Below are 143,399 nucleotides of genomic sequence, written 5' to 3'. Positions count from 1 at the left end.
GTCCATCCCTTTATGGCCACCATGTACCCATCCTCTGATGGCTACTTCCAGCAGGATAATGCACCATGTCACAAAGCTTGAATCATTTCAAATTGGTTTCTTGAACATGACAATGAGTTCACTGTACTAAAATGGCCCCCACAGTCACCAGATCTCAACCCAATAGAGCATCTTTGGGATGTGGTGGAACGGGAGCTTCGTGCCCTGGATGTGCATCCCACAAATCTCCATCAACTGCAAGATGCTATCCTATCAATATGGGCCAACATTTCTAAAGAATGCTTTCAGCACCTTGTTGAATCAATTCCACGTAGAATTAAGGCAGTTCTGAAGGCAAAAGGGGGTCAAACACAGTATTAGTATGGTGTTCCTAATAATCCTTTAGGTGAGTGTATATACATATATATTACATATGTCTTGAAGGAGGGAACAAAACAAATTTATTCACACAAAAAAATACCCAACTGGTAGAGAACACATGTTTTATTTGCACTTAATTGTTTGGGTTAAAATTAATACAAAATAAAGTTCAAAGTTTGAAATCAAGGTGTCTTGCTTTATTGTGTTGGCTTAACCCTAACCCTGCTAAACAAAAATGACCCCATTGTACAACCTAGCATCCAACCAGCAGTAATACTGGTGTTTGTTGATTTTATCTTTATTTTTATTATTTATCTTTTATTTGCATTTCGGGGGCCAGAGCGTCTGACATCAAATCAAATTTACAAGTGCTGGCTAATGCTAAACGTAGATTTTCTAAAATTGTTATCCATGTCGGCACTAATGATGTCCGGCTTCCGGAGATCACTAAAGATAATGTTAAAGAGGTGTGCAAATTTGCAAAAACGATGTCAGACACTGTAATATGCTCTGGTCCCCTCCCTGCTCGTCGTGGTGAAGAGGTTTATAGTAGATTAGTGTCACTGAATGGCTGGATGTCTGAATGGTGTCTGCAGAATAAAATAGGATTTATAGACAATTGGAAAAGTTTTTGGGGTAGACCTGACCTGCTAAAGAGAGACGGACTCCATCCCTCCAGGTAAGGTGCCGCTCTCCTCTCTAGTAATTTGGCTCATAGACTTAATAATGATATTAATTGACTAAATGGGGCCCAGGTCAGGAAGCAGACAAACTGGTTAATCCGAACGTCTGCTAGCTGCCTTGAGACGTCACACAGGTCACATAAACTACAACACATAGAGACCGTATCACCTAGATATCTCATAGAGACTGTGTCTGTTCCACGAACTACGCAACACAATACCCTCACTAAATAATTTAGAAAAAATTTGATTAAGGTCAAACTTGAACAAAACACACAAATTAAAAATACACATCATATAAAAATAGGGCTACTAAACATTAGATCTCTTTCTACCAAAGCACTAATTGTCAATTAAATGATTACAGATCATAGATTGGATGCGCTCTGTTTGACTGAAACCTGGCTTAAACCGGATGAATATATTAGTTTAAATGAATCTACTGCCCCAGGTTATTGTTATAAACATGAGCCTCATCTGAAGGGTCGAGGAGGAGGTGTTGCTACAATTTACAGTGAAGTTTTTGGTGTTAGTCAGAGGACAGGATATAAATGTAAGTCTTTTGAACTAATAATGCTTAATGTGACACTGTCAAATATAAATATAAATAAAAAATCTCTGTCGTCCTTTGCCCTTGCTACAGTGTATAGATCACCCGGGCCTTATTCAGATTTCCTTAGTGAATTTGCAAATTTTTTATCAGATTTTGTAGTTACTGTAGATAGAGCCTTAATTGTTGGTGACTTCAACATTCACATAGATAATGAAAATGATACATTGGGATTAGCATTTATCGATATTCTCAACTCTCTTGGAGTCAGACAAAATGTAACAGGACCAACTCATTGCCATAATCATACGCTAGATTTAATTCTTTCATATGGAGTTGATGTTGATAATATAGAAATTCTGCAGCAGAGCGATGACATCTCGGATCATTACCTCGTCTCTTGCATGCTGCAATCAGCTATTCTTTCGACCACTAAAGATAGCTTCACTAATACTCTTCCAGATCTATCTCATACTCAATAAACCCCAAAGCCCAGACGAACTTGATGAAATAACCAAAAATTTTAATAGAGTCTTCTCTAGCACCCTTGATGTTGTCGCCCCACTTCGATTAAAGAAAATTAAAGAAATAAGCCCTGCACCATGGTACAATTATCACACTCATGCTCTCAAGAGAGCAGCTCGGAAAATGGAGCACATGTGGAAAAATACATAATTAGAAGTATTTCAGGGTGCATGGAAGGATAGTGTCTGTAGCTACAAACACGCACTCAAAGCTGCCAGGTCAGCATATTTTAGTAAACTCATAGAAAATAACCACAACAATCCTAGATGTTTATTCAGTACTGTGGCTAAACTGGTTAGGAATAAAGCCTCAACCGAACCAGATATTACGTCACAGCTCAAGAGTAATGACTTCATGAATTAATTTACAGATAAAATTGAAATAATCAGAAATAAAATTGGAATTATGCAATCATCTGTCATTACACCTCAGAAAACAGTGTCGAATAATTTTCCTCATGTGCAGCTTCAATCCTTCGCTATCATAGGTCATGAAGAGCTAACAAAACTTATCGAAACATCAAAAGCCACAACTTGTTTGTTAGATCCTATACCAACTAAGCTCTTAAAAGAGGTATCGCCTGTAATATCAGAACCTCTTCTTAATATCATTAACTCCTCGCTATGCTTAGGACATGTCCCAAGAAACTTTAAAATGGCAATTATCAAACCGCTTATTAAGAAGCCACAACTTGATCCTGGAGAACTTGCTAATTATAGACCGATTTCAAATATCCCGTTTATGTCAAAAATACTAGAAAAGGTAGTATCCTCCCAAATATGTTCATTTCTACAGAGAAATAGTATATATATGAAGAATTTCAATCAGGATTTAGGCCTCATCACAGTACAGAGACTGCACTTATCAGAGTTACAAATGACTTGCTCTTATCATCTGATCGCGGCTGCATTTCTCTTCTAGTGCTTTTAGATCTTAGTGCTGCATTCGACACGATAGATCACAACATTCTCTTGAATAGGCTGGAGCATTATGTTGGAATTTGTGGAGTTGCATTAGCATGGTTTAGGTCATATTTAGCAGACCGCTACCACTTTGTCTATGTAAATGAGGAATTGTCAAACCAAACAAAAGTAAAATATGGAGTGCCACAGGGATCAGTTTTAGGGCCTCTGCTTTTCTCCATGTATATGCTTCCCCTGGGAGATATTATCAGGAATCGTGGAATAAGTTTGCACTGCTATGCTGACGATACACAACTTTATATTTCTTCAAAACCTGATGAGATTTCACAATTCTCAAAATTAGCAGAGTGTATCAATGAAATAAAAGATTGGATGGCCAGAAATTTCCTTCTACTCAATTCTGACAAAACAGAGGTTCTAAATATTGGACCAAAAAACTCTAAAAATAAGCCACTAAAATATAATTTGACTCTAGATGGATGTACTGTTACATCATCTTCAACAGCGAAGAACTTAGGCGTTATATTTGATACCAATCTGTCCTTTGAAAATCAAATTACAAATGTTTGTAGAACAGCATTCTTCCACCTAAGAAATATTGCTAAATTAAGGCATATGCTCTCGGTTGCTGATGCCGAAAAACTAATTCATGCTTTCATGACCTCAAGACTAGATTATTGTAATGCATTACTGGGAGGATGTCCAGCAAGATCAATAAATAAACTTCAATTGGTTCAAAATGCAGCAGCCAGAGTGCTGACGAGAACCAAGAAATATGATCATATTAGCCCCATTTTATCATCGTTACATTGGCTACCTGTTAAATTCCGTATTAATTTTAAAATTCTGTTAACTATGTACAAAGCTTTGAATGGTCTAGCTCCGCAGTACTTAAGTGATCTTCTACCACGCTATATTCCAACACGTTCATTAAGATCGCAAAATTCTGGCCAATTAATAGTTCCTAGAATATCGAAATCCACTAAAGGAGAGGAAGATCCTTTTCATATTTGGCTCCTAAACTATGGAATAGTCTCCCAAACACTGTTCGAGATGCAGACACCCTCTCTCAGTTTAAGTCTAGACTAAAGACTCATCTATTTAGCCAGGCATACACCTAATTTATCCTCCAACCCACAATTAGGCTGCTTTAGTTGGGTCTGCCGGAACCAGAAACCAGAAACATTGAGCATAATCTCTAACTCTGCAATAAATTGAATGGCATCTACGCTTACATCTTTTTATTTGTTTCCCTGTCTCAACCTCGGGACTCCTATCCTGAGGTCACCAGAACCGGCTGAATCCAGCACCATTCCTGCTTCATGTTGGACTCCACTGCTACATGTCGCAGAAGATGATGACTAAATGCAGCCGGTGCCAGCCAAACATCACTTCAGTCTATTATGATGGACTTCAGAGGATGAAATGATGCCAATTCCAACCTGCATCACCTCGGTCTATTGATGGAATACGATCTTGAAATGAAATGCTTAGACTAACTATTGCCAACAAAAGCCTTCATCAGCCAATTAACAAGGACAATTGCATCTATGTGAACTTCTGCAGTTAATCAAGATGGACTTCAAAGACTTTGGTCATTAATCTTACAGTTCAAACACAATCAATGTTTAATCACTGACCCTTAACACTTAGTTTAATAATTTTAAACCATGATTTTACCTATACATAATTAATATTTACATTACATTCATAATGTTAGCCAGAGGGGAACTGGCCCCCACAGTGAGTCTGGTTTCTCCCAAGGTTATTTTTCTCCATTAATCCACATCTTATGGAGTTTTGTGTTCCTTGCCACAGTTGCTTACAGCTTGCTCACTGGGGTTATTAATACAATTATCATTTCATTATTTTTAAACACTATTAAAAATAGTATTTTATCTAAATTACACAATGATGATTAATTGACTTTATAGACATTACAGTTTTATTGTCTGTTAATGCTGATATTCTGGAAAGCTGCTTTGAAACGATGTGTGTTGTGAAAGGCGCTATACAAATAAAATTGACTTGACTTGACTTCACTATGTGTGAGCTAGAATTTAGAATTAAATTAAATGGTCCTATTTCTACATTACTATGTAAGGAAATGTATAATGGAATCAGCCACGTTGGACAACCGATATAATTTAGATAAAATGACAAATAACTAGGTTATTTGTCTAAATAAAATTCTCCACCATTAAAATCGTAATACAATATCTTGTAGTATCAACTCACAATTTATACTGTAGGGAATTAGCTTTAATTAGAGAATTATGATTAATTATCTAATTGGAGTAATATTATTCTCATGGCTTATTGACAATAATATTACACATATAGGTATAGCTTTGAAGCAAAATCTTTTAGAAACAGGGATGAGATTATTTATCAAAATATACCACAGTCAAAATATCTTTAAAAGGTAAATATAAATAATTAATCATAACTCGTTATAATTAATTATGAACATTTGGATCGGTCAATAGAATTAACTTTATGTAGCTGTTATTTTTGTGACCACACAAAAATAACTCTTTCTTTGCATGTAGCTGTGATCGACTCATTACATTGACATTGATTCACAAGCAGACCAGAATCAACTTGCAAGAATGTACACAAAAGTTTATTTAACTAAAATACGTACACATAACTAATTTAAACAAAAACATACACACAAAACACTGATACATGGGAAAGGGAAAAATTAAATTAAACCGGAACAGAATAGGGGAAATGCAGTTATGAAAAGAGTCATTTTTGACCATCTGAGGGAACCATCCATTTCTTAATTTAAAAGCACCTTTTGTTACAAAGGGTTTTACCTCTTATACTAAACCTAAGTTCAGTTAGTTATTGGTATGATACTTGCAATTGCCTTGGCTGTTGAGAGAGCCTGGATGCAGTCGCAGGAGAATGTCTTGATGGTTCCTCGAGTCGATGGTGTTCAAGTTGCAATCAATTTCTTCCGTGTTGAATGAAGAAATTTTTAAGAACTGTGGTGTTCATTGACTCTATTGTCAAGGTAGTTACACATGGCTTGATGTGTTGAGGCCTGCCGGCCTGCAACCTCAGGGTTGGACCGGGTGGTCCCGGTCCCACACGAACAGCAGAAGAGAGTCAGGGGAAAGAGTAGGAATAAGAGGTGGGACATGTATTTTAACTTCTGCTGGAGGTCCCTCCTCTCGAGTCTGGCTTGACCAATGAGAAAGGTGCAATTTCCAAGCGGGAAATGTTCCTTTGTTTGGAAGCTGACTCATTTGCATGATTGGGGTTAGTTTAAGCCCCCTTTTGCTCTGATTAATATAGCAAGCATACAATGAATGCTGTCAGAATTATATATATATATATATATATATATGGTTTGTGTATGTCACACAAGGATTCATTTGGTAGGAAACATGATACTAAATAATTTTACATTAGCTGATCGTCCTGTGATAAGTCATGCATAAAACAGTATACAGTAAAAAACAAAAAACATTTTACAAGACAGTAATGATCCTAAATGCCATGTCCTGGGGATATACATGTGAATTTATAGACAGCTTGTCTATAATTTTATGAAGAAAATTCTGTTGTTCTGGGCTTTGAGTCGATTTATTATGGGGGAAAGATTGCTCTGGCATGCAGCTAACCTCCCCTGCTTGGAATGTCACTGATGTCAACTAGTTGCTGGACCTTGTAAAGACAGTGAAAAGGCTTGCTAATGATCAGTGGGGGAGCAGATATAACAGAGTCTGCTTGGACCTTTGCTTGTTACAGTCTTGAGACATCTGTTGCCTTATTCATTGAATAATGCATAATTGTGTGTCTGATTGGTCCAGATGCTACAGTACTTAATAGTAAGTTTATAATGATGTGCCCCACCAAGTGAAGTCATGACATGATGAAGCATTAACAAGTCATCAGTTGATGACATTTCATGAGTAGATGCGTTAAATGAATTAAATCTCTTTTGAAACATATACAGGCTCAAAAGAAAATCCAAACATATATGTTAAGACATACAAGACACTTTTAAATGATTTATAAGGTGTGATTCATCTCTCTATATCTCTCCTGATGTCAAATCAGAAATGCTAAAAATGCTAACGTTAGCACTTAGCCTAAAACATTCAATTAAAATAACAAAATTAATTCAAATACTCCAAATAACGTCATAGCAATTGATATTGTGAACACACTGACTTCAATCCTTAATTCAGTCTAACAAAATTGTGAGCATTACCAAAGGAAATAATGGCAAGCAGCCAGCCAACACCTAGACACCTTATATGTTTCCACAGAAAAATTTACAAAACAAATTACTTTTATTAACAATGATGATGACGATGATCCAATCATTATCATAATTTTTAATTTTGAGTACTGATGAAACTCAAAGTAACCACAAAATATAGAGAAATATATATACAACAAAAACAAATAGACAACCTTTCCGATTGATATGGTCTGGATGGCGAATGAATTGAGTTAAACTGGTTGAGATCTAACTATTGTTGATCATTATAATTGTTGTGTTTTTTATGTACATTTAAAAATGGTGGTGTTATACTGTGTCATTCAATGACTTTGAGGTTGAATTACTTCACATTCTTTCTTATAAAGGCTGTTTGATTTAGTTTATTCCCTAATGTTAATTAATGCGTTAACTATCAAACATGTACTAACATGTAACTAAGGCGGCAGTTATTAATGTATTAATTCATATGAATCATGTTGTAGTTAATGTTAGCTCTTCATTAGTTCTTGATTAGTCCATTCCTTAACTCATCATTAATTTATGTGGAAGTAAGTATTAATTCAGGTACTAATTCATGATCAATTATGCACTTTTGACCCCTTTCTGTTTTTTAGTTGTTTAAGCTCTGAAGAAACAGACTGAACTGAATTACTGTGTATCTCTGGTTGATAAAAAAGGAAATGGAATGCCAAGATTTTCCAAGCTTTCGTTTTAGCTTGTACTGACTGGTGTTTCTTCTTAGATAGGGGTAGAGCCATCCCAGAGAGTCTGAATAATTCAGCTGTACAACTTTATCAAGTGAATATCTTGTACCACTACAAAAGAGGATATTTAATATTTTTGTTGCAGAGAGATTTGAAAATCCCATAGTCAGCTTCTAGAAGACATAACGTGTTGGTAGCTGTCCTGTGTATATATATATATATATATATATAAATTGCCTGATGTGTCATTTTGATGCATGTTTGATTATAGATATTTTTGAATTGTTGCATAAGATTGCACTCTGTTGAGCAGATGGAAAACACATGGAAAACAAATGAGTGAGCAGCTATGCCCAATATTTAATTTCCATTCTTTTCCCCAAAATACCTAAATCAACCTAAATCCATAATGTTTAAAAAACATAATTGACAAATATATTGATGGCAATATCGCTTTGAGGAAACCAAAGATATTTAAAGGTGACATGGATCCATTTTTTTGTTACTATAATGCTTTTTTCGTATCCCTGTTTAATGCACAGAGACTACTATAAGGAAAATTACACACTTCAACTTCAAAGGAATAGTTTACCCAAAAATAAAAATGAAGTCTAATAAATTATTCCTTGAGACACAAGATTGATACGAAAGCATACAATAGGGTTTGGTGAGCAACAAACCAAAATCGAATGTATTATTTAGTGAAACAGTTGAACAATCGTGCTCCTCTCCTGTGTGTGTTCGTGACACTGCGTGAGAGCAGCACTTCACGCAGCCCCACTAGCGAAATAGAGTGTTCAGGTGAAAACTTTTGTTTTTCTTAAAACTGTTCCACCACACCGATAGAGAAAATAAAACAAAACACAACTGCACACAAACAAGAGAACCGACATCACAAAACATGTCTGAAGAGTTTGTAGACAAAGAATTGATGCATTTATATGCCCAGCCTATTTTTGTTCTCTTTAATGAAACTTCATGAATATGAAGCCGGGAATGTCTTTCACCTCTTCTCCATTCTGAACCGGTGTTGTGTGTGTAACATTCTTTGGCAAAATTAAGTAGTTTTTAACCGGCTCATGAGATACTTGCTTCAATATACTGTTATGAGAAAGATTTTGGACCGGTGCCAGTTCATAACAAATGGGTCGACAGAATGTCATGCTGCTCTTAATAGCTGGTTAGGACAAAAACTCTGATTAATATAGAAAAGATACCTTTTATCGTGTGTTGTTTCCATCAGGTTGGGCCAGCCTTCAGCCTCCTCTGTCTATCTCTCTTAGCATGATTGAGTACTCTTGTTTAAAAAAATAAGGCTGGGCATAATAATCATCTATTCTTTGACTACAAACTCTACAGACATGGTTTGTAAGTCCAGTTCTCTGGTTTGTGTGCAACTATGTTGTGTTTTCTTGTTAGTATCGCTGTGGTGGACCTGTTTTTAGATAAAACAAAACAAGTTTTTGCTTGAATGCCCAATTTCACCAGTGGGGCTGCATGAAATGCTGGTCTCGTGCAGTCTCTTGAACGTGCAGAGGAGAGCAACAGTTGGTCTACAGTTTCACTAAATAAGACATTAGATTTGGGGTTGTTTCTCAACAAACCTCATTGTATGCTTTCAATCATGTGCCTCATGGAATACAAATTATGAGTCTCATGGAATAATTGATTGAACTTCTGAATTATACTTTTGCATCCTTTTGAAGCTTGAAGAGGTGGTCACCATGAACTGCCATTGCATGACATCACTGAGAATTATTATTTTTCTTTTCACAATTTCTCTCTTTGTGTTAACAAAAAGAAAAAAGGAAAGTCATAAAGTGTAACAAAAACACAGGGGTGAGTAAAAATGACTGAATTCAATTTTTTGAGTGAACTATTCCTTTAACATCATTCAGTTTCATAGCATTTTTTTTTCTTTCCATAAAATAAAGGTGAATGGTGACCGAGGGTGAACTATTTAAGAATGGGAAAGTAAAAAAAAAAAAAAATGAAACTACAGGTAGGATGAGCACAGAGCCATTTTTAGGCAGTCAATATTGTCTTCACTGATCCAGCTGATTTGACCTATGGACCTATCTTGAAATAAAATTACGCCTGGAGTAGTAATTTTATTTCAAGAAAATACAAATCTCATATTCCTCCTGAGAAATAAGAAATACGTAGTTATATTTCTTAATTTTTTCCATTCCACAAGTGTTCCTGGTTTTGCCTTTTACTCCTCTTGCTACAGTTAAGGATTAAATGAAGCTGTTATCTTTAGAATCCATTCATCTTTGATGTTGGTGGAGATATCAAACTCTGCACACAATGGTAACAGCCTCACAACTCAACATGATAAGACAATATTTTGTCCAGTGAGTGAAGTTTTTGCGACATTTTGCTAACATTTTGTGATAGCCGAATTTGTGTGTGTTTATAAACATGTTGTTTGCAAAGGCAACATAATTTACTGACTAGCACTAATTATGGGTTGCATGGATGATGATGATTGTAGTAATATACTGTCTATTAATTATTTTGGGTTTCATAGCAGATTGCACATTCACATTTCATAGTGTAAGCATAAGTTCAGAATGAAAAACGTATTATTTACTGAATACTGTGCAGTATACACTGTATACTTCCTACTTTTCTTTTTTTTTGTAAGTGAAACAGTAGAGATTGGCTGTGTTTGGAATAGCATACTAAGTCACAACACAACAAAACTAAGCCACAACACAACAATAGTATGCCACAACACAACAAAGTCATCAGAAAAGAAAAGGCTTGATTTTGTTTTATTTTTAGTATATTTTTTTCTTAATTTAATTGTTTTGTGTCTTTATTCCATTGTGCTCTGACTTAGTTTAATTTTATTGTGTCTTAATATTGCTGTGCTGTGACATTTTCATTGTGTTTAGTCTTACAATTGTTGTGCTGTGGCTTAATTTCATCTTACTGGTTTATTTAAATTGTGTATTCAGCAATTATTTGCTTTGCTAATTTTGTTGTGCTGTGCAACCCTGTGGTAGCTCTGTGCATTAAAACATTTTTTAATTCTGTGCAAGGTCTATACAATATACAGCATAAAACTACAGAAGTATGGTGTTATGACTATTCTAAACATATAGCTGAAGTATGTTTGCCGATAGTGGTACCAAGAGTAGGCTTTCACTATCTTACCAGCAGAGGACAGTGTCCATCATATTTTTAATGAGCTCTCCAGCAGGGCTTCAAACATATGGGGGCTCAGCCACACAATGTGAGAGCATGTTGTGGTTCACTTTTACTTCAGATCTTTTCTTCTGGTTTTAATATCCTCCTCTGTGTCAGTGCAGCCTTTGCACTGTTGAATCTCCAAGCTCATTGCTGCCTAAAATAACCCTGGTTCAGAGCACGATTCTACCGCCATGAATGGATGGGTGGATGGATGGATGGATAGACAGACAGACAGACAGACCAACAAATAAATAGCATGATGCTGCTTTACAAGACAAAAAGAACAGCTTTTTTTGTTCTGGATTTATAATTGCGGTGTTGCACCCTACAACGAAAAAGCCATTAGAACCTTCTGCAGGTACCATTTACTAATATAATACTGGAAAGGAAACCTTTAGATTTCCCTGAGGTGCCCCAGCGATACTCATCACCAACTTTGTCACAGTTCTGTGGCCTCAGACACTTTAGTCTATCCTTGGCTCTGGATAGTCTAGAGAAGTGTATGTGGGCCATGATGAAACCGTTTCGGTGTGCATTGGCTAAATGTTTTTATATACAGAGGGTGAAACATCTGTTTGGTGAGACCCAAGTTGAGCTGCGAGAGCACTTTCATCTGTCGACTGTAAGGACCAGATGGATTCGAATGCACATGGGAAAACATGCAACCAATACTTTATCATTATTTTTTGCAGAGCTCTGTTATTTATTTATTTGTGTCACACTAAATTCTGATCAGTTTACAAAGGCACCACACCTCGTACTCAATGCTCCAATCTGTTCACAAAGCAGATGATAAGATCAATCAATTGCTTGCATGCCAGCAGGGTAAGTATCCACTTCTATCTTATACTCTTCAGGTATGTCAAGCTGTGGCTACTATACTTTGTATCATCACAAGCTGGCATTGGGCTTTATCTAGCTACTTTCAGCTTCTATGAATATTAAGCAGAAAAGTCATCCTATGGTGGACTGAGCTGGAATACCTTTCCCGATGGCGGGGGCTTACTCTGGCCCATGCATCCGTGACCAAGGGGAAGATGTGCTGTCCTGATACCTCCTGCCCTACCGTCTGCCTTTCCCCAGACACTTTTGTCATTCTTCCTGACTGCAAGCAACAGTTTTGGTAGCAAGCAATGTCAACCTGTCTCTCCATCTCTGACCTCCAGCTGGAATTGATAAGCTTATATGATGTTCTGTTGACACCAAAGGGTTAGAGCACAGCCCATAGGCACAAGTTGCTATTGAAATGCTATTCTGAGCTGGCGGGGTATGGTGCATACACTCCAAAGAACCTGATGATATTGGTAATGACAAAATATAACCTTTAAACTAAGAGCCCCCAGAGAAAGCCGGGTTTATCAGAGTAGATAAAGCTTCATTCTCACCTTCCGAGAATGTATCTATCAGCTCTGTGCAGGGAGTGCTAACAATAGTAACAGCCATCGCTCAGCAGCCAGGCAGTAGCCACATTACCACTCTGGAGCAACACCATGCTCTATCAACGCCTGACTTGGATCACTTAAACATCGCTCCATCAGCACTGTTTATCACTGTGCTTTTCCGAATGCTGTTAAGCTGGGCTGAGAGACAGCCACCAGATTTGCAAGATCTGAACGATGATGGGATTAAAATGGAACTCAGTCTTTAAAACAACAACTCGTTTTTGAGCAGTTTGCAGGAAATGTAGAAGCACTGGCACAACATTTGAAAGTGATTATGTTGATTTTCCCCCAGCCTTGTTTCCCTTGGTGATCATTGTAACATTATAACCCATACAATCCAAATTACTGTGGAAAACCAGTACCAGTACTCAGGAGAACTGATAATTCCACTGCTAATTCTGAGCACACAAAAGAGATCCATCAAGCGCTGCAGAGTAATCACCTTTACAAAGCCCACCAGAATTAGGGCTCAAACTGTGACATCATCTGTACCATCCACAGTTCAAAGAGTCCAGTGTGAATGGATGAAACTCTATTCATCGTCTTGTCTAGGCTCAATAGATTTCTTGGTGGGGAGTCACCATCTTCCAGTCTCCAATTAAAAATATTCTCTCTCACAGACTTGTAACTGAATTGCTGAACTCCTCAGAGAACTTTGTTCAACTGGTGATGTATTCACCACAATCTGTACATAAGGCGCCTCTCTTGCTGATACTGAATATATTCCTTTTTCTGGTCATTCTAATAAGACGAGCTAAAAACGGCATGCAAAACTACACCATCTGCTGTGCAATGACTGTAGCCTCTGTTAGACTTTAATCCACAGATTCAGCTGCACACAGAAATTAGGGACATAAAGAACTCCAGAATGGTCTTCTCTCTTGCTGTGGTTGATGGAAGTGAAGCTAAAAGCTTATCCACAAGAGAGGTGTCTTAATTACAGATTGCATCCAAAGTTCAAAGAGCTCAGTGTCAATGGATGAAACTATATTCATTGTGTTATATATATATATATATATATATATATATATATATATATTTTTTTTTTTTTGTAAATTTTTTTTTATGTTATATATGACCCTAGGCAAAATGTATGTTGGAGCCATACCACACATTTCAATTGTCTAAATGTTTTTACTTATTATTTTGATCATTTACTGAGGCATGGCATGCAATAACGTGGAAGCTCATTCCAATAGTCACTAAATCACATAATCTGCCTCAAACAGTATCCTTTAAACTAAACTAAACTTTAAACTCTAAACTTTGCAAGCGTTGGCAAATTGAATCAAATGTCAACTAGTTCTTTCTCAAAGATGCTCTTTGTAACAGCCTTGTGACTTCTAAACTAAACTTTGTTATCTGATGAACTGATAAAGCCTTTGCACCCCTGTCTCATGCACAAGAATTGCATTGAAGCCTGCCTATCAGAATGTATTTTCTACCAGCTCTTGCCATTTTTGCTGCAATATGCATCATGCTTGCTGCCATGCTCTGTGTGAATTCAATGAGCATACTGTCTGAGACTAAGACTAACCTTTGGCATTGTGCAATTTAACATTTAAACCTCCTTATCTAAATCATTTAGTGTTTAACAAATACAGCTACTAAAACATAAGAGAGTGCAAAATAATCAATCCCATATCCATAAACCATATTAATTGAATGACCTAATTATATTACTATTAATTTTCATCTCAAGATTTATTATAGCCATTTCTAAAACTCCCAAAAATAACATATAACATTATAACATTTTTTTTCTTCTGTTTTTACATTAATTGTACTGAAATAATTGTAGTGTTTCAGAATTGACCAATGAAAACCTCTATGAATAGCCTCATTGCATGGTGTTTCTCTAAGAAACATGGTGAATTCAGTGTTTCCGAGTCAAAGATCACCATTTTTAAGCTTTGTCTACAAGTCAAGCATCAAATACTCACAGATTTGTGAACAAACTCAAAAATACCCATGTTTTATTTGATCTCCTCTCAGTTTCTGCTGCTCTTATTTTTTCGAGTAGTGCATACAATTGTGTTTCGTGGCTCTTGAGCACAACCGCATGACTAGAGCGCATCGCAGAGGGAACATTACCCTGACCTTGAAAACGTGTCCATGGCCATGCGCTAAAGTTTGAGCGCTCTAAATTTCATGACAGCAAAACACACATCAGACTCATTTTACAAGTTCTTTGTTGCAATGCTGTTAATAGGCATCAGTTGTGGATTTTCCAAGTGCTATAAACAAAACTTATAGGACATTTTAGCCAAACCTGGTTTGCACGCCCCGGAGTCATGGTGCCCCTGGGCCCTTGCCTAATTGCCCATATGGTTACTCTGCCCATGGTCTGCTCTAATATGACCCATTTGTCTCACAGATGCTGTTGGTAGATTTACATTTTAATGAATCGCACAAACTCCAATTGCAAATTGCTGAATTTAAGTTCCAAAGTGTGACAAATATGATCTAACAATGATCTTATATGAACAATATCACCATGAAAGATCTATCGGGCCGATCTAAAACATAGATATACCTTTATAATTATTGTATTAGCATTATTACAGTAATTTATTCTGAAAAGAAACAGCAGCAGAGCTCATATACACTTTTGAAAGATGCTGATCTGAAGAACCCAGACGCGTGGTTGCCTGCTTTTTAACGGCACAGTAATTACATTCAACATTAATAATTGCAATTACAATATCAAGGGCAATAATTGACAATTATGATTTTTGTCATAAAAATGCAGTACATAAAAAGCAAAAGCAAATGCAAAAGATGTGGACCAAAATTTGAGCATGGTATTGCACGTAATTGTAATAATTCCTGGAGGTGCTGTATTGATAATTCAGGGAATTCCCATAGTCTATTTGTTGCTTAGTAATACTAATAAAAATATGTATTAAAAAACTTACATACATAAAATATAATCTGAAGGCCTAATTAAGACCCCTATGCTTTAACACTACAAAAGCAGCAGGGTCTGTCAAATTCAATTCAATTAACCACTCAATTATTTTAACAGCCAAACCCAAAGTATTTTCAGGATGGCAAATTGGATCTCTTAAATATTCTAATTCAGAAAAATGTTGGAATAAGATCCTTGGTCAAATAAATTGTGTGTGCTGTCTTGAAAAGCTGTACCCTGTACCCTCAGCACTTTCATATCCCATCCAAATACCACCCTTGGTAAATAAATTCCTTTCGCTTCATTTGCCCTTTTAATGTGCAAGGCTAATTTCTGATTACGTAAACTCTGCAGTTCAGATTTAACTCACTCCATCCAAACTGGTGACCTATTTGAGTCAAAATGCTATTAAAACGAATGGGATAAATTACATACTTTTATGAATGTGGTTATTAGAAAAGAGAAGAGTTATGTCTTGGAAATGTTTTATTGTTTAGAATAGGAAATATTTTTTGACCAGTGTTTATGTCAAGTTAGTTATTGCATAGGTATAGGGGATTTTGTAAGCCCACATTTGTCGAAGAATGATGCTCCATATGGCGGTGGTGATATTTGCAATATTGTCAATGCCTTGGGTAAGATTATAGGGGCCATGGCCTTTCAAACATCTGTTTAGCCTTTGCGTGGATCACCCGTGGCAATCTGCAGTGGCTCAGCTATTTTTTTTTCTTTTCAAACCCACTCAATTTAAGAATGAACTCTGCAGTAGAGTTCTATCTTTTGTGTCCATGTTGATGGTTTATTCTGAAAGGCTAAGAGAACATCAGCTTTGCCACTGAGTGGGCATATCACACTCTGCTTTATCGCTCAATGGCTCTACAAGCTGTTTATTTGATGGGAGTTCTCTTATTGAAAGATGCTGTTTTTATCGCTCAATGCTATCCAGTAAAGGCACAATTTATCTTGTTTTACCAAGCCAGAGCGAATTTATGAATATAGCTGAGGGGTGACTCAGTGCATGTGGGTCTCCCAACATGTTGCACACACACAATTCCATCCTTTGTCCAAGCCTCTGTTTATCCAAACATCCACACATCTCAGAGGCCATATATACTGTATGGAACTGCAGATAGAAGGGATGATAGATGATAACACATCATGCCCACGGTCATGGAAAATCTAGAAATATGTGTGAACTTTAAAAAGGTGTTTTCCAGGCTTAGACAAGCCATGAAAATTAATAAAAGTGAAAAAGAGAAGGACATTTGTTATATAGAACCTGCTTTTTTTTCTAATCATGCTCTACTAAAATATCTAGTTATTATCTAATATTGCTCTTGTGTTATGTAAAACTTGCTCATAAGCCATATTGGTGTAGGGTTGTTAAACAAATTATTATTTTTTTTTTTCAATTACTTGGTTGGATTAATTCACAAATCGGCCAGAATGCTTGATTAGTGAACTGATGTAATTTTTTTTTTAATCCTCACACTATCCTAACAAGAAGCAACAAGATAAAGCAACAAGTGATAATTGCAAATGTGACAAGCATTTTGTTGATCACATAATTTATATTTCTGCAGCATGGTGCAGGGTAGCCAGAACTCATTTATGTGCACTGCCTGTGCACTTTTTTCTGAACTCTTTTAGCCTTTAATCTCTTGGGTTTAAAAGTCTGCTCTGCATAACCACATTAAACATCAATTCTGTTCATATTGGCTGCCGCACCATACAGCAGATATGCATTCAATCTGTACAGATACCTTACGTCTCACTGGAATCTAATCACATTGCTTCTGGTTAGCACATATTGTTATGCAGTAATCACAAACGACTGGAAAGGTAATAGAACATCCTGGAAATTAATTAGTCAAAAGTGTAGAAACCATGAGAAAAACAAGAGAGTATGACGTCAAGAGCAAGTTAAGCCCCATAGAGAATGTACAGGTAAAAGCGAGGAGAGGCAGAGTATGGACAGGCTCTGATTGATGAGATAAGATGGGTGGGCCAACACCTTGACATTGATTGATGGGGAGAGGTGGGCCACAGCAAGTGCAGGTAGCTATGTACATTAGCTGTGTGTAGGCAAAAGAGAGAATACTATAGTTAGTATAGTCCATGTTTAGTGTTCAAACTGCTCATCTGTGTGACCACCCATGCTCACCTCTGTTTATCTAGTCCCCAATGTCACTACCTTTGATTTAGGGCTATGCACAGATCTACAGTTGCAGCATTTCTGTAATCTGCTAAATCAGCAGGGATCCGCTGAACCAGATGCCTGTAAATGGCTAAAGAGACACCAGAGTCGTGATGACCTCTGTTGTGAGATCACTATGGAAGAGCTTGAGAAAGCCCTAAAGGCCACAGCAAGCCACAGAGCACCAGGTCTAGATGGAATCCCCTCAGAGGTGCTCAAGAAAGGAGGAAGAGTACTCAGAGAGGAGCTCCTGAAATTTTTTAACAGCTGCCTTGTTCATGAGTGTGTACCTCAGGACTTCAAGGATGCACTGATTGTCACAGTCTACAAGAGAAAGGGAGACTGAGCAGACTGTGGAAATTACAGAGGCATTTCCTTGTTAGCCATAACAGGCAAAGTTCTGGCTAAAATCATACTCAGTCGGCTCAAAAACCTCGCCGAGCAAGTCCTACCAGAGAGTCAATGCGGCTTTAGGTCAGGGAGATCTACCACTGTCATGATTTTTGCTCTACGGCAGCTACAGGAGAAAGCAGTGGAGCAACATCAGTCTGTCTTTGTGGTGTTCATAGACTTTTCAAAGGCTTTCGACACGGTCGACCAAGAAACTCTTTGGAAAGTCTTACAGATCTATGGATGCCCCGAGAAGCTTGTCAACATCATCAAGCAGTTTCACATAGGGATGAAAGGACAAGTTTTCATTGGTGGGGAACCCAGTGAAGCCTTTGAAGTTAACCATGGTGTGAAACAGGGATGCGTGCTTGCACCGACGCTTTTCTCACTATACCTCACAGCTGTGCTAGATTCAGTGTGCCTTGATCTGTACAAGGGGATCTTTATTTGCACTAGGACAGACGGCAAGCTTTTCAACTTAGCCCGACTTAGAGCAACCACCAAGACTAGAGAACTACGCATCCGGGAGCTGCTCTATGCAGATGATTCTGCTCTCGTGGCTAACAACGCTGAGGACATGCAACATATAGTAGACCGGTTTTTGTGGGCAGCAGATTTGTTCGGTCTGAACATTAACATCTCTAAGACCGAACTTTTGTATCAACCACCACCAATGTGTTCCAACAATATGAGTGAGCCACAGCCAGTGACGGTACATGGAGAGCCCCTAAAATCTGTCAAGGCCTTCACATACCTTGGCAGTACAGTGACCTACACAAACTCCTCAGATCTGGAAGTTGAGAGGAGAATTCAATCTGCTACCAAGGCTTTTGGCTCTCTTGAGAAGCGCCTCTGGAGCTGTCACGACATCTCGTACAGCACAAAAGTGAAAGTCTACAATGCTGCTGTACTTCCTTGCCTGCTCTATGCCACCGAGTGTTTAACCCTCTACAGCAGACATATCAAAACACTCACACGAGTTCAGCTACGTCATCTACGTGCCATTATACACATCAGATGGCAGGATCGAATCCCAGATGTAGAGGTAATCAAACGAGCTGTCTCTGTCAGTGTTGAAGCCCTTATTACATCATCACAACTGCGATGGGCTGGACATGTGCGCCGGATGAGTGACAGCCGACTGCCCAAAGCAGTTTTTTACGCAGAGGGCAAAAGAAGCCGTGGTGGTCAAAAACTGCATTTTAAAGATGCCCTGAAAAGACATATGAGGAACACCGGGATCTCCCCGGAAAGCTGGGAGGAACAGGCCCTGCAGCGTGAGAAATGGCAGCATGGATTGAAAATCGCTGTCGCAGCTATTGAGAAAAAGCGTCAGAAAGACTATGAGAAAGCCCATGAGAGGCGGCACTATTCCATTGCAGCAAAAGACTTTGTCTGTAGCAAATGCCATCGCTGCTGTAGATCGAGAGCAGGCCTTCTAGCCCACACGAGAGCCTGCCTACAATAGCCTCCAATCCAGACAGTCATCGTCGATACACGACGGACTGCCGATGATGATGATGATGCACAGATCTACAGTTGACAAATGAGTGCCAGATACAGCATTTTTATGCTCTTTGACAGTCTGTTTAACCCTCATGTTTTGTTGAGATTCACTTTTTTTATGTTTGGTCTCAGAGACCCTTATGATATATGTGTAAAAATAATATTAATAATTAACCATGAAATTAGCTCCTTATTTACTTCTGACTTTAAAGCTTAAAGCCCCCACTTGTACAATAAAGTGTACATGTACTTTTGCAGAAATGTGACCAATATCCAATTTACTGTAGTAACAGTGTTTCTGTTTGGGGTTAGTTTTATCCCAGAAAAACCACTTTGTAGAAACAACATGATCACACTGGAATTCGACATAGTGCTACCGAATTGCATCAGTTTATTTAGCTTTTGCTGTTGCACAACTTTTAGCACATTGCTTCCGCAGTGTGAGAAACCAGAGTTCTCTTCCCACGTTGCAGTACAAACAAATCTATGCAAAAGAACCACAAACCCCAAAATTATCATGTTCACATTATCAGTGATGAGGGCGATTCAGAGGTTCCTCTTTCCCTCTAAGATAAAAATGTTACTCCACTGACGGTTCGATTTAGGGTTTGGGGGGTAAGAGTTATGTATTTCTGGTGACTGGATTACATCATGGAACAATTGTTTTAACTAAAAACAACTTGCTTTTGGCACCCCAATGTGGAAATTTCCACATTGTGTTGATGTAGTAAACTCTGTCGCTAACAGAGAATGTCTGCAGGTCCCCAACCCTCTTGATGGAGGTGAGCACAGTCAGGAAGGCCGCCTTCAAGCAGAGGGTTTTCAGATCGCCTGACTCAGGGGGCTCAAACAGGGCTCTCCGAATGCCCAGGAGGACCACAGAGAGATCCCATGAGGAGAAGAAGCCTTGCCTAGGAGGATTCAGCTTCTGGGTGCCTCTTGGGAAACTGATGATCAGGTTGTGTTTCTTGTCATTTCCAAGATTGGCTGCAACCCACTGCCTTTTTTCAGTACGGTGAAGTAAGGGCTGTAGAACCCTTTCCTCATCTCTGCTGGAGGGACAGGCTCTATTGTGCCCTTGCACAGAAGTGTCGCGATCTCCGAACGCAGGGTGGCGGCATTCTCGCCGTTCACCGAGGTGAAGCGGATGACGCTGAACTGGGACAATATGCAGTGGTTCGAATTTTGGTGAGCAACAGGCCAGGGCAAGTATGGCGGTCACCTCTGCTTTGGCCTCAGACTGGGCAGGCAGACCCAAAGGTGGCAGACGAGCAAACGGATGTGCTGGGGAATGGGAGGTCTGTGGCGATTTACCTGGCCCATTAGAGTCCCCAAACTGCCTAAAGCGCCAACAGGACTGACCTCGTACCCGTAGGTAGAAGGCCCGGTGCGGGAGCTGGCTGGAGCGGCTTTCCCCCGGAAGAAGGAAAGCCGCAACTGCAAAGTTGCCATGGTCATGTTCTCGCAATGAGAACACGAACCATCCACAAAAGCTGCTTCAGTGTGATCACGGGATGCATCTTCAAAAAGACGTTCACGTCAATTTGTTTTGCTCTAATAGAGGAAATATACTCTTTTGCAGGAATATATACTGTTTTAGTGCACCTAGGAATGCGCCATACATCCAACAGCATACGCTTCTTATTTAGAGGTGAATGGACCGGCAGTGGAATTCAGCTCGCTGACACACAACCGTTCAGCTCCGAAGAAAAAATCTGAATGAGTGGTTGCAAGCCAGCTTCTTTTATACCCATATTCTAATTGACATTTTCTCAAAGATCAGAGGTGTTTGGGGCACCCAAGAGTGACCCCTAGTGTCACTACATCGACACAACGTGGGACGGTTTTCAACAGTAAGTGCTGTATATACAAAGTACGTTGCTCGTTGTGCTCATTTAACCGAACTTGAGTGGATTGTTGTTATCACATCATATATTCTGGTCACAGTACTATGCATACGTTCATGGATGTTAGTATGTCTGAATTCTATTCATACTGCCTCTCGTGCACCTAAAGAGCTTACTGTTTTACCGGCCAAAATGTACGTTTCTCGTCAAATACAGTACATACTGAGACATTACGCGGTTTCGGATACAAGGAGTGAGATTAGACTGGTAGAAAAATACATTAAAAGAAACCAGTATAAAAAACTGTCAGGAGTATTCTGGATCTTTACAATGTGTACACCAATCAGAAAATCAAAAAAGGAAATTGCCAATAACGGGAAACATACTAGAACTTGTAAAGTATTCAGCAGAGGCTGAATGTTGAGGAGACTATATAAAGTAAATTTACAGATTATATATATATTACTGAAGACAACAGATCTTTTAGTGCAATATATGTCAGTGTTACAGATCAGTTGGAAATGCAATATGATGATATCTTTACATATTCTCTCTAGACTGTTCTACATATTTACATATTCTCTCTACTACTTTGTATTTCCATGAATACATAGAATAAAATATGTCAATCATGTTCTCCTGTTACTTGAATTGTGAGGTTTTGCATCTGTTGCTAGGACAACAGCACAACGTTTTTCAATTGGCCTTGTGGGCATCACCCCTTTACCCCTGACATTATGTTAACCCCTTCTTTACAGTTCAGCACCCCTGCAAAGACTTTTAGATGGCTTTATAGACGATGCATGGAATTATTTATGAGTAATTATGACTAAATGTTATATGCCACCATGCATTATGATATTTTGAGTTACAACTATGACATCTAAGAAAAATAGGTTCACCAAGATATATGTTTTGCAGAATGAATGTGCATTTACACGTGTTCTAAAGACTACTGTCTCTAATTCTAGATAGTCAGGTGTTTAATTTATTGCTTGGATAAATCAAGCTGATAAGCTATATCTCACAATGCGTTTGTCAACACGTTACTGCAGTAACCAGCAGAGTGTGCTACAATCATATAGAGATATCATTGAGTTGATTGCAGTAAAAGAGGCGCACAGATGCATTCAGAGTGTGGTGTACACATTTGAAATGTACTACCCCTTACCAATGCCAGCAAACTGTTTTGGAAAAAAAAAAACTTTGTAAAGATTGTGAAATCTAAGTTGGTCTAGTTTAATTTGACTTCTCTCTTTTCCATTCACCAGCAGTTATTCTTTTGAAATAGTAATAAAATTATCAAAGACATCTTCAGGAGAGGTGCTCGGAGGAAACAGTCTCAATCTTGACAGTATTTTATAGGTGTCCACATAAGACACCTGGATGCTTCCATCTTCTGATTGAAATACAGATCCTGGTTTCCCCACCCTGTACGGTCCTGCACCTCTCTTCCTCATCTCAATGGCAAAGATAGGTTCTATCTTTGAGCAGACCACCACCCTTCCTCAAATCTTAATCAATCATTCCTGATGAGATTATAGCCCAACTTTGATCTCTCCCCTGCAGAGGTTTCAGCGTCACTTTGATGTGTTCCCTTCTTGTTACCGACAGAGCCTATAGTATATGACAGAATTCCTTCTGGGTGAGAGAAAATGATTGAACAGCATAGAAGAGGGCATGAGCGTAGCAGCTGCAATGGATGTGAGGGACATGTCCCCCGCACTCTTTAAAAAGGTGAATTTTGCCCCACACAGTTTTCCAAGCAAAACTGATAACGAGTTCAAATGGTGGATTTGTATACAGTATTCTTTGCGTTTTGTTACTTTAGGCTGATTGAGCTATCATCCAGCCAATCACAGGTGAGTTTCAAAAGCCAGACTTAACCCAGACATTCTAATCAACACGGCTCAATTAATTTCTACAAAGATGCTTTCAGCAATGCTCATTTATCCATGTTTTTTATCAGCATTGATGATGATCAATGAGAGTTATTTATCGGCATATCTTTCTTGATTGTCAGCATTACGTGAAATGCACTGCAGAAAAAAAAAACTTCTTTTAAGCACACAATGTAAGTGGAGTTTATGTCAGTGCATGAGTCTTCATTAAGTTATGCTTTTTACATTTTGTTTGTGAGGTAATAGTTTGATAGGTTGTTTTTACCAATTTAAGCAGATTACTAGATCTGTGTTAAATATGTACAGCTATTTTTAATATCAGCTCCTGTTTTTTACCTATATGTTGGTTTGCGACAAACTGTAGGAAAACTCTGCTTAGATAGCATTTTAATGAAGTGAATAGATATGTAGACATGCGTTTTTATTAGGGCTGCCGATTTAACGCGTTAATTCAGTGTGATTAATTTGACAAAAATTTACGCCATTAATCGCAATGCCCCCGGAACGTAATATGGAAGATTCCTGAGAAATGCAAGCTTGTTGTACCACCTGTTTACTCCAGAGGGCACTAACTGAAACTTCAGCTGCGTGGCATTGCGCAGTTTATACAGTGAAGAAAAACACCCTTGAACAGCAGAACAACAATTAAGTTGCGGCCTAATAAGGGATCTCAAGATGTGTTTTAAGTATTAAACTATATTAAACTTGACACAGTGACCTAAAAATGTTATGTTTATGATGCGACGCAACCGAGACACAAGCATGTCTGACGCAGGTGTAAATTGACGGGTTTTTAAACAAGCCCTCTAACTGATTGACAAATTCACTTGTGAAATGGATTGCTGTGAACTGTATGCCAATGATTGGCTTAAGTTCAATAATATGGTAGTAAACAATACATTGTATTTTAAAGCTGCTTTTTGTATTGTCTTATCAATGATTAACTCTTCTGCTACAAGAATGTAATAAATTTTAATTATATGAATATATATATATATATATATATATATATATATATATATATATATATATATATATATATATAATTTTTGAATATTTAAAGATAACTATGTATCATTATTTCCTCATTATATATTGAATTATATTTATATGAGGGGCTTTCTCAGCAAATATTTGTATATGCGATTAATCACACTTAATTAATTGGGACACCATGTAATTAATTAGATTAAAAATTTGTATCAATTGACAGCCCTAGTTTTTATACATGAGAACGTACAGATGTTTATTGTTGTATTTTCATAAAAGTCTTGCCTACCAGCTCACACAGTGTAGGGAAATTATAGATTTACTTTGTTCTTATAATTCATAACACCTTTACTAAAATCTCTTTTTTTAGGTCTGTAGACATACAAAAGGATTAAAATTTCCTTTTGATTGTTGATTCAGTGACTAATTTCACACAAGACACTCATTTGTCACCACCTTCTGGCATCAACAGAGATCATTAAAGGTCCCCTGACATGCTTCTTTTTGTAGGCTTTGATATAGGCCTTAGTGGTCCCTAGTACTGTATCTGAAATCTCTTTTACAAAATTCAGCCTTGGTACAGAATTAAAGCCACTACAAGCCAACCCATAATGAGCTTTCCTTCAAACGTGCCATTTCGGTGTCTGTAGTTTTAAATGCTAATGAGGAGGAGAAAGGCGGGGCAAGGTGTAGTGTGGGTGTGGTCTTGACCAGCTTGCGGCAACGGTACCATGCATGTTTACATTGGATATATTGCAATGGCACTTAGACACGCAGTCGTTCAAGCGTTTCAGTTTGAATCAGAATCAGAATGAGCTTCATTAGCCAAGTGTGTGCAGATAGCATGGGGAAAAAACTGTTTTTTTGTGCCTAACGTTAGATGTTCTAGTAGCAGAGATCTGAAACATCTGTAATTTTGTAAACATATCACCAACAGAAGAACGGATATCCAAATAACAAAGAAGTGTACAACACTTGCGTTACAGTGTGTGTATTCACACATATACCTGATGCTATCTACCTTTACATTAGCGACAGTAACTCGGCTGTTAGCTGCATAGCTAATGTTACAGCCACATTCTACGTGTAACAAGCAAGGTAACCATAAATAGTAAAGCAACACAATTATATATAATTAGTTGACTTACTTGTCCGAGGTTTGTAGGTGAGCCAAAGAGAATTGGTACTGATCCAGACTTCAGTATCAGACGTTCAGCATGCCCAGCTCTGAACTGACCCATGTTGTGAAAACAGTCGTCTGTGAAATGTTTGGCGCAGACATACAAAAATTTGGTGTGTTGTGTCGGTGCATTCCCAGAGTAAATGAAAGGTATCCATTGATCCTTCTGGGGATTGGATGAAGGAAGTAAAAAAAGACTTCTGTGATCATTTGTGCATTCAATTATTGAGCAACTTTTGTGTTTCGATCGGTCACACGCCATGATATCTCTCGAGGATAAACTAAAATCGCACGCGTTCGTACTTCCTAGCTCGAATTCTCTGGGCGGGCAAAGCAGAGAAGGGGGAGGTAACCTTCCCCCCGTATGACGTCATACAGGGGAGATTCAAGATCAGCCCGTCTGAGATCTCATTTTCTCACAGGCAGAGAAAGATAGCCAAAACTCGGTTTACACCGACTGAAATTTCTAGACACGAGGGGACCAAATACAGGCTAGGGGAACTAATGTTAATGTTAAAAAACCTCAGAAAGTGAAAATTTCATGTCAGGGGACCTTTAAATAATTCTGAACAAATTTCAGTGAACCTAGTCAAAACACTTGAGCCACTTGGATGCATTTAAATCCCACAATGCACAAAGTATATTTTTAGCAGATAATTTTGCAAAATTTTGCAATTATTTTGCAATACTTGAATCTTCAAAATACTACAAATACTAAAAGTAAATAATACTTATTTGATAATTATATATTAATATTTACTGTAATATATGAATACTGCACTGTAAGTGTTTGGTCTGTGTGAGCCACCTTCTGACAGCTGTCCCCCCACCTCCTTTTAAAATTACTGCTATGCCCCTGGAAGAGGGGGAGAAAGTATAGGAAGCATTGTGGAGTGGATACGGATGAAGGATGCTCTCTGGCATGGCATAAAGGTAGAAAACAGGACAGGTTGGCAGAATAGATTGATAGGTGCTCCTCTACCCCCCCTCCCCCTCCCCCTACCCCTCCCCCCCTTACCTCAGGCTGCTATCTGCAGCTCTGCCTGTGAATTGAGCTTTTGTGAAGATGAGAGATTGGTGCCTCATTTATTTCCTTTTCTATAGGAGATGTTTTAAGTGGTCCTTCGGGGTAATAGAAAGAGCAGATTTTATCTCTTTCCCTCTCCGCCTGTATGGGCCCATTGCTGCTATGCGCTCGAAGAGGAGCAGGTTTATTAAGCTATCTGTTACCAGTAGCCGACCTCAAATTGAATTCAATAATGGGAGGAAGGATGTAAATAATGATCTGGCCATATACTGTATTTTTAACCCATTTGTTTCACTGGAAAAGTTATTTCAGTGGATTTTGAATGTACAAAAATGCCATTCAGGCCTGGTTTTTTTTTACTTTTTTGACATGTTGTTGACAGCTTCATGGATAGTCCTCGATGTACTGTAACAAGAGACAGGCAAACTTCATGGTTACTGTCGTAACCTGCGTTCCCTGATGGAGGGAACGAGATGTTGTGTCGATGTAGTAACACTAGGGGTCGCTCTTGAGAGCCCCGAATATCTTTGAGAAAAGGCCAATGAGAATTGGCGAGGGGAATTTGCATGCCACTTCCTTGAACATATAGGTTTAAAAGGAGCTGGAATGCAATTCCATTCAGGTCTTGTGCTGAGGAGCCGAGACAAGGTCCGGCCATTTCAGCGGCTAGTACAGTGTTGTGGCAAGAGGGACACAACATCTCGTTCCTTCCATCAGGGGTGCAATGGGGTGGACACGGCCTGGGACTGGTAGGCCAATGCAATGGCGTCCATGATCCAGTGGGCAAGCCTCTGTTTAGAAACAGCATTTAGAGACCAAAGTAGATAAAGAGCTGCTCAGAGTGTCTAAAGCTCTGCGTATGATCCAAGTAGGTGCGCAAAGCACGCACAGGACACAGCAACAACAGGGCTGGGTTTGCCTGCTCCCGGGGAAGTGTTTGCAGGTTCACTACCTGATTCCTGAAGGGGGTCGTGGGAACCTTGGGCACATAGCCCGGTCGGGGTCTCAGGATCACTTGAGAATCTGCTGGACCGAAATTCAGGCAAGAGTCACTGACAGAGAACGCTTGCAGGTCCCCTACCCTCTTGATGGAGGTGAGCGCAATCAGGAGGGCTGTCTTTAAGGAGAGGGCTTTCAGTTCGACTGACTCTAGTGGCTCAAACGGCCCTCTCCAAAGGCCCGAAAGGACCACGGAGAGATCCCATGAGGGGAAGAGGCATGGCCATGTCCAGAGGTCTTCCTCAGAGGAATCTGCCAGGGAGATTCGGTCACGAGGAGCGTGAGATCCGATAACCAAGTCTGGGTGGGCCAGTAAGGGGCCATGAGGGGGACCTGTTCCTCGTTCTCCCTGACATTGCACAGGGTCTGTGCAAGAAGGCTCACTTGGGGAATGACTATTTGCACAGCCCCTGGGGCCAGGATGGAGTCTCCACTCTCACCGCTGAGCATTGCCTTCCGCGACAGCGCATCCGCTGTGGGATTTGAGTAGCCTGCAGCGACATCTGCTACTGCTGACTCCAGAAGAGGAGATGGCGGGGGAGTAGTGACATGCGATGAGAGTGTATGCCGCCTTGGCGATTTACATATGCTACTGTTGCTGTGTTGTCAGACCGGACCAATATATGCTTGCCCTGGATCAACGGCAATAGCCTCCGCAGGGCGAGTAGTACAGCCAGCAACTCTAGGCAGTTTATGTGCCAACCCAGTCACCGTCCTGACCAGGTCCTGACGGAGGTCCCTCAGGTGGCGATGCGCTTGTGCCCGCAATGCGCCACCATGGCGGATTTCAGGCAGTTCACAACTGATTTTGCACGCTTGCTTGTGAGGCGCTCTATCATTGAGACAGAGTATAACTCCATGCTGAGAAAAGAGATGCTCTAAACCAGGGAGAGATTGCTCTTTTCCCAGTTGACCCGAAGCCCTAGACGTCTGAGGTGCCTGAATACCAAATACCTGTGTGCACAGCAACTCTCGAGAGTGTACTAGAATAAGCCAGTCGTCAAGGTAGTTGAGTATACGGATACCCACTTCCAATAATGGGTCAAGAGCTGCCTCTGCGACTTTCATGAAGACGCAAGGGGACAGGGACAGGCTGAAGGGGAGGACCTTGTACTGATACACCTGGTCGTCGAACCCCCGTAGGAAGGGTCTGTGTAGAACCGAGACGTGAAAGAACGCGTCCTTCAGGTGTACCGCCACGATCCAATCTTGATGCCGGACGCACGTCAAAATGTGTTTCTGTATCAGCATCTTGAACGGGAGTCTGTGCAAGGCCCGATTCAGAACCAAGATTGGCCACAACTCACAACCTTTCTTTTGCACAAAGTAAGTACTGTAGAACCCTTTCTCTATCACGCCCTTGCGAAGAAGTGTTGCGATCTCCGCACACAGGGTGTTCGCAGCTGAATCACGTAGCCGAGTCGGATGGTCCTGGCCAGCCACCACAATGGAATGGAAAGCATTAGTCACGCGTCCAAGCTCCAGGCAAGGGTCACTAAGGGTACGATCACTTCTGATGTACCTGGGGTGGGGCCTCACGGCAGGGGGGAGCAGGCGACATTGCGTCGGGGAAATTTGCTTCAACCTGAGGCGGTTATGCTGAGGGGAAGCTCAAAGCACTTACCCTGCTCTGCTAAACCGGCATAGGATGGGTTAGCGACTGAGGAGGAGGGCTTCTTGGGCCGTCACAACCGGCGGGCCATAGGTGTGGCGTGGCCTGGCATGTGAAGGCGGGGAGGCCGCGTTCATGGGGCCCTGGCTGCGGTTGCATGGTGTCCGGCGGAAGTGACAACGCCGGCTGTGGACACCGATTATGTGACTCAAGGAGTGAGCGGGGGATGGGGTGGTCTGGATACCAACTCCGTAGTGGATGTCTCGCTTCCTGGGTCATCCATCTCAGGGGCACTTAGGAGCCTTTCTGGGTCCTTGTGCCGGCCCGAGAGACGGGGACGTCGGCTTCCTTCGGGGGGGCTCTACACTGGGGCCAAGAAATGGGCCCAAGTTGAGGCATGGTCGTGAGCGGCATCCTAAACCGAAGAACCAATCATCAAGATGAATGCTCTCAGGGAGGTTTCCAGTCCAAACCGATGTTCACGACGGCCTTTTACTCATGGGTAAAAGGCGCAGTGCGGGGGGCGGCTAGAGTGGCTTTCCCGCAGAAGACCGGAACGTTGTCATCGTCATATTCTCGCAATGAGAACATGAACCACCCACAAATGCTGCCTCGGTGATCGCTGCCCAGATTGCAGTCGGATGTGGACAGATAACGACCGCATCCATGAATCCCACAAAGACAGAGAGGCATCTTTATAAAGACGCGTCTTTAAAAAGATGTTCGACGTCAATAGGTGTGCTCTAATATATAAACTATACTCTTTAGCAGGAATATACACTCTTTTAGCACTGTCGAAGCACCCAGGATCAAAATCTGAAGGAGAGAAAGCCACTGGAAATGCGCCATATATCCAAAAGCATATGCTTTTTAAGAGGTGAATGGAAAAGCAGTAGTATTCAGCTTGCAGATGGGACAACCACTCGGCTGAAAAAATCTGAATGTAATTGCATTCCAGCTCCTTTTATACCCCTATGTCCGGGGGAGTGGCATGCAAATTCCACTCGCCAATTCTCATTGGACTTTTCTCAAAGAATGGGAGGTGTTCAGGGCTCTCGAGAGGGACCCGTAGTGTCACTACATCGACACAACTTCAAGTGAGTCACAGAAGGGGAACTTGATTTAAGCCTGATTTCCCCTCAGGGTTCTCGCTGTCTTTTAACAGTGGATCAACCAGTCTGAGACAGGTGGGATTTAATCATTTATTCAGGATTTATGATACAAGCGGATCATAACGAAACACAGAAACAGCTACCGGTTTTTCCATCCTGTTCAAATGGATGCATAGTCAATAGAACACAATGATTAATAAATGGTAGAAATTATAGAGTCGTTGTTATTATTATTATTATTATTTCTATCAGGAAGACTCGCAGACTTGAGTGAAATTGAAGATGACATTTATTTGATGAATATAAAACAGAAAAGTAATGTCTCTCTTTGGCGTAGGCCCCGTCTGGCAGTCCGAAGTTGTAGTACCTGGAACCGTCTCCTGCCGGAGATAGGAGGCAGGAGCGAGGAACCTACCCCTGTGCAGGACAGGACTCAACTGGTGGTGGTGGGGTGGTGGAGGTTGCCACGTTAGCACACTGAAACAGCAATGTAATAGATTGTGAGCAGACTTATAAAGCAATGGCTTACATGTGATTGGCTGGGAATTACCCAGCTAATGTTGCGATGATGTACAGCTGCTAGTCTTCCTGCTAGAACTACGCTGTGCTTACATTTCCCATCTGTATAGAGCAGGACTTGGAATCAGCAAGGACCTGCAGTTATGATATTATATCTACAGGTGAAACTCGAAAAATTAGAAAACCCCAAATTCAGAATCTCAGAAAATTAGAATATTACATGAAATCAATAAAAAAAAAGGATTTTAAATACAGAAATGTCGGCCCTCTGAAAAGTATAATCATGCATATGTACTCAGTACTTGGTTTGGGCCCCTTTTGCATTAATTACTGCCTCAATGCGGCGTGGCATGGATGCTATCAGCCTGTGGCACTGCTGAGGTGTTATGGAAGACCAAGATGCTTCAATAGCGGCCTTCAGCTCTTCTGCATTGTTTGGTCTCATGTCTCTCATCTTTCTCTTGGCAATGCCCCATAGATTCTCTATGGGGTTCAGGTCAGGCGAGTTTGCTGGCCAATCAAGCACAGTAATACCATGGTCATTGAACCAGGTTTTGGTACTTTTGGCAGTGTGGGCAGGTGGCAAGTCCTGCTGGAAAATGAAGTCAGCATCTCCATAAAGCTTGTCTGCTGAAGGAAGCATGAAGTGTTCTAAAATGTCCCGGTAGATGGCTGCGTTGACTCTGGACTTAATAAAGCACAGTAGACCAACACCAGCCGATGACATGGCTCCCCAAACCAACACAGACTGTGGAAACTTCACACTGGACTTCAAGCATCTTGGATTGTGTGCCTCTCCATTCTTCCTCCAGACTCTGGGACCTTGGTTTCCAAATGAGATGCAAAATTTGCTCTCATCAGAAAAGAGGACTTTGGACCACTGAGCAACAGACCAGTTCTTTTTTTCTTTAGCCCAGGTAAGACGTTTGACATTTGAAGCCCATGTCCAGGACCCGTCTGTGTGTGGTGGCTCTTGATGCAGTAACTCCAGCCTCAGTCCACTCCTTGTGAAGCTCCCCACACATTTGAATGGCCTTTTCCTGACAATCCTCTCCAGGCTACGGTCATCCCTGCTGCTTGTGCACCTTTTTCTTCCACACTTTTCCCTTCCACTTAACTTTCTATTAATGTGCTTTGATACAGCACTTTGAGAACATCCAACTTCTTTTGCAATGACCTTTTGAGGCTTTCCCTCCTTGTGGAGGGTGTCAATGATGGTTTTCTGCACAACTGTCAGGTCAGCAGTCTTCCCCATGATTGTGAATTCAACTGAACCAGACTGAGAGACCATTTAAAGGCTCAGGAGCCCTTTGCAGGTGTTTAGCTGATTAGAGTGTGACACTTTGAGCCTACAATACTGAACCTTTTCACAATATTCTAATTTTCTGAGATTCTGAATTTGGGGTTTTCATAAGCTGTAAGCCATAATCATCAAAATTATATCAAATAAAGGCTTGAAATATCATACTTTGCGTGTAATGAGTCTATATAATATATCAGTTTCACCTTTTAAGTTGAATTACTGAAATTAATGAACTTTTGCCCGATATTCAAATTTTTCTAGTTTCACCTGTATATCTGGGTTGCAATATAATAATATTGTGATTCTTTATGTTTATTGTATTCTGGTTGATAAATTACATTCTTTTACTCGTTTCTAATTCTTCATTAGACTTCTGTGCTTTGAGTAACAAGTGCTAAGTTTCCTGCATTAATTCATAGAAGTAGTGAAGAGAAGGGGTCTTTAACCTTTTCCAGGTCAAGGATCCCCTTGGATAGAGAAATAAAGCAGGGCCCCATTACATATAATGGGTCATTGACAAATAAGTTTTTTTTTAGGTGAAATAAATGTAATCTTGTTTAAAACATACAATCCAAGTTAAGAGATATGTAGTCTTTTCCAATTTGGTTTCACACACACACACACACACACACACGCACGCACGCATGCACGCACGCACACACACACACACATATATATATATACAGTGGCAAATTCTCAGGGCCAGCAAAGCCTTCTCTGCTGGCCTAACATGCCAAATAAATACATATTTTCCATCCTTTCATTCTCAATCACCTTTTTACCTATGTATTTTTAATCACTTTTCTTAATTAATCTTCACACAAATAGAGAAAAATTAAAAGTTTATCCTGTCAGAATCGCATGAGTCTGAGCTCCACCCCATAAGGCCTACAGAATTTCTTCAGAATCCCTCAACAGTGCAAATGAATGGGCAATTAAAGTCAGATTGTCAGATTCATAAACCGGTCAGACTGATTTATTTGTTTTTGGTGGGATCTTTAGGATATCGAGGTCTTCTAGCTGGCCTTGAGTGAAACAATCATGCTTTAATTGATGTACGTAATTTGAGAGCAAAAAGCACGAGATCTTGCTGATGAGTTGGCTGTCATCAATGCTGGTATTGCTGTTGAGAAAAAAATCCTTATAGATTTAAAAACACGAGATGTTCTGTATGACTGTGTGATTGCTTAATTTGTTAAACAGGAAAGCAGGACCGATTTTCACTAAATTAAAGTAAATTAAATTGTTAAATGTTTTTGCATTGTTATAGCAACATCAGGAGTTTTCTAAGTGTAAATTAGGCTGCTTGAGCATTCAGTGTCGGATCAAGTTTTGAAAAGTAGTGCTGCATTCAATTCAACTCGGAAAGTCGGATTTTACAACCTCCTTCTAGAAAAAGTGCAGTGGAATGCATCTTGAAGTCAGAATTACAACATGTAGGCTCGTGCAGAAATTCTCAACTCCGATTTCGCCAAGGTGGAGAGATAAAAAGTAAGTGATAAAGATTCACTCTATTCAGTAATATCAATAAATGAGTTTGTTTCCACATTACATGATATTAAAGCTTGTTTAACAATCAGGTGTATAAAAAATTATAATCTCTTTTGATAATCGTAAACCTGTAGCACAAATGCTAGTGCTGCAGCATTGTTTATCAGTTGGGTTGCTAGGAGACATCTCTAATGAGAGTCAAGCCCCTGCTAAGCTAACGGGAGCATTGCCGTTCCAAATATTGGGAAATTGAATTAATTTATGGTCAGAGATATCAAGTAGGAATATCCCACATCCAACTTGAATGGAACGCAGCATAACCATGTACACTGACCATAAGAAATGTATTGCAAGCAACATTCAAATCGAAATATTATTAGATAGATGTTTCCAGGTATTATAGACCTCCTTGGTAGATTAATATAAAAAAACTACGATTTTTTAATGTCTGTTCGGGAGACGTCCATTTAAAAAAACAGTCATGCTGCAGTTAAAATTAGGCTTGCTTGAGCATTAAGTGTCGTTTCAAGTTTTGGCTTTTGTGCTTGGACATGTTTTTAAAATGTCAATTGGTTTTACTAGTTAGTTGCAACATAATGTATGATGACAAAGGCATAGGGTCTTATTCATTGTGAGACTGTGCTTTCTTAATGGCATGAATCACACTTAAGGCCTAGACTGTAAATGGATGGCTCACCACTGTGTGTATATATATATATATATATATACACACATAGCAACATGAATACCTTTTCATAATATTTTTTATTCAAACACAGGTGCTATTCATTCATCCAGATATTCATACTTCTCTACTATATAGTAGGCCAAAAACAGTATGCCAATGGAGTAGTATGTACAAATCCACATTATTCATGAAGCAGTAAGCGAGAAATACCCTGATGACCTATTACTATTTCTGGTGAGATTCTGAAGTGCAGATTGACTCTTTACACTCCCATAATTCCTTGGGATCTGAGGCTATGTCAATTTCAAGGCACTGGATTAAAAAGGAAGGTGGTGAACCATGAGTCGGACAGCTCTTCTAAACTGTAAGTGCTAAATAGTGGTGGTGGCGTAGTGGTCTAAAGCACATAACTGTTAATCAGAAGGTTGCTGGTTCGATCCCCACGGCCACCACCATTGTGTCCTTGAGCAAGTCACTTAACTCCAGGTTGCTTTGGGGGTATTGTCCCTGTAATAAGTGCACTGTAAGTTGCTTTGGATAAAAGCGTCTGCCAAATGCATAAATGTAAATGTAAATATACCAAGAAAATTGTACCTTGCGTGTAAATGGTGCTTGTTTGACAAAACCAGAACAGATCATTTTTGCGTTTTTTGTTCTTTCGTCATAAATTCGGGTTACGGGTCAATACCCATGTCCCCGTATGAAGTAATTAATACTATTAATCTATTAATACTACTTTCATGCATACCAACAAGAGCGTATTGTTTTAGGGACAGTCTTTAGGTTCTAAGGGGAAGCTCATGTCTCTACAGAACAATAATGGGCGTTTTCCAATCTGTGAGGGTTTTCAAACCACAATGGGTATTTTTATCAACTGAAAGCAAGAAATCTCAATGAAGTAATCAATGGCCGTTTCCAAACCAGGATGAAAGTAGGGAATCTCAATGTAGTAGAAAAATTGTGTAAAAGCTCCTATCCCCATTTGAAAACACCCACTGATTGGAAAAAATTGAATGGTTGGTCTGCAGAGACACAAGTATTTTTTAAAGAGGTTCTTTAACATTGATTTGATGGATCTTTTTTTTTTTTTAAATAGGCCTATTCAAAATACTTTTTTTTTCACTGCTTATATTTAATTGTCACATCATTGACCCTTATGTAAAATTTTTTGTTGTGTTCTGGCTAATAAGATTATAAGTACATTTTTGCTAGGTAAAACAGCATAATACTTCAATATATCAATCTTTTCCCCCCACCTGTAGTATACTGTTGAATTATAAATCTGCAGTATTGGGAACACTCTTAAATAATCATTTAAGTCATCCTCTAAAATAAAAGTATTTGTGTTAGACATGTTATGGCATGGTTTTATCAGAGGAGTTTTCATGTATTAGCAGACTTATTCTATTCATTCTTTTTCTTTGCATCACAGCATGCCTAATGATGTTTGTGTCTTTCGAGAGTTGAAAATTAAAATGTGGAGCCTCCTCCTATCACAATGTGCCCAAGAAAGTGGGACAGTGATGCTTTATGTGAGCCAATTTCAGTGCATTTTTCACTTAACTGATTGTCCCTATTGATGGTAATGGGATGTGAGATGCATCTGAAACATACTATTGCACAGAGGCACAAATTGTGGTGTTGGGGGTTGGGGGTTGGGGGGTGGGGGGGGGTGTTCAGAGTCAGATGGAAATATGTCCCCTCAATATTTGGAAGGGAATGAATTATTATTTCCATTATTTTCAAAAGAATTTACTTTTGAGATTTCTGTAAATTAAAGATGAAGTGTATTTTTTTAAATATGTAAGCATCACCAAATAGAATCACCAAAATAATCACTGTTTTAAAACAGATTCCAGATCGCTCTCCATCTTCTATTGGTTGTATAAACAGATTGTCATGCTCCAAGATCATACTATTGGTCAGCTGTGGCTCAGTTGGTAGAGCAGGTCGGCCACTAAAATTGCAGGATTGGTGGTTCGAATCTCGGCCCACATGACTCCACATGCCGAAATGTCCTTGGGGAAGACACTGAATCCCAAGTTGCTCCCAATAAAAGGCTAGCACCTTGCATGGCAGCTCTGCTGCCATTGGTGTATGAATGTGTGTATGAATGGGTGAATCTGTCATAGTGTAAAGTGCTTTGAATATCGTTAAGGTTAAAAAGGCGGTATATAAGTGCATACTAGATTTGTTCGTGGCCCCATGTCTGAGAGCTTCTTAGAACCAGACTTTGAGTAACAAGTGTGGAGAAGATGAGGAGGAACACCTCTCTTCCAGAATAAAGCAGAAGCGGCTGAAGAGCCATAGATGATTTAGAGGGCCCTCAATACCTGAAATAATAATGAAAAACCAAAGGGGGATGTGGAGTGCTGGGTGGTGATTAGATGACTTACGGTTCAACACCTAAAACCTTAAATCTAAATGTGAGGCTGCAGAAATCTTAGCTGGTTTCCCTAATCATCTTTTGCTAAAGTGTTTTGTTATCTCAGAATGGTCAGTATGACCGTCAATATTTCTGCTTGAGTTAAATTGGTTTTCAAATCTTTTTAAGAGTTTAAGGAATAGTTAACCCCAAAATCAATAATAATTTACTTACCATCATGTTGATCCAAACCTGTAATACTTTCTTTTTTTCAATGGAACACTTGAAGAGATATTAGGCAGAATGTTATCCTCTGTCACCATTCCCTTATTTGCATATTTTTTTCTATACAATGAAAGTAAAGGGTGACAGAGGCTAACATTTTTCCTGACATCTCCTTTTCAGTTTCATGGAAGAATGTTAAACAGGTTTGGAACAGCATGAGTGTGAGTAAATGTTGACATAATTTGCATATTTGGTTGAACTATGAACTTTGAAAGAGCACCAAGCCCATTCTTAGGTAATGTAGTGTAACAGCCAAACCACATATACTGACATTCTAGCCAACAAGCTAAGATAAAGATCAAAGGGATTTTTTAGTAAACTATATTTTTTCAGTGCCATTTTTCCATCTCAAGGACAGATAACCTTGCCTTGGATGTCCAGCAATATTATCATGTTATTTCATTTTTACTTTGTTGTCCATTTTCTTTCAATCGTGTCACATAATTTGTTTTTACAATGAGTTCAACTCCAAGCAATAGCACCTGCATCCTTGTCTGTTTGCATCAATGATTATTAATAGGTAACTGGACTGGTTAAGAGAGGCCCTTGAGTAAAATCAATGAAGTGCTTGAGAGGGAAGCTATGCAAGAATACCTAATGGCCACTTGTGATCGAACTTGAAAGCACTAGCACTCAACATGAAAAAGTCTGTAATCCTGTTTGAACTAGTGCAATATTTATGTCTCCCATTTCTGAACAAAAAGCCTGTTTAGTACACCACAGTTTGAAACTTGGTAAAGCTAAGTGCAGTGAAGATGAAAATGGAGCCATTTCCATATTGCAATGTGTTGGCCACTAAAGTGAATCCAACGACATCTGGGTGATCTGAATTGAGGAACGAAGATACACTTACATTTGGAAAAAAAAAAAAACACCTATAAATACACAAGAACTTAAAATAGACTAAAACTAAAATTTCAGTTAAAAGGGGCAAAACAAACATTTCAAAGGGCAGGACTATTTGAAAGAAATGGCAAGTTCTCCAGGTTCTTGCTAATGGACTTTGCTTTTAGATGCCCCCATCGGAATGTGTGTCCAATCTTGTGGACACCGGGGAGATTCCACACCAGCGTATGTCTTCTATGTAGTCTGTGATCTGTACTCATCATTTATTCCTGTCCATTGAATTATAGATATGGGCATCATCTATGCTGGAGCCGAGTGACCTCAAAGTCCAAAGCCTCTGTGGGCTTGTTCGGCTGAGAGGGCCGTGAAGTGGAAATCACATTCTAACGGCAATGCTGGAGCACATGAATTATTCTGATAATTTTAGGGGCAGAAAAATGAATGCTGAGGGTGAAATGAAATCTGCGAGATGCAGCACACCTTATGATCCCCCCCAAATTCACATACTTGGCAAAGAGAGAGGCATATAATAATATCTAAATTTGAAAACAGCCTCACATGTGATAATCTGACATGTGATGTAAAGAATAGCCAGATGTTTTATGGGCTGCACCAGGTCAAGTAAGTGATGAGCTGTAGGAAATGGGAATTTGGAGTAAAAAAAAAAAACCCACATCACTTTCTTTCTTCACCTTTATTGTATGGAAACAAGATGCAATGAAAGTGAATGGTGACTGAGGCCTTAACATTATGTCTCCTTTTGTGTTCCATGGCAAAAACAAGGACAAACTGGTTTAGAACAATATGAGGGTATGATTTTCATTTTTGTCTGAACTATCTCTTAAATGGTATACCTTCACACACATATACAAGGATTGGCCCATGCTGACCAGTAAATGTACCATCGTTCAACCAGTGTGCAGTAAGATAATGCTTTTTCCAGTCCATTGGAGAGAAATGTTAGCAGCTCTGATGTGAGTTATTTAGAAGAAAGTCTTCATGTCCTTTCTAACAGGAAACAGCGTTTGCCTAACGTGGCTGCAAATGTTCAGGAGTTCAAAAGAAACCAGTTTGGCTCCTTTTGTACATACATGGGGAGTGTCCATACAGATTTGGATCCTCTGTGCATAGCTTCACATTCACTACAGACATGAAAAATGAGACATGAAACCCAGTGGGAGATTGTTACTTGGTGCCTTTCAGGTTCAATATTTCTAGCTCTAATGAATTTTTGCTGACCTTTTTGACACCAGCTGTCTTCCAAACCACATCACTCTTCATTACCACATACCTGTCATGTATCCAGATAAGTGGGGCAAAGGACAATCAATAAAAAAAATTCAAATTAAAATATGAAACCCCCTGTGATGTGACTAATGCCTCTCTGTAAAGAACATTTGGTGCAGGTCTGCATTTCAAAGCTGAACCTTTACAATACCCTGCAATTTGATCACCATTTGCTAAATGGTTTCATTTTCCCCAACTAATCAGAATCATGTAAAATTTCTTCTAATTTTCCCAGCTATCTTTTAATTTAATCAGTTTTATACGTCAGATACCAACAATTGTGCAGTGGGTGTCTGGGTGATGAAGATCATGTTGTATTAATGTTGACAAGGATTTTTGCTTCGCACTCTAATTTATAATACTGTAACAAGTAGACTGAAAATGTAGAAAGTCTTGAAAACCTTTGAAACATTAGATGTATAGGACACAAGAGATAAGAAAGGCTTACCAACTGAACCACTCCAAAAAAGGTATACGAGTCCACATTAATTAGAATAATCCATCAAACGCATCCACTGTATCAGAGTCTAATGATTGCTACATGAAGTCTTAATGAGGGCCACACAGACCACGTCATTGTTACTTAAAATATTGAATGATAGCATATGTTTCCCAAATATCTTGTTCAGGAGATTATTTTGAGCCATAGCTAGATGTCTTTTGTATGGCAAATAAATAGTCTATTGCTTGTTAAATGACTCAGAACTACAAGTAACCAACATGAGTGTACAACTGAATGGGACTCATTCAGTGAATGACTGGAAAATAGGCCATGACACAATGCAATCAAAACAACATCAGGCGCACTTACTTTCAGTGTTCTTCACCACATTTGCAGCTTGACAGATTGAATATAAACATTGTTTCACCACAAAAGAGAGTTTTAACACCACATGATAAGCGACAGTGATTTAGAAGTCTCGAGAGAAAATTTAAGTGCAAACAATTTTACATGTTCTTATGAATAACTGTGAAAACTTGCCTGTCAGTGATGACAGCAACAAATGATACAGCACCCCATGAAAGCGAGGCAAGAAAAAGAGGGAAATCAAAGCCCAAATTGAGGTAGGTTGCTGTTTAGCATTTCCCCTAACATGACATGCCCATTAAAGATTAAGGCTAAAGAGACAGGCGAGGCAAATGGGAAGCGACACAATGCTTTAATCCTTGTCCATGATGAGTTATAACCCTCAGCAGCCGTGTGGCTGTGGTGACATGTTGACTGGCCTTGATTCAGGCAGCTTCTTCTTGGTTCTGCACAGAGTGAACAGTGAGCATGGCAGATCTTAGAGCACATCCAACTTGTACCTGAAGCCCAACTAACCTTAACATTACTAGCTGCTTAACATTATAGGAATTTAAACACACTCAAGTGTATACTTTGTGCCCTCCTTGATTTCGTTACTATGTAGTTCAGGCAAACTTGTCTTTGAGCCTATGCTATGATTACCAGCTGTATTTGATATGAGAATCTCACTTGTCATGATTGTAAGGTTGCGTATGCAACCCTGGTTCTGTGAAAACAGAAGTGAGGTATCTCACAATGGGAAAAAGCCTTGCGCATTAAAGCATGGAAGCAATTTACACCACATCTGTCCAGTTACAGACAAGTCACAGCAGTGACCAGGAAGCCCTGCCTTCCTGATATAAACCACTCTCACGTACCTTTTTGTCATTCTTAGCATATTCCATTGTGAAAGACTCCATTGTGTAAAAGGCCCAGCGGTGGTTGTACTTTCTTCGCCATCTGAGGATGTTCAACCTGCCACAGGCGCTGCTGATAGAGTTATACTCAGCAGTCATTGAGTCTGTCCTCTGCACTTCAGTTACTGTCTGGTTTGGTTTAGCTACAAAATCAGACATCAGAAGACTACAAAAGACAGTTCAGACTGCTGAGAGGATTATTGTGTTTGTATTGCTGTGCACTGGAAGCTCCTGTCACCGAGACAAATTCCTTGTATGTGTAAGCATACTTGGCAATAAAGCTGATTCTGATTCTGATATTCCATGTGCTGCTGCAAGGAGGAAAGTTCGGTGAGATACCTCACTACTTTTAACCAGGATTACATATGTAATGTTCTCTTACTAACATTTGTTTGGTATCTCACTTTGGGATGTGGACAACTCCCGGATAGCAGATATGCTGTCCGGAGTAGACTGACTCAGAATATTGTATGAAAACATCTCCAAACTATATTTCCAGCAAGTTATAATTATGGAACGAGATTGTTTAAAGTGTAAACATCTATTGTGATACGCCGGTGGAAGGAGTGCAATACTCTGGGCAATGTTCTGCTAGGCAACTCTGGGTTCGGCCATTAATGTGGACATCAATTTGACACATGCCACCTACCTAAACATTGTTACAGACCAGGTACACCCCTTCATGGCAATGGTATTCCCGCAGTAGCCTCTTTCAGCAGGATAATACACCCTGCCACACTGCACACATTGTTTGGGAATGGTTTGAGGAACATGATGAAGAGTTCCAGGTGTTGCCCTGGCCTCCAAATTCCCCAGATCTTAATCCGTTTGAGCATCTGTGGGATGTGCTGGACCAACAAGTCCAATCCATGTCGGCTCCACCTCACAACTTACAGGACTTGAAGGATCTGCTGCTAATGTCTTTTTGCCAGATACCACAGAACAACTTCAGGGCTTTGGTAGAGTCCATGCCTCAGTGGTTCGGTGCTGTTTTTGTGGCTAACGGAGGACCAACAGCATAATAGGCAGGTGGTTATAATGTTTTGGATCATCAGTGTATGCCATAACAGTAGAGAATGCTCTACACCAGGGGTTATGTTAACCAAAAATTCTCCATCATTTACAGCTTTTTAAAACATTGACAGATAAATCCAAATGCTGTCTGTCATTTTGAAAAATAAAAAGAACCAAGAAAACCATTTTAATCTAGTGCATAAATTCTGACTACACTCTCTCTCACTCCCTCTGTGTGTGTGTGTGTGTGTGTGTGTGTGTGTGTGTGTGTGTGTGTGTGTGTGTGTGTGGGTGTGCCGGTTCCCTGTTCATTATCTATTGCCTGGTACATATTAAAGAGGCATTTTGTGTGATCTGATCACAAGAGGACATGAGTCATCACAATTTACAGACACGTTGACATTTACACCTGATTGTAATGTGCGTCTGTTTTGAACATATTTGTGCTGATTTCGAGGGGATTGTCTCTGATTTTGTGACTGCATACATCAATCATTACGTCAATATAATACAGCACAAAAACGTTTAAGAACAAAAAGAAAGTGCAAAAAGGGGGCGGGGGGATCTAACGAAGATATACTATCATGTTTAGACAATTAGAATGGATGCTGCGCCCCTGAAGGTAGCTCTAATACCTATGAAATGAAAACATGAATGACACATAAAAATGAAACTTTTCAACTCTAAGATAAAGTGAATGATATGTCTCTGGATGCAACACTGCTCAAACACACCTCAATTCAAATCATATAGCGATCGAGTCGAGGCTGCTCTCACCCTTAGGAAGCAACCAAGTGGAATTTATATTCATCCTCGGCTGGGCTGAGCCCAAAGAGCTACTTAGTCGGGGTGCAGGTGAAAAATCTCTCTGTGCATGAAACAGGAGATGCCTGTGCAAGGGAAGAAGCCAAGGCTCATTGTAAGGTGAATTATCACTGCCAACCAAAGTTTCCCAGGCCAGTACGGGCTAATGAATATTACAGAGTGACCGTGCTTTCTTACTTTTTAAGAGTTGGGTCGATCAGGCTCAGAGGAGGGAATGTGTATAGCAGCTTGTTTGGCCATGGGTGTGTCAGCGCATCCACACCCATAAGTGCATCTTTGCTCCCTAGAGAGACGAACACAGGGCAATGAGAGGTTTTGTGCGATGTGTATAGATCTACGGCAGCCTGCCTGAATCTCTCCCACAACTTACTCACCACCTGTAAGTGGAGCCTCCATTCCCCATACAGGGGATTCCCTCTGGACAATAAATTCACCCCTGTTCATTACATCTGGGATGTGAGTCGACCGCAACGAAAGGTGCACACTGTTGTTTTTGTTTTTTTATGCCAAGCTGTGCATCCGCTGTAGGCACATGCCCCTTGTCTCTTTATGTGCTAGATGTCACCTTCGTCATGTTGTCCGATCTAAATACGACCTGATGGCCTTGAAGGAACTATACGAAGTTTGTCAATGCTATAAACACTGTCAGTGACTCCATAAAGTTTATGAGCGCACTTTGTAGTGAAATGGGCCAAACCCATTCACAATTTTGCCTTCACACACAGCGCCCCAACCTGTGAGTGATGCGTCTGTCATCACCACTTTGCTCAAAGAGACTCCCAAAAGGGGTTCCCTCATGAATGAAAGCAGGGATTCTCGGTCACTCACTTTGTGGGGAGGGGATGTATATAGCAATCCCTGGATGCTGTTCACTTTCCCCCCTTTTCCACCTGATATGCAGCTTTGTCACCTGCCTCTTCTTCCCGCTCTGGTGATTGGCAATACGATGTTTAGCGGCTCAAATATACTGCCGCAAATGGTGGCTTTTTTTTGCCTGAGCTGTGTTTATGTCTGACTCTTGCAGCACAGGGGAGGACCTGGGGCTAAAACCTGCCTGTCCTCATTTTTGAGGAGCTTCATATTCGCACAAGTCGGCTGAAATGGGCATGCAATGACCTTGCAAGAGAGCATGCCTCAAAGGCTTCTTCTTTTTTCTGGAGATTGCAATGCTGCGTCATAGCTGTTACTGAGGTCACACTGGGTCATCAAGGAAGTCAAGTTTCCTTTGTCAGAGAGATCCAACAGTCCCAGCCATAATGCCCCCTCTATCACCACGAGAGGTCTATGCTGTTCATATGTTCAATTCCACTATAATGCAGATTTCTTCCTACACTGCTGGATTTGGGGTCCCAGCGTCAATCTGTTTCACCATTTTTTCCAGCAGTTCAGCTTGGCAAACCAAAGGAGGGATGTAGCATTCATAACCCTCACTGCAAGAACCAAGGACTTGTACATTTTCTGAAAAACATTCAGTCAAGCAAACCCTTTTCCCTGGCAGAGAGGTGCTGAGGTGAAAGGATCCCATCCTCCTCATCTTCAACAAGGCAATCGCTCATATCGTCATCCTCCTCATCTTCTTCTCCTCTGTCCTTGATGGAGACATCAAAAAAAGGACTGAGGTTCATGAAGGCCTCCTCCTTAATGTCCCTCAAACAACTGAACTGGTTATACAGGTTCATTCTGGACCGGAAGTGGGTAAAGATACAGGTCTCCTTTTCCTGCAGCCAAAACTTGTACTTGACTTTCAAGAAAACTTAACAGGATCTTAGTGCTGGGTAGGCAGCACTCATGGTTAGCCAAGGCTGCCTGCAAATGTGTAACCCCCAGGCAGCTGATGCACAAGGGTTAGATGATTCCTTTGCTTTTGCTCCGCTTGTACCAATAATCTAGTAATTATACTCCAGACTCACCATGATATGTTAGTTTGAGGCAGAAAATCACTCATCTCTCTTATTTATTGTAACTAAATAACACCTCGACGGTGCAATAATAATATGAAATATGATCGTTGGTCCCCGCCTTTCGCCCAATGTTAGCTGGGATAGGCTCCAGCCCCCCGCGACCCTGTACACAGGATAAGCGGTTGACGATGGATGGATGGATGGATGATCGTTGGTAACATTGAGATAGAATATATAAATTGCTTCCATGATTCCAGGCGTTTTCCCATAGTAAGATGTTTTAACAAATGTTGGAAAGACAACCAATATTCCAGGAAGTAAAAGTGTTCACATAATCAATGAGCTTGAGTCAGAAGTTAAAGTTTTACTCCCCTGACACTTAGGTTCAGGCTTAAGGTTTTGTTAATACAATATACATTCCTGTCGAATGTATTACGTGATCTAACAACTCACTTTTAGTGCCACTTAGTGGACAGTTCAACCAAAATCTGCTGCTCATACATACCCAATCGTTCAACAAAATTTCAGTTTCGGTTTGAAATTCAGTTAGCACAGACCAATTTCAAATCTACAGTTGTCAAATTCAATGTGAGCTCAGTCTGTGATTATAGATGAAATGATTGTTTTGCTGTTGTTTTGTAGAAGGTGATTACATTGATATTTTTCAACTGTTGAAAAAAGTATTGGGGTAAAAAGCCCCCAATGTTGTTGGTGCTAAAGAAGACCCCTCTTGAAATAGACCAACTGTGACCAAAAAGCCCATCCATAAATGTTAGATTGCAGAGGAGCAAGACAGCCTGAACTACAATAAATTGTTTTCCATAATTGGGAGGGAATAGATTTTTTGCAATGGATGTTCAAAGTGGGCCCACATTATCTGCTTCAATTACATTGTAGCTCCAAGCTCCATTGTTGCTCTGTTAAATTACATAAAACACAGGACTTCTTATAAAGTTATTACTTTAGAGGTTATGAAAGACTAAAAGTGGTCAAATACACATAAAATTGGTGCATTATTAGCTGAAGTAGTTTTTTTTTTGGAGTGTTTTATTAAATGCTACACAATATTCTGGTCAGGAGTCATCCAGACAGTAGACCAAATTTTCATTATGTCCTGTAATCCTTAATAGAGACAAGTTGTATTTAATTAGAATCTTAAGATTTACAGGCCTTAAACAAATAACACGACATTGGACAAAACAAAAAGCCTTGTTTTAAAAGATTGGCTAAACTTTTAACCATACTGTACCCCACAAAAACCTTTGCACAGTGGCTGAGGATGTTTTAAGTCCAATCGGTTTTTACTGAATGTTCTGTTCTTTTGACACCAAATTCTCTCTGAAGCAACAACACCTACAAATTTTCCATCTTCTTTCCAATACATGCATACTTACCCTTCTAAATGAGGTTAGCTAACACAAAACCTGGAGTGTTGCATTATATTTAAGCCCTTACTGCCCTTGTACAGACACACTGAGAGGCCAGATGAGACTAGTGTCTATGCACATATTTGCAGAGAGCACTTGATGTCAGGGTGATTGAGTTAACATGGGCATTGTTTGAAATGTCACCATCTGCCTCATGACTGCTGATCCCCAATCAATTTAAAATAAATCTTGTTGCCTCTCCCAAATCCAGTTGCAAGCCTTGAGAGGTTCATTATAGATTGGCCTAATGAGCTGATGATCTGGGGCAGGCACTGGAAATTTTCAGATAACAATCATGACATTTTGGCCTCTAAGAATCATGTTGAAGTCATGTCAATAGAAGTGAAGGGTTGAGCCTCAAAAGGAGGTAATAATACAGTTTTAATTTGCACCAGCAATACAACATGGCAGTCAGAACATATACTTCTTTAGATTCCATGATTAAAATGTTTTCATCATTTAATCATGTTGATCCATACCCATGAGTTTCTTTACTCTGTGGAACACAAAATGATATATTAGGCAAAATGTTAGCCTTAATAACCATTGAGTTTTATTGTATGGAAAAAAAAAAGATGCAATGAAAGTGAATGGTTACATACTGCCAAAGACTAACATACTGCCAAACATCTCCCTTTGTGTGATGTTTAAAACAAAGTGATGGACAGTAAAAAGATGGGAGACTTTTCACTTTTGTGTTAACTATCCATTTAACTTTTAATTTGTCTCACAAAATGGCGAGTAGCGGAGTCACGTGGCGCCATGCGAGGGTCGGACCTGTGAACGGCGAGCTCTGCGCACTTTGCTAGTTTTTAATACTTTTTCTGTCATAAACCATTGAGATTCGATATACCCTTTTACATAACTGTTCTATGAAGACAATATGTCAAATAATAAAAAATCCTCAGATTCTGGAGACATTAAACATACTTGTATCCTCAAGCTGAAACCCCTGACGGGGGACTCGGTTTAGAAGGTGCGGCAGGAGAGATTCAGCATCAACTGCCGAGCATGTCGGTGATGCTGGCAAAGGTTGCTACTGACTTGGAGAATCTTGCTGTAATATGTTGATCGATCACTGCCATGTGGATGAAATTCACTGAGATGGTTACAAGAGTGGCAGATGTCAAGAAATGGAAACGATTATCTGGAGTCATCAGAGAGGGAATTAGCTGCTAATCCGCTAGTGACCAAGGTGGACTTGGAACGCGTTTGGGAAAAGTTGGAAGAATTAGAGAATCGTAACCGGTGAAACAATGTCCGAATTGTTGAAATTCCTGAGAACAAAGGCAGAGATATGGTGAAATTTCTAGAATAGGTGAATGGGTTGGGGCACCCCATAAAAAGAAGGAAGGTTATTTCTTAAATGTAAGAAATATGATATAGTGTTTCTTCAAGAAACACATCTTTCCCAGCAGGAAGCTAAAAGATTTGGGAAGACATTGGGTGGTGATGTTTTTTTAGTGCTTACTCAAGTAAGAGCAGGGTAGTCATTACATTGATAAGTAAACATTTACAATTCAAATGTCTCAAACTGATTAAAGATAAGGAAGAGTCATTATAGATTAGGAAGAGTCATTATTGGTTTAGTAGAAATTCATGGGCAAAGGTTGATTTTGGCTCATATTTACACGCCTAACGCTAATGATCAGGGCTTTTTTATAGATCTTGAAGGTATGTTGCAAGCTGCTGGAACCACTCATTATATAATATTGGGAGGAGACTTTAATCTATTGATGGAATCAGTTCTTGATCATAATGAAGCAAAAGTGTGTAAGCCCCCTAGAGCATCATTGACACTTCACAGGATGTGTAAAAATCTTGGTCTTACAGATATTTGGAGACGTTTAAACCCATCTGGTAGAGACAATAAATTTTTGTCCTCAGTCCATACAATTTATTTTAGAATAGACTTTTTTATATCTAAGTCCCTTGTTTCTTCTGTCACTGATTGCTCAATTGGAAACATCTTAGTCTCAGATCACGCCCTGGTGAGTTTAGAGGTGTTGCCACTTATGGAGAAAAATAAATCATACAGTTGGCATTTTAATGTATCCCTTTTGCAAAATCCTGATTTCCAACAAATGTTAAAGGCTGAAGACAAAGTTTATATGGAGACCAACTGGTCCTCAGTATCTTAAGGCGGTTCTTATGGGTCGGATCATACAGTATGTCTTATTCATAAAAAAATCCAATGCACAAAAACCTGTGGAGTTGGAAGGGAATATTAAAAGTACCGAATGTCATCTGATGGCCTCCGAGAACTGATTGAAATACATATATAATACTATTTTGTCATGGAAGGAGGAGCTTTGGCTATTCAGGGCAAGGCAGTCATATTTTGAGTTGGGGGATATAGCAGGGAAGCTTTTGGCTAGATATATAAAACAGAGAGAGTTTTTTTTCTACCTTTCCCTCAGAGAAATCAGCTGGTGGTGAAATATTTACCTCAGCCATTGATATTAATAATGCTTTTAAAGAATTCTATATTGATCTCTATAGTTCCACGTCTTCATCTACTGATGAAGACATTAGAAACTTTTTGGAACCATTAGAACTCCCTAAATTGACAAATGAGCAAAACATTATCTTGATTCTGAGATAACTTTGGAGGAGCTTGGCAAGGTAATTAAGGCCTTGCCTACAGGCAAGGCTCTGGGGCCAGATGGTTTTGCCACTGAATTGTTTAGATATTATGCTACAGAACAGGCTCCACTTTTGTTAGAATTTTAAATGGAATCATTAAAGTATGGTGAGCTTCCACCAATCATGACACAAGCCTGGATCAGTCTGTTTCTTAAAAACAACAAAGATCCAAGTGAGTGTAATTTACCGTCCAATTTCCCTGATCCAGCTAGACATAAAAATATTAAAAAAAATTCTGGATGTTGAATGTAAAAACATATGAAGTTATGACAATTATTATACATATAGAGTATATATAATGTGGGGTTTATTCTGGGCAACAGCTCTTCTGATAACATTAGGCATTTAATCAATATCATGTGGTCAGTGGCGATTGATCAGACTCCAGTCGCTGCCATCTCACTTGACGCAGAAAAAGCATTTGATATGGTAGAATGGGATTATCTTTTGAAGATTTTGGAAATATACGGATTCGGGAATACTTTTATTGGATGGATTAACTTACTTTATAGACACACGGTAGCGGCGGTACAAACAAATGGATTAATTTCACATTATTTTACTCTTGATAGGGGCACCTGGCAGGGTTGCCCTCTTTCCATATTATTGTTCTGTCTGCCCTGGAACTATTAACAGCCTTAATAAGAAGGGAAGATGATTTTCCAGTGGTGGTGGCGGGAGGTGTGGTGCACAAGCTTTTGCATTACGCAGATGGTATTTTATTTTTCGTCTCTGACCACATTAGATCTATGCCTTGCCTCCACAGAATTATTAATTCCTTTTCTAAATTCTCAGGATACAGAGTAAATTTGTCTAAATCCAAAGCTTTGTCTCTGACAGCATACAGCCCAGTAACAGCTTTCCAGCCGGACGCCTTCCAGTGGCCCATTAAGTATTTGGGCATTTTATTCCTAGCAAATTTGTCTGATTTAGTTAATTTAGTTATTTTAGAGTTAATTTTGACCCCTTAATAAAAAGGTTTTCGAGCAATGTGGGTAGTTGGGCTTCATTACATTTATCTATGACGGGGAAGGTTAATGTTATTAAAATGAATTGTATTCCAAAATGTAATTACCTGTTACAATCTCTACCTGTAGATGTCAACCTCTCTTATTTCATGCATTTTGATAGCATAGCGAAATCCTTCATTTGGAATGGTAAGCGTCCTAGATTACATTTAAAAAAATTACATAGACTGATTGACAAAGGTGGGCTAGGCCTACCCAAGATTAAATTTTATTATTATACATAAGGTCTCAGACATTTGGTTTGTTGGTCGATTCCACCTGAAAGAGCCCCTACCTGGTTTTGTATTGAACAGGAAGTTCTTGACCCTATTTTGCCATTGCAAAGCCTGTCTATCAAACTAATCGAAGAAGTTAAGTTACACCCCGTTATATCGCATTTGACCTCTGTATGGACAAAAGTGGCCAAAAGGGTTTAATTCAGACATTTACTTAAATGTTGCCTCAAGCATATGGATGAACCCTAAATTATGTATTAATAAGTCCCCTTTCTGCTGGACAGAGTGGATTGTGAGGGGGGTTACTACACTTGGTGACCTGTATCTGAATGTAGTGTTGAGATCTTTTGAAAATTTGGTTCAACGTTTTGAACATAAAAAGCGGCATATATACTCTGGGAGAGGTGATTACTGCTTTTGGAAAAGGTCATGAGGCACCAGTGTATTTCTAATTCAGAGTCTGGGATATGGAGCTTCATCTTCTCTCAAGAGATTATTATTTTATTTATTATTATATTATTTTAGAGAAAGATTTCAATTTGAAAATGTCAAGTTTGCATCTAGAGATGTGCAATTCAAGATTTTACATAGATTCTATTGGACCCTCTCTCTATTGCATAGGCTTGGCCTTAAAGACACACCCACCTGCTGATGATGCCAATAAGAAGATGGAGACACAACCCATGTTTTTTGGAGGTGTGTTAAGATCCAAGAATTTTGGTTGAAGGTTCAGAGTAGTATGTGTGATATCTTTGGCAATCAAATTTTACTTTGCCCCAGATTTTGGGTGATGAGTGATGGGGCGGTCATACATTTTGGGGATAAACATATAAAAAATTGGGTTCTCACCAGTATCATGATTGGCAGACAAATTATTTTAAGGGGATGGAAGTCAAACGGAGTGCCATAATTTATGGAGTGGTGTGTGGAGGTGGGGATTGTGGCAGCTTTCGAGGAGGTGGCAAATAGAAGGATGGGGTTTGGGGACATGGGCAACATAAGGCCCGCGGGCTGGATCAGGCCCTCCACATGGTTTAATGTGGCCCACGGCTCATTTATCATAAAAGCGTTTTTATTTTTCATTGGATATTTCAGTTAACTTGCATTGGGACCTAACGCGTCTCCACAAGCGTTTAACATGCTCAGGGTTGCCAGATAAGAGACGACCCCCCCAGTTTGAGATTTATACTTGCGCAAATTGGAAATATTCTGCCTAATGTTATACTTATTTTGTGCAGTCTGGCAACCATGCACGTCTCGCTTTCCCCTTTGAACAAACTTAGCGATCTGTAGTTTAATATTCTGCTCAAGGAAAAGTGTTGTACGGCTACTCTGTGTCAATTCTTGAGGCTGCTTGTGATGTTTGGTGCAACTAATTTTGCAGGTAAACCTTCTCAGAGATTAAATTAAATATAAAAATAGATATTGGCATCATTGACACGCGGAGGGGTAATCTTTGACATGCGAGCAAAAGCAAGCCAGAGACAAATATGTAAATGTATTTTTTATTTGTGCAATTTAGAAACGTTGAAGTCCCTTCGCACCTGTATGTTAATGTAACTCTTGCAGTAATCATTTATCTTAGTCATGCAGCCTGTGTCATTCTGTTGAGTGTTGAAAAACCATCGAGGAGACCCGCATCATGACCCTTTTAGTATGTAAACGTATAAAGTTTTACAAAAAAATAAGTAAACTCGCCCGCTTTGCGACAAACATTAAACGTTCTATACATTTCTTTTTTATATTATTATTAAAACTGCATAATAAATTAACAGTTAAGTAGAGATGGCAAAATACATTTATAATCTCTGCCTTTATTCAGATTTTTAATGCCTGATAGAATAGTATCTATCTTTGTAGAGCAATAAAATACTTTAGGCAATTGCAGAATAGTCCCATTAGTCACAGATACGCTTCAGAAAATTGAGTACACAACTATTTCTGGGCTTAAAAGATATAAAAACCAAATCAATGCAGAACATTGTATCTCAAAACAATACAATGTGGCCCCCCATGCACTACTTAAAGCCCGATGTGGCCCCTTTACCAAAATAGTTAAAAATATGAATAATTACACACATCACCTTTACAAATTTGTTTCAGGATTTTACATAAGTTAAAAAAACTGTTATATTTTGACAAAATGTTATAGTTTCATATGAAATAATCTAAAGGTAGAATCTATTAGACCTCATTTTATATCAACAGTGGCAGTTGTAGTTAAAGTTTCAAGATGTGTTTCAGCTAGTATTTATTTTTCATAAATACATTAATTTATTATTATTATTACTATTATTTAAGACTAGCACACTGACCTAACCATGGTAATGAGGAGCCTTTCCTTCTGTGTAATATGTGTAATAAATATGTAATATTAGGTAACAAACGGGATGATAATGGGCTCATTTAAGTAAATATGCTCTTCAATTTTTAAAAGGGGGAGAGAAACTTCCTGTAGATTTTGTTGTTGATAATGTCACATGATGCATGTCCTTGTACTGGAAAACCATGAACAAATCTATGCAACATAAAAGGAAATGCAACCCAGGATACATTAAATACAGGTTATGTTTAATCTATGGCAGGTTGACACTTGATGTCCAATGTAAAATCTGTCCTGAAGCAAAACCAGTTGAGAACCACTGAGATAAAGTTACAGACAGGAGCAGTCTGGCTGTGCTGTCGCGCATCTACAGTATATGTTTACTGTTAATAATCATAAAACATAACTTTAAAAGCTCACACAGCTGATGTTATTTTTCATTGAGTAGTTAATTTAACATGCAATGATAACATGTTAACTAACATGCTTTAGTTATAAAACATGTTAGTTACATGATATTTTTTATCATGTTTATAATTCTGTTTATTATAATTCTGTAAGCTTTCTTATTTTTTCTATTTATTCATTTTCAAAAGGGACTTTTTTTTACACATATGTACCAAGAGTGGATGCTGCATCATTCTTAAAAGTGTAACACATACTTCAATAAAATAAATGGTTTCAAGTTTCAATTATAATAAAGTGTTTGCTCAAAAATAAATAAATAAATAAAATAACCCTTCTGTTTCACTATTAATAGTAATTGTGTAATACCGTATACCGTGATATTTTCAGACGGTTATCATACCGTGAAAATCTCATACCGTTGCAACCCAAGTATCAATAAAAAAAAATTATTGGATAAGAAAAAAACAAAAAAATTGTGAGCTGCCAAATTGTCATTTGCAAAACAAATAAATATAAATTGGTTGTGATAAGTCAAAAGCACAATGTAAGTGTTTCTGGATGTGACTTGAAAATAATTACTGAGATTCAGATGGTTTCTGTAAATGAGAACATTTATTTAAATGAAAGTTTGAATCCATCTGCACGTCACCAAATGAACTGAAACGGCTCACATTTACAGATGAACATGTTCGTAACACATGGAAGCAATAAAACAGAATGTATATATTTCAATAATATTTAATGATCATCACAGTTTATAAATATTTGGTACAAAATATCACAAGATATAAAGCTAAGTAGTACATGGACATAATCTACTCTTCCCAAGCCATTGGTACAAAGCACTGTTCATTAAACCAAGCTTTTTTACATCATAAATAACCATCTTTTATCTTGGTTTTTTTTTTATTAAGTTTTTTACAGCATATAAATGACAAAAAACAGAAATCGTGCTTCTAAAACACATATATTTACCTGCTCAACCACTGTTTAGAGCCAACTCCCACCTTCCTAACCGCATAGGTGAATGCAATTTCAGGCTAATTTTGTAGTCTAAAGAGAGGGCACAATCATGGGCAAGAGATTTACTTTAAGATTTGACTCATATCTCAATACAACACTGTTGTGTTTATCATTCAGGCAAGGAATAAATCAGTCAAGTTTTCATTGCTTCCATAGCGATTTGATTCTCTCTTTTATTGCACAGTTGTCTGTGGAAAGGTGTGAATTACAGCTTCAAACTGTGATTATTTTACAATTTTGCATTCTATCCCTCTATTCTTTGACTGAATCAGTTATTCTATGAACATATATTACGGTTTAATTAATTATTTATTATTTAATTAATTATTATTTTTGTTGATTCGACTGTATTGTTTTTTATGTCAATGTCTCTCTGTTCAGCTGGATGAATGGAGCAAAAAAAAAAAAGAAGAAAAAAAAGACAAATCCCACTAGACAAATGCATAAGCAATGTTTTAAGGTAATTTTATGAAAGGTTACGTTTTGCAGCATGTCATTAAGGGACTGTGTGAATATGTGTCTCTCACGAGGAGAAACTAATACTAAGCAGTTCTGAGTTAAAGCAAAAGTGTGCAAGATTGCTAAAGGAATTGAAGAAAAACACATTTAGATCCAATGACATAGCAGATAATTGTAAGCTTCTGGCATTTTATTTTATAATTTTTTTTAAGTGGATGATGAAAACCAATGCCAACCATGAAACATATTCTGACCCATTTTTCTAGATGGTCTACAAGAAGTTCAAACAAACTGTCTTGATTCTGGTTACAGTACAACACATCTTTTCTTGAGTGCGTAAGTAGATTAGTAAAATTATGCAAACGATTAATAGTAAGGGATTCAAATGCCTCCCAGTTATAAGACAACTCCTGTGATCTTGAACGTTTGATTCTGAGCTTCCTGCTACACATTGAGGTCTGATGATGAATTCACAGGCTTAAGATTAGCCTTGGTCTCATTTCTTTAAAAAAAAATTACACTTGGTCTTGGCATTTTTAGTCAATGGTTTATAGCATGCCTGCTAATGTTCACTTCAAGTGTATAACAGACTCACAGTATTCAGATTAACTTCTTTTGCAACACAATTTATAGAGTAATTCTGCATGACCAGATGGTAGGCTTTTCAAAAGAACGTTTTCAGTGATGTTTACAGATATGAAAAGCTGCAAACGCAGAGTGCAAACTACAGTACATCTCAAGAAAAATCTGGGATTATCCAGAATGATGTTACTGCAGTTGATCTCTTTCTGATGAGCATGAGAGAGCACATGAGCAAGAGAAACAATTAAAGTCTGCAACGTACAGAAACGTGCTCCTTGCACTGTTAGAAATTCATCTCCTCTTATGCATCTGCTTTGCAGAGAAAATGCACAGCCAGTCAGGACGGAGGACCCGAGTGCCTGATTGTAGGACAAAGAGAAGGATGAAAGGGCACTTTGTAAAAGAAATTAGGCTGCCTCATTCTGCCACTCCAGTCTTAAGTTAGAGGCAGCACAGCAAATGAGTCCCACTCCGCAGACTGCCAGATATCTGTTAGGAGTCCCAGTCGCTGTCCTCTCCACCATACATGTCGGCAAGCTTCCTGAAGCGTGGCCCCCACTCGCTGAGATAGTTGTAGTCCTGCTCCCCCTCCGAGGATACAGATCCCAGTGAGCTGAGCGACTCTGCCACTGATCCGTTACCTTCATAAGCATAGGTGGCCAGCGAGTCATAAGGAGGAGCTGTGGGGTTGCCGTCGTTTTCCTGTACACGCTGGTTGATAAAGTCCCGCACATCGGCGTTGCCTCGGGATGGCACGATGGTCCCACGGAGTGGTGGTGGGGGGTAGAGCGACTCGGACGGAAGGATGTCCCGCCGCACTTTGCTCTCCTCCATCACCTCCGGGTGGCGAAGCGCTCCAATGTCAAAGGCCTGGGTGTCTTCCTCACCTCCACCCTCGTCGTTGTAGCTGACCACGTTGTCTCTCACATCGTCTTTGGAGATGATTAAAGGCTCCTTCTTCTTCTGACGTTTCAGGGCAGCAAACAGCACCACGATCACTATAAAATGAGGAAAATTAAAAGGTAAATGGCAAGAAAGACATATATTGGGTGAGAATACAATGGCCCCTAAAAGTATTTGGACACTTAAGCCACTAAACACTGTGAAAAATGTACTGTAAACTGACATACAATGTCTTACTTTAAATCAACAGCTCCCTAAAACTTTTGTACTTTTTTTTTTTGCAATACTTGAAACTTATGGAATCACACAATTGATTGTGTCAGTTATTTTAATCAGATAATATACTTCGTTTCTGTTACTAAAAAATAAAAACAAGCTTTGTCATCATCACATAATTCAAATGACACTAAAGCCACACAATGTGTAAATGTCTTTGCAGTTGAAGAAAAAATAACAAACCAAATGGTATTTATATTTATTTATTTCAAGCAAAACAAAGAAGTTTATTAGGTTTTAAATGATAAAACTATCTAGATAATGTATAACGTCTTGGTTACTGTCCCTGATGGAGGGAACGAGATGTTGTGTCGATGTAGTGACATTAGGGGTCACTCTTGGGAGCCCCAAACACCTCAGATCTTTGAGAAAAGGCCAATGAGAATTGGCGAGTGGAATTTGCATGCCACTCATTCAAGTTTTGTGCTGAGGAGCCGAGACAGGGTCCTGGACATTTCAGCGGGTATTACAGTGTTGTGGCAAGGGGGACACAAAGTCTCGTTCCCTCCATCAGGAATGGAGGTTACGACAGTAACTGAGACGTTCCCTATCTGTCACTCACTCGATGTTGAGTTGACACTAGGTGTCCCTATACAAAACGCCACAACAGCTGATCTGTGTTACGTGGACTGCCGATGCAGGCACAAGCAGGCTACGGCATGCGTAATAGCAGATGTACTCGGACTGCACGTGTTCTCCCCCAATGCCCCAAAAAAGTGATAGGAAGGACATCCAGGGTTCATGGGGTCATGAACTTGCATGGGGGGGCGCACGTCTTCGCCTCATGGAGGGGAAAGGTGCTACATGCAAGCGATACACCTGGCCAGCTGCCCGTATTCCCAGAATTACTTGTTCGTACCTGACAAAAAAAGGGACGAAACCGGCTCAACCGGAAATGTTAAAATCTTGTGAAGGTATTGGGTATTGCCCAGACCGCTACCCTGCAGATGTTTACTAGAGAGGTGCCATTGGCCTGTGCCATGAGGATGCCACAGTCCTTGTAGTGTGTGCTCGAATTCCCATTGGGGCAGGAACGACCTGAGCCTGGTATGCCAAAGCGATGGCATCCACGATCCAGTTGGCAAGCCTCTGTTTGGAGACAGCGTTCCCTTTCTGCTGTCTGCCAAAGCAGACAAAGAGCTGCTCAGAGCACCTAAAGCTCTGCGTGCGATCCACACTGGACACAGCAACGACAATGCTTGGTCTGCCTCTTCCCGGGGCAGTGATTGCAGGCAACCACCTGATCCGCGAAGGGGGTTGTGGGAACCCTGGGCACATAGCCCGATGGCAAGTGCATTCGTGGGGCCCTGACTGCGAGTGCTCCGTGTCCGTTCACCGTGGTAATGGCAGCCATGGGCACCGACAGTGTGACCCAAGGAGAGAGGAATCTGCCATTTTTTGACAATGTGGGTACTGCAGCCTGTCTGTTCCCTGGTTCCAGCAGACATCTTCCTCCTTGCATCGTCCTTCTCAGGGGCACTTAGGAGCATTCTTGGAGGTCTTAGCACCAGGCTGTGAGGCGGGGGCGTCAACTGCCTGCGGGGGCCTGTAAAGCAGCGTTGTAGGTTTTGGCCGCCAGAGAGTCCTACAGGCCCTGGAGGGGAGTGCCAGGCGACTCTGCCAGGTGGCGGCGCTTTGCGGGCACTAGTGCACAGCAACCGCCTAATCCACCTGAGGAATCGCCCCACCGTCGAGTGTAGTGAGAGCGGACGAGCTGAGGGATTGGTTTCGGACAGTAAAAGGTGTCCCCATGACCTCATAAGCTCGTTGTGTATCTCCGTGAAGCAAAGGGACCAGAGGGAGCCGGGGGGTGGGGGTTTGGGGCGTGGCCACGAGTAGTGCCCCAAACTCAGGAATCAATCGTCAAGCCGTGAGTGCTCAGGGGTAGGTGAGGGTTTCACTACAGCCCGATACTTGCGGCGGCCCGGACAAGCATGGCGGTCAGCTCCGCAGCGGCCTCAGACTGGGCCACTCCAGCCAGACACTTGCGCCGGCCCAGACAAGCATGTCGGTCAGCTTCGCGTCAGCCTCAGACTGGGCTGGCACACCCAAAGGCGTTAGCCTAGCGTTCGGCATCCGACATCACCAAGGCACTTTCCGATGCAGCAATCGAAATCTCATCCATCTCACAAGCTCCGAAAGAGATATTAGGCTGGCACTGAGGCGAGCTGCCTGTCTCATCCCTAGAACTGAGGATTACCCGGCGGAACAATCCCATTGGAGCCCCCAAATCACCTCAGGCGTCAACCTCGGCCTAGATAGAAGGTCCGGCAGTGTTGGACAGCTGAAGCGGCTTTACCCAGGAAGAAAGAAATCCATGACCGCAACGTTGCCATGGTCATGTTCTCGTAATGAGAACATTAACCATCCAAGAAATGCTTCCTCAACGTGATTAGGGCCCAGACACATGAGGCAGCGGTCGTGGCCGTCAGAGGTGGAGAGATAACGACCGCACCCAGAAACTACACAGAGACAGAAGGGCATCTTTATAAAGAAGCGTCTTTAAAAAGACGGTCACGTCAATGTGTTTGCTCAATTAGAGAAAATATACTCTTCTGCAGGAATATATACTCTCTTAGGCTGTCAAAGTGCCCAGGGGCGTAATCTGCAGTGACCGCTGCAGAAGGAGAGAAAGCCGCTGAAATGTAGCATATATCCAAAAGCAATTCGCTTCTTAGAGGTGAATGGACCGGCACAGGAATTCAGTTGGCTGAACACAACCGCTCAGCTCAGAAGAAATTTTTTTTAATGACTGGTTGCGAACCAGCTCCTTTTATATCCGTATGTCCTAGTGTCACTACATCAACACAATGTCGAGTTTGTGACAGATAGAGAACTGTCTAACATTATTGGAACATGTCTATAGGTAATGTGCTGAACTACTTACTGTACATCTGTGGTTTCTCTGCAAAAACACAAGTGTGATCTTGAGGAAAATAACTTCATACAAAACAAACAACCCAACAAACAAAACCTTCTGACCAGACTGTTTACAATGCAGTAATTGAGTAAATGGCTTTTATGAGAAAAGCTCTAGAATAATTTGTTTGCAGATGCCACATGGTTTAATATTGTAAACTAATTCAATGACATTTATACATTTATATGTGTGGCTGAAGTGTCCACCTACTCTAGGGGATATTTAGTATTGGTTGGTTGCTTTTATCGTTGATCTTTCACTGAAGTGGATTATGAAGAGCTTCATGCATGCTGTATGCTTTTACACTGCAGATGTCACCTTGGTGTCACGTCTTTTGGAGAACTGCTACGTGCAGTTCACATGTGAGATCTGGCTGATGTTAATGGTTTCCCAAACTCAGATAACAGTATGCTTGCTAAAAGCTCTCTCTTTTTAATCCCTATTGAACTGCCTCACAAAAATCCAAAGACGGAAACAAACAAGCCCCACGGCACACTGATCAATTACACGTGAATTTATATGAAGATGTTTTCCAATAAAGTAAGCCTATAATTCAAATGTGACGATATTTCCCTCTTGTTGGATTAAATCACTGGATTACTGGATTATTTCGAGTTTTATTTAAATCTAGCCCTTGTTATTCAGATTCCTGATTAAATAACTGACAATTAAGCTTTATCAGTTCAGCCATCTGAGCATGTCAGGAATCCTTTTTCTTTTCTTTTCTTTTTCTTGTCACTTAATTGCATATTAATTTACATGCAGATCAGACATTTGCACCTCAGACCACTGGAAGTGTAATTAATCAAATTGTAGCACAGACAAAAGCACTAACTGACAGGTTGACAGGTGGGAAAATGAAAAGAAGAGTCTAACTAACAAAGAGCTTGAAAGATGAGCAGGCCAACTCACAGCAGACAGACAGATGGAGGAAGCAGTGATCAGACAGATGGATGTAGCAAGAAGTGATCTGACTGTTGAGATAGGTGGAAGTGAAACTTACAGAGCAGTATAAGAATGCAGAGCAGGATGGCCACGAGTGCCCCCGTGCTGAGTCCCGCAGAGCTGGTCAGAGCCTCGGCGTTGCACATCTCCATGTTGCCGTCACGGTCGCACGTGCACACCCGAATTGTGAGAGTGCCCGTGCTGCTCTGCATGGGAAAGTCGCCATCTGAGATCACCACACTCACTAGATGGGTGCTCTTGTGCATTCGGCCAAATCCGGTCCGTTGTGTGAAGATCCCAGCTGTGTTGTCTATGAAGAATTGAGTACTAAGTTTATTATACCTATTCTTTCTTTTCACAAAACACTTGAATGTGACTTCATTGTAATTATGACTACAGAAGTGGGAGGTATGATCTTCCAACAAGCATGAAAAGGTATCACAATACTGTAAACTGCTATGATTAAAAGCAAGTGATAAATGAGAGTCTGAAGATGAACATGTTTAACATTGCATCTGCAAATGCATATAGATAACAGATGCAAAATAAAAAAAAAGAAAAAAAAAAGACCAACATACTGTATTGTACTAGGGGTATTAATAATAATAATAATAACTTTTATTTATAGGCGCCTTTCAAGACTCTCAAGGACACCTTACAGACATAATCAAGTTTACAATAAGAAAAGATAAAAACCTAAAATCACATATAAAAATTTGCATTATCATAGGAATATATACAGTCATAAATAAGAGTTATTTGTAGTACGGTAACCTAATTTAAAAAGGTGGGTTTTGAGGAGGGACTTGAAAGTGGAAAGACGATCACAATTACGGATATCTGGCGATAAAGAGTTCCAGAGTCATGGAGCAGCACTGCTAAAGGATCTGGACCCCATAGAAGTCAGACGAACAGAAGGTATCACGAGAGAGAGAGGAACAGGATCTAAGAGTGCGGGTAGGAGAATATATATGAATAAGATCTAGAAGATAGGAAGGTACTAGGCTATGAAGAGCCTTGAAGGTCAATAACATAATCTTGTACTCAATACGAAGTTTAACAGGGAGCCAGTGAAGTTGTTGAAGTTGATTTAGAAGTTTGTGAAATAATCCGTGCAGCTGAGTTTTGTACCAGCTGTAATTTATACTGAAGATTTTGTGGTAGACCAAATAAAAGGGAATTACAATAATCCAAGCATGACGTGACCAGAGCATGTATGAGAGTGGCAGTGCTGTGAATTGAGAGGGAGGGGCAAAGACGATTTATGTGGAAATATGCAGACCAGGTAATATTATTTACATGTGCTTCAAAAGAAAGAGTGCTATCCAGAATGACACCCAGACTCTTAACTTTCAAACAGGGAAGTACAGTGGAATTGTCAATGGTCAGAGCAAAACTTTTTGATTTGGCAAGATTCGACTTAGTTAAGAAGAACCTCAGTTTTATTGAGTTTGAGAGAGCTACAAGAAAACCATGATTGTATGTCAAGTAAATAGTTATGAAGGGAAGACAGTGGGAGAGAAGAATTTGGTTTGGTGGAAATATAGAGCTGGGTGTCATCAGCATAGCAGTGAAAGTGGAGTCCAAAAAATATTGCCAAGAGGTTGAAGATATATTATAAATAATAAAGGTCCCAAGACAGATCCCTGTGGAACACCAGTAGCACTGTGAATGAACATTTTTCAATTTAACGAACTGAGTGCGACCAGAGAGATACGATTTAAACCAAGCAAGAGACATGCCACTAATACCAATGGATGCAAACTCTCTAAAATTATGTTGTGTGAGATAGTGTCAAAGGCTGCGCTTAAATCAAGAAGAATGAGTATTGACAGAAGTCCTGCATCAGCTGAGATTAACAGATCATTAGTGATTTTGATCATAGCAGTTTCAGTGCTGTGATGTGAGCGGAAACCTGACTGGAACTGTTCATAAAGGTTATTATTTAGAAGATGTGTGTGGACCTGAGAAGCAATTATCCTTTCTAAAATCTTTCAAGTCACTTTTAACATGAAAAATAGCAAACTGCATATGAAAACAGTTAGTAAACATGATCAAAGACAATAAGAGACTTTTCTAGAATGTCAGAGGAAAGAAATCTGTTCTTGTAAAAAAATATGGCATAACAAATGTAAAAATAAAAAAATGGGATAAAGAATTGACATCCAGAATTTGGACAAATGTATTTTCTGATTTAAGGGATAGTTCACTCAAAAAGGTAAATTATGTCATCATTTATGCACCCTCATGTTGTTCCAAACCCATTTGCAATGCAAAAGGAGATATGACAGCCTCAGTCACAATTCACTTTCATTATATGGAAAAGGGATACAATCAATGCAGTCAATGGTGACTGAAGTTGTCAGTCCCTAAAATTCTGCATATCATCTACATTTGTGTCCCATGGAAGAAAATCATATGGGTTTTGAACAACATGAGGGTGGGTAAATGATGACAGACGTTTAATTTTCCTTAATTTTAAGCTGAAAGAATAGTCAAAGGGAGTTGCCCTTTCAGTAGACCATAACAAACTCAGACTGACCTGATCTTATGGCTACTGCAGAATGATCTTGTCCATCTAGACATAAAGCCACAAGCCCTAATAATTTCTACTATTTGAATGGTCTGTGTTGTCATCATGAGCAGGGACAGTAAGCTAGTTGGAGGAGCTAAAAATTTGCAAGGGCACTCACCTCCATTATCTCGCACTGAGAAGTTTGCGCGCACTGAGCTCTCCAGTGCTAAAGAGAAGAAGAAGCGATGTCCACCGGAAGGGTCATCTGAATCCACTGCGCTGATTGTTTGGATTTTCTGTGACAGAGAAGCAATTGATAACTACATTTTTAACAGAGTTCATGGCACAACTTGGCATTTACAATGTCATCTTTCAGACCTTACAAGTGTTTACATGCAAACATTATATGCATTTTTACTGCGGGTAAAGATGTTGACTCAGTAATAGAGGCTTATGGTTATCTTTAGTTGTTACCAAGTGCAATTTTAGGTTAAAGGCATCTCTCAAGGGTGCACTGGCAACATGCTGTGACAGAAATATAATCATCCATTGTGTGCTTCATGCTTAACCCCCCCCATCAGGCTTAGAGACTGGCCAGATTTCTTGTATTACTGGTTGCCTTTCCTTTCCTTTGGCTTTTTACAGCAGTCTGTTAGAATATGAGGAATGGAACCAGAATTCAAACCTTTTCTATTTACAATCTATTGCTGTCTTTTCAATATACTGGATTCATCTCTAAATAACTGTTTTATTTTAACAAAATAATTTTATTCAGTTTTGTAATTCTGTTTATCTAAACAATTAAATGGGAGATCCAAATTTATTCAACTAATTTCATAATTCACTTTTAAAAATTGTAGTGGACACAGCACATGTATGTGGGGGCAATTGTAACAGATTTCACATTTTATAATTCACAGACTATTTCAAATATAGCTTCCTGTTGGTACACGAAACATACATATGTGCCAAAATTAATAAAACCATTAAAATATTTACATTGAGAAATTCCAGAATAAGACCATAATAATAATTTTAATTCAAGAAAGCAGAGTGTTACATATTTCATGATCATTCAATTTCAGTATATACTTTAAAGATTCAATCTTTAAATTCAGCCATAAAATTTTAATTTATAACATTTTTATTTTCCATAACCGACCTCACAGCCATGATAACATTGTAAATGGTATTTAGTTTATATTATTTGTGTTAACTTTTAACCAACAACCTTAGACATGAGATGAAAAGGTAGAGATTCAGAAAATCACCTTTACACCTTGTGATAAGTTCTGAGTTATGGGTAAAGGAGGAGTCAGGATACAATGAAACAGGTTCCAGGTCAGTCTTTTTAATTAAATGATCTCTTGCAGACACTCAATCAATGGTAACCAACAGTAACATAAATATTAAGCTCAATTGTAATGAAAGCACTCCCAACTAATGAACTCTCTCTCACACTGACGCTCTGGCGTGCCTTGTCAGGTCTCCCCCGCCATAACTATAATTAGAGAGGTGTTAGTACTCATAACCCAGGTGATGAGACATACACACGCTCCCTCTCCCGCAGACTGATATATGACACGCCCCCATGCCACAAACCCCCACCGCCGACTCAGGCCGTGGCAACATCCGGCCTGCCCACTCCCCCCCATTTCTGGAGAGCAAGTCAGCCACAACCATCTGTGCCACCGGTCTGTGGACCACCTCAAATTCAAAGGGCTGAAGAGCCAGATACCAAGGAGTGATCCATGCGTTAGTATCCTTCATGCGGTAGAGCCATTGCAGAGCAGCGTGATCGGAACAGAGGGTGAAGGCCTGCCGCAGCAGGTAGTAGCGGAGGGTAAGAACAGCCCACTAGATCGCAAGACACTCCTTCTTGATGGTACTGTACTTTGTCTCTCTGAAGGAGAGCTTGCGACAAATAAACAACACTGGTCATTCCTCCCCTCCCACCTCCTGCAAGAGCAACGACCCAAGCCCCCTGTCAGATGCATCAGTCTGTAAAATAAAGGGGACAGAGAAGGAAGGTGCCAGAGGAACAGATTCTGTTGGGGAACACAATACGATACAACACACTGGATCATGGCTGGGGCTCCGAACAAACCGGACGGAAGAGTCACGAATTGGTGAAATCCAAACGTTGTGGAAAAGCAGTTTTTTCTCGGAGTTAAGGGGATCTGCCAATAAGCCTTTGTTAATTCCAGCGTCGAGTAACTCAATTTGAGGCATTGGATAAGCATCAAATTTGGACACAGTGTTCACTTTCACAACCCAAGTCAACACACAACCCAGGTTACGAGCCTTACCGCTCTCCCTCTTCTGCAGACCAACAAATTTATTTGTTAAAAATATCTTATGAAGTGATACATTCACACTTATTTTATCAGGCAGAGAGCTTTACTGAGCACGTGCTATGTGTAATCACTCTTTCTTGTTTGTGATCTTAAAAGAATAGTTTCATTAATTACACATCCTAATGTCATTATAACCTGTGAAAATTTTAAATATATATATATAAAACCCAACAGGGTGATCAGTTTTTTATGGCTACTAACATAATAAATAAATACATGGACATCAGGCATGTAACGATACACAAATTTCACGATATGAAACAATGCAAAGCCCCACAATACAATATGATACAATTAAAAAATAAAAAGAAAAAAACACGCCCAGTCGTCCACAAACATTTTGCTCAAACTTATTCATGGATTCGACATAAATGTCTTTTAAATTGTAAATGACACAACAGTGTCTGACATTGGTAACAAAAAGTAGAGTACTATAATAAAGTAACTTTGTTTGATTGTAATGAGAAAAACTCATATGAACTCACAATTTTCACATTGTTCTTGAGAGGAACCTGACCTCTGGTTTTACAATATATGTAATAATTCAATAATTCATAATCCAACATTATTTAGCGACTTGATAAAAAAAATTAAATACTAATTTTTAGGCCTGTTCCCTACTGCCGTTATTACCAGCTTATACAATGCATGAAAGTGTTCTACTAATAACTGTTTAACCTTGTCCGATTTTTGAAAAAGCTTGTTTTTTGTTACTTATAAATGTCTTGCTCAGTGTCATGCTCCACGTCACCTGGGAGAGCTGCAAATTTGCTGCTGTTGTGTTTCTGCATGGCAAATCCACCAATGTTGACGTAAATACAATTACATGTTTGATGTACTGTAGGGCTGGGACATGACACCATTGTTTGACAAATTCAACAAGCGGTATTGCTACAATCTACTTGCCGTTTCTGTAGATCTGTTGCTGTGTTTTCCTGTGAGTGCTCAACACCACCTCTCCGGGGAGCAGACTGTTTCGCAGGTCTCAAATTGTGCTGCTTGGTTTTAATTAGACTACAATGTTTTTGTTTATGTATTGTACGATACATACAGTATGTGTGGTGCTAAGGGCGTGGTCGAGCGCCAGCTTGTGCATGGAGAGTGAGATCGGGAGAGGAGAACGGTGAGGGTCATCACCTGTCATTGATTGTCTCTAACAGCTGTTTGTCATTGCAGTGAGAGTGGAGACAGATTTAAGAGCAAGCACTGTTTATGTGTGTGCTTCTGTGTTATGCTAGAAAGTGAATTTGTGTTGAAAAAAAAAAAACCCTTTTGAATTGGATTTCGCTGTCTCCCGCTACCTCCTTGCAGAGAGTAAAAGAACTTGTTACAATATGGTATTGAATCGTGACCATTAAGGGTATAAAAAATATAATATCTTATTATGATCTGATATTTTTTTACTTCCTTAATGTACATTACAATACAGATGGACCCTACAATATTGATTTACATTAAACTTATTTAATTATGTAAGAAGAAAGAAGTCACTGAAAAGCTAAATTCCACCTCTGGGTTACGTCAGAGTTCTGTTGGTGTTTCTTTTTTTAATATTGACTATCTGACTGCTCATTTAAAGCTTATTATAAGAGTACTTGCCAATAAATAAATAAATGCACATTGATTAGAATTTTATTAGCTTACTTTTAGAGATCACACAGTGATCCAAGAAGCAGGAAAGATGACAAGCAAATTCGCAATACCTGGAGAAGCGGTCTGATATGTGGAGGTTTGGTTGTTACGCTGAGATATCAGACTACTAGATGGTGCCATTGACCCATCAGAATTGAGTATTACAGAGAGCTGTGTAATATGATACTTTAGTTTATTGATAAGCGCTATGTTTATCTATAGCACTATGCAGATCCATGTTACATTGCACACACCAGGTTTAACAGTTCTGCCAGATGCTGAGGTGGGTGGGTCAGTGAGGTGGGTGATGATGGACAACGAGGGATACACGATGAGTCAGGAAATGGAGGAGAGGTGGACAGTTATTATGAAGTGCCTGTGATATGTGACAGCCCCTGTCATCCACCATGACACATAATCTCATCAAGCCTGACAGAAAAGGCTCTGCTGTCTAATCCATGAAGGAGAAATACTCATCACTGATCTCTATCTCTCTCTGGAGGTGTGAGTTTGTAGAGGTCACACGCTGTTTAACGGACGCCCCTGCTTTAAATCGACACATCCATCCACCGACCAAACAGGACAAGTGGACTTATTCCCACTTATCATACACCAAAATTTACAATGTGGCAGATAAAATGGGAAACATATACTAAAAGCACTCTTTACCTGGCCGGCTTTGGCGTTTTCACAGACGAATGTCTCGTAGAAGGATGCCAGCATGGGGGGGTTATCGTTGACATCAAGTACGCGGATGTAAATGGGCACTCGGCTAGTCAGCTGAGGGTTGTCTAAGGGGTAAAATAAAAATGTTTCGTTAAAGTGAAAGTTCACTTACAAATGAAAACTCGGTCATCATTTATTCACCCTCATGTTGTTTCAATACAGTATGCCATTCCTTCATTCATTGCATGTAAAAAAGATGCAATTAAAGTGAATGGTGACTGAGAATAACATACTGCCTAACATCTCCTTTTGTTGTCCATGGAAGAAAGTAAGTCATACGGGTTTGGAACAAAATAATGTTGAGCAAATGATGACAGAATTTTCATTTTTGAGTGAACTATCCCTTCAAAAAGATGTGGCAGATGATGGCAGTCTACTTAAGATACTAGAAGTTCATTTAATTGGGGGCAAAGGAGGAAACTGGATTTTCCATTTAAAAGAAGTAAACTAATATATTTACTCTATATAAACTGTCACTGTAAATGAAATGGGGAAATCTTATTGGAGAAATTTAATGCTGAATGACTTGAGCTTAGCCCCATAATTTTATTCCAAATGAACTGCGGCTGTGAGCTATGCAAAGTTGATCTGTATTGGCCTAATGACTGGCTGTGTGGTGCCCACTTACTGAACTCAGCTGCAATCGCAGAGATGTTATGCCAAGAAAATTCTTCTCGGTCCAAAGGCCTTTGCAGGTATATAGATCCATTCCCAGCAAAGACACCAAAAATCCTGTCCACATCTGTATGTCGATCAATGGTATACCTGTAATTATAAAGCAGCTGGTTCAGACTCTAAATTCTGATTGTATGAGCTGTGTTCAAAATCATTGTAAAATGACTAAAATTGTACATCTCTGACCGCATATTTTAGAAACACGCCTAACTGCATGGGAAGTGAAAACTTCTACAGTTAGGCTAATGAACTTAAATTTTAATTGGCAGAAGAATCACTTATTCTGATAATTCTTAATACAAAATTTTACTTTTTATTGACCATTGGTGTATTTTATTATATTCTTGCTGTTGTTAGTATTTCATAAAAGCAGTAAGCCTTTCAAATCTGTGTAGAAGTGATTTTCCAAGGGTAAGGAGATTTTAGGCACTCCAGTTAATGTAAAATCAGTTTAACACACAGCCTCCTGTGACTTACTGCTTTGTTCACACCATGCAATTCAGTTGCTATCCATAATTCTGTAAAACAGAGTATCGATGTTAACACAAGTGGCCTTTTAGAAGATCATACATTTTAGGATGCTTGAACCAGTACTGATGCACACCAGAGCTAGAACTGAAATCAAACTGCCCTGAACTTAAACATGCCCAGCTCCCATTTGTTGTTCTTTAACTAGAAGTTCACAATATTGCTCCTTCAAATGCAATCAATCAGTGGGATTGTTCAATTTCCTAATTAGCCTCCCGATGTTGCGAATGACAGTGTTGCGCGTGTCCCTGATAATTACCAGCCCTGAAGTCCTGTTCTCTGCTGCAGAGGGCTTTTTAATAGCACTTCCACTCTGTGTTCTTATTTACTGTGCTTTCCGGAGGGAAAAACAAAGATGTATTGTCCTCCTGAGCCCACCACATCAGCTTTATCATTAGGGTCGTTTTTCCATATTTATTCTCATAATTGTAGTTTATTACAATTATCTCATAAATATGCTACATTCGAAGGACCTTTTAAATTAAATGTGGATTAAATAAGCACGCTCTGGGAAACAGTCCGTCTAAGCTCATATCGCCATATCTTCAAACAAATTAATCAGGGTTTTTTGCATATAAAAAAAGGTCAGTGGAAACAAATGGGCAGATACTAATGTGGCTTGCAAGCTACAGTTTTGGAAAATCTGCATCTAGATTTTAAGTGATCTTGTAAATAAAGACACAGCAGGAGGAAGATGAAAGGATCTATGGAAACAATGATATATATATACATATATATATATATATATATATATATATATATATATATATATATATATATATATATATATATATCGTTGAAGTCAGAAGTTTGCATACACCTTAACCAAAAACATTTATACTCAGTTTTTCACAATTCCTGACATTTAATCATAGAAAACATTCCGTCTTAGGTCAGTTAGGATCACTACTTTATTTTAAGAATGTGAAATGTCAGAGTAATAGTAGAGATAATTATTTATTCAGCTTTTATTTATTTTATCACATTCCAAATGGGTCAGAACACTTTGGTAGTATTTGGTAGCATTGCCTTTAAATTGCCTTCTATAAGCTTCACAATAAGTTGCTGGAATTTTGACCCAATTCTCCAGATAGAACTGGTGTAACAGAGTCAGGTTTGTAGGCCTCCTTGCTCGCACATGCTTTTCAGTTCTGCCCACAAATTTTCTATCGGGCTTTGTGTAGGCCACTCCAATACCTTGACTTTTTTATCCTTAAACTTTGGAGGTATGCTTGGGGTCATTGTTCATTTGGAAAACCTATTTGCGACCAAGATTTAACTTTCTGGCTGATATATGGTGGTGGCGTAGTGGCTAAAGCACAGGGCTGTTAATCAGAAGGTCGTTGGTTTGAACCCCACAGCCACCACCATTGTGCCCTCGAGCAAGGCACTTAACTCCAGATTGCTCCGGGGGGATTGTCCCTGTAATAATTGCACTGTAAGTCGCTTTGGATAAAAGCGTCTGCCAAATGCATAAATGTAAATGTAAATGTATTGAGATGTTGCTTCAATATATCCACATCATTTTCCTTCCTCATGATGCCATCTATTCTGTGAAGTACACCAGTCCCTCCTGCAGCAAAGCACCCCCACAACATGATGCTGCCACTCCCATGCTTCACGGTTGGGATGGTTTTCTTTGGCTTGCAAGCCTCATCCTTTTTCCTCCAAACATAACGATGGTCATTATGGCCACACAGTTCAATATTTGTTTCATTAGACCAGAGGACATTTCTCCAAAAAGTAAGATCGTTGTCCCCATGTGCATATGCAAACAGTAGTCTGGCTTTTTTAAGGTGGTTTTGGAGCTGTAGCTTCTTCCTTGCTGAGCAGCCTTTCAGGTTATGTCGATATAGGACTCGTTTTACTGTGGATATAGATACTTGTCCTCCTGTTTCCTCAATCATCTTCACAAGGTCATTTGCTGATGTTCTGGGATTGATTTTTACTTTTCGCAACAAACTATTTCCATCTCTAGGGGACAGAATGCACCTCGGTATGATGGCAGCATAGTCCCATGGCGTTTATACTTGTGGCACAAAAACTCTTGTTTGTACAGATGAACGTGGTAACTTCAGATGTTTGGAAATTGCTCCCAAGGATGAACCAGACTTGTGGAGGTCCACAGTTGTTTTTCTGAGGTCTTGGCTGATTTCTTTTGATTTTCCTATGATGTCAAGCAAAGAGGCACTGAGTTTGAAAGTAGACATTAAAATACATCCACATGTACACCTCCAATTGACTCCAATTAGCCTATCAGAAGCTAATTGCCTAAAGGCTTGACATCATTTTCTCGAACTTTCCAAGCTGCTTAAAGGCATAGTTAACTTAGTGTATGTAAACTTCTGACCCACTGGACTTGTGATATAGTCAATTAAAAGTGAAACAATCTGCCTGTAAACAATTGTTGGAAAAAGTAGATGTTCTAAAGGACTTGCCTTAACTATAGTTTGCTAATATTATATCGATGGAGTGGTTAAAAAAAAAATTTGAATGACTTCAACCTAAGTGTATGTAAACTTCTGACTTCAAATGTATAGTATATACAGTAACACTTTATTTGAAGGGTCCCAAGTAGATATTTAACTGTCTATAAGTGACTATTTAACTGACTATATGAGACTTATCAACTGGCTTGCAATAACTAGTAAACAGTGTTTCAACAAATATTCAGTAGACTATCAATAGCCTGTATAATAGCTGCAAAATAACAGTTTATCGACTGACTTGCTATAGCAAGTAAACAGTGTTTCAACAAACATTCAGTAGAATTTCAGTAGCCTGTATATATCTTTATTAATGACCTTTTAATGAACTGATGTTCTCAACAATAATGTAAGTAGATCATTAATAGAGATCTATATACAGGCTACTGAAAATCTACTGAATGTTTTTTGAAACATTCTAGCTATAGCAAGCCAGTTGATAAGTCACTTATAGTCAGTGAAATATATACTTGGGACCATCAAAATAAAGTGTTACCATACTTATTGTAGGATAACTTAGTCATTACATTTCTAATTATGTATATACCGTATATATACTGTACAGTATATAATTATTATTAGAAATTGAATGACTATGTTACCCAACAATATGTCTCAAATATTTCAGAGTAACACAAATTATGTATGTTACACTTCAATTTGAGATCCTGCATAAAAATGTAGCTAATCATCAATATTTTTTTTGCTTTATTCAGAGATCTTGCAGAATGTGCTTTTAGGTGAGAGTGTAAGGATTTGCCCTTGTATAGAAAATATTTGAGTGTGTATTATGCCAATTACAAACAGCAGGCACTTCCTCATTTAGAATAATCCAGATTCATCAATATTAGAACAAGGTTAAGAACAAATGTATGTTTGTATGCATCTGATGCGAATCAGGCAGACATTTTGTGCAGGAAGCCTCTTCTATGCACATTTGGACACAGTTATTAGTGAATGAGACCCATTGTGTTGAAACGATATTAATACAAGGTCTTACTTGACCGGACTGCGTCGTATATCAGGGTCCACGGCACTGACTGATCCTATTACGTTTCCTACAGATGCGTCCTCTTTCACCTCCAAAATGTAAGTGACTTTTTCGAAATGAGGGGGCTCATCCACATCTTCCACACTGACCCGGACTGTGGCCATGTCTTTAGCATCCAGGCTCAGGAAGCGCGGGTCTGGATGTGTGTTCTGCACTTGGATCTGAAGTGTGTATGATTTCTTTTTCTCATAGTCGAGAGGCTGCAATGGAAACACATTCACAGGAGTAAACAACCCACTCAGTCTTCAGGTCATACATAATGGAAAGTCCCTTAGTGTTATCTATTGAAATCAATTTATTCTATATAAAAAAAGCTCTTCAGACTTGCATGCAGGGTCCAAAAGTAACTTTTTGCCATATCTGTGAATGGCAGGTGATCTGATAAAATATACTTGCCATAATTATTTCTTATAAGCCATGAAACTGTATTTTGAATTTTTCTATTGAAAATTGTGTTGGCCACCATGCTTGCAATTATTATTGATTAATTATTATCTATATTATTTATTTGTATTTTTTATTAATTATAGTTGTTTTCTCTATGCATACTTTGTGACAAACATCATAGATCATTTTGTCACTCACAACTATTTGCAACTAGCCAGATTCTGTCTCTCAATGAAAGAGTGTCTGTCACAAAAACATTCAGACACATTGTGATTTTGTTCATCATATTTTGGAACTCTTAAAGGGGTAGTTCAGCCACAAATAAAAAAATTATCATAATTTACTCACCCTCATGCCATCCCAGATGTGTATGACTTTTTTTCTACTGCAAAACACAAACAAAGATTGTAAAATAATATCTCAGCTCTGTTGGTCCTCATAATGCAAGTAAATGGTGACCAGAATTTTGGTCCAAAGGTCCAAAAATGACATAAATGAAACACAAAAGTAATCCATAAGTCTCCAGTGGTTAAATCCATATTTTCTGAAGCTATATGTTAAGTGTGGGTGAGAAATTGATTAATATTTTAGTCCTTTTTTTATATAAATATGTGGCTGAATGTGGAAGTGAATGTTAAAGTGTAGATTTAAAGTAAAAAAGGACTTTTGATCTGTTTCTCACCCACACCTATCAGTTTGCTTCAGAAGATATGGATTTAACCACAGGAGACTTATGGATTACTTTTATATCTTTTTATATAATTTTTTGACCTTCAAAATGATGGTCACCATTCATTTGCATTGTTAGGACCAACAGAGCTGAAATATTCAATTAAAATATTTGTTTGTGTTTTGAAGCAGAAAGAAAGTCATACACATCTGGGATGGCATAAAGGTGAATAAATTATATTTAATTATAATAGAGTATTTTAATTTTGGGGTGAACTATCCCTTTAATATCCCTTCAAAGGGGTAGTTTAAATCCCTTTAAACTATCCCTTTAAAGGGATAGTTCATCCAAAAATAAAATTATGTCATCATTTTATCACCTTCATTTAACTTATTTTCTTCTGTGGAACACAAAAAGAGTTGTTGGCCAGAATGTTAGACAGCAACCATTCATTTTCATTAATTCTTTTTCAATTACAATGAAAGGGAATGGTGGTTGAGGCTTACATTTTGCCTAACATATATTTTTGTGTTGCACAGAGGAAAGTTATATGGGTTTGAAGCAACATGAGGAGTAAATGATGACATATTTTTCATTTTTGGGCAAACTATCCCTTTAATAGGATGAATATTCCACATATGTGTTCCCACATGGAGATCCAAAGAAGACAACTTCCATCCTATATAAACGTCTAGGTTACGTATGTAACCTCCGTTCCCTGATGGAGGGAACGAGACGTTGTGTCAGAGAAGCGACACTAGGGGTCTCTCTTGAGCGCCGATATTCACCTCTGAACTATGAAAAATATTGCAGGAGTAATGCAGGAGCGAGCAGGTATTCTTACGTGCAGAACGACCAACTGCATCAGGCTGAACGTACCCTTCCCCAATGCCCCATTCAAGCCATCAGAATCCTTATCGTTACCCTGGAGGGGGGAACAAGGTGATGGCCGCCAACCTGGGAACGGGTCAGCCTGGCTGGGCCTCTTTTCTCTCTATGTTTCTCGCATAGAGCAACTACGGCCGGGGCCCTTTCACGCATTGAGGGAAGGGGGTCTTAGCCCTTATTCAGGGCGGAGAAGACCCTGCGGAGGCCACACCTACCCGGGAGGGGAGGCAAATTTTAGTGGCAAATACATCAGATGGCCTAACTTAGGACCTATGTGGAAAAGTTGGTGCGGTGGTAGATACAGCCTCGTAGAGGGTGGAAGCATACAGCACGGCGACCGAGGCAGCTGTAACTGACTAAGGGAGACACAGGAGTCAACTCGTGAGGGGACAGTACCGTGGCATTACACACAGGGGGAATCCGAACAGGAGGCCTTACCTGCAGAGCACCTATACCAGTAAAGGGTAGCTTGCGGTACCCGCAGTGGTTTGGGTCAGCGAGTTCCTCCGCTGAACTGCGACCCGCGAGGGCTAGGGAGGAGTCAACCAGCGGCCCAAAGATGGGATCTCCAGGGAACGACGGCGCACTGTTTTCCCTTGGTTAGGGGGAAAGGGTGCTAGGTGCAAGCGGTTCACCCGGTCAGATCGACAGCATGCTACCGAGTTCTACGGGCTCGGACCTGATAAAACACGGGACGATACTGACTCAACTCGGAGATTATAGAATCTCGCAAAAGTGTTAGGTGTTGCCCAGCCCGCTGCCCTACAGATGTCTGCTAGGGCGGTGCCCCTAGCCAGTGCCCATAAGGACGCAACACTCCTGGTGGAGTGAGCTCGGACCCGCAAGGGGGGGGACACGGCCTGGGTGTGATAAGCCAGGGAAATGGCGTCGACAACCCAGTGGGCGAGTCTCTGCTTGGAGACAGCGTTCCCTTTCTGCTGTCCCCCAAAGCAGACAAAGAGCTGCTCAGAGCGTCTAGTGCTCTGTGTGCGGTCTAGATAGATACGTAAAGCACGTACTGGACACAACAGTGAAAGGGCTGGGTCTGCCTCCTCCCGGGGCAGCGCTTGCAGGTTCACTACCTGATCCCTGAAGGGTGTGGTAGGAACCTTGGGCACATAGCCCGGTCGTGGTCTTAAGATCACGAAAGTGTCTGCCGGACCGAACTCCAGGCAAGAGTCGCTAACAGAGAACGCTTGCAGGTCCCCGACCCTCTTGATGGAGGCGAGCGCGATCAGCAGGGTGGTCTTGAGAGAGAGGGCCCTGAGTCCAACTGAGTCTAGCGGCTCGAAGGGGGGTCTCTGGAGTCCCGTGAGGACAACCGAGAGATCCCAGGAGGGGAACAGGTTAGGCCGGGAGGGAGTCAACCTCCGGGCAACTTTTAGGAACCTGACAATTAAGTCGTGCTTACCAAGAGACTTGACGTCTACCGTGTCGTGGTGGGCCGCAATAGCGGCGACATACACCTTGAGGGTGGAGGGGGACAGCCTCCTCTCCAGCCTCTCCTGTAGAAACACGAGCACTGACCTAACCGCACACTTCTGTGGTTCTTCGGCTCGGGAAGAACACCAGTCTGTGAACAGACGCCACTTTAGGGCGTAAAGATGCCTGGTCGAAGGGGCTCTGGCTTGGTTGATAGTGTCTATGACGGCCGGTGGTAGGCCGGCTAGATCTTCCGTGTCCCATCCAGGGGTCAGACATGGAGGTTCCAGAGGTCTGGGTGCGGATGCCAGAGCGTGCCCCATCCCTGAGAAAGAAGATCCTTCCTCAGGGGAATTCGCCAGGGAGGGGCTGTCAAGAGGAGCATGAGATCCGAGAACCACGTCCGGTTGGGCCAGTAGGGGGCCACCAGAGTGACTTGCTCCTCATCCTCCCTGACCTTGCATAGCACCTGTGCAAGAAGGCTCACTGGGGGAAAAGCGTACTTGCGCAGCCCCGCGGGCCAGCTGTGCGCAAGAGCATCTGTCCCAAGGGGAGCCTCTGTGAGGGCATACCAGAGCGGGCAGTGGGAGGTAAACAGGTCTACCTGGGCCTTGCCGAACCTGTCCCAAATCAGCTGAACCGACTGGGGGTGGAGCCTCCACTCTCTGCCGGGCAATCTTTGTCTTGATAGCGCGTCCGCTATCACATTGAGGTTGCCGGGGATGTGAGTGGCGCACAGTGGCTTGAGTCGCTGCTGGCTCCAAAGGAGGAGACGACGGGCGAGCTGTGACATGTGGAGGGAGCGTACTCCGCCTTGGCGGTTTATGTAGGCCACCACCGTGGTGCTGTCTGTCCTGACTAGGATGTGCTTGACCCGAATTAACGAAAGAAACCTCTTTAGGGCAAGAAAAACAGCCAGCAGCTCTAGGCAGTTGATGTGCCAGCGCAGCGGGCCTCGGTTCCACCGGCCTGCGGCTGCGCGCCCCTTGCAAACGGCGCCCCAACCCAGTTTGGAAGCATCGGTCGTAACCAGAACACATCGGGACACCTGCTGCAAGGGTAATCCTGCCCTTAGAAAGTAGAGGTCTGTCCAGGGTTTGAAGGCTTGGTGGCAGGTAGTGGAAACTTTCACCTTGTGCGTGCCGCCGCCTTTCTTTGGTACAAAAAAGGGCTGTAGAAACCCTTCTTCGTTTCAGTTGGAGGGACAGGCTCTATCGTGTGCTTGATTAAAAGGGAGGCGATTTCTTTGCACAGGGACTGAACGTGACTGTCGTGCACTGCGGAGAAACGAACGCCCACGAAGGGGGTGGAGACCTGGCAAACTGAATTGCGTAACTGAGTCGGTGCAGCCATCGCGACGGGTTGGGCAGTGAAAGCCACGCCTCTAAGCTCCGTGCAAGGGACATCAAGTGGACGGGTTTTTTGGACGTACCCGGCGGGGCTTCGCAGTGGTGCGGAACAGGTAACGCGGCGTCGGGGGGCAACGTGGCATCCCGAGGCTCTGGTGCTGAGAGCAAACTCAAAGCACTTACCTTGCTCCGTGCACCCGGCGGGGGGCGGGTTCGTGACTGAGGAGGAGGTCCGACACTGGCGTCCTCTAGACTCATCTGAACCGGCCAGCCGGGGAACAGTCGTGGGGCTGAGGGTGGGAGCACCGCATCCAGGGAGACGGGACTGTTGAGGCCTGAAAGCAGAGTGCCGTGAGAACGGCATTTGCGGGCCATGTGACCCAGAGCTTAAGGAAATAGCTCTTTTATTGAGAATTTGGGTACCGCAGCCCCTGTTGAGGGGTACGGCAAAGTGAAAAAACAAAAGATTCTCCTCCCGGCCCTCCACCGGGGGACGGAGCGTTCTTACCACCTCCGGAGCTAACTTCTTGCGCTCTGGGTCTGATTTCTCAGGAGCACCTGGGAGCCTTCTGGGTCCTCGATGGGGTCCGTGAGGGGGCATACGCTTCCCGCGGTTTGCTCGACGCCGGGGCTGAGAGCTGGGCCCTGGTTGAGGCGGAGCGGAAGGTCTTCTGGCTGTGGGAGGACGCCCTTGGCGAGCAGATGGAGCCTGGACCGTAGCGGCAGGCTTTTGGCGAGGCATGATGTGCGAGATGGCCTGCATCTGCTTCTTCACCAGGGAGAACTGTTGGGCGAAGTCCTCAACGGTGTCGCCGAAGAGGCCGAACTGGGAGACAGAGGCGTTGAGAAAGCGAGTCTTGTCGGCTTCACGCATCTCAACCAAGTCCAGCCATTGCTGACGTTCCTGGACCATAAGTGTGGCCATCGCCTGCCCGAGCGCCTGCGCTGTGACCTTCGTTGCTCTTAGGGTGAGGTCGGTCGCTGAGCGCAGTTCCTGCAGCGTGTCGGGATCAGGGCCACCACCGTGCATGTTTCGCAGTGCCTTGGCTTGGTGGACCTGCAGGAGAGCCATGGCTGTAGGCCTTCGCGGTGAGCGAGGATGTTGCTCTACAGGACCGGGAAGGGAGTACAGGGTGACCCCGCCAGGTGGTAGTGCTTCCGGGGCATAGATGGAGCGCAACAGCCCTATCCACCTGGGAAATCGCCGTGTATCCGTGGCACGTTCCGCCGTCGAGGGTGGTGAGGGCGGATGAGCAGGTGGCGGTGCGACGAGTGGAGAGGGGTGCTCTCCACGAAGACGTCAACTCATCATGCATTTCCAGGAAGAATGGAACCGGGGGGGGGGGGCGAGGCTGTGAGCGGCGCCCAGCACCCAAGAACCAGTTGTCCAGCCGTGATGGGTGATGGCTGTGGGGAGGATGGAGGGTTCCAGTCCAAGCCCACGCTGTTGACTGCCCGGGAAAGCATGTCGGACATCTGTGCGTCGGCCTCTTCCTGGGCGTGCAAGCCCGAAGGCGGCAGTCCAGAGGAGTCCTCAGCATCAGATCCCACGCCCTCCGATGTCACAGCGAATTCATCTGCAAGAGGGTAGGCAGACTGGCTGTGAGGCGAGTCGCCACCACCTCGAGCGGGGACGGGAGTCAACGAGCGCGTCGGGGCACGGGTGGTCCGAGGGGGCGTACCCGGCGGAGCTGCACCCGCTGCCATCCCCGAATCACCTCCATTGCCAGCCGCATCGTCCTCAATCCCGTGGGAAGAAGGAGCGACGCGGGGGCCGCAACGTTGTCATGGTCATGTTCTCACAATGAGAACACGAACCATCCACAAACACAGCCTCGGTGTGATCACTGCCCAGACACACGAGACAACGCCTGTGGCCATCGGAAGTGGAGAGTACTCTACCACATCCAGGAACAACACAGGGGTGGAAAGGCATCTTGAAAAAGACGTGTCCTTAAAAGGACGTTCAACACCGCTGTGTTTTTGCTCTTTTAGAGGAAATTACTCTTTTAAATAAAATCACTCTTTTATAAGAAAAAAAGAACTCGAAACAGATCTTTAATATCTGCACTGTCGAAGCGCTCAGGGGTAGGAAGTGCACAGCCGTGCAACCAGGAGAAAGCCGCTGTTTTGCGCCGTAAGATCCAACACCATGCAGCAGAGGGATAGCAGGAACTCGGTGTGTACACGCAGCAGTTGCAGACACGACCATCGGCTCCGAAGAAATTTTCTGAATGAACTCCCGTATTTGCGCCGCTTAAATACCCGTATGTCCGGGGGCGGGACATGCAAATACTGGTTGCCAACTCTCATTGGCCTTTTTTCATAGTTCAGAGGTGAATATCGCCGCTCAAGAGAGACCCCTAGTGTCGCTTCTCTGACACAACGTGGAGAGAGCGACAGAAGGGGAACTTATGTTGGAAAATGTCCCAATAAGGTAAAAGTTGTTTGAAGACGTCGTGACAGATCTTTTCTTTAATAGATATATGTGAGTGCCAGACTGTTGTTCTTCCCATTCAATTTAAACCATGTATTATGTTTTATGTTGCAGTTCTTAATAAAGGTTACTTTTCGCAACTGGAGCTTGCTGAGTGTTAAATTTGGATCCTGCTTGCATGCATTATGACAGAAAATTTAGTTTAAAAATCAAAGTACAAAAGAAAAACCTTTTTAACGGTAAGTATGCCTTCTTGGTTGTTCCGGTCAGAGATGATATCGAACACATCTAGGCCATCTCCACCAACAACAACGTAGTCCATCTCTGCATTTCTGCCAATGTCTGCATCCATGGCCCTTATCCTGCCAACGGATGCTCCCACTTCAGTGAGCTCTGGCACGCTAAACTGATATATACCTGAGGATTACAATTCTCATGTCAGGGTTTGTGCTCATGATCTCACACTTTTGATATATATCCTAAGGGCTGGAATCTGGGTCCCCATGAGCACAACAGCTCTTTTTAAGTTCTTTTAGTTCTTTTAGTGAACACACTACCTTCTGTGCTACAGCTCCGATGATCTCACACATTTCTAAACTGTAAATCCTTATGTTTTTTTGTTTTTGTTTTTTATTCTTTAGAGAGAATCTAATGTAAACATTTACAGTATCACACTGGGAGATCATTTACATATTTCTGAGTTCAGGTTGTGAAACTACATGAAAATTTAAGAGGAATTAATCAAGTATAAATTGTCTGCATTCAGAAATAAAATCAGCATATCTGAACAACGCATCTAACATTGTAGCCAATTAAAGTCCTTTTTAAAACTTCTTCAATCAATCAATCAATCAATCAATCAATCTATAGAGCACAATAGAACAACAGTAGTTGACCACTCTGCTGTACAATTATAATAAAATATCACAAAATACTTCACTTATATACATCAATACAGCTATGCTTTACAAACTGCAGTGCAAAATAAAGAGGTACATCAAAGCACATATTTCAGTTTACACTTTTGGACTCTAAGGGCAACCGTAAGCCTGCGCAAATGAGGTAAATGCTCCAGGCGGTTGGTTGGGAGCCCCTCCTCCCCTCGCAGTCAGCGGCCATTCCTCCGCTTCCAGGCGGCAGTGCTCCTCCGTCCCCTGGCAGATGGCCGTGGCTGCTCCTTTGGGGTGGATGGTAGCGCCGAGAACTCCACTACGGTGCATTCCTCCTCCTTCCCGGGTTTCGGCATCAGTGTAAAGGGATTAATGGAAAGGAGGAAGCAAGAACCGGCTTGACAATAAAAATAATATTTTAATTATAAACTTAACCAAAAAGACAAACACACACACAGGTGTCGGACAGCTGTCTGTAAATCTCTCTCTGTCACACTGCCGTCTTCGGTCAGCCTTTATCCCACTCAAGGGATAATTAGCCTCATTAGGGGCCGGGTGTGCAGAATCACACCCGGGTATACCTAGGAATCATATATCAGATGACCTTAGATGTCTAACAGATGTACACTATTTGCACTCAGAAGGTCAGAGATATAATTCGGTGCCAGTCCATTCAAGGCTTTAAAAACATAAAGTAGGATTTTTAAATGTATTTCTTTTATAATCCAAATAATAATAATCTTTACATACTCTTGGTTGTTGCTTTTTATCACCATGTTTACAGTTATGAAAGGAAAACCTGACAGATACTTTACTGTCTGTTATAAATCCACTTTGTGCTCATAGCCAGCATTCCTATGATTAACATCCTTTCTGCATGCAGGCCGAAAGATTATATTATATTAAGAGAAACATAAAAGAGTAACTGAGCTGAGCCTACTCAGTCCATTTAATCAGCATTGACACAAAGACCTCACATTATTGTTGAAGCAGAAAATGTAAGCTTTGCCCTTAACCATTTTCCTTCACTCAGTGGTCACAAAAAAGTGTATCCATCTGACTTGTTACATGCCTAGGTGTGTGCTGGAATTAAACTGCAATTAAACTAAAACAAGAATCATCAGTATTGTACTACACTACACACTGCTCTCTAAACTACACACTGCTCTCTCCCACCTGGAAAAAAAGGAACACATATGTGAGAATGCTGTTTGTAGACTACAGCTCAGCATTCAATACCATAGTGCCCTCCAAGCTTGATGAGAAAATCCGGGCTCTGGGCTTAAACAGCTCACTGTGCAGCTGGATCCTGGACTTCCTGTCAGGCAGACGTCAGGTGGTTCGAATGGGCAGCAACATCTCCTCATCACTGACCCTCAACAACGGAGCCCCGCAGGGCTGTGTTCTCAGCCCACTCCTGTATTCCCTATACACACATGACTGTGTGGCAACACATAGCTTCAATGCCATCATTAAGTTTGCTGATGATACGACAGTGGTAGGTCTGATCACCGAAAATGATGAATCAGCCTACAGAGAGGAGGTGCACAGTCTGATATGCTGGTGTCAGGAGCACAACCTCTCCCTCAACATCAGTAAGGAGCTTGTTGTGGACTTCAGGAGAAAAGACAGAGAACACAGCCCCATCACCATCAATGGAGCACTGGTGGAGAGAGTCAGCAGCTTCAAGTTCCTCTGTGTCCACATCACAGAGGAACTCACATGGTCTATCCACACTGAGGCTCAAAAGCAACTCTTCTTCCTGAGATGGCTGAGGAAGTTTGGAATGAACCATCACATCCTCACACGGTTCTACACCAGCACTGTAGAGAGTATCCTGACTGGCTGCATCACTGCATGGTATGGCAACAGCACAGCTCTCAACTGCAAAGCCCTGCAAGGTGTGGTGCGAACTGCCAGACACATCATCGGAGGTGAGCTTCCCTCCCTCTAGGACATATATACCAGTTGGTGTGTAAAAAAAGCTTGGAGGATCATCAGAGACTCCAGCCACCTGAGCCATGGGCTGCTCTCACTGCTACATCAGGCAGGCGGTATCGCAGCATCAGGACCCGCAACAGCTGACACCATGACAGCTTCTTCCCCCAACAATCAGACTTTGGAACACTTCATCTCTCACGATAAATATACATCAGCACAGCACTTTATTAATCTTATAATCTCATATCTCACAATGGACTGTTATAAATTATATTCTCTCTTAACAATACTGGTAACTGACTATCAACTTACAGCCTGAATGTCAATATAGCACAATACAACCTACTGTATATTTTTATATTCTATTTTTATTGTATACTGTGTATTCTATATTGTGTGTATGTGTATTCTATATTGTGTGTATTGTATACTGTACATTGTATACTATTATTGTATATTGTGTTGTGTAACTATGTGTATACTAGATATTAAATTGTGTTGAGTAAATTTGATGTGTATTGTAAATTGGTATATGTCTTATCAATGTCAAGACTGCTATGTTGCTTGGAACTGCAACCACGACTTTAACCTACTATTGCACTTGTGTATATGGTTATGTGACAATAAAGTGATGTGATTTGATGGAATTGTGGAACAAATGTCTGAAATTCACAGATTTGCATATTTTAAAAAGCAACTCTCAATGCATTCAAAGTACACATTTTATTAGTATTTCCCTGGAAACTAAACCCATGATATTGGTGTTGCTAGTGCAATGCTATGCCAGTTGAGTTACAGAAAAATGAAATAAAAATGTGTCCAACAATTGGACGGATGCTTATGTGGGGATTGGGCATATTAAACAGGGGGAGTTAACCACATGAAGAAGGTATAAATATCGGTTGCCGCGACCAATATAGATGTGATTGCCGCTGAGAAACTGTTCCCTGCATTTTCTGTTCACCCTCTCATATAAGCATGCAAAGTTGATTTTAATAGCATTGAGATGGTTCAACCCCGCATTAATTGTGACTTTGATTTCTTCAGGGTGATTGTTGGGCTAAGTTTCCACTCTCTGCAGAGAGAAGTCCGGCAAATGAACATTTGTTGCTGTTGTTTCATTTATACTGGCTGTTGCTGCCGTGCTGGGCACTGAATAACTGGTAAATTATATATTTTAGCAATATCACATGAGCAAGAGTGCGATATGGCCCTACATCAGCACTGCTGTGATTCGTAATTACAGCAGTGCTGGTGTAGGGCCATATAGCACGATTGCGAGTGTGATATTGCTTATATATAACTGTTCAATGAACAAGTACTTTTAAAAAAAATTTGAAAAACCGAGTACGGTCATAAAAACGTATTTGTGCATGGAACTACTTTCTTACGCGACGGATCAGAATCTGCTGTTGCTGGCTCAAAACAAATTATGCGTCCAAACCTTAGTAATTCAGAAATAGTATCACGGCTTGTGCTATTTCTAACAAGTTATTGGATAAACAACGATAGACGGCTGGATGTGTGTTTCTGTATGTGTGTGTGAGAGAGAGATAGTGAGAGATAGAGAGAAAGAGAGACAGAGAGAAAGAGAGACAGAGAGAGACAGATGGAGCATGTGCAATCACCGGTTGCCACACCCAATCAGAGATACTGTCAGCGTTCTCAGTGGAAAATAGACATCCAAGCGGGGGTTTTCCTCTCTATTTCGCGGTAGCCATTGCGCAAGAGTCATTCTCTATAGAAACAGCGATGTCCTCCGCCATTTTAAACAGTATGTATCCAATGTGGAAACTCCGATAAAAGGTAAGCACTTGAGTTCTGTAATAAATCAGTCTGTTGTGTCTCTCAGCATGAACCTTAATCCTGAAGTTGTCCATTTAAAGCCATTTAAAGCTATTTCCTAGCTTTGGTAATGTATTAGTGATACGAGCGATCACGGAGCGCTAGTGAATGTAAACAATGACTAACGTATTCACTTTATGTCACCAACTGACTCATATTACACACAAAAATTTTCTTTTGCCACCACCTACTGGCTAACATATGTAATTTCAAAAATAAAGCCAGTAACTCCTAACAGATACACTTTAGTGGTCTGTGTCAACACACTACTTCCTTATGCGGTAGGGAAACCACATCTTGTGACATTGGTTGTTGCGGTGTGTATGAGTAATGCTGGCACTGTGTGGTATATTATAGGTGGTAACTAGAGGCCTTTTAATTGTTTTATGGTTGATGTGTTGCATGTGAATGGTGTTGGCTTTCAATGTCTTTCCCCCTGTCTTTTACAGGTGGTGGGTTGAGGTGATGTGTGAAGCAGACTCGACTTTCCTGTCTGGGGAGAAGTACCAGTCTATTTCAATGCAATCTTTTTAAATTAAATAATTTTCTTCTCTTCACATTTTTACCATGCAAATGTATGTACTTTTTGAATTGCAATAATACATTTTGTTTTAATTTTCTTCATTTTATGGCCTCACTCACTGACCCTTTGTGAGCAGGGCATTTGTAGATATGTGGGGTTACTCCTGCCCTTACCAGAAGGTGGCATAGACAGGCATTTGAAAGAGAACTGGTTGTTCGTACCCACAGGTACTACACTTACTTTGGGTGAAACGAGGGGGGTTATCGTTGACATCGGTAAGGCTAATGTTGATTGTGGCGCTGCCAGTTAAGCCTCCCTTCTGGCCGGCCATGTCCTTGGCTTCAATCACCACCTGGTAGTGCTCCCTCTGCTCTCTGTCCATGTCAGAAGGCCCCAAAGCTGTCCGGATTATGCCTGAGGGAAAGATGGTTTATTTTTATGCATGCATGTTTCATTAACATCCAGCCCAGTTTCTTATGCTAGGAAATTGGTGACACAAGACTGCTGTGGCAGCTGAGTCCTTTTTTATGTTCGAACAGTGCAGAACTAATTGCGTAAATGCATTCAGACTGACATTTTGCCACAGAGATTATTATAGGCAGCAGCTGCTGATTGAGAGAGATTGCTGCAGGTGCTAAAAAAACAAGACCTTGGATTGTTAAGACCAGTGTTTTTCAAATGAAACCATTCTGATCTCAAGCACTTGCAGAGTAAGACACCATAGGACTTGATAGTAAAAGACAACCTTTTTTTTATTTTTATAACCTTGTTCTTTTTTTACAGCAAAGAGATATTATGGGGTTCAAAAAGAATCCACTTCAGAAAATGCCTCTATGATCCTCAAAACCTAATGATCCATGTTTTCCAAGAATGAATTAAGAATATTCCATCTTGTGATAAGCTTCTTTTGTGCTTCAATCAAAGCAAGGCATTCTGACCTTTTTTGCAAAGTCTCAAAGTTAACTTGTACAATGTCTCAAATTTGCTTCTTGATTAGTGACCTAATCTATTTCTTATTTATTTTACATCATACCATTTCTTTGTTTATTTTCATAATACTAAAATCTTCCATTTATTTCCATGTTTGAAGATATTGTTTAACATAATTGTCAATGTGGACTTAAAAATGTAATCCCCATTGTCTTTTACCACACAGAATTTAGAGCAGTAGAACAGTAAACATTTAATATTAATGATGATAAATGCTCAGAAAATCAGATCATTGTACATTAAATATGAATATGCTGGATGTCTCGGATAGCTCCAAAAGCCAAAAGATAAATCCATCAATTAATTTAGTGCAGGATCCAGGCCCTGCTGTTTCATTGAATGGCACAAATGTTCCCAGATTAACCCCCACTTCTAATGAATATCCTTTTTTTCAAGGATATATTTCATGTGCTCTGGTGTGACATGGACATCATCATTTCACGTCCCATCTGGTCTAAAGAATATCAGGGTTAAGCTGAATACTAATCTGCCATGGGAGCTTTTGTGTTTCTTTTTCTCTTTTGTTTAAACAAAGACCTCTGCGGGAAATGTTCCAGGGCACACATTAGCAATGATTAAACTCACTGGGTGAATTTGCATGGCTAAAATGCTTGAGTGGTAGCGCTGCAGCACACCCCTTGACCGATTTGAAATGATCCACAGATACTTACACTCTCAGGGTCTCTCTATCTGTCTATCTCCCCATCTCTGAGAAGACTGATTTTGATATTACAGCTCAATGTGAACTAACCTGTATTTGGTTCTACAGAGAAGTATGGGTGACCCTGGCTGATGCTGTAGACTAGCTTTGCACTGTAGCCAAACATTTCATCATCTGCATCCTGGGCAGTAACTTGAGTGACATAAGTGCCTGAGGGAAAAAAAAAATCAATGAGAAATTAGTTACGATATTCTTAAAGGGGTCATGACATGCCTTTTTTGTATTTTAATATGTCCCTTGAGGTTCACTTATAACATTAGTAAAGTTTTTTGCACACACAAAAAAACACTTTTTCCCTACTTATTCTGATCCTCTGTCAGAAACACTTGGTTTAGGTGCTGCTTCTCCAAGACTTGACAATAAACACCCACTGTCCTGATTGGCTATCTGCTCTTGACTGACCTGCTCTCTTTGTCATCTCACTGCTCACCACAACTGGGTGGGGCCAGAAATAAGAAGAGATAAGGTAAAGTAGGCATTGATATGTTGTTTTTGAAGCATTCAGATGCAAATGTCTACCACAGTGTGACATCACAATGTGGAAGAAGTAGAGATGAGTCGTTTTGCATTTGGTGTCAATAACTGCTTTTTTTGTTTGTAATGAGGAGAAAGATTTAAGTTAAGAATTTTACAGTGTTTTTATAGTATAATGACCTCTTTGTGATGAGGAAGAGGGCGTGGCCGAGCTGTGAGGATACTTGCCCGGCAATGAGTTGCCTAATCAGCGGGTGGGAGATAAGGGAAGAGCCGGGAACGCCAGAGAGATAGAGAGAGAAAGAGAGAGAGAGAGAGATAGAGAGAGCGAGAGAGAGAGAGAGAGAGAGAGACACGGCCACTCCGTGTGTGTGTGTTTATGTTGCTGTGTTTTCAGTTTGATGTTCTGTTTGATTAAAGTTGTGTTAATTGTTAATTCATTTCCCACATCCTCCTTTCCCGAGCTGTTCAATGAATCAATGAAAATGTGATTCCACATGTAATGACCCCTTTAAAGGGGTAATAAAATAGTATCATGGAGAAACACTGAACAGAATAGTTTCAATTCAAAGAGAACTGTGCTCTTATTTGGCCCACTTAAATAGGTATTTGCATGTTTGGATCATTCACATAGTGAGTTTTCTTTTATATATATACAGTATTTCAAAAAGAAAATTTTACATTTAAAACTAATAATAATAATAATAATAATAATTTTGTAAATAAATTAACCATTTATTTTCCAATTTGTTGCTAGTGGGCAAAAAATAAATAAATAAATAAATATATATATATATATATATATATATATATATATATATATATATATATATATATATATATATATATATATATATATATTTCCCTCCCTAGCAGTATTTTCTATCATTTATTCAGACAGATTTGATGACAGAAATGCTTGCTATAAAGCTGATGGAACTTACCAATGTGTGACCTCTCAGGTACAGATGCTGTATAAATTTCCTTGTCAAACATCGGCTCATTATCATTGATGTCATGTAGTTTAACAATAAATTCTGTTTCTGGCTCCAGTGGGAGGCCTGTCTTCTTGTTCACAGCCTGAGCTCGGAGAGAGTAGAATGGTTTCTCCTCTCGGTCCAGGCTCCTGGTAGCATGCAGATCTCCTGAGTTGGCATCTATCACAAAGATTGTCCCCGCACCTTCACCTGTGAGAACATATATCACCGTGCCGTCTCCTCTATCCATATCTGAGTGAAGCTGTTGAGAGGAAGCAATTCATGCATTTCATCAGCAACTCTGCTCATTCTCCCGTTGATAAGGCTCATGACTATGTATTGCATTCAATATTCTGGGTGTATTCAATATCCGTTGATTCTGGAGAAATAAAACAATAAAGGAATACTACGGGGGGAAGCTAGTAATAGACAGGTACTCCTTGGTAAATATGGGAAAATGAGTCCTTGTGGAATTGAATTCTGATGACATATCAGATGAACGTACGTTGAATATGCAATCAAAGTGAATGCATGTCTATTACGAAAAGTGACACTGCCACATGGTATCGCTATGTGCAACCACTTTTTTTCCCTGATATTCATGAGGCAAATCAAACTTTTACTTTCTATTTCTAGTCTTTGAAATATGTATGTTTGAAGCACACCTAACGGTTTTGAATTCGTTGTACTCACTATAATAAAAAGAAAAGACTGAATTGATATGAGCTTCATCTTTTAGAAGTGAATGTACGATTTGATTAGCTTTGTCAATGACATCAGATTTAGTTATTTGGTACTTCGTTCTGCTTGAATGAGCTGCTTTGTTACAGTAAAATAGGGTAGTAAAATACAAAAGACCATTCAAACACAATGGTTCTTATGCTCTTCATGATTTTCCCCCTGAACATTTCAGAAATGGCTGATTCTACTCCACATTCACTAGAACATGATCCAGACACATCACATTCAGAACAACAATGAGAGCTTTGTGAATTCTGCACTTACACAATCTCACATGAATAATCCACTGAATGGTGAACCTTTGTAAAACTTTATTCTAAAATGAATAGTTCTAATAACTGATTGAATGATCCACATTAGTGTCTTCTATCACATTGCTGTTACTGCCAGTTTATCAAAGCAATAACCCACTCAAGGCTGTGCATTACAGTGATTTTACCACAGTAAAGGGGGATTTAGGCATTCTGCTTTATGAAGTGCCCATGAGTACTGTGATAAAATCACTGTGACACAACTCCTGAATCTAAGCCAGTAGGCCAAGTACCACCTTTAATCAAATCAGTATATCCAAGGAACACCTAGTTACACAATTTTCCATCAAATTTTTTCAGCATTGAGCAAATTGACTTCACTGAGTGTAAGCCAAAGGCCCAAAACATACTCTACGCAAGTACATGAACACAAATGCTTCTAGCTATGCAAGCTTGATTTCGTGTGTTTTAGTGTTCAAAACAAGGATGGATTAAGAATTAAGAGGCCCATGGGCTGATACGCCATGGAGGCCCCACATGCACAATGAAATAATAATATTATTACTACTACTGCGTGACACTGGTTATGCCACTACATTCTCCTTTATGCACTCTGTAACAGGATGCTTGGCAGATTAGGTCTAGTGTTCAAATGGACAGAAGAAAAGTTTGGAAAACTTTAAAAATGTGAACAAACACAACAACAACAACAAAAACGTTCATGGCCAATTAGGCTTACATGTTATTTTGAATTATGAACTGAATCAAGATCATGCATTATTAATTTTTTTTTTTAAGAGAATATTACTTAGAAATATATTCAGAGCAACTTATCTTAATAATATCATATCTGGTTTTATGGCACAAACTTTTGAAGGTAACTCTTTCACCCCCTTGAGATTTGTTACTACAATAGTAATGAAATAATACTCATTATGTATGTTCAATCCGACCACAAGTTGGCAATTCATTGGCCAAGCCCTTGCATCTGCATTAAAGTAGTTGGGTAAACTATGTTTCTGACTGTGAGTAACATAATGTTATACACTCACCTAAAGGATTATTAGGAACACCAAACTAATACTGTGTTTGACCCCCTTTCGCCTTCAGAACTGCCTTAATTCTACGTGGCATTGATTCAACAAGGCGCTGAAAGCATTCTTTAGAAATGTTGGCCCATATTGATAGGATAGCATCTTGCAGTTGATGGAGATTTGTGGGATGTACATCCAGGGCACGAAGCTCCCGTTCCACCACATCCCAAAGATGCTCTATTGGGTTGAGATCTGGTGACTGTGGGGGCCATTTTAGTACAGTGAACTCATTGTCATGTTCAAGAAACCAATTTGAAATGATTCAAGCTTTGTGACATGGTGCATTATCCTGCTGGAAGTAGCCACCAGAGGATGGGTACATGGTGGCCATAAAGGGATGGACATGGTCAGAAACAATGCTCAGGTAGGCCGTGGCATTTAAACGATGCCTAATTGGCACTAAGGGGCCTAAAGTGTGCCAAGAAAACATCCCCCACACCATTACACCACCACCACCAGCCTGCACAGTGGTAACAAGGCATGATGGATCCATGTTCTCATTCTGTTTACGCCAAATTCTGACTCTACCATCTGAATGTCTCAACAGAAATCGAAACTCATCAGACCAGGCAACATTTTTCCAGTCTTCAACTGTCCAATTTTGGTGAGCTTTTGCAAATTGTAGCCTCTTTTTCCTATTTGTAGTGGAGATGAGTGGTACCCGGTGGGGTCTTCTGCTGTTGTAGCCCATCCGCCTCAAGGTTGTGCGTGTTGTGGCTTCACAAATGCTTTGCTGCATACCTCGGTTGTAACGAGTGGTTATTTCAGGCAAAGTTGCTCTTCTATCAGCTTGAATCAGTCAGCACATTCTCCTCTGACCTCTAGCATCAACAAGGCATTTTCGCCCACAGGACTGCCGCATACTGGATGTTTTTCCCTTTTCACACCATTCTTTGTAAACCCTAGAAATGGTTGTGTGTGAAAATCCCAGTAACTGAGCAGATTGTGAAATACTCTGACCGGCCCGTCTGGCACCAACAACCATGCCACGCTCAAAATTGCTTAAATCACCTTTCTTTCCCATTCTGACATTCACTTTGGAGTTCAGGAGATTGTCTTGACCAGGACCACACCCCTAAATGCATTGAAGCAACTGCCATGTGATTGGTTGATTAGATAATTGCATTAATGAGAAATTGAACAGGTGTTCCTAATAATCCTTTAGGTGAGTTTATTTTGATTAATAACAATATTCCAGTATTTAAGATAAAATTATAGAGTGGCAAGACCCCCATCAGTCTCTTGGCTAGTCCTCTTGCAGATATCAGAGCATCAAATACACCTCAACCAAACATCTAGAAAGGATTTCAATGTAATTGCTCTTGTTAAAGCTACTAGCAACTATAAGACATTCATAGGTTAATTTTCTCGAAATCTGTAAGTATAATTTCATTCTGTCACTTTGAAAATTCCTGTTTATTTAGAGTTACCCTGTTAGACCTGCTCCAACAAAGTTACACAATCAATTGCATGACTTGGGGGCTATCATTGGTCTTTGTTTGACCAATGACAGACGGGGGTGTAATTAGAAAGCAGTTTTGAAAACAATGTTTATTTTTGCTATTCCATTTGGTGGTGCTAATGGCACAGAAATTACAAACTTCAGCTTTAAATTAATTATCTGGGTTCTGTAAAAGTTAAGCTCAGTTGAAGCATTTGTGGCATAATATTGATTACCACAAAAAAATATTTCAACTTGTCCCTCCTTTTCTTTAAAAATTAGTAAAACTTTAGGTTACAGTGAGTCACTTAAAATGGAAGTGAATGTGGCCAATATTTGGCGGGATTAAAGGCAGAAAAGTGAATCTTTTAATTTTATAAAAGCATTTACGTGAATTCTTCTGTTAAGACTGGTGTATTTTTTGTGCTGTAAAGTTGTTTAAATTGTTTAATTTTTTTACAGCCATTTTAGGGTTTGTTGACATTACATCACCATGGCAACGAAGTTGTAACATGAGCTATAACTTTACACAGAAAAGGTTAGTAAGTGATTTTATCACACTAAAATCATGTTTACACAGATATTGTATACATTTTGGAATTTGTAGCATGAAATCAACCTTAAAACTTCAGAAACCAGTGTTTCTGAGTAAAAATCTGAACTTTCTTTAATCCCACTTTTAGGAAATCGAGCATCTAGATTTTTTTGTGCAAACAGAATTATGTATAATTTTAAGTTTAATAATGTTTGATTTTCTTCAGTTTTTTTTTTGCCCCTCTCTTTTTGAGCATGATACAAGGGGTGTCCCTACTCACAGTCTAAAGATGTGGTGCATGCACAAATGCAGACAGAGACTATTTATCCCCAGATGGACCACCTAAAAATGAAATTGGAACACCCAATATGTGCCTTAAAGATAAAAGAGCAAATCACTTTTTAAATACAGACATCTCATCTCAGTCAACTCGATAATGCACATACACATTATTTGGTCCAGCCTAAGAAATAATGTTTTAGTGTGATCTTAGCTAAAGAAGCATCATTTGTGATACCATTTTTGACTGATTTAAGTTTTTGGAGATTTCTGTATTTCCCCTTTCAAGTAGGTAGAGGTGTACTTGGTGTACACTTATGTCCATAGAAAATAGCTTCCGAGGAGCATTCCAAAGATGGCCGCCTTGCTTTAAATGAGACTTTGATCAGCATGGCCATGCTCGTGTGCAGATTTTTATACCAAATTGCTGAATAATGTAATGTAATAATCATGTAAATACATTTGGAAATTATAAATAAAGAGATAACAATAAGAACCAACATATTTACATAATATGTATATAATTTCAATATTATTATAGTATCATAAAGAGTCGTGTCGTATACTACCGGTGGCACTCAGTGGTATGTACTGAATATCACAGTTTAAGAACCTCTGTTATAAGCAGAAGGGGTAAGTTGCTATTTTTCATTCTAATCTTTGATCCTCTGCACAGCTCTGAGCATCAGCTGTATTATGAAGAACTAGGAAGGTGAGGTTTCACCCTGCTGCTTATCTTAAATCCAAGCAGGCTCTATGCTGGAGATTCCTACATACTATATTTTACCCATGGTTTTGATAATTCTCTCTCTGTGTTTATTAACCTGAGATGACTAAGAAAGACTCAAAATGGCAAAAACAAATCTTTCATTGCAATCCACTCCCATCAACATCTCAGCTTGAATCTACCTCCATAACCTGGAATATAAACATATACCCTACCTTGCCGATGTACTGGTGCTCGGCTCCTGTATATTCCTCTTGAAGAAAGAACTGTTTCCACATCCACCCTCTTTTGGAACGTCTTAGCAAGTCTGCATCTTTGTCTTGCCCCCCTTCAATTTCTTTGATTTTCCTTCGAACGGGTGCTCTTGAAAGTGCAACTGCATCCACACGCATGTGCACACAAGCCCACAGAAGAAGTACAATCCAAGTCCTCATCTTTCAAGCTCTCAGGGTGTCTTACAGCTGATATGAACCTATCTGCCAAAGTTACAAATTTCTGCAGTGCACTTTCATAATCCTTCCTACTGCCAGCAAGTCACACAGTACCTGTAATAGGAAATAGAAGGGAAATTGAAAAACAATCACTTATTGGGTGAAGATTCAGACTACAAGTTATCTTCATGCTGCTGGGAATCTTCCTTTCTAATTAAAGCCAACTTGAGCTCTTGTATCATATGACAACCGTCCCCCTTATTAAAGATATCTCTGAAGCACACTACATAAGATAACAGTTCTGTGAGACAACAAGTCTTATGGCTGAGGCGCAGATACCTATATAATTGGCATTCTACATTTACAAAGTATAAACCAGAGGCCATTCCAAGTGTTTCTGCAGTTAGAGCAGCAGTAACGTGAAAAACATTTTTTTTATTTTGTTGTTGTTGTTGTTTTGGAACCTAGGCATTAACCTCGGACTATTAAAATACTGCAAAGCAGGCCAATGGCCGAGCGCTCACAAATCGGAAGTCAATTAATCAATACGCATGCTCTTTAAATGCTCCGCTTTAATGATGTAAACACTTGCAGCGCTATTGAATTCAGCCGTCCTAAAAAAATCACATAGCCACTGATGTGTGTTGGTTTTTATCAGCATGCACGGTCACAATAGCCTGCTGGCTCTGAACTAACCTACTGGAATGACAGTCTGAGAGACAAAAGCATCCTGCCACTACATAATAATCAGCAATCAGCATGCTTCCTGTTTCCACATCAATCTGCAGCTTTATGTGCAACTGAACGACTGCCCCTTGCTTACTCTTACACTTTATCAAGCAGATTGTAAATGTGATTGCGCAAAGTGAAGGGGAGATGCAGGCCTCTCCATGGATCACATTTAAGTACATCTGCTTTTTTAAATTTACAATATTGCTCGAGACTTTCGCACACATCTCTCCATGGTTGAAAAAATGAATCATGTCGACATCACCCTTTATCCAGGAGGAGCATCGGGAGGGCCACCGATCAGATGGAAATGCACAATTGTGAGGCCCAATTGTCTTTCATACTGTACTTCCTTGTATGACTTAAATGGTACTGCTATTCCACTAATAGCACTTTCCATTAGCTCCAATATGTTCTGCTTTATGAATTGGCCTAATTGAATTAGGTAACAATAGATACCGGAGGATATTGATTTGCTGTCAAACTCAGTGAGCTCGAAATTATCATCGGAGCTCTATTTATGTATAAATATAAGTGCCTGTATGGTTCTCTGTGTGTATTTCAGTACAAATAGAGAAGCAGTACAGGAGACATGGGCTCCCCTCTTATGTCCAACAAATGCAGTTTATGGGTGCTGGGTTTTAATGAATTTCATCTGCCCAGAACTCCTGGGCAAAGAGTAAGGCTCCTGGTGCACATTAGTCAAACTCAGGCAGCCATTTTGCTAGGTTCTGTGACCTGGCAAATCCCTTGATACAGTCCTGCTGGGGGAACTCAGCTGGATCTAAAGCGGTTTTGTTACATGGTGTGTCAGAGTGAAAAGACAGTTTCCACCACAAAATGTCTGCCTGTTCATTTACAAGTTCATCCTGCTGGGAGGGAGATGGATAGTGAAGGATGAAAATCGTCCTGCTGTTCTTAAATGCAAGCACAATCCTACAAGAGCTCAATGGGACACTTCAGTTTCACACAGCACTTCATTTTATTGGCTCACTGTTGTGTTATTTTGATATATAAATAATCCACTGTATAGTGGATTAGCATGTTAGTCATATATAGTCATGATTGAGTACCTTATGGAGAAATGTAGTGGTTAGTTTAGTGTATCCCCAAGAACCCATTACTATTTAAAGACATCATGAAATGGAGTTTTGTGACTTTTAGTCTATGTCTATTAGCTGTGAAGTTATGTGCATTTACAATTTGTATTATTTCACTTTCAGAAGCAAGCCAAATACATTTATGACTCATCTTACACATTACACATATTTTTGTCAAATCACATGCTCTCTAGAATGAGAATGTCCCTATATACAGTATATAACAAATGTGCAAGCATGTTTTAACTGTCACGTTTCAGTTACTGCAATGATAAAGTAATTAAATCACCAGGTGCCTGTCATAAACAGTGCCATCGTTGTATGAAATCCACAACACAGAAAAAACAAATTAATCTCAATGGCACCTCATTGGTATCTGAATGAATGTTATCTGCTGTTATTTTCAGATCAGGCCATTTGCTGTGCTGTCTGGCCTCGAGACATTAGTTGTCCTATTTTATATTTAGTTTGTTTCTAAAAAGACACAGTTCCCTCACAGGCCCTAGGGAACATGAATGGGAGGGTGGGGTCTGACAAGTAATTGAGAAAAAAGAAGACTGGCAACACCTGTGGAGGATGCAGGGGGTCGACTAGGTGACGGGGGGGGGGCGAAAGAGAGAGAGAGAGAGAGAGAAAGGCGTAGCCCCAAACAAAGTCCTTGCTGAAAGCTCTGCCACACTGCAGACACCCACAGCAATCCTGATAAGTCCCACAGGGGCAATTAGGAATGAGAGAAGTAGAATGTCAGCCACAGGCGGCGAGGAAAGAGGCGACAGGTAACAAGTCTAGCTGCAGGAACACAGACCAGCAGAGCAGACAGAAACAGAGCTAGCTAATGCAACACATTCCAGGCTCTCTATTTGAATGAATAAGGAACTAGACCACCACCCATTAACTAGAAAGGGTTGAATCCACAGCTCTTAAATAGGTCAATCTTGTTTGCATAGTGAAGGGACATGATATACCGCCTTATTACAGTGATAGTATAAATGTTTGATTTCTTTGATCTGTGTGAATATACAGTATATATTTCTATTTTTGTTATAACTGAGAAATTCTCATCTCTTAGCTTCTAGCTACATTGGTGTGCCCCGCAATGAAAACACCAGAAGAAAACTCTCCAGCTAGCATTCATCTTGCACGAGCAAATGGTAGGAGACATATGCCATGTTCGATTGCGGTTCCCTTCCTACCAAGCAACAGTGCATGAGAAGCTAAGTCGAGATCAGGTGAACACAAATTCAGTAAGGGTGGCACACATTAACAGATTCAAGCTACTCTTTGCTCCATTCAGTGCACTTGCTGGCCAGGCAGCATATCTGTGTCATTCCCCAGGGCATAGCGGGTAATCAATATCTATTGATTTGTGTGTTTGGGGGAAAAGGGCTGTCTAGACAGCTGGGTTTTCGAATACTAAGGTATCACTTATCCTGCAACACTCTTGCTGCAATGGATGATTGATTTAATCATTTTAGACATAGTTTTTTTCGCATATCTGGCCTACCCTACATTTGCCAGTGCTATTTATATACTTTGCTTATGGTTTAAATGCATATAATATATTACAGAGTGAAAAGGTCCCAACACGGACGAAACACGAAAAAGGAATAAGCAATAAAACATATCTGTTTCATGTAGATCAGAGTTTTTGTGCTAACCAGCCACAACTGTGATAAGCAACAGGACATTTTGTCAATTGCTTGGTTTCTATTCCTGTGGCATTACTCTGGACCGCCACTGTGGACTCTCATTGGTCCAAAATCAATCTCCTCATAACTGTACATAAAATCTAAAATTTGTTCTGACTGGCTGTAATTGTGCCACATCACACAGCAGTTACACGTTCAAGTGTGGACAGTGAGAAGAGCAGACTTGGAGTATAGTGAGTGTCAGTTCTGGTCAGTAATACTACATTGAAGATGAATAATACCAATAAATTGACCATGTATTCAGATTATCCCTTACCACATCCTTCACAGTTTTAGCAATAAATGCTTTTTGAGTTATTAATAACAAAAAGTGTAGCTTATATTCTTTCTTTTATGCTGAGAACTTTTCTGACACATGACTTATAAAAAATATATTTGTATTTATTAAATTATGCATCTTCTTTGTCTTATTTGTGTATACATCTGTGTTGGTTTATACTGTATGCATTTTAAGTGCATTTTTAATGTTTACTTTATTTTAATAATTAATTTTTCCTTTACCTGTACTTCTTGTCTTTATGACTTTATGTGATTGTATTCATACATTGTTGGATCTGTGCAATTTTGTACATCATATTAAACATTTATATATTAACCTTCTATTTTTCAAAAAAAATTTTTAGTACAATGTGTGGACTTTTCAGATGGTCCCTTACTACACTCTCCACAGTATAAGCCTGTTTCAGCACTATGCGTGGACTCTTCAGAAGAATTTTTACCCAACATATGAAAAATTTCAAAATTATGTCACTCTTAAATTAATGAGCTGGAACAATTTCGCCATGATGCCATCTGACCTGCTTATTAGACAAATCGGGTCCTGTACTGATTTGATACGGGATACATACGGGACAATCCCGTATTTTACGGGACAGGTTGCAACCCTAACTGGAAGTCTAATACATTCTCATGAGCAAAGTGTGGATTCGGAAAATCGTAAGTATATCGGGAGAAATTGTAAATTGAGAGTACAGTGGCAGGAAGGGTGGAAAAACGGGAGAAACCCGGTAAAATAGGGAGCAGGTATTGGCCAGATTAACAAAAATCTTCCTACTAAAAAAATAAAGCCACATCCATACAAATCTGTTTATGTTTGAAAACTCTATTTTCAGTTTCCTAACATCATTCGTTGTCCAAAAAATGCAGTTCATGGAGAATGAAAAACGTAGTAGTAGTGTGGATGTAATGCATAAACATAGCCTAAATGCAAACATCTTAGTGCGTACATGGACAATGATGTCTTCTTAAATAAGAAGAAATTAATAGTTAAGAAAAAAATTATTGTTAGGAATATTTCATCAATTCGTCCACTGTTAGGACATGGTGTAAGAATAAATATGTGATGAGTAGACAGAGAATATAATATTGTTTTGTTTTTGTATTTTTTGCAGCTAATGCAAGCATTAGGATTGCAGTATCGTTTCACAGCAGACAATGTGGTTGTAAAAAGTGTCACTTGTTAAGACACGGTACAGTGTAACATACTCCAGGCATGTGACTGAACTGCTGGAGGTTCTTAACCCATAGGGTTACCACAATTTATAGGAGACTTAATCCTCAAGTGTCCCCCAACCCTCCACCATAATCTGCTCAGCAACATGTGCACCATAATCTCAACAGTAGGAGATAATGGCTTAAAATGTTGGAGGTCTTTTTTTGCTCAATGGGACAGCCATGTGCACACCAACACAATTAGTGTCGGGGAGCGTTGCCCGTAGCAGATGGGTCCTCTTAATTACGTAACGAGAGAGGCCATAATGTGATCTGGCAGCAATGTTGTGTCACTGACTTAGAATCTGCTTTTCCTGGTCGGCCAAAATAATGGAGAAAGCGACTTTGCACAAATTGTCTGGAGCTTACCATACTGTGTGGTGAATTAAGGCAATTTAGGCAAACCTGCTAAAAATCAAATGTTCCTCAAATCCCCATTTAGCCGCAGACCATTCATTTGCTCATGAGGGGGTCTCAAGCATGTCTCGTGATATACTACAGCCTGCCTTTCCTTTGTTAATTAGACTATTCTAACAGATAGCACAAAACACCTGTTAACCTTTGTGTCAGTGTGGCATAGCCATTTACAGTGGTGCTAGAAAAGGGTCTTCTGTAACCCCATAACTGCATTTGTTTACGGTTCTCCTCAAGTGGGAGAGGAAAAGCCTTGGAAACTGCAGTTTTACAGCCTCTGTGTAAAGAACTCGGCGGGAGACTACAAGACAGTAGACTCCCTTCAGCATTGTGATTCAGCACTGGAATGCAGCCCCCACTGCAATGCAAATGTCTCTGTGTCTTTTTTGTTGTTTTTTTGTGTGCATGTTTACATGTGAGCTTGTTTACTTGCCACTTCCATGACTGACAAATATGCAAATCAAAACATTGTGCTAATAGAGTTTGTTGGACCTGTCAAAGTCAAACAGGCTGGTTCTCGTATCATGTTAGATATTTATTGTGTTTACAACTTGAAAATGCCATTAACTCATCCATAGACTTACAACATCTTGCAAGTAAGGCACCTTACCTTGGTAAATACAAGAGACTTGTGTTCCAGACAGACAGCCGCTTGGTTGTTTAAGCCCCTGGTTGTGATTCAATTTATGGCCAGGATTTACATGAAGGTATCTAAATGGAAGAGTTCCTGACTAAGTCGTAATTCATTGTGTTTTTTTATACCCTCACTTTGCAGAAGCCTTAAAGACAGGATTTTTACAATCAAGGTAACAATGCTTCCATTTCAAAAGGTCACACTAAGTCATGTTGATTGCAATCACAACATAGTCTGACATTTGACATCTTTGTTGGTATTACAGTTTAGGCCCCACACAACAAATATATCCACAGAAATAATCGATAATGACATTTATTGACATTAACAATGAAATTGAAATTCCAAATGCTCTGTGACCACAAATAAATAAACCTTGTGGGCAACAACTGGAAAATTTAACTTAGAATTAAAAGCCCCTGTATATGATAAAGGCAAGTAGTGAACAAAGGTTAAAAGACATTGATTAAAACTGTTTTTTTTTTTTGTTCTAGCAATATAATGGGAAAAACGAATTCTGTTTGTTCTGGACTTTAGGATATTAGTCAATGACCTTCTTTTAGAAAATAAATTGGTTTATTCTTTACACAATAGGCTGTACCTCCATTACATTACATATATTAACCATATAGTAATTTGAACAAGCTGCTTGTATTTTTTCTCTTCGTGTTTGGGGCTTGTGCCCTTTCTGTGACCACATTCTGGCTCTGCCATCTACCAGGTAATAACTATTTGCTTTTGGGCCAAGTTGCTTGTATGACAGTTTGTTCTTCCAAGAGTAAATATATCAGTATTGCAGTTTTGGTTGTGAGAAGCAGAGCATTTCTACATTGTTTGACCAATCTCTGTTGGAGACATTCGTTACCAGAATGGATATTTTAAGTGCATGAATACACATCTAGGGTGATTTTAAAAATTAAAGTGCTGTAGGTTGTTTTCACACATGGCTGATTTTGCCTCATTTTGGACTTGTGTCATAAGAGAAAGCAATCGAAAGAAGCATGACAACCGAAAGGCACATTAGTGACATTAGCCTATTATTGTTCCCAAAAGTGGAATATATGATTGGAGACTGCCTGTGCAAATAGCCATTTTTTTTGACAATTCAGCTCTGGTTAGGTGCAGCCAGATTCTGTGGACACTGTTTCAACTTCTAAAGGGAGGAAGCTCCTCAGTTACGCAAATTTGGACTGTATTACAAGAGGCAATGCTAAAGGAGATCATCATGACATAGTGAACGGGTCTTTCAAATATCAGCCACAAGATAATTTGCCACAAACATATTTCCATGCAAATTGGACTCGCTCTGTAACATTGTGGACATCTGGAGACAGTTAGAGACTGTCTTACATATGAATATAAAAAAAAAATGGGGTGGATTCATGTTTCCCTGCATACATGGGAGGAGAACTCCTTTTCAACATGTACCAGCCAAAGCAAATCACATCAGCAGAGACAGCTGAGCTATTCACTTCAAACATGAATCAAAAACTTTGAGGAGGAATTCTGATCTGATTAAAGCCAGATATTCAATCTTGCAACAACAGGATCAAGCTGTTTCAGTGTGAATAATAATGATGCTTTGACAAAGAAACTTGAAAACCCCTTTTCTCCCCAATTTGGAATGCCCAATTCCTAATGAGCTCTAAGTCCTTATGGTGGCGTGGTGACTCATCTCAATACGGGTGGCGGTGGACAAATCTCAGTTGCCTCAGAGTCTGAGAATGTCAATCCATGCATCTTATCACGTGGTTTGTTGAGCACGTTACTGCGGAGACCTAGTGTGTGTGGAAGCTCACGCTATTCTCCGCGGCATCCACACACAACACACCACGTGCCCCACATAGAGTGAGAACCACGTTATAGTGACCATGAGGAGTTTAACCCAATGTGACTCTACCCACCCTAGCAACCGGGTCAATTGGTTGCTTTGGAAGCCTGACTGGAGTTACTCAGCACTCCCTGGATTCGAACTTGCGACTCCAGGTGTGGTAGTCAGCATCTTTACTTGCTGAGCAACCCAGGCCCCCCACAAATGTTTGATTGATTTAAACTGTGCCCCACCCTTGATTAACTGTAATTTTTTCAAGTTTAACTAACAGTGATTAAGATCTAAAGTACATATCTAAAGTTGAATAATGTAAAAAAAAAAAAAAAAAAAAAAAGTGATTACTGAATAAATCATCTTACATAAATGTAGCCATGGCAGGATTTCTTAACATACCGGCAGCATGATGTCTCTGTCATCAGCATTCTTATTTCACTTTGCACTCGGCACAAAAAGAGCAAGCCATCCTTATTTATTCTAATGCACCCACCTGAATGGCAGAAATATTCATTGTGCATTTCGGATTCCGTTTCAAGTTTGTTTTTCATCATCAATGCTATTTTTTCCCAAATTTTCTGTCCCTCACATTCTCTGTGATCTGCTCTGTCATCTTACACGCTGACTGATGTGAAGAGTAGGCTGTGGAGGATGGCCAGAGCTTTCATATACCAAGACTATTTCTTATAGGGACAATGTGGATAAAAGAAAATAATAACAGCCCTGCAGATTGAAACTTATTATCAAACACAGAAACAAAGCAGACCAAATATTATTTTGTGAGGCCATTCGCAGATTCACTAGAAGCCCCCCGCCCCCTAAACAAATTAGTAAAGAACAACAAAACACAAACTAGCTAGGAAACTGAAAACAGATAGCAGGCAATGAATTGATAAAGAAAATCAATTACATTATATTTGACTAAAGCAGGAGTAGATAAACACTGTTGTATTGATTTTGAAAGTATCCTCAACAGCAGAACAGAAAATTACCCATATCTTGGAAAAATGGGTTTAAACTCAAGGTGTACTTGTGAAATATGAATTCTTGTATTTTAGTTGTCATTATCTGAAAGTGTTAAATTATTGAGGTAAAATCACAACAATGGTTCATATATCACTCTTGGATTAAATTAATCACATGCATGTGCAAATCAATGTTATCCTGCTCTATCTCCTGAGTGCAAACACAGCGATCTGTGTGCCATTGTCACATCAGGTGACAGATAGCTCTGATCTAATTATCATACAAAGCCAACAAATATATTTGCATATATGCTTTCTCACAATCTGAAACTATTAAATTATTAGATGTCAAAAAGTGAAATGTTTGACTGAAAAAAGTTTATTTTTCTTGAACATCATATTTTAAAATCTTTTTGTTTTACATGTTTAATCTTTATAGTGTGAAATGTGACATTCAGAATGTTTTTTGTTTGTTTGTTTTAGAAATACATAAAGATACAAAACAAATGTATTAAATGAAACATCAGACTGTCTCTCTGATTGTAAAGAGATAAAATTAATCAACATCAAATGTGGACTTTTTTTCCATCCAAAAGATGGCTCCAGATTCAGAGAATTGCAGCATGTCAAAGGTCATGTGTCCTTACTATCTATGTTGACTTTGGCACAACTGTAGGTGTGTCCCAGACCGCACACTTCTGCGCTATTTTACGTCATTTTGAAGTGTAAGTAGTGCTAGTGTTTATACTAAAAATTTTGCAACAAAAAGAAGTGTACTACGAGTACCCGGATGATGCACTTTTTCAATCGTCAAAACGGAGTACGGAATATTGGACACTTCGTGCACTGAGTACTCTCGGCTTGCCATACATAGCGGAATGGGCGGAGTTACCGGCAGCGATGCAGGTCTGGCAAAACTATTGTAAATAATGGAGAATAAGACAACTAGTGAAACATCTGTGAAGACAGCACCTAACAAAATGAGTAAAAAGTTTTACTATCATACCATGCAGGGGTGGGCAATATGACCAAAATCTTTGTTATCACTATAACGATATATATCAAAATATAGTAAAAGTTTTCTGGATAATTAATAAAAATTGGTTTATATATTTTTTGTATATATGTATTTGTACATTGTAATGCCTATTTTTGGAACTCCAGTCAGTGAATTAAATAATTTATACATTAAAATTACTTCATCTTTATTTGGAACAAGGCAAACAATGTAAATAAATCTAAATCAACATGTTTTCAAAAATCAACCTTACCAAAATGCTAAATATAACAGTATGCCCCATTTTAGTTTCAAATATTATTGACCGTTATTATAAATGTTATTATTATAAAATTTGCATAAGAAACTTATTTTTCTTCTGAAAGCAATGTGACAAATATCCAATGGAAAAAAAACTTCTTGAAGAAAATAAGTATCAAATAAATATAACTTCTTGCAAAATAAATAAATAAATGACTGATTCATCAGTTCATATTTTGGCTTTCATTATATTCTTTTGTGTGCTTCATTTTGAAGTGGTGACACAGATTGCTTGTTTTACGAGTGATTATTGTCATGCAAACCACAGATGGTTTAATAATAGTTTAAACCTGTTTTAATAATAAGATCCTCTTCATTTCCTTGACCTGTTTGGGAGTTGTTCTATGGAGGTTTTTAAAGCAGCAAATGCATGATGAAGGTCATTAAATGTGCTTATGTTCAATGCCGGAAACACCCTGTACATGTTTCTTCAATTCTCTCAGTCTCACATGAAGCCCTGCCCAATGATAGATAAGTCCACGCTGTGCACATGGATATTTACATATTGTGATATACATGACATCGCAAAATCTATATCGGTACACATATTATATCGTCGCCACGATATATATCGTCATATTGCCCAGCCCTAATGCTGTGTGAATATGTATATTATTGAGATTTAAGTGTTGAACTAAGGGTGGATAGCGCGGTTAAGCTAGCGGCAACAGAACGCCTGGGTTTGAAATGTTTCTTCCATCAGCTGTTAAACGGTGAACACTTCCAGGTAGTAAAAAAAACGTTAAGTGTTCCATTTGGGATGATACTACATTTTAAAAATGTATACACTACATGGCTGAGTGCATAGTACAAGTGCTTAGTGTATAGTGTGTTGTTTGGGACACAACATATGTCTAAACCTGAAGAGATTTATAAGTATTTCATCTAACCCTTAGGTGACATATGTTTCTCAACATTCTAAAATTCAGACATACTGTGTTTTAAAAACCTGGTAGGTACTTACATTTTATTACCTTGTCTCTTGGAGGATCTCTAAATATGCTTTGCATTAACTTTGGAAATGACTGCTCAAAACTGGGTTCTCTAAAGCACCCAGTGAAAATACAACTGTTTAGAATCATGTATTCATTTGAGAGAATATATGGCTTATTCTTTTAAAAAGGAGAAGTGAAACTTAGGTATTTTTTGTATCATTATTGACCGAGTGTTTACTCGTTTCTCAACAACAGAATAATAATAATAAATAAATAAATACAATCTAACAGGCCTACTGCATGTTACATATGACCTAAAATCCAATCACTGCAAAAGCAGAACTTAACAGGAGCATCCATATCTACAAAGGATCAGTTGGTCAAACAATATTGGCCAGACTGATATTACACTGATATTGCACTGATATTACACTGGTATTACATTGTGCCAAATCCAGCAATTCATATTAGAAACTGCATTACTGGCAAGACAAAGAGCAAAAATTAGTCAAATAATATTCAATATCTTACTATGAACGTATAACAAAATTATAAAAAATGTTCCACTGACAAATTAAAAATAACATTACACACATTATAAAAGTTTTCAAAAATGTTGCAGCTTCTGGGTGTTCATCAAAATGTAATCTGATTAAAGAGTCTTATGGATAATTTAATGTGTAATCACTTCATACAGAAATCTACAGGTGCCAGACATAACAGGACGCAAACATATTTTTTTTTTTTATAAACATAACATATAGTCTATGTCCACAGCTGTGACCAAAACGTCTAGTATTTCAAATGCAAAGCAAATATGAATGTTAGCCTATGTCTTACAGTTTTGATATGCCTGGCATGAGCACATCGAATTGTTGAACGTTGATTCAGCAAAGCAGTATATTTCGTATCTAAGTCATACAATATATCGAATCTGACAAGTATTGATAACAATATATCAAAACAGTTGAAAAATAAGAACGATACATATGGGAATAACTATAAGTACATTATTTCCAGTCGCTTCGCACAACAGATGGAGAGCGGGTATGTGCAGCCTATAGACAACAGAAGTAGTCCAAACTTTCTTCAAACAATCACATTAACATTTACATTAGCATATTTCATTAAGCATTATTTAAAAAGACTATAGCATTACGAAAACAGCATTGTCACGTGCAGGCCTGCATACTTGGTTTATCATTACGACCTTAATCAAACTAACGCGCTTGAAAAGATACGCAAATGGCAATCTGACTGACAAACATTAAGCACGTAGAAACGTTATTCTAGATGCGTTGTGCTATTATAAACATAACTTATATGTGTCTAAATAGTTTGAAAAAGTCTCCATGCCAATTCTGACAATCCGTGCGCATCCATGAATTCAGTGTGCAATCACCGGCAAAATGTCATAGTGAGTAAGCAACATGTTAAATGCTGCTCTGTGAAACCCCCCAACACACACACACAAAAATAGTTAAGTCCAATTAATGTCACACACTCACCTCATTGCTAAAGAGTAAAGTGTAGTCCTGTTTTTTGATGCGTATCCGTTGATCGCAGTGAAGATACTGCCCTGTGGACTGCCTCTGCCTCTGCCTCTGCCTCTGCCTCTGCCTCTGCTCTCTCTCTCTCTCTCTCTCTCTCTCTCTCTCTCTCTCTCTCTCTCTCTCTCTCTCTCTCTCCTCCCCGTTCGCAGCATCACTTCTCTCTCTAGTGGAGTTGAAACGGACAGAGCCGCTGATTGGCTGTCACTCGTCGCGCAGTGAGAGATGAACATTAGCCGATGCCAAAGTAGTTTGAAAATTGAGCCTGCGTTCTATGTGATATCGTCGCGTCTGTGCAGAGAGGGTCGCTAATAGTAACTCTCCACTTTGTTTCACTTAACACATCTATTTTTGCCCACAGTGGAAAAACTGAACAGAATTATGCAGGTTCTTCAAAATTAATTAATTAATGAGTGAATGAATACATATTTTATTTTGAACTCTGTAACTCTATTACTTCAAAACAGCAAACAGTAAATACATATAGCCTAATCTGCTTTTGTTGCAATTTCAGGACATATTTCTATAAAAGTGTATACAAGATTTTCAGATAATATATTAATATTATAATATATATAAAAAACCTTTTAAAAAAAACTTATTTAAATTCATTTATTAGCCTAAAACTTTTTCACAATGGTAATACATTTTTCCATCATGCCAAACAAGATGGGTCCTAACAGGATGGAAATAAAGAGCCATTGCTAATTCTATAATTGTTATATAGATTTGTGTCATTTAATGTGATCCCATAAAAAAAAATGTGTAGGCTATGTGATTTTTTTTCACACAAAAATTATGTGACTTCCTGTAGGATGATGTCATTGAAGATTTGGCTTTTAAGGCAGAGTTGGGAATGGAATACTACCAACAACTGCATAGCAGAAATAGTATGAATAGTATGGTAGTATGTGATTCTGAACTCAGCCTTAGTTAAAGGGACTAACATAAAATAATGCAATATTGAGGACATAGGAACCATATTGAATGTTTATCAATTAAATAAGCATTTCCAAGTCATGATTAGTTCGAAACGTTTCAATAAGAGAGTTTTTTCCAATAAATGACAGTTTTTTTCTCTCATTTTAAAAGTTGAAGTATAGCACCCATAGGCATCCACTGAAACCAAAATGTACCCCTATGTTCACTTACATATTACTGTATATTTGATCAAGGCAAATATACAGTAATATGTTTTCTATCTTTAAAAAACATTAATTTAATATTTTACCCAGTATAATAAGACAAGGCTACAAATGGGGATTCATGAAAATGTGCTGCATAACAGGATTGACTCTCCAGTACAAAATTTTGCATGGTTGTTCAGTCTTCAGAACACACTTTTTGTTAAAATTTTAATTTTAAAGGTTCAGACCTGCCGCTACGGGCCCTGCCCCATCTGCCCGCCGAGGGTGTCCCCCTGCGAGGAAACCAGCTCCTGCTCCGCCTCAACCCGGGCCCAGCTCTCAGCCCCAGCGTCGAGCACTCCGCAGGCGGCCCCCTCCAGGACCCGGAAGGCTCCCAAGCGTTCCTGAGACAGCCGACCCAGAGCCGAAGACGTTAGCTCCGGAGGTGGTAAGACCGCTCCGTCCCCTGGTGGAGGGCCGGGAGGAGAATCCTTTGTTTTTTCATTTGCCACACCCCCTGACGGGGGCTGTGGTACCCACATTCTCAATAAAAGAGCTATTTCCTTTGCCTCTGGGTCACCTGGCCCGCAAATGCCGTTTTCACAGCAATGTGCTTTCAGATCACAACAGTCCCGGTACACCGGACGCGGCGATCCCGCCTTCCGCCTGCCCATGACTGTCCCCCGGCCGGCCGGTTCAGACGAGTCCAGAGGACGCCAACATCAGACCTCCTCCTCAGTCAAGAACCCGCCCCTGCCGGCGCGCGAGCAAGGTAAGTGCTTTGAGTCTATTCTCAGCACCTCAGCCTCAGGCCGCAACGAAGCCGCCCGACGCTGCATTACCTGTTCCGCCCGCTCGCGAGGCCCGCCGGTACGTCCAAAATACTCGTCCCTTTGGTGCCCCTAAGCGCAGAGCTGGGAAGCATGGCTTTCGCTTCCCAACGCATCACGCTGGCTGCACCGGACCATTCGACTCGGTTACGCAATTCAGTTTGCCCGGCTCCGCCCCCTTCAGGAGCGTCCGCTTTCCGCAGTACACGGCGAGCACGCCAGTTCCCTGCGCACGGAAATCGCGACCCTCTTAGCCAAGGGCGCGGTAGAGCCCGTCCCTCCAACCGAAATGAGGAGGGGTTTCTACAGCCCTTACTTCATTGTACCCAAGAAAGGCGGCGGCTTACGACCAATCCTGGACTTGCGAGTTTTCAATCGGGCCTTGTTAAAACTCCCGTTCAAAATGCTTACGCAGAGAAATATTCTGGCTGGCGTTCTAGATTGGTTCGCAGCGGTGGACCTGAAGGACGCGTACTTCCACGTCTCAATTCCGCCAAGACACCGACCCTTCCTACGGTTGCGTTAAGCTGACGGCCAGGCGTTTCAGTACAAAGTCCTCCCCTTCGGCCTGTCTCTGTCCCTCGCGTCTTCACGAAAGTCGCAGAGGCGGCCCTTGCCCCGCTACGAGTAGCCGGCATCCGCATTCTCAACTACCTCGACGACTGGCTCATCCTAGCACACTCTCGAGAGTTACTATGCACACACAGAGACCAGGTGCTCCGGCACCTCAGCCGCTGGGGCTTCAGGTCAACTGGGAAAAGAGCAAGCTCACTCCGGTTCAGAGCATCTCTTTTCTCGGGTTGGAGTTAGACTCAGTCTCAATGACAGCACGTCTCACGGCGGCGTGCTCAGTCGGTGCTGGACTGCCTCGCTTCCTTCAAGCCAGGCACAGTGGTCCCTCTAAAACTTTTCCAGAGACTCCTGGGGCATATGGCGTCCTCCGCGGCGGTCGCGCCACTGGGGTTGATGCATATGAGACCACTCCAGCACTGGCTCCAGACTCGAGTCCCGAGACACGCATGGCACCGCATCGGGTAAGGATCACCCCCGCCTGCCTCAAAACACTCCGACCCTGGACAGACCTCTGCTTTTTACGGGCAGGAGTGCCCCTGCAGCAGGTGTCCCGACGCATCCTGGTCACAACCGACGCCTCCGGTCCGGGTGGGGTGCCGTGTGCAGCGGGCGCGCAGCAGCGGGCCGTTGGAAAGGGGCCCCGCTGCGTTGGCACATCAATTGCCTGGAGTTGCTGACCGTCCTTCTTGCTCTCAGGAAGTTCCTCCCGTTAGTTTGGGACAAACATGTCCTTGTGAGAATGGACAGCACCACGGTGGTGGCGTACATAAATCGCCAAGGCGGCGTACGCTCCCGCCACATGTCACAACTCGCCCGCCGTCTCCTCCTATGAAGCCAGCAGCGACTCAAGTCGCTGTGTGCCACTCACATCCCCGGCAAGCTCAACGTCGTAGCGGACGCGCTATCACGACAACGCCTGCCTGGCGGGAGTGGAGGCTTCACCCCAGTCGGTCCAGCTGATTTGGGAGCGGTTTGGCAAGGCCCAGGTAGACCTGTTAGCCACCCAGGAAACCTCCCACTGCCCGCTCTGGTGCGCCCTAACAGAGGCTCCCCTCGGGACAGGCAGCTGGCACACAGCTGGCCCTCGGGGCTCGCGCAAGTACACATTTCCCCAGTGAGCCTTCTTGCACCGGTGCTGTGCAAGGTCAGGGAGGACAAGGAGCAAGTCACGTTGGTGGCCCCTACTGGCCCACTCGGACTTGGTTCTCGGAACTCAGGCTCCTCGCGACAGCTCCTCCCTGGCGAATTCCCTGAGAAAGGACCTCCTCTCTCAGGGACGGGGCACGCTCTGGCACCCGCGCCCAGACCTCTGGAACCTCCACGTCTGGTCCCTGGGCCGGGCGCGGAAGAGCTAGCCGGCTTACCGGCGACCGTTGTGAATACCATCAACCAAGCCAGAGCTCCCTCTACCAGGCACCTTTACGCCCTAAAGTGGCGCTTGTTCGCAGATTGGTGTTCTTCCCGAGCCGAAGACCCACAGAGATGCGTGATTAGGTCAGTGCTTCTGTTCCTACAGGAGAGGCTGGACAGGAGGCTGTCCCCGTCCACCCTCAAGGTTTATGTTGCCGCTATCGCTGGCCACCACAATCCTGTAGACGGCAAGTCTTTGGGTAAGCACGACCTGATCCTCAGGTTCCTGAGAGGCGCCCGGAGGTTGAATCCCTCCCGGCCAGGCCTAGTTCCCTCCTGGGATCTTTCGGTAGTCTTGGCAGGACTCCAGAGACCTCCCTTCGAGCCGCTCGAATCCGTTGGACTCAGGGCCCTCTCTCTTAAGACGGCCCTGCTGATCGCGCTCGCCTCCATTAAGAGGGTCGGGGACCTGCAAGCGTTCTCTGTCAGCGACACTTCCCTGGAGTTCGGTCCGGCAGATACGTCTGTGATCCTAAGACCGCGACCGGGCTATGTGCCCAAGGTTCCTACCACACCATTCCGAGATCAGGTAGTGAACTTGCAAGCTGCCCGGGAGGAGGCAGACCCAGCCCTTTCGTTGCTGTGTCCAGTCGCGCGCCCTGCGCATTTACCTGGACCGCACACAGAGCACCAGGCGCTCTGAGCAGCTCTTTGTCTGCTTTGGGGGACGGCAGAAAGGGAATGCCGTCTCCAAACAGAGGCTCGCCCACTGGGTTGTCGATGCCATCACACTGGCTTATCACACCCAGGCCGTGCCCCTACCCGTACGGGTCCGAGCTCACTCAACAAGGGGTGTTGCGTCCTCGTGGGCACTGGCAAGGGCACCTCCCTAGCAGACATCTGTAGAGCCGCGGTTTGGGCAACACCCAACACCTTCGCGAGGTTTTACAATCTCCGCGTTGAGTCGGTTGCGTCTCGTGTTTTCTCAGGTCCGAGCTTGTAGAACTCGGTAACACATAGACCGACCGGCCGGGTGGATCGCTTGCGCCCAGCGCCCTTTTCCTGACGTCAAGGTAAAGTAGTGCGCCTTCTTCCCAGGGCGCCCCACTCCGAGTCGGGCCCCTGGTCGATTCCTCCCCAGCCCTCCGGGTCCAGCGGTTCAGCGGAGGAACTCGCCGACCCAAGCCACTCGCGGGTACCCTGATGGCTACCCTGTACTGGTATAGGTGCTCCACAGGTAAAGTAGAAGGCCTCCTGTCGCGGACGCCCCCTGTGTGTATTTCCACGGTTCTGTCCCCTTACGAGCGGACCCCGTGTCTCCCTTAGGCAGTTACAGCTGCCCGGTCGCCGTGCTGTAGCAACTCCCCCTTCGAGTCTGGGATCTACCACCGCACCACACTTTCCACACGAGCCCTAAGGCGGCCGTGTGGCGTGTCCACCACTTTTCCTCCCCAAGAAAAAGGGCAGGTGTGGTCTCCGCGAGGGTCTGGGTAAGACCCCCTTCCCTATATGCGTGTAAGGGCCCCGGCCGTGATTGCTCTATGCGAGAAACATAAAGAGAAAAGAGGCCCAGCCAGGCTGGCCCGTTCCCATGTTGGCAAACATCGCCTTGTTCCCCTCCCAGGGTAACTAGAACGATCCCGATGTTCGTATGGGGCATTGGGGAAGGGTACGTGCAGCCGGGTACAGATGATGCGTGGCACTGGATGAATCCCTGCCTGCCTCTGTATCGGCAGTTCACGTACACGGTTCAGCACATGGCAAGATTGGAATGGGTCTCCTAGTGTCGCTTCTCCGACACAACGTGGAGAGAGCGACAGAAGGGGAACGTTTGGTTACGTATGTAACCTCCGTTCCCGAGGAGAGAACGACACGTTGTGTCTTTCCTCCGCCATGTCACTGAACCGAGCCACTGTTGTGGCCAGACCATTTCGGCTCCTCAGAAAAATCCTGAATGAACTCCCGTATTTGCGCGCTTAAATACCCGTATGTCCGGGGGCGGGACATGCAAATACTGGCTGCCAACTCTCATTGGCCTTTTTTCATAGATCAGAGGTGAATATCGGCGCTCAAGAGAGACCCCTAGTGTCGCTTCTCCGACACAACGTGTCGTTCCCTCCCTCGGGGAACGGAGGTTACATACATAACCAAACGTTTACCTGCTTCCCTGACAATTCGTGTGGCCTCCCTCCATCCACATTAATTTGTTGTATCTCTACTGTGCATCAAAAGTCTTTTCAGTATTCATTAATTCTTTCTTTTTTTTATGTTGTGCTATCTAAGAAAAGTCTGTTGTTTTGGACTTTATGCTGACACCTAACACAGTAGGTGCAGCATCATGCAAAATGAAAAGTTCCCCTTCTGTCACTCTCTCCACGTTGTGTCAGAGAAGCGACACTAGGGGTCTCTCTTGAGCGCCGATATTCACCTCTGATCTGTTGAAAAGGGCCAATGGGAGTTGGCAGTCAGTATTTGCATACCCCGCCCCCGGACATACGGGTATTTAAGCGGGGCAAATACGGGAGTTCATTCAGAAAAATTTCTTCGGAGCCGATGGTCTGTCTGCAGTTGCTGCGAGTTTACACACCACTATAAAACGTTCGTTTCCTCTGACGATCTGCATGCTGTTGGATCTTGACGGCGCACAACAGCGGCTTTCTCCTTCACTTTGCACGGCGTGCATTGTTGTCCCTGAGCGCTTCGACAGCGCAGACACACATACACACTGTGTATATTAAAAGAGTAATTTTCCATAAAAGAGTAAATTTCTCTAAAAGAGCAAACACAGCGGCGTAGAACGTCCTTTTCAGGACGCGTCTTTCTGAAGATGCCTTTCCGCCCCTGTGTAGTTTTTGGAGGCGGTGATTTCTCCCCACCTCTGATGGTCATAAAAACCGCCTGGCGTACCTGGGTTGCGAAACACGCAGGCAGCGTTTTTTATGAATGGTCTATGTTTTCAGTATGAAAACATAGCCATGACAGCATTGCGGTCGTAGGCTTTCTCTTGTAGTGAGAGAGAGTCGCTTCAGCCGTGCCTCGCCTCTTTCCCATGGGATTGAGGCAGGCGCTGCGGGCGATGAAAACGATCTGGGGTCAATGACGGGCTGCGTTTCGCCGGGTGAACCCCCTTGAAACCCCCCGCCTCCCCGGCACGCTTGCTGTTTTCCATCCGGGCTCGGGATGAACATGCTCTCCAATGGGTTATGTTTTCAGCCTGAGAACATAGCTGCAGCAGCGTTGCGATCTCTGCTTTCTTGTGAGGAAGAAAGCCACTTCAGCCGCCCTCCGCTCCTCGCCTCCTTCCTACGGGATTGACGCAGGCGCCGCGAGCAATGAAGATGATCCGGGATAATGGCGGGCTGCGTTTCGCCGGGTAAAACCGCTCGAAACACCCCGCCCCCTGCACGCTTGCTTGCTCCCCTCACGAGCTTCGGGATAAGCGCGGTCCGCCCTAACGGCCGGCCGCCCGGTCCCTGGAGCTCCCGGACATTGGATGACGACATCACCGCTGCATCAGAGAGCGTCACAGCGGCATCGGATGCGGATAACTCACCTGGGCCGCCACCTACGGGTCTGCTTGCCCAGTCTGAGCCTGACGCACGGAGATCCGCTATGCTTCCCCGGGCTTGATGATTCACGGGCTGGTGCACCGCCCACAGCCGCGCCCCCCCCCCGTTCCTTCCCGGACGTGCATGACGAGCTGAGCGAGCCAAGCTTCCTCGCTCCTCCGCTCTCACTACCCTCGGCGATAGAACGGTCCCCCCCCCTGCATGCCATGGCCCCTCCCTGAAAGTCCACCGGGCCAAGGCACTTCAAGATTTGCACTTGGGTAGTCCTGTTCTTGACGTGCTGCAGGAACTGCACTCGGACAGGCGATGTCCACCCTCGTGGTCCAGAAACATAACAAATGGACTGGATCTGGTCGTAGTACAGGAGGTAGACAAAGCACGCTTTCTCAAAACTCTCCAGTCTCCCAGCTCCATTCGGCGACACCACCTGACGACTCCACCCAGCAGTCCTCAGTGGGGAAGAAACAGACGGAGGCCAGGTCACACGTCCTGCCCCGCTGCAAACCTGCCGCCAGGGGTCATGCCCTGTCTGCTCGCCGAGGGCGTCCTCCTGTGGCTTTCAAGGAAGAAAGGAAGTGGTGCTCCGCCTCAACGAATGAGAGCGGGCCTAGCTCTCAGCCCCGTGTTGAGCTCCCCGCAGAAAGAGGATGCCCCCTCGTCTGACGGACCCCCTCGAGGACCCGGAAGGCTCCCAGACGCTCCTGAGACGACCGACCCAGAGACCGAGACGTTAGCTCGGAGGTGGTAAGACCTCTCCGTTCCCCGGTGGAGGGCCGGGAGGAGAATCCTTTGTTTTTACATTTTCCACATTCTCAATAATAGAGCTATTTCCTTTGCCTCTGGGTCACCTGGCCCACAAATGCCGTTCTCACGGCAATCTGCTTTCAGATTACGACAGTCCCGGTACACCGGACGCGGCGATCCCGCCTTCCGCCTGCCCACGACTGTCCCCTGGCCGGCCGGTTCAGATGAGTCCAGAGGACGCCAGCATCAGACCTCCTCCTCAGTCACGAACCCGCCCTCTGCCGGGTGCGCGGAGCAAGGTAAGTGCTTTGAGTCTATTCTCAGCACCTCAGCCTCAGGCCGCAACAAAGCCGCCCGACGCTGCATTACCTGTCCGGCAGATACGTCTGTGATCCTAAGACCGCGACCGGGCTATGTGCCCAAGGTTCCTACCACACCATTCTGAGATCAGGTAGTGAACCTGCAAGCGCTGCCCCGGGAGGAGGCAGACCCAGCCCTTTCGTTGCTGTGTCCAGTGCGCACCCTGCGCATTTACCTGGACCGCACACAGAGCACCAGACGCTCTGAGCAGCTCTTTGTCTGCTTTGGGGGACGGCAGAAAGGGAATGCCGTCTCCAAACAGAGGCTCGCCCACTGGGTTGTCGACGCCTTCACACTGGCTTATCACACCCAGGCCGTGCCCCTACCCTTGCGGGTCCGAGCTCACTCAACAAGGGGTGTTGCGTCCTCGTGGGCACTGGCAATGGCACCTCCCTAGCAGACATCTGTAGAGCCGCGGTTTGGGCAACACCCAACACCTTCGCAAGGTTTTACAACCTCCGCGTTGAGTCGTTTGCGTCTCGTGTTTTCTCAGGTCCGAGCCCGTAGAACTCGGTAACACGTAGACCGACCGGCCGGTGGATCGCTTGCTCCCAGCGCCCTTTTCCTGACGTCAAGGTAAAGTAGTGCGCCTTCTTCCCAGGGCGCCCCACTCCGAGTTGGGACCCTGATCGATTCCTCCCCAGCCCTCCGGGCCCGTGGTTCAGCGGAGGAACTCGCCGACCCAAGCCACTGCGGGTACCCTGATGGCCACCCTGTACTGGTATAGGGGCTCCACAGGTAAAATAAGAAGGCCTCCGGTTCGGACTCCCCCTGTGTGTAATTCCACGGTTCTGTCCCCTTACGAGCAGACCCCCGTGTCTCCCTTAGGCAGTTACAGCTGCCCCGGTCGCCGTGCTGTAGCAACTTGCCCTTTCGAGGCTGGATCTACCACCGCACCATACTTTCCACACAAGCCCTAAGACGTGTCTACCACTTTTCCTCCCCAAGAAAAAGGGCAGGTGTGGTCTCCGCAGGGTCTGGGTAAGACCCCCTTCCCTATATGCGTGTAAGGGCCCCGGCCGTGATTGCTCTATCGCGAGAAACAGAGAGAAAGAGGCCCAGCCAGGCTGGCCCGTTCCCATGTTGGCAAACATCGCCTTGTTCCCTCCCAGGGTAACTAGAAGGATTCCGATGTTCTTATGGGGCATTGGGGAAGGGTACGTGCAGCCAGGTACAGACGATGCGTGGCACTGGATGAAATCCCTGCCCGCCTCTGTATCGGGCGGTTCACGTACACGGTTCAGCGCATGGCAAGATTGGAATGGGTCCCCTAGTGTCGCTTCTCCGACACAACGTGGAGAGAGCGACAGAAGGGGAACGCTTGGTTACGTATGTAACCTCTGTTCCCCGAGGGAGGGAACGACACGTTGTGTCTTTCCTCCGCCATGTCGCTGAACCGAGCCACTGTTGTGGCCGGACCATTTCGGCTCCTCAGAAAAATCCTGAATGAACTCCCGTATTTGCCCCGCTTAAATACCCGTGATGTCCGGGGCGGGTATGCAAATACTGACTGCCAACTCCCATTGGCCCTTTTCAATAGATCAGAGGTGAATATCGGCGCTCAAGAGAGACCCCTAGTGTCGCTTCTCCAACACAACGTGTCGTTCCCTCCCTCGGGGAACGGAGGTTACATACGTAACCAAATGTTTTTGGTGACAGATGACATTTAAGAAACCCACTATTTGCAGTCAGTCATGTTTCATTTATTCTGTGAGTGAAAGTGACCAATAATAGACTGGTTATTGAGAAAGTATGTAGAATTTATTTGAGGCATAAAATAGCTTTTATTAGGCTACTCATATAACTGGAAACTTCATCTCATGTGAGTATACATTATTTTAAAACATATGTTCAAAAGGAAAATAATGAGGAGAGTATTACTGAATTCAACTTTTAACTCACTTTAATTACCTGGTCCCGTGGCTTGATTCGAGCTTGAGCTTGATTCAAGTCTCATGCTCAAGTCCCTCTATTACAGACCGCAAGTCAAATCTGTTTACCCTTACCACCTTCAAGGATTAGATGAACATGTGAACTTGTGAGTAATGTTTGTGGTGACACATAAATAGTTAGCTATGGAAAAAAAGTCAAGAACTGAAAAGTCAAACACCACATACCACATACCATGCTCAGTCATCAGACAGACACCCCTAAGAAACCTGGTCACACATTTACAAAGCAAGTCCCCTACACATTGACTCCAATAACCCCTAAAAACAATGGAAATTCCTCTAGGATTTATGATGCCTCATTGGTGCATTTGTTAGTGAGGGCACAGAATAAAGCACACAGCATAGTTGCAAATGTTAATATTTTTTTTAGGGGTGAATGCATATTGCTTTGCTCACAAGTCTTTGAGACCACAACATTAGATTATATTTGAATGCGAAATTACTTTCCTTTCCTTTTTTATTCGATATTCTTTTACTTTTTTTATATATCCGTACAGTAAATAATATATTTTAACTACCAGCAATGTGACAAGTGACAGACATGACACTCAGTACTGGAAATCGTATTTGTTTACACACACTAGCTGAATTGTTGCAGATGAAATCCTGACATGACCTAAATGTATTCTTTGACATGGCTGATGCACATTCCACTTGACTGCTGACAAAGCAGAAAGTCCTGCTCAAGTCAGCGTGAGCAAATCTACAAATGCTTGTACAGTGTATGTGCAAAAACTGTGAAAAAAGAAATTGAGCATGGAAGAGGATAAGCAAAGTAAAAATAACCGCTGACATATACTGAGAAATCTGTATGCACATGTGAATAAAAGAAAGTGTTTCTTGTGAGACATATACATGATAGCTAGACTAATTAAATTAAAGGGCTTTATACAGTATGTATGTATCTATCTTGATGCTAAAAAACAGTGGCCTTATTTTTTAGGCTTCCACCTATCCGTCTCATGTAACCAGAGATAAGTGTTCTAATGAAGAGATGTGTATAAATATGGTGATGAATGATAGATAGCACACATGCTCTAACAGCCAATCACTCAGCAGATGTTTATGTTTATATTGCATGAAGCACTATCTAATCTAGCATGCTGTAGCATAGATACAGCTCTCCATCATATAAACCATGAAAACTTTGCTTTAATGCCATGAAAGTACAAGGTGATTGTAAAGAAGCTGGGTTTCGTCCAAGCTGGTGTGTTGGAATGGATTTTGCACATTGAAAAAAAAAAGTCTGTTGTTTCTTTTTCTAATCCAGGTCTGCCAATATGAATATTTTAAAGGATTTCACCGAGGCTTAGGACAGCAAACGATAATCCGCTTTAAATCAGTAACAGCATATTGGCTCAGGCTTATACCTTATACCACCCAAGACAGAGTCAAGGAGCAATGGGCACAATGAAAAATAATAAGCAGTCCAGATATGTCATGCAATGCCTTAGCTGTTTAAAAAAAATGTGCACATGGAGCAAACAGCAGTTTGTATAACATACATAATTATGGTTATGACTTTCTGTCACATCCGAGTATTTGCATTTTCACGTTTCTTTAACGAATGCAAAAACTTCAAGAGCATCTTATTTGTTTGCCTTTTCAGGCTGGTGTGTTATGAGATGAGCTCAAAGGCATCTATTCCCTAAGGATCCAAATCTTAGTCACTGAGGCCTAAGAGAGTCGCAATTGCTCTTGCTGAGCATGGAAAATCGCAGGGGTTGACTCGTCTCCGCTTCTGGAATGTGATTTCCACCCTCAGCAAGTGAGCAGATCTCAAGGACCCAGGGCAACATCACTGCAGCAGGGGGGAAATGTATTAGACATGCTTCTCAATAGACTTTGTCATGTTGCATTTATAGCACCACTATCATGAGGAAACAACAGCAAGGGAGACAAATACTGGCCTAAAGAGTTTGCAAAGGACATTTTGAGGGTGTGTGCATGCATTTATTTTTTTTAAAATAATAATACAAAATATATATATAAAATAAATAAATAAGAGTAAAACAGAAAAACAAAACTCATACAAGTCTGTTTTCCAGTACGCAGATACAATTACACAATTGAAACATGTTCATAGTACGTCACAAGTGATGTCATTCAAATAGTTTTTCATTGTTATATGATATTTATTTAGATTTGGATTTAATATTACTAAAAATTACATCTTGATTGTCTTTAGTGATAAAGATGGTGAAAGGTATTAAAATCTGTTGAAAAATGAATTAACAGGCTAGTAATTATCTTTGTATTTTGAATAAAATTTTTTGGCGAGGTGCAATCTAATCTTGTTTCTATTCGGAAAAGGCATCTCATGTGGATTGAGGAAATTACCATTTCAAGGGTAGCAGGCAATCAAATCAATCATATTTCCTGAAGTAAGCTGTTTCATGTGAAATAAAAACAGCTTTCACAGCTTCATTGTATTTAGACAGGTCCTTTTTCAACTGTCCATTCTTAATATACCCCATACTGCACAGAGCTAGGGATTAATCAGCCCTCCCTCATTGGCCCAGATGGACAGAGCTTGTTCACTGTTATTAAATCCCTAAGTGTTTTGTGCTCTAATCATCAACACATTTCACAGCACCAATTCTAGACAACACACATCCATAGCTTTGGAATACATTCTGCATATTTGAGATGAACAAACAAAGAGCAATGTACACTCAGTGCATATTCTGAGCGTTAGACGGTCCGACGATCACTTTTTGGGTCCTCTGATGATCAGTCAGAAATCTGGGGTTGGGCCACTAATCTAGCAGCATTACTCTTTGCCAAGGGATTACAGAGTGACAATTTCAAGAGGAAGGAAAGATGTAATGCCCTGCTTAAGCCTCTGGTCCTATTAAAAGCCAAATTGTGCTGTGACATCAACACAAGCTCTGCTTCACAGTTGCTAAACATTTCATAAAGTTGATGCATGTTCTAAATGCAAATAAGGATATTTCTGTGTCGTCCCTCAGGAAAATCACTTTTCACACTTGTGCGGTTCCGGCTGTCTGGAGACTACCCTTAAGTACTTGCCATTTTTAAAGCTTTAGAGACTGTTCAGTCGATTAATCCAAGTGGTATGTTTAAACCCATCTTCAAATTAACAAGGCAAAAATGAGAAAATCTTTAGCCAGAGTACGGCCTGTTAAAGGTCTTTTCAGGTGTTGGTGGTTTACAAAGCCACAGAACATAATCCTCTTTTTTTCTGAAGTGCCTCAGACTTCAGATTTTTCTAACTGATATGGACCAGGTCTGAGGTATAAAGGAACCACAGGGTGATGACTATTGAGTCTTTTTCTCAATAAAATAGAACATAATGAGAGGATTAGTCAAAAATATTTTTCAGGTAAAATAAAATGACAGGGTTACAATAGGAAGTAGGAACTGCTGAGAATCTATAGTAACTTTCTCTGGAGATTGTTCCCTTTTAAAAGAAGTAGAGAGCTATAGGAAATGGCATGATTTTGTGAGCTACTGCTATATTTTCAAACTGGGGATATCCCATAGGGAGGACAAAATAACTTCAGTCTGCGGTAATTAACTTTAGTCCAACCTTTGGTTGGAGAGTGCACTCGACCCTGCAATTCTTGTTCCACAGGCGCAGCACTTCAACAACTGCTGCGTAACTAACCACATACTGTAGCCTGTGCAATTTGAAGCACATTTCTCATATGTAAAATAGATTTCACATGTACAATCAATAAAATGTTAGATGGAAGCTCTTAAGAGAAACAGGGTAGCATAAGCATTGTGAAAATGCTCTTCACTAATTTCAGCTGATTTTATTCAATTCAACTTAAAAGCAGCTGTATTTGGCACGGATTGCTTCTCTGAAAGAGGATATTGTCAAAGAGCTATTTGCTCTCTAAGCCGAGTGCTTATGTCTTTAGTTTCTCATTTTGTTGTCTCAAAGTCAGGTAGCCTAAAAATGTGCTTCATGTGGATCCATCTAAACGAATTGTGTGTAAAGGACAAATAAATAAATACATAAATAAATGCTACAGTAACAACTTTTAATTGGTTAACTGGTAGTTACTTTACATATTTTATTTAAAAGGACAATTCATGTAATTTTGGTGAAAATCAAATACTGTACATGTTTATTTATTTATCTTTTATAGAAAACTATTACAGTGAAAATCTACAATCCCCATAAGTCCCTTCATGACCCATCACATTTCATTACATTTTATTGAAATATTTATGTTTCTTCTCCTTTTTACAGTGTGGAATTTTTGTTTCATTTTATGTTGTTTAGTTAATGTTTCCTGCATTATTTTAGTGTCACGTGTGTCACTGTAAAGCGGGTTAAGGGAAATGAGGAGGCGACCCGTAAAATCACGACCCGGCCCCGCCCTCCACTCTTCCTCTCTTGTTCTCTCAGGCCGGGGAACCCCCGGCATGACGTACACCCCCCCCCCCTTTCCCTGGGGTAGGGTGTGCCTTTATGCCATGCCTTCCTGAATCTGCGAGGAGACAGGGGAGGGAAACAATAATGAAAAATAGGGGGGTACTCCCTGTAACAGTGCAGTACGATACAAAAAACAATACAATTTAAAAGAGAGGGAACTGGCCAATGCGGAGCAGCAGTGGGAGAGAGAGAGGAGAGAGAAAGAAAAAGAAACACTTACTCGCCGGTTCTCCGATATGCCATAGCTTGGTCCTCGGCCACTCCTCCACCCTCTATCGGACGACAGCCACGCCTCCCCAGGCGGATAGGAGGCAGTCCTCTAGCCCCTGGGGGATGGAACACCCCGCTGCGTTCTCGGGGAACAGAAGGGGTCTTCCCTGCCACTATCCGCAGTCGGCCATTATACCTCTCGGAGGCTTGATTAGCCTGACAAGGGCTTGTCACGGAGGCGGGGCACAGCCCGAAGAAGCAATGTGAAAACCCCCGCTACATCCCTTGGGCCTACCACCCATTGGAGAAACCACAGGAGTCAGGTGTGCTGCCACATGGGTGGCATTGAAGGCCGTGGGCCTTGATGGACCAGACCCGGGCAGCAAAGGCTAGCTCTAGGGACATGGAATGTCACCTCACTGGGGGGGGGGAGCCGGAACTGGTGAGGGAGGTGGAGCGTTACCAGTTGGATCTGGTGGGGCTTACTTCGATGCACAGTTTTGGCCCAGGGTGTGAGGCGGCGGGCGGGTTTGGGGATACTCACGAGAGTGCCGCTACATTGGAGTTTACCCCGGTGGACGAGAGGGTCACCTCCCTACGCCTACGGGTTGTGGGGGGGGACTCTGACTGTTGTCTGTGCATATACACCGAACAGCAGTTCAGAGTATTCGGCCTTCTTGGAGTCCTGAATAGGGCCCCAATAGGAGACTCCATAGTGATGCTGGGTGACTTCAACACGCACGTGGGAAATGACAGGGACGCCTGGAAAGACATGATTGGGAGGAATGGCCTCCCCGATCTGAACTCAAGTGGATGTTTGTTATTAGACTTCTGTGCTAGTCATGGATTATCTATAAAAAAACACCATGTTCGAACATAAGGATGCTCATAAGTGTACGTGGTACCAGAGCACCCTAGGCCGAAGGTCGACGATCCATTTTGTAATCGTGTCATCGGATCTGAGGCCATATTTTTGGACACTCGGGTGAAGAGAGGGGCAGAGCTGTCAACCGATCACCATCTGGTGGTGAGTTGGGACAGGGGGTGGGGAAAGACTCTGGACAGACCTGGGAAGCCCAAGCGAGTAGTGCGGGTGAACTGGGAACGTTTGGAGGAGGTCCCTGTCCACCTCCGGCGGAGCTTTTCAGGCATCCCTGCGGAGGTTGGGGACATTGAACCGGAGTGGGAAATGTTCAAAGCTTCCATTGCCGAAGCCGCGGTGGAGAGCTGCAGCCTCAAGGTTTTAGGTGCCGCAAGGGGTGGCAACCCTCGAACACCGTGGTGGACACTGGTGGTCAGGGAAGCCGTCCGACTGAAGAAAGAGCCCTTCCGGGATTTGTTGTCCCGGAGGTCTCCGGAGGCAGTTGCAAGGTACCGACAGGCCCGAAGGGCTGCGGCCTCGGCCTTGAGGGAGGCAAAGCAGTGGGTGTGGGAAAAGTTCGGAGAAGCCATGGAGAAGGACTTTCGGTCCGCACCAAAGTGCTTCTGGAAAACCATCCACCACCTTAGGAGGGGGAAATGGGGAACCATCCAAGTGGTATACAGTAAAGATGGGACGCTGTTGACCTCAACCGAGGAGGTTATTGGGTGGTGGAAGGAACACTTTGAAGAACTCCTAAATCCCAACACACCCTCTATGCTAGAGGCAGAGCCGGAGGCTGATGGGGGATCAGATTCTATTTCCCTGGGGGAGGTCACTGAGGTAGCCAAACAACAAGGCAGTGGCAAAGCCGCAGAGATTGATGAGATCCGACCAGAAATGCTGAAAGCTTCGGATGTGGAGGGGGTGTCATGGATGACACGCCTCTTCAACACTGCGTGGAAATCTGGGACAGTGCCTAAGGAGTGGCAGAACGGTGGTGGTTCCCCTCTTCAAAAAGGGGATCAGAGAGTGTGTGCCAACTACAGGGGTATCACACTTCTCAGCCTCCCTGGTAAAGTTTACTCCAAGGTGCTGGAGAGGAGGGTTCGGCCGATTGTCGAACCTTGGATTGAAGAGGAACAATGCGGTTTTCGTCCTGGCTGTGGAATGAAAGACCAGATCTTTACTCTCGCAAGGATCCTGGAGGGGGCCTGGGAGTATGCCCATCCGTGTCTACATGTGTTTTGTGGATCTGGGGAAGGTGTATGACCGGGTCCCCCGGGAGAGACTGTGGGAGGTGCTGCGGGAGTACGGGGTGGGAGGTCCCTTCTTAGGGCGATCCAGTCCCTGTACGTCCAAAGCGAGAGCTGTGTCTGGGTCCTTGGCACGAAGTCGAGTTCATTCCATGTGGGGGTTGGTCTCCACCAAGGCTGCGCTTTGTCACCAATTCTGTTTGTGATATTCATGGACAGGATATCGAGGCGTAGTTGGGGTGGGGAAGGTGTGCGGTTCGGTGGGCTGGGGATCTCATCGCTGCTTTTGCAGATGATGTTGTCTTCATGTCATCATCGGTCCGTGACCTTCAGCTCTCACTGGATCGCTTGGCAGTCGAGTGTGAAGCGGCTGGGATGAGGATTAGCACCTCTAAATCTGAGGCCATGGTTCTCAGCAGGAAACTGATGGAGTGTGTACTCCGGGTAGGGAAGGAGGTATTGCCCCAAGTGAAGGAGTTGAAGTACCTCAGGGTCTTGTTCACGAGTGAGGGGACAATGGAGTGGGAGGTTGGCCGGCGAATCGGGGCAGCGGGGGCGGTATTGCACTCGCTCTATCGCACCGTTGTCACGAAAAGAGAGCTGAGCCGGAAGGCAAAGCTCTCGATCTACCGGTCAATTTTGTTCCTACCCTCACCTATGGTCATGAAGGATTGGTCATGACCGAAAGAACTAGGTCGCGAGTACAAGCGGCCGAAATGGGCTTCCTCAGAAGGGTGGCGGGCTTCTCCCTTAGAGATAGGGTGAGGAGCTCAGTCATCCGTGAGGAGCTCGGAGTAGAGCCGCTGCTCCTTTGCGTCGAAAGGAGTCAGTTGAGGTGGTTTGAGCATCTGGTAAGGATGCCCCCTGGCCGCCTCCCTAGGGACGTGTTTCAGGCACGTCCAGCTGGGAGGAGGCCTCGGGGAAGACCCAGGATAAGGTGGAGAGATTACATCTCCACACTGGCCTGGGAACACCTCCGGGTCCCACAGTCAGAGCTGGTTAATGTGGCTCAGGATAGGGAAGTTTGGGGCCCCCTGCTGGAGCAGCTGCCCCCGTGAACCGACTTCGGATAAGCAGTTGAAGATGGATGGATGGATGGATGGAAAGTGTATTTTCAACACTTGTTCTCTATATAGTACGTAATCAGTATGTTCATCATGATGGCACATGCACTGATTAGTTGAATCTGGTGAAATTACACTTCTGGTCTGGATTAGATGTTAATCCTCAAAACATCATTCATTTTTGTATATAAGGATTATGTTTCACAACATGCAAAAGATTGAATAACAACACAATATTTAAAACATCAGATGTTTTGTTGGATGAAATCAATCAATCAATCAATAAATAAATACAGTTCTTAATTAGTGTTTTTGTATTGATTTCCAGTAAAAGATCATTTAAAAAAACAAAAAAATAATATATGTTTGCCTGACAAGCATAGTGGAATAAAATATAAAGTTTTGTTTTCAGAGACATCTGACAGAATTTTGTGAACTTTAGGCTTTACACATGACTAAATTAAATTAATAAAATTTGGTTAAACGTATCTCAAAACAAGAATTAAAATGTATGCCATGTCACGTAAATAAATCATGTTTAAAGAATGTTTAGATATTTTTGACTGGAAATCAAGAAAAATGTAGTTAAAACGTCTCGGTTACCTACATAACCTCGGTGCTCTCTAGATGAGGGAACGAGTATTGCGTAAGCTAGCTTACGCTACGGGAAAGATTCATCTTTTCTGAGATATTGAAGCCAAAAAATTATCCTTAATTTTGTATCATTTGTCAACGCAGTGCAGCAACTGCAGACCTTGAGCGGGCTAGCTAGCGAGCTCATTGTTTGCTCTGCGGCAACTGCTGCAGCCTATAGACGAACTTGCGTGAACTTGCGCCCAATGAGAGGCGCCCGCACGCTCACTGTCCCAAAGCCCGCCAGAATGGCCGTGGCTAGGGTGCATATAAGCGCAGTTCGTAGACTGGAACCCTGGTTTTCATTGAATGAAGTGAAAATCGCTCGTGGCGCGAGCACGGCCAGCTACGCAATACTCGTTCCCTCATCTAGAGAGAACCGAGGTTACGTAGGTAACCGAGACGTTCTCTTCACGAGAGGTTCTCTCGTATTGCGTAAGCTAGCTTACGCTCACGGGAACCCATTGTCAGCGCCGTCGCGCTCAAGCATCCTCTGCATGAGCTCCAGGGGAGTGGGGGACCCGGGGAGCCCTTGTGAGTGGGGAAATAATATTTGGCCGGCAAGAGTGCGGGTCAGTGTGTGTGTGATACATAAGCACATAGTGGGAAGGGAAAAACAGAGGCGGTGCCGGTCTGTGTGGAATGTGTCCCATTAGTGCAGCTCACCAGGGGAGCTGTAGCGTATTAAACCGCTAGTAGTTTTGCCTGCAGAGCGGGCACTTCCAGATTGTAAAATCTGACAAAGGTGGAGGGGGAAGCCCAGCCCGCTGCCACACATATGTCCTGAATGGAAATCCCGCTGGACCATGCCCACGAGGAGGCCATGCCTCTGGTGGAGTGAGCCCTAATGCCTAACGGGCATGGCAGGTCTTTCGACGCGTACGCGGCAGCAATAGCGTCCACTATCCATCCAGACAGTGTCTGTTTCGAGGTGGCGAGACCCTTGGTGTGCCCTCCGAACGAAACGAAAAGCTGCTCAGCGCGTCTGAAAGAGGCGGAGCGCGCAGTATACAATCTCAGTGCTCTGACTGGGCAAAGGAGATCTGTGTCGCGTTCGCTATCGGATGCTGGCAGAGCCGATAGGGAAATAATCTGTGCTCTGAAAGGAGTACCGATCACCTTGGGGACATAGCCGTGTCTAGGCTTTAAAATGACCTTGGAGTCACTTGGTCCAAACTCCATACACGCAGCGCTGACAGACAGCGCGTGAAGGTCTCCCACACGTTTAACTGATGACAGGGCAGTCAGAAAAGCGGTTTTGAGTGAAAGGTATTTCAAATCCACGGATTCAAGCGGTTCGAAAGGGGGCTTTCATAGCTTCGAGAACTACAGAAAGATCCCAGATAGGAACCGATGGAGGCGCGGGGTTCATCCTTCTAGCTCCCTGAGGAAGCGGATGACCAGCTCATTTTTTCCCGTGACTGGCCGTGCAGGGTTCGGCGAGCGCCGCGACGGCCGCCACGTGCACTTTGAGCGTGGATGGGGATCTGCCCTTATCCAACAGCTCTTGTAAAAACACGAGCAGTGACGACACCCCACATGTCCGTGGGTCCAGGTCTCTGTCGGTGCACCATTTTGAAAACACCGACCATTTGGACGCATAGAGTCTTCTCGTGGAAGGGGCTCTAGCGTGTATGACAGTGTTCATTACTCCTTCTGGCAAAGCGATGGGTAGTCGTTGATCACCCACGCGTGCAGCGCCCAGTGCTCTGGGTGGGGATGCCAGATCGTGCCGCGAGCTTGAGAGAGGAGATCTGCTCTCACTGGGATGGGCCACGGGGCTGTCAGTGACAGCTGCGTAAGCTCCGGGAACCATGTCTGATTCTCCCAGTGCGGGGCTATGAGGAGCACCGAGTGACGCGTTTCCCTGATCCTCTGCATTACCTGTGGCAATAGCGAGACGGGAGGGAAGGCGTAAAGTGGGCGGTTGGGCCAGCGCGTCCTCGCTTTTCGAGAAAAATACTGGGCAGTGAGAGTTCTCTTCTGACGCGAAGAGGTCTATCTCTGCTCTGCCGAATATTTGCCATAATTTCTGGACTGTTTGAGTGTGCAGGGACCATTCCCCTGGGGGAACATTGTCTCTGGACAGTCTGTCTGGGCCGTCGTTCAGGTGGCCTGGCACGTCGCGTCGCCCTCAGCGGCGCAGGTGGCCCTGGGACCAACTTAGTATGCGTTTTGTCAGATGGAAGAGGTTCCTGGATCTGACACCGCCCTGACGGTTTAGATAGGATACCACAGATCTGTTGTCCGAACGGACCAGGACGTGGTGACCCTGAATGACCGGGAGGAAGCGCACGAGCGCGTACTCGACCGCTATCATTTCCAGACAATTTATGTGAAGGAGCTTTTCCTGAACTGACCATAGGCCGAAAACCGGCGAGCCCTCGCAGACCGCGCCCCAACCCGTGTTGGACGCGTCTGTCGAGATGACTTTTCGGCTAGATACAGCTCCCATCGTCACACACACTACAGACTGTGCGCGCCGTGTAGATAAGCGAGCCGTCATTGCCACAGAGTCTAGTTCTATTCCAAGGAAGGAAATTGCCTGACTGGGCTGTAGTGTGCTCTTGGTCCAATTGACTGCAAGACCCAGACTGTTCAGATGACTGAGGAGAACTGTCCTGTGAGACAGAAGCTCCGTATGTGACTGTACCAAAATCAGCCAATCATCCAAATAGTTCAGAATTCGCAAGCCCTGACTCCGCAGGGGTGCAAGCGCCGCTTCCATGCACTTCGTGAAAGTACGGGGTGCTAAGGACAGGCCGAACGGAAGGACGGTGTATTGATAAACCTGACCGTCGAAGGCGAATCTCAAGAATGGTCTGTGACGGGGATTTATCTGAATCTGAAAATAGGCATCTTTCAGATCGAGAGAAATAAACCAGTCCCCCTGGCGCACATGTGTGAGGAGTTTCCTGATTGTAAGCATTTTGAACGGTCTTTTTGCAAGCACCTTGTTCAAAACCCTGAGATCTAATATTGGTCTGAGGCCGCCGTCTTTCTTGGGGAATAATGGCTGTAAAACCCCGACTCGCTCAGTGAAGGCGGCACTCTCTCTATGGCCCTTTTGCACAGAAGGTTTGCTATTTCTGAACGAAGCATGCAGGCTGCTTCCGTGTTCACAGTAGTTTCGAGCAGGGACATGTGGGCGCGTTTATTGACTCTAACACTCGAGCGGGCTGTGCCCGCTTTATGTGAGTGTGCTCTGATAGGAACACGGGAAGTGTAATGCTTGTGTGTAGGGGTGATCACTGGATTGTGGGCACATTTTCTACACATAAGACATGTTTGCTCTCTGATAGGGACACGGGAAGTGTAATGCTTGTGTGTAGGGGTGAACACTGGATTGTGGGCACATTTTCCACACATAAGACATGTTTGCTCTTTACAAGATCTTTTTATGTCGCCGTGAAAACGGCGTTTGAGTGCAGGCAAGCGGGTAGTAATACCGGCTTTTTGGCTGCTGAATTCACCACTGTAGTAGCCTGAGAGAAGGGGACTGACAGGGGGCGAAGCTTTGACGGTGGTCCGGCCGCGGCGGGACTGAGCCGTCGTTTTTTCAACAAAGCTAGGAAGACTTCGGTTGTTCAGGTTTCAGCGCAATCTTAGGCCGAGGCCCGCGGGGGGGCGGCGATCTGGGGCAGCCGCCCTGTCGACGCTGGGAAGTCTGGCTTTGTTGAGCTGGGCGCTGTGAAGATGCTCGTGCAGGAGGCTGGTTACGTGGGCGGCCTGCAGAGGAGCTAGCGCGGCGAGGCAGGAAGAGATTCATGGCTTGGGTGGCTTTCTGGACTTCCGAAAAACGGTCAACAATGCCACTTACCGCGGAACCGAAGAGACCGGACGGAGAGAGCGGTGCGTTGAGGAACGTGGAGCGCTCAGCTTCTCCCATGTCAGCTAACGTTAGCCACAGGTGTCTCTCGGTTACAGTCAGCGAGGCCATGCACTTCCCTAGGGCTTGAGCTGCAGCTTTGGTGGCGCAAAGGGCGAGGTCCGTCGCGCTCCTTAGATCTGTAACAGCCTCTGGGTGCCTGCCTTTCTCATCCCATTCCCGAAGAAGGTCCGCTTGGAGGATCTGCAAGACGGCCATGGAATGCAGAGCAGATGCGGCTTGGCCGGCGGCGGAATAGGCGCGGCCAACACAGGCGGAAGTAGTTCTGCAGGCCTTAGACTTAGGAGCGGCGCTTCTTCCGGCGCGGCGAAACAGAAGGCGGCGCGGCGGCTTCGGTCCTGAGTGCTTCCAGTCGAGCCCACAGGGTCGACATCGGAAGCTCCTCGCAGAGGTCGCATCCGCCGTCAGCGAAGGCGAGCTCTGCATGCCCCAGTCCCAGGCAGAGAGCACAGATGATGTGGCGGTCTCCGGCGCTGAGAGGGGTGCGGCATGAACCGCAGGTGCGAGGCATCTTTAAAAAGACGCTCGTGCTCTTTTGTGAAGTTCACTGAGGAACTAGTTTGCTTTAAAAAGGATACGTTGCCGGATGGCGTAGCTCGCAGGATGGCTGAAGGTGGCGGTGGCCGGCTTCTTCGAGCGCTGTCCAAGCTTGCTTGATGCCCCTCGAACGGCGACGGCTTCTTGCAGTTTCAGAGATGCGAAGAGCTTCGCTGAAGAGATGAAAATCAGGGTTCTAGCCTACGAACTGCGCTTATATGCACCCTAGCCACGGCCATTCTGGCGGGCTTTGGGACAGTGAGCGCTGGCGCCTCTCATTGGTGCGAGTTCACGCAAGTTCGATCTATAGGCTGCAGCAGTTGCCGCAGAGCAACCAATGAGCTCGCTAGCTAGCCCGGCTCAAGGTCTGCAGTTGCTGCACTGCGTTGACAAATGATAAAAAATTAAGGATAATTTTTTGGCTTCAATATCTCAGAAAAGATGAATCTTTCCCGTAGCGTAAGCTAGCTTACGCAATACGAGAGAACCTCTCGTAAGAGAACAAGTGTTATTATTATTAATATTTAAGGGTTTGGTAGTGTGAAGTTTTACTACAGTATTATGCTTCAGAGGCAAGTGTTTTCAGAGTCTTTACCTGTGTAAAAGAATTATGCCTTGGTGTATTGGTACTGTTCACATATTCCTACTCTTGAAAAAGCTTTAGGATCTGAAAAAAAAAATTTAAGGGATTTTAGGATATACTGGTTTCACTATAGACAAAATATTGTGTAAAAGAGCGGAAGATTGCATAAGACCACTTTGAATCTTTTGTTGGTTGTTCTTCGTAGGTTGGCATTGTACATTATCACATGTGCAAAATAATTTTGCCTTGGTAAATTGTTCATGTATGAACCCCTATACATTCATTTGCTGCACAAGACTGTGATTTCAGCCACACAAATCATGAATACATTTAGGTAAACTGGACTTGTTTGGTAGTCTCTTATTCTTGATGTTACCTTGAAATATAAACTTTTTTATACTAGACATGCTGATTAATCTGCTGTCATGTAGTATAGGAAAAGCCAGAGAAAGAGTCTCTTGTCTCCCTCCACCTGCACATGTGTAGATATGGAGGCAGAGAGACAGGCTGTGAGAGGACACTGTGTCTGATGTCCACCATTATCAGTGGTGGCGCACAGTTGCCTGTATACTTTTGTTCTCTGACAGGTGATTAGCATTGTTTCACTTATCTGCAGTTGATGACTGAACAATGGGGCCCAAAAATGTAGAAAATAGATTAAACATAGTTAAGGCCATAGGGGGTTCACTCCTATCTAAGAGTACCCTAAGCTAAATGTAACTGTTGTTTGGTGTTGTATAAAGAGTAACTATCCGGGAGGACCTAACCATTTAACCATGCAGTGCTCCTCAATTAGTCAACATGGTAAACCAAGAAAACCTTTTACTACATTTAAATTTAAACCTGCCAATTCCACTGAATTTTACAATGGTAAAGTTCTATGGTGAATGTATGGCCTACATTTTTCAAGTTATGCTTGGCTATAAAATATTTAATCAGCTAGAAATGGTTCTTTGTGACTGCAAACTCCATAATGTGTTTTTCAAATGTAGTAATGACAATCAATTGCAAATTCATGAAAAAAAAATAAAAAAATGTGGGAACACATTCCTCTAATGTAACATGTGGGCTAATTTATGTGCTTAGCTCTGACTTAGTATGCTCATACACTCATGTCTCAAATAAACCTTTAACTCAAATAAACATTAACTTTTAACTGATGAATGGAATCAAGCAGCAGATTTTTGAAGTGATGTGTCTTATTAGTTCAGCAGAAGTTTTTGCTGTGGCAAGCTTGATTTAGCAAGTCTTGGTAGATCTAAGTTGGGTTTGCTGGCCAGTCATCAACAGCATCAGAAATGGAGCTTGTACTTTTAAGGAACTTCAAAAAGAAGGTTCAATGAGAGTGCACTTTAATCAAGCATATCTCTTAGGATACTGTTTGTCAGGAGAGAAAATTTACTGAAGTTAATTTTATGGTCAAAATTTTACATCAGTCGCCTAGTCAAAATACGATTTTGTAGAAAAGGGAGTCTCTTTAAACACATTAGGATGTTAATAAAATTAATTACAATATTATTCATTAGTATTTCTTGGTGCATGAACACAGAAACACTGTAGTATTACTGTAACAAACTGTACAATGTAATATGTTGCCTCACAATGACATCAGAATTTAGTGTTCTATATGAACCGTACTGTGCTGACTACACTAGCTGCATGGTATCTCCTTCATTGAACCCATTTCCCCTCGTTTTGTGCCTTGTCAAAATGTATTGACACATATCACAACTTAGTTTGTACCTTGTTGGCAACAGTACAGAACCTCCTCTATCTTCTGGTTAGCATCTGAATGACAGATGTGAACATTCCTAGAGCATATACCATAGTTAAAGGCACAGCCTCTCTATTTTTGGAATAGATTCTTCAAAGCCTTGTGGACAATATTATGTTCCAGATCAATTTAGAGAGAAAAATGAACAGCATCACAGAACTGAACCAAAACAATGCTAGTTCTTTGAGTAACTCCAACCACTCGGCAGTCCAATAATGAAGTATGAAATTGAACTGTCAGCACTCTGTGATTGTATGTCTTCTCTTGCCATAGGGATCATATTGTGGAGGATAAAGCTCCACACAAAGCAGGTTCTGACACACAGTCACAGAGAAAATGTCCTCCCAACCCCCACTTATCGCCTCGTCATTTTTGGAGTTATAGTACAGTTGCAACAATTAAGCAAAAAACAACTCTGTAATATCAGATGTGGTAAATTTCTGTATCTCTCTTGTTCTGAGGTTCCATTCATCACAGAGGCTACAATTTTAAACTAGTTGTTGGTTCTATATATGGCTGGACGATGTGGCCAAAATTTATATCACAATATATTTCTTAATTTCGGTTGATAAAATATAATTCAGATATTGATATGAACAATATAAAAGCCTAAGAAAAACTGGCAAGAATGCCCAAAACAGATGTCTGTACCTACAAACTTCTGAAAAATGAATTTGCCAAGTCTATGAAACCTCCTCCTATAAAACTATTTAATATTTAAGAATATTTAAAACTATTTAACAAATTAATGTTCAACTTTTATTTGCACTTAGCCTTCATACAAACATGATATGTCAAATAAACATACAACTCTCACCTTTGTCAATATTAATATTTTTAACTTGAAACTACAACATGACTAGATTGAAACAAAGGTTCTTCAGCTAGGATAAAGAATATTAAAGTGCTCAGAGTTGCTGCAGAACACTTGCTGGGGCATTAAAAACCACGTTGTGTATTGTAAAAAATATAATGATATATATTTAAAATAACTATACGTAGTAAAACAATACAAACGGGCAAAGTTTTTTACATGTTTACAAGGCAAAACAAAAAAAAAGTATCCAGGAGCAACTCTATACTTAAAACCGTTCAAAAAACTTCTTTCTCACAAGGCATTGGGTTATATTTACACTTATATGAATATGCATGGGATTTCTATAACCTGGGATTATTTTTAAAGGAGGTTATAAAGAAGGTAAAAGACGCTGAAGTTTTTACTGGAAAAACTTCAGCGTCTGTCTCTTAAAAGTCAGAAAAAAAATTACTGATATGACTGATTCTCACTAGATCAAAATCTCATAGAAAATCTGATAATTGTTTAATTACCCGACGTCTTCATATAAAAACTAATCATGTCCAAAAAGGGCTTTTATCTTGGGAAAACAAACAAACATGTTGATGATGCATTTTGCACTCATAGAAAATAAAACTGTGCTTTCATGGGGTCTTTAAACTACAAAGAAGGGTGACATATTTATGTAGACACTTAATGAGATGAACCTTGTATGCCCTAATTAGGGTTTACTTTTTAATTTTGTGCACAAATAATGTAAATGCAGGGAAACCACATTCGTCTTATTCTGTTATTTTTAAATATTGTTCTTATTGGGTTCCATTTTCAAAAAGCTCTATATTTTATCCAATGTAATTTTTAATTTTCAATTATCCAGATTGATAAGTTTTATAATCCATTACCCAGGACATATCAAATACATGAAGATGAGACACTGACCTACATGTAGAGAAAGGTGAGAGAGAGACAGCAAGTGTCATTACTGGAGTGAAAGTGAGGGAGAGAGAATTATCCCATGTTATTCTATCTGCTCATGCTCTCACCTGCCTGATCCCTTTGTTCCAGTCATGCACATTGTGCCATTATCCACAGTATGCAACAGTGGCACAGAAGAACAGATGAGGTCTGTCCTCCACCACCCTAGAATACACCTCAGCATGGTGATTGTGGCAAAAATTTCCTCACACAACCTCAAAATGCAGTTAGATCTGGTATCAATTTTGAAGGAGAAAAAATAAGTAGAACTGATCAGTGCTAAGTACGTGTGTGTGTGTGTGTTGGGTGGGGGGTTCCGTTATCTGGTTCGGTTTCAGTCTGATCCGTACACGAGTGCACCATGTCTTTCTGTTACTGACGTGGGTGCATCACTATGGCGTTATATATGTGCCTCATTCCTGAGCGAGTAATTGTAAGTTTTGAGCACAGAGAACTATATTTTGCAAGCACATTGCATTATATTTTGAACAGAAATTAACAATCGCAAATAAAAAAATCGTTTGACCAAAGAAAAAACGATTCCGTGCTCAATAAATGTATTTGCTATTATCCATATTAACGTGCAATAATAACCCTCTCACGCAGTTTACTCAGGTGCTCTCACAAATTTATTCTCTGCGCGCTCAACTCTTCAAACACACGCGCGCTCAACTCTTCAAACACACGCGCGCTCAACTCTTCAAACACACGCGAGCTCAACTCTTCAAACACACGCGAGCTCAACTCTTGACACACACGCGCGCTCAACTCTTGACACACGCGCGCTCAACTCTTGACACACGCACGCTCCACTCTTTACACACACGTGCGCTCAACTTGCAACAGCGTTACAAGTGTGCCACAAAATCAACCAATCGGAAAAGTAAAGGTCAATTGTGATTGGCTGTTGGTCTCCAATCACCACGCAGCACAAAGATGACGAAAAATTTATTTTATGGATAGATGTCTTCTCTAGCCACCATCAAACATGACAGAGTCAAATGGTGAAAACTGCAACAATATGCCACAACGTCAGGTGAGTTAGTAATTTCTAGTTTTATGATGTTATGGTTTTCTATGCCTTTGATGAAACCCTGCTATTATCTACGGAAGCGTATTGCATTCACTTGAGAAAAAAAATTTTACTCTGTTTTTCTGAATTAACGACTTAATAATCAAATTTGTATCTGTAATTAGCTACAATAGCAAGTTCTGTGGTTGTCGATGAACTAATACATTTTCACATTCATTAGAATTAAAATTTCGTGTCCTGGTGTTCCTGGTGTGGAATGTTCATTAAAGTTTTTTTTTTTTTACAGCAGGCAATGTGTAGTTTTGTGCATCTGAATACAAACACAATGTTCATAATTTTTGAATAAATAAAATATGCAATTAATACAGAGAAAAAGAACTAAGAAAAAATCGGAATATTTATGCCTCACTCTTTTAATAAAAACAAAAACAATAGTAATAATAATAACAAATATACCTGCAAGCAGCAATACTAAGGGGCCAAGCCAATTATCGGCAGCATGAGCAGCGACAGAATCATCGTGACACATTTTAAGTTAGAATTCTGATGAATGCAGTTAATGATGAATGCAGAACTTTAAGAGTTAAAGATAAAAGACAAACATCATGGCCATGTGTCTCAAGATACACTACTGTTCTATTTGCATGTATTAGTAGCACATTAAAATCTCATTTTCTTTTTTGCTTGATATTTTGGCCATTAGTACATTGATAAAGAGAATTTACTCAAGGACCACTTTTGAAATTCATCGGCCTGTTTTTGGCATTTACAAGCAAAATTTTGGGATGTTGTCTTTACCTTAATACTTTTACTAATGACGCTTCTTATTTGGTGGTATTGTTCCGATCAGACGAAAGGCTTTGAAGCAATTCGCTAGTAATTTCAGAACTTTTTTCGTAGTGGCAACAGGACATAAGGTGAACCATAGCAAATGTGATATTGTCCTCCAGAACTTAACGAGACCAGGCCTGTGAAAATAGACCAATGCCATTAAAAGTTATAAGCTCACAAATTTAAATTAATAAATGTTTACACTGCTAGGTGGTGACGGACCCAAGCTTCTCAGGCACTTTCAGGGTATGGTCCCGATGACACATAAAAGGTTTCATAATGATCCGCCAATGTGTTCTTAAAATACAGCATTTCGTGACAAAATCCAAAATGGCCAACGCCCAAAATGGCCGACACAGAAAATTGGGTATCGTTTGACTCTGAATGTTTCACTGAATCTAAAGAGACCAGCTTAATTATTTTTGGCCAAAGCTTCAAGAGTTATAAGCCAAAATAGCAGTTTTTGCTATCTCCTGACCAGTAGTGGGCATTGTGACTAAACGCTGCAGGTGACTTCAAGGCATGATGGCGATAACATATACCTTTTATAGAGTCTATCTACTGATCTACTCAATTTTGGGCAGACGTCACTGTTCATGTCACTGGACTTGCTGTTCCTGTTGCTGATGGCACGCTGCACAAGTGTTTGTAGCCTGCTTAGCATTGCCTATTTTTATTCTTTTATTCTCATATGTTTGTCTGTTTATCCTTTGTCATTTCTATACATTCGTCATTTTATCATTTGTCATTTTACCACGTGTTTTGGTTTTCCCAGCTTTTTCTACTGTTTCATATGTGTGTATTTTTTCCTGTTGCTTCTTGCGCCTAGCTCGAGTCTGTGTTTGTAGCCTGCTAGCTTTTTTAGCATTGCTTATATATATCTGTCTTCAGGCTTTAATCCTTAACATCTGCCATTTTTCAGAGCGCATCGGGTTCCCCCCCCCGCATTATTCTCCTATCGCGAGTCAACTGTGTGCATCTTCCACGTGTTTCCGCTTTCTATTTTTATCGCGATAAAACTGCGTGCATTTTACAGCGCGCACCCGTTTTTCTCCTCTTTGTTACAAGTATTATTGCAGTGATCTCAAAGCAATGCTTATCAAGAACAACCAAAAACAACAAACAATTACATGAGGTTTTCACATTGATCTCAAACCCTAACTGCTCATGAACAACCAGCAACAACAAACATCTGCGGTAAGTCCGCTCATGTTATTTCTTCCTGCATTGCATGTCACATGTTTACAATAGCCTCCTCCGTCAGTAGTAAGGGATTCACATGTGATACATTTAAGGAATCAGTCAGGCTGACGGAGAAGGTTAATGAGTTATAGACACACATCTGAATGCTAGTGGAGGTCAGTGAGAAAGAGAAGCCGGTAGATACTGTTTCAGATGCGGGCAGAACAGAGAGCAACACACACACACACTTTGGTTCCGGTTGTAGAGCCCCTGCAGCAGGACGTTTGTGTGAAGTCTCGGCACCATACTCGCTCAGCAAATCGACACCACTCTCCCGTTCCTGTTAGGGTTTAAAATAGTTTCTCCCCACTCAGTGATGCACCCACTGAGAATCATGTGGAAAGAGCCCTTGTTATTGGTGATTCTATAGTAAGGAATGTGGAAATAGAGACTCCAGCCACTATTGTTAAATGCATTTCGTTTACCAGAGCGTCTGACATCATATCAAATTTACAAGTGCTGGCTAATGCTAAACGTAGATTTTCTAAAATTGATATTCATGTCGGCACTAATAATGTCCGCTTCGACAGTCGATGTCAGAACTGTCAGACACTGTAATATGCTCTGGTCCCCTCCCTGCTCGTTGTGGTGACGAGGTTTATAGTAGATTAGTGTCACTGAATGGCTGGATGTCTGAGTGGTGTCTGAAGAATACATTTGGATTTAAAGACAATTGTAAGAGTTTTTGGGGTACACCTGACTTGCTAAAGAGAGACAGACGCCATCTCTCCAGGGAAGGTGCCGCTCTCCTCTCTAGTAATTTGGCTCACAGTCATTTTAATGATAGTATTTGACTAACTGAGGCCCAGGTTAGGTAGCAGACAAACTGGTTAAACCGAACGTCTGCTAGCTGCCTTGAGACGTTACACAGGTCACATAAACAACAACACGTAGAGACTATATCACCTAGATATCTCATAGAGACTTTGTCTGTTCCTCGAACTACCAAACACAAATCTCTCCCTAAATCATTTAGAAACAATTTGATTAAGGTCAACCTTGAACAAAACAAAAAACTGAAAGATAAACATCATATAAATGTATGGCTACTAAACATTAGATCTCTTTCTTCCAAAACACTAATTATAAATTAAATTATTACAGTTATTTATTTAGATACTTATTAGATCATAGATTGGATGTGCTCAGTTTGACTGAAACCTGGCTTAAACTGGATGAATGTATTAGTTTAAATTAATCTACTCCCCCATGTTATTGTTATAAACACAAGCCTCATCTGAAGGGTCGAGGAGGAGGTGTTGCTACAATTTAGAATTAAGTTTTTGGTGTTACTCAGAGGACAGGATATATATGTAAGTCTTTTGAACTAATGATGCTTATTGTGACATCGCAACATCAAAAAAAACTATGTCGTCTTTTCCCCTTGCTACAGTTTATAGATCACCCGGGCCTTATTCGTATTTCCTTGGTGAATTTGCTAATTTTTTTTATCAGGTAATTTTATCAGATTTAACATTCACATTGAGCATTTATCGATTTTTTTAACTCTCTTGGATGTAACAGGACCAACTCATCGCCATAATAATATGCTAGATTTAATTCTGTCATATGGAGTTGATGTTGATAATATAGAAATTCTGGTGCAGAGCGGATCATTACCTTGTCTCTTGTATACTGCGATCAGCTAATGTTACTCACTCTACACAACGATATCGTTCAGGTAGAACTATTCTTTCGACCACTAAAGATAGCTTCACTAATAATCTTCCATATCTATCTCATACACTCAATAAACCCCAAACCCTAGAAGAACTTGATGAAATAACAGAAAATATAAATACAGTCATTTCTAACACTCTTGATATTGTCGCACTCATTCGATTAAAGAAAATTAAAGAAAAAAGCTTTGCACCATTGTACAATGATCACACTCATGCTCTCAAGTGAGCAGCAAAGAAAATGGAGCACAAGTGGAAGAATACAAAATTAGAGGTATTTCACGGTGCATGGAATATATGTAGCTACAGAAAGCTGCCAGGTCTGCATATTTTAGTATACTCATAGAAAATATTCACAACAATCCTAGGTGTTCATTCAGTACTGTGGCTAAATTGGTTAGGAATAAAGCCTCAACTGAACCAGATATTATGTCACAGCACAAAAGTAATAACCTCATGAATTTCTTTACTGATAAAATTGAAATAATCAGAAATAAAATTGGTATTATGCAATCATCTGTCATAGCACCTCAGAAAACAGTGTCTCATACCTTTCCTCACATGCAGCTTCAATCCTTCGCTGTCATAGTTCATGAAGAGCTAACAAAACTTTTCGAATCATCAAAAGCCACAACATGTCTGTTTGATCCAATAAATCCATGCTCTTAAAAGAGGTTTTCCCTGTAATCTCAGAACCTATTCTTAATATTATTAACTTTTCGCTATCCTTAGAACATGTCCCAAGAAACTTTAAAATGGCCGTTATCAAACCGCTTATTAAGAAGCCACAACATGATCCTGAAGAACTGGCTAATTATAGACCGATTTCAAATCTCTCGTTTATATCGAAAATACTAGACAAAGCAGTATCCTCCCAAATATGATCATTTCTACAGAGAAATATATGAACAATTTCAGTCAGGATTTAGGCCTCATCATAGTACAGAGACGGCACTTATCAGAGTTACAAATTACTTGCTCTTATCATCTGATCGCGGCTGCATTTCACTTTTAGTGCTTTTAGATCTTAGTGCTGCATTCGACATGATAGATCACGACATTCTTTTGTATAGGCTAGAGAATTATGTTGGCATTTGTGGAGTTGCTTTAGCATGATTCAGGTCCTATTTAGCAGACCGCTACCACTTTGTAACTTTATTATATGTAAATGAGGAATTTTCAAACAAACAAAAGTAAAATATGGAGTGCCACAGAGTTCAGTTTTAGGGCGTCTTCTTTTCACCTTGTATATGGTTCCCCTGGAAGATATTATCAGGACTCATGGAATAAGTTTCCACTGTTATGCCAACGATACCCAACTTTATATTTCTTCAAAACCTGATGAGATTTCACAATTTTGTATATCAATGTATCAAAAAAATTTAATGTGTATCAATGAAATTAAAGATTGGATGGCCAGAAATTTCCTTCTACTCAATTCCGATATAACAGAGGCACTAATTATTGGACCAAAACAAACTCGATGGATGTACTGTTACATCATCTTCAACAGCAAAGAACTTAGGTGTTATATTTGATACCAATCTGTCCTTTGAAAATCAAATTACCAATGTTTGTAGAACAGCATTCTTCCACCAAAGAAATAATGCTAAGTTAAGACACATGGTCTCGGTTGCTGATTCCAAAAAACGAATTCATGCGTTCATGATTATTATAAAGCATTACTGGGAGGATGTCCAGCAAGATCAATAAATAAACTTCAATTGGTTAAAAATGCAGCAGCCACTGTGCTGACGAGAACCAAGAAATATGATCACATTAGCCCCATTTTATCATCATTACATTGGCTACCTGTTAAATTTCATATTAATTAAAAAATTCTGTTAACTACATACAAAGCTTTGAATGGTCTAGCTCCGCAGTATTTAAGTGACCTTCTGCCACGCTATATTCCGTCACGTTCATTACGATCACAAAATTCTGGCCTGTTAATTATTCCTAAAATATCAAAATCCACAAAAGGAGGTAGATCCTTTTTCATATTTGGCTCCTAAACTATAGAATAATCTCCCTAACACTGTTCGAGATGCAGAACTACTCTCTCAGTTTAAGTCTAAACTAAAGACTCATCTATTTAGCCAGGCATACACCAAATTTATCCATCAACTCACAATTTGGCTGCTTTAGTTAGGTCAGCCAGTGCCAGAAAAAGTGATCATGATCTATAACTCTGCAATAAATTGAATGGAAGCTATACTAATATTTATTATATTTGTTTCCCTGTCTCAACCTTGAGACTCTTATCCTGAGGTCACCAGCACCGGCTGGATCCAGCTCTATTCCTGCTTCGTGTTGGACTCCACTGCCACTGTGTCGCTGTGTGATGATGACTAATAGCAGCTGGTGCCAGCCAAACATCACTTTAGTCTATTACGATGGACTTCAGAGGATGAACTGATGCCAACTCCAACCATAAGACATGGGATACTTCATATGCCTGAACCTTGGACTTAGGACAGACCCCACAACAAATACCGTCCAGATTGAACTGCGATGCACCTCACTGATCTCTGCCTGCATCACCTCGGTCTATTGATGGACTACACTCTTGAAATGGAATACATAGACTATCAATGAATTGCCAACAAATCCCTACATCAGCCAAACAACAAGGACAATTGAATCTATTTGAACTTCTGCAGTTATTCTAGGATGGACTTCAATGACATTAGTCATTAATCTTACAGTTCATAAAAATCATTGTTTAAACACTGACCCTTAACACTTACTTAGCTAAATAATTTTAAACTATGAATTGCACTATACATAAGTAATACTGGCATTATATTCATGATGTTAGTCAGAGGGGAACTGACCCCAACAGTGAGACTGGATTCTCCCAAGGTTATTTTTCTCCATTAAGCAACATCTTATGGAGTTTTTTGTTCCTTGCAACAGTCAACTTCAGCTTGCTCACTGGAGTTATAAATACAATTATTTTTTAATTTCTTATTTTTAAACACAATTCACAATCGTATTTTATCAAACTACACAATGATGACTAAGACATTATAGATATTACATTTTTATCTTCTGTTAAGCATGATCTTCTGTAAAGCTGCTTTGAAACTATGTGTGTTGTGAAAGGCGCTATACAAATAAAAATCACTTCACTTGACTTGACCAAGGTTTGACATAATCCATCAAAGTGTTGAGGAGATACAGCATGAAATCCATTTTGGCATGCTCGGCATAAACTTCGTGAAGCCATTTCTCAGGAACGATTTCAAACAATGAAAACAAAGTGATACTATTTGTGTAGCTCTATCTCACAATAGCTTTAAAACAATTTTGGTGGAATTCAGACAGTATGCACAGGAGTATCAAAAAAACGTGTTTCCCTAAAATTAAAAATGGTGGAAAATATAGTCAGGAGGAAATCGAAACCAAGGTATGCATTTGACTTGGAGTTAGCTCAGAAATCATGGGGAAAATTATTTTGTCTCTAGGATTAACAGTTCAAAAGTTATTAGCATAAACATGAGTAAAACTTTGACCTATTGGTGGCGCTAAAGTGTTTGAGTTACATACTCCAAATTTGCTGTGGTATCAGTCCAGACTGTCTTCTAGCTGTGTGCAATATTTCATAGCTTTCCTACGAACGGTTCAATATGCTGCCACAGACTCCCATGGCAGAATTTTTTTTTAAATAAGAACACTAACATTTACAATACATTACTAAAGATTCTAATAATAATAGCAGCAGCACAAACACTTTGTCATTACATTGAGGGCCATGGCACTTGATTTTGTATTGTTGACAGAATTTGACCCTTGGTCAAAACTAATTGGGGAACCCTGATCTACAGTATATATTACAAGTTTCTTGAATTGAATTTCTGACCTATAAGCTCATTGGTCAGTGCAGAAATGACATTTAGGGGACCAAGCACAATAGGAATCCTATTGTAATTGTACTGATTTTCTTCTTTTTCTTTTTTGTGCACTAAAAAAGTCTGGGTGTCAGAGACCGTTTGTCATGGAGACACCAAACTAGGCAGGATGATCCCAAATATCCCTCAGTACTCAGGCGCACAAACACACACCCATCTGACCCTAAGTGTTACAATAATAAACACTTTTGCATTTTGGTTTAACCGTAAGGGCTAGAATCAAAATGATTCTTTCCTCTGATTCCTTGAGTCAAGCCCTACAAAATGTATATCTCCAATTTAATTTTCATCTATAAAATGAACCTACATTTTCTAACTCCTCCTAGACCATTAGTACAATCAGCATGCAATTGGTATACATCAGTGTATAGTAGTTCAATGGAAAGGAGGAGGCGAGAACCGGCTTGTCGATATAAACAATATTTTAATGACACACACACACACACATGACGGACATGTCCGTAAACAATCTCTCTCTCCTCGCACCACTGTCAGCAATCGGCCTTTATCCCTCTTGGGGGTGTGTATAATCATGCCCTGGCCCTGCCCTCCGGCCTGTCACACCCCTGACAAAAAGTTATGAAAAGAATTTCGAAACTTCACATCTTTCTGAAGATATTTACGATAAAATTCCTTTGGTTTAAGACGATTTTTGAGTAACTGAACAATATCTACTCAATACAAACTCCAAATGTAACCAAACTCAGTACACATAGTCAACATGACATTGAGAAGATGTCTAAGTCCACCCCTTTTAGAAGATGTTACTCCACCCCTTTGTTTTCCTGCTAGTTTAGATTGTTTGAAAAAAAAAACTCATCCTAGGCCGTTTGCCTGATCAGAACCAAACCAGTGCAGAAAGATTCAGTCCCAATATGAAAATTATTCAAAGGAATTTTGAAATTTTGATTCATCGTAAAATAGTATGCTAAATGTACGTAGTGGGCGGGGCCACTTTTACTAAAATGGTTAGAACTCTTTAACGGAATGAGATATTATCACCAGATTTGGTACACTTATGTATGAGGTTATTCTGAGGACAATCTACGTACCTCTGTCTCTTAGTGGCACTATAATAATTATACTAATTCAATGGCTCTAACTATGGAACATTTGGTCTGAATGACTTGAAATTTTGCATGCTGTTTATTTGTCCAAGGTGTCATCAAGGTTTATGAGGACAGTCACATATTTAAAAAAAACATGGCCGCCATTGACCAATCAGCTTTCAGCAGCTTTTACATAGGGTTAAATACTCAAATTACTCCTAGGCCGTTCGCCCAAACCCAAAGTCCCGATGTAAAAAGTTATTGATGGAATTTTGAACTTTTGATTCATCATCAAACGGTATGCCAAAATTTACATAGTGGGCATTACCTAAACTGCTTACTTCCAGCACATGATCCTCTCTTACATCTGTTAATTTATTTCTTCAAGGTTGCAATATATTTTCAGATCATGTCAATTACAAAACTCTTCTCCCCTCCCCTGGCACATTCAAACCTTTAAAATTAAACTCTTGAGGTACAGATGCCCGCATGCATATAAGTTCTTAACACATGGAAGGAAAATGGAAAGGCATGGTTTTTGCTTAATGAGTAGATGTAGCTTTGATATGGTGGAATATGACTGAAAATGTAATGAGATCATAGGGGCTTATATAAGCTGTCTGGTCCTCTCACTGGATAAAATAACACACAAGTAAGCTATCAGTCAGATTTTTAAGTAACACCATTAGTTCAAGAAGTGTGTTTGTGTGCGCCGCTATGTGCAGAGTAGGTGTATCTCTGTGCGCCTGCGAGTTACTGAACAGCATTGTTTATGCATATTGCAAAATTAAAGACTGATTTGGGAAATGTTGGGAAA

General features: G+C 41.4%; 1 protein-coding gene across 1 annotated transcript; it reads right to left on the bottom strand.

Annotated features, from left to right (window-relative positions):
* Nucleotides 1–53,187: 53,187 nt before the first annotated feature.
* On the bottom strand, nucleotides 53,188–105,393 carry LOC127644781 (cadherin-6-like). Its single transcript, XM_052128160.1, has 12 exons — nucleotides 105,301–105,393; nucleotides 92,457–92,786; nucleotides 87,141–87,435; nucleotides 85,753–85,872; nucleotides 84,252–84,425; nucleotides 79,042–79,229; nucleotides 71,609–71,859; nucleotides 67,548–67,684; nucleotides 66,863–66,984; nucleotides 62,383–62,500; nucleotides 59,748–59,999; nucleotides 53,188–55,643 (listed from the first exon to the last, which is right to left on the bottom strand). Exons 2-12 carry the CDS (start codon nucleotides 92,673–92,675, stop codon nucleotides 55,138–55,140), a joined length of 2,382 nt encoding a protein of 793 aa, XP_051984120.1. The 5' UTR covers nucleotides 92,676–92,786; nucleotides 105,301–105,393; the 3' UTR covers nucleotides 53,188–55,137.
* Nucleotides 105,394–143,399: the final 38,006 nt, after the last annotated feature.

The sequence above is a fragment of the Xyrauchen texanus genome, chromosome 6 (genome assembly GCF_025860055.1).
Source record: "Xyrauchen texanus isolate HMW12.3.18 chromosome 6, RBS_HiC_50CHRs, whole genome shotgun sequence".
Classification (NCBI taxonomy): Eukaryota; Metazoa; Chordata; class Actinopteri; order Cypriniformes; family Catostomidae; genus Xyrauchen; species Xyrauchen texanus.
The sequence above is the reverse complement of the archived record's forward strand: the minus strand, read 5'-3'. Positions and strand labels throughout refer to the sequence as shown.

Bases quoted from the DNA above. Each gene is read 5' to 3' on its own strand.
- LOC127644781 (XM_052128160.1), bottom strand. From the start codon at position 92,675: ATGAGGACTTGGATTGTACTTCTTCTGTGGGCTTGTGTGCACATGCGT. The intron at 87,436-92,456 runs GTAGGGTATATG...TCCTCTCAACAG, and splicing joins AGCACCAGTACATCGGCAAG to CTTCACTCAGATATGGATAG. The intron at 66,985-67,547 runs GTAAGTGGGCAC...TTTACCCCTTAG, and splicing joins TGCGATTGCAGCTGAGTTCA to ACAACCCTCAGCTGACTAGC.